Raw genomic sequence first — 143,557 nt, 5'->3', positions numbered from 1 at the left:
AGACATAGTACTCTTGTGGGCCTCGCGTAGAATCTTTCGTATGAGCTTTGAATTACGAGGTACACATACCTACCTCGAATAATAAACAATCATCGAAAATTCACATACCACTGAATCGCACTGTATCTTCGACTCGATACCTTGGTGTCGAGTACATAAGCCAAGTAAGCATCATACCCTTTTGACATACCTTTGTCTGCCATTCTGAAATCATATCGATAACCCTCTGTTCGATCAGATTTAACCGAACAACTCACCATTCGACATTTTAACACAATATATTTTTGTTTACAATTTACTACCGCATCATCTTTGGGTTAACCAATCCATACCCAATATCACGTCAAATTCATCAAATGGCGGTAACATCAAATCGGTAGGAAACAATAACCTCTTACCATCGGTGGACAATTTTACAAATTTTATCCACTAACACGGTAGCCCGGGGGTTCGAGACTTTAACCACAAATTCAAGAGGTTCAACAGATAAATTTTAACAATTGCAAGTTTAACACATATATATGAATCGTAGAACCGGGATCAATCAATGCAGTAATATCGATTATCAAGTAAAGAAAATGTACCGATAATAACATCGGTCTTTGAAGCATCTTCTCTGGCACGAATGGCATATGTCCTAGCAGGTGCTCGTACCTCAGGCCTACCTATAGTATCTTTTGTAGCTCCTCGACTACCACCGACATTCTGGGATGGTCGAGGTGGTCCGCCCTCGAAACTAGATTACTCGGCCGATATATGTTCAACTTCTTTTTCAACCCTTTCTGGACAATCTCTGAGGAAATGGTCAAAAGAACCACATCGGTAACAAGCCCCACTCTTAAATCGACATTCACCAAAATGAGCTTTATTACAGTACTGGCATCTCGGTTTAGGAGTGCCAACACTGCCAACACTGGTCACTGATGGAGTAAAAGGCCTTGGATTAGTGCGTTGAGAACCTCGTTCTTTGCCCGAATACCCAATGGCTGAAGTAGAACGATCCTGATATTTCTTCAATTTCTTTGAAGCAGAAAACTGGGATTTTCCCATCGGTCTTTTACTAAAATTGAGCTTCCCTCTCACTGTTTCTTTTCTTTGCTCAATTCTTCTGCTTTATAAGCTCTCTCTGCCAATGTAGCAAACTCTCGAATTTTAAGAATTCCGATCAGTAACTTAATGTCTTCATTCAACCCTTCTTCGAACCGTTTACACATTTCAACTTCTGACTGTACCCATTCTCGAGCATATTTACTCAATCGAACAAATTCTCTTTCATATTAGAATCTTGATCTATTGCCTGTTTTAGCTCAAGAAATTCTTTTCTTTTCGGTCAAGGAACCTCTGGTGATATATTTTTTTCGAACTCGATGCGAAAGAATTCCCATGTAATTTCTTCTTTGAACAACTGAAGCTTTAGTATTCCACCAATGGTAAGTGTATCTTTTAGCGATTGAGGCGGCACATTTCGGACATTCTTCGGTGTACAAGATAATTCTTCTAAAACCCGAGTAGTATTTTCTAACGAATTCAGCCGTTCGGAATCATCATCAAGCGCTTTTCGAAATTCTTACCCCATATTTTCAATTTTATCTCTGGAGCTTTCCTTTTACATGATTCAATACACATACCTTGTGGGATCTCGGGAACCGTGAAGGAGCGGGAGGGAGCTTGAACTTCTTGCACTCTGAGGTTAGTTCTTAAGTATTGATTAAACCATTCATTCATCATTTGAAAGAAAATTTTTTTGCCTCCTCCCTCGACCCTCTGTCTCGGGCCTTCTCTGCTAGTTTCTTCTCTTTGTATTGAAGCGGAGCATGACTCCCGACTTCCTCAGTTGAGCTCGGTCGGATGACATTACTATAAGAAAAAAACACATTTTAAATGGTCAGGAGATATCACACTATCAATAATAATTTAAATGGCATGTATAGCTAATCCCGTATTTGCTACATCGATCCTAGAACCGGCTAAACCGTAGCTCTGATACCAATAAATGTAATACCCCTACCCGTATTCATTGCCGGAATAGGGTACGAGGCATTACCGGAGTTTACGAATTAATTTTTTTTTTTCAATTCAACATATTTTCATGATAGATTCATGCATTTATATAAGATAACGTCATCACATATCTATAACCAGGTTTGTTAACCATACTAATGGCTAACTTTACATTCATTTCACGTTAACATTTACTTTGTTAGCTTATACATGCCATTGATTTCCAAAATAATGTTTCTTTATATACCGAAATCCTGAGGTTGACGATGTGATGTGTCTCCACCAAATCCGACCTTCGAGCTCTTAACACTACAAAACAAGGAAAAAGGAAACGGGGTAAGCACTTTGTGCTTAGTAAGCTCATGTAACAAGAATTATACTTACCTAATATTTTCAATACAATATAATAAACATTCATATATCCAATCAATGCATTATTACCCTAACATGCACAAACTCAACATTCAAGTTAGTACAATAGTTTCCATGTATCAATATTATATATATATATACCATGATTGATGTACTCATCAATACCATGATTTTCATTCCCTTATTATTTTTCATATTTATCCCGTTGAATTTATCGGAATTTCGATGGATTTTCAGAGGTACACTTTTAGTGTACAATTTCGGGTCCGTCAATTCATATTCATGTGCGCACATTTCCATTTCAGAGAGCACACTCCCGTGAACCTCAACCTTGCAGTGGGATTACCAGTCCAGGCTAAATCCCCTGCAATATAAACTCATAGAGTATTGTCGGGATTACCAGTCCAGGCTAAATCCCCTGCAACGACAATTACTCTAATGAGCTTGGATCCAATTACAGTCGAGCTAAATTCAGACCCTAATTCGGATTACCCGTCCGGGCTAAATCCATTTTACACATATTCTTCGGGAGGGCTATATCAGGATAGGATCACCCGTCCGGGCTAGATCCTTTTTACCGTCAATTCCTTTTCAGAGATCCATCGAATTTTCCTTTCATTCAACCGGGATTTCTTCCCATTTTATCAAATATATCAATGTTTCATAAATTTCCATATAATGAACATTCAAATCATATTCATATCAAAAACATGCATTTCAAGCATTTAAGAATATAATTCAAGTTACACGAACTTACCTTGATACTTGTTTGTAAACAGTAAAAATCTATTAATCCCGAACTTTTTCCTTTCCTCGATCTAGCTTCGTATTTGAATCTTCTGGATCTAAATAAATAAATTTAATTATCAATTTAATACATTTCATGTTCATATGCAACATTCTCTATAATTCAACTATTATTTATAGTTCATTCAAAGCTGTCTACTTGAGTCATAGTCACTAAATTATTTATAACTTGAGCTACGGAACTCCAAATTAAGATCCGTTAATTTTCCTGAAACTAGACTCATATATATTTTTACCATAAAATTTTCAGAATTTTTGGTTTAGCCAATCAGTACAGTTTATTCTTCAAAGTCACCCTGTTCTGTTGTCTAACAGTTCTGACCCTTCTTCACTAAAATAAATTATCTCTTTATACAGAATTCAAATGATGTTCTTGTTTGTTTCTATTAAAAATAGACTCATTCAGAATTATAGAAATATAAATTTAAGTCCCTAATTATTTTTATTCAATTTTTATAATTTTTCAAAGTCAGAACAGGGAACCCGAATTCATTCTGGCCTTGTCTCACAAAATTCATTATATCTCAAAATTTACAAATCCATTGCTTACAATATTTCTTCTATGAGAAACTAGACTCAATAAGCTTTAATTCCATATTTTTTCATCTTCTAATTCGATTCCTACAATTTTGGTGATTTTTCAAAATTAGTCTACTGCTGCTGTCCAAACTGTTTTAGTGCAAGCTGTTTATTACCATTTTTCCCTAAGCTTTTAATAAATGATAATTTCGTCCCTACTCAATTAGCCTCTCAATTGAGCTGATTTTTATCAATTAACATTTTATTCTATCACCTTAAACTAGTTTACAACCTTTAGGAATCAGAATTTCAGCAATAGACTTTAATTCCAAACATTTTCACAATTAGGTCCCAAAATCAATTTCCATTGAAATTGCCTAATAAAATCTTCTCATAAACAAATTAAAGCTTTAATTTCATTCTATTTCATCATAAACTTACATAACTCAACCATGGTGACTTTAAATTTCATCCATGAAATCAAAAACTAATGAATTTAATAGTAGGATCTAGTTGTAAAAGTCTTAGAAACACAAAATTACAAGAAAAGGCAAGGATTAACTCACTTGGTGCAAAAATTATGAAATACCAGCTTAGAGAACCCTCCTATGGCGTTTTTAGCTGCTGGAATTGAAGAGAAATGAAGAGAAATCTAGATATTTCCTATTTAGTCCTAGTTTTATTTAGTTAAATTTGCAATATTCCAATTTTACCCTTAATTTATCAATTTTTCTGCTGCTTTCATACCCTTGCCGTCCAGCCCAAATAACTTTTGGGTCTAATTGCCTTTTATATCCTTTCTCGTTAGACTAATAAGCTATTTAATCACTCTAGCAACTTTTACACCTATTACAATTCAGTCCTTTTCATTTAATTGACTACCCAAACATTAAAATTTCCTAACGAAATTTTAATACCACATTAATAACATTTCATAAATATTTATAAAATTATTTTGACTCGATTTTACGAGATAGAGGTCCCGATACCTTATTTTACCCAATTTCTTCAATAATTTCTTTTTCTAACTAATCACTAAATTGATAAAATTTTCCTATCAATATTTTCATACGATTTTCCTATCATATAAATTTTCAAGCAAAAATATTGAAATAAATTTCTCTTTAAATCGGATTTGTGGTTACGAAACCCTTGTTCAGATAACATTGAATTTACGCCATTACAACTTTAGTCGAGGTAAGTTCGTATAAGGATTAAATTATGACTTGTCGTTTTGAATGAAATGTTAATAAATATTTATGCTATGTATAGATTAGATTGATAGTTGTATGGTATTTTGGTAATATGGATCAAATTATGATGTTAATCAAATTGAATGATATGTTTGAAAATGTGCATTTCATGGAAGTATATTTGAAAAGGTATAATGGAATGCAATTAAAGGAATTGGATATGTAAAATGGTCCTATTTGAACCTCATGAATACTTAGGATACAAATGACATGTCATTAGGGTTATTTACTGTTTCAGGTGTTGGTCTTAGATGTCCTACTGATGGCTAAGATTCTACATTTGTTGCGGATTTTTCACAGCTCGTGTGAGCAGCATTGTGTAGCTTAACATTCTGACCCACAACTTATGTGAGCATATACGGTTACATGTTACAGTCACAGCTCGTATGAGCAGCATCGTGTAGCTTAACACCTCGGCCCATAACTCATGTGAGCATATACGGTTACATGTTACAGTCACAGCTTGTGTGATCATTTCTTGAGTATCCAATGATATTTCATTTGGTTCAATGGGTGATTAAAGCTTAAATCGAATATGTATGAATATGAAATGATCTATAATATTGAAAGACGAAATGGAAAATGTTGATATGTGTACTAGAAGTGAAAATGGTGTTATTTGAATATATAATGGATGAAATATATATATTGAAATGCTTATTATGCTATGTTCCATGATTTGATTGGATTTATATGTTCATAGATAAACCTACTAACCTTGTGAAGTGGTGTGTATAGGAAAGAAAAGTATGCTTATGATCTAATGAAATTATGCTTAATTGGTTTAGACATAAATGTCGGTAAGTTTAAGTTTTCATTATTTGCGCTTATTAAGCTTATTACTTATGTTAGTTGTTTCTTTTCTTTTTTTTTTTGTAGATCATCGAGAAGCTCGATCAGTTGGAATCTCGTCGGAGCACATTCACACTATTTTTCCTTCATTTTGGTAGTTTTTGGTTGATTTTTGTTGTTGGTTATAAATAACATGTAATAGGAGCTTTAATGTTATTTTAGCAATATGGCATGGTTTGAGTTTATGCCAAGCTTATTTGTGTTTATATATCATTAATTGTTGGTTGGTAAATATTGGTGTAAATATGTATTTTAGTCATTTATGAATGCCTTGTGAATATAGATGGCTTATGGTATAGTGGAAAGTGAGTGAAATGATTAAATGGTGTATGAGATTATGTTTAAGATACGAATTTGTGAATTTATTTGAATTGTTTTGGTATGTGGATTGTGGTGCCAATTGATGACATATTGGTTAGGCATATAGAATGAATGATTTGACATGTTTTATGTGTGTTTGAATGTGTTTTGACCATATGAATGTATGTAGAAATGGTTTGGTTTGGTGCCCAAGTAATTGAGGTTGAATTGGTTTGCATTAGGGGTCATTTGGGACCACACGGCACTGGGACACAAGTCATCCTGCAGTCGTGTGCCACACACACCACACCATACAGTAGTGTGTCATTTTAATTTTAAGTGCAGGTTGAACCACACAATCACATAGAGTTACACGGCCATGTGACCTTACTTTGAAGGCACATGATCTAGCACTGCAATAGTGTGACCTATTTTGAATACCCACACGAGTAGACACATGGATGGGATACATTGTGTGTCCCATATTCGAATTGTACACGGTGGCCACACGACCATGCCTTGAGCCACTGCCGTGTGACCCATGTTTCCAAAATTTTAAAATTTTCTAGAATTTTCGGTTTTATTTTAAATTAGTCTATGATTGATCCCAAACTATTTTTAAGGCCTCATAAGCTCGATTTATGATCCGTAAATATGTTTATGCTATGAATGAATATTGAGATTGAATGTTAATATTTAAATATGATTAATTGTTTCTATGTAATGTTAAATGTTATGATTTGTTCGGTAATACTCCGTAACCCTAATCTGACGATGAAGGCGGGTTAGGGTGTTACAAAACTAACATGAATAATCAAGTTTACCTAATTCATCAAAGCGAGAATCGACAAGGTAATCTATATTTATTTCAATCTAACCACATCTCATTCATAGATATACATATATTAGATCCTTCATTATCATATTTTTAGCATTTTGCACAACACATTTCGTTTTCACCTTTCATATTAAGCTGTATTACCCGATGAAACTCTATGAACAATTAGACAAGTATTAATTACATCATAGGCTCTTACATCTTTGAGCATATAATCGTGTTAGATTACTCGTCGTGCTAATCCTTTATATTGACACATCAAATTGCTTAGCCAAACCTATAAATACATGTAAGGTTACCAGTCTAGGCTAAACCTTTAAAAAGACAACAAATTGTTAGCCCATCATGTATCTTCTTCTGTAACAAATGTTGGAGCTCAGTATAATAAAAAATCAACTTATGGCGAGAGTAAGATACATTTACAAAGTTTCATCGAGGTAATTTTCATCGTACAAGTTCATAGTTATATGTTCATTAAAATTATAGGTATTCACATTATAACATACATAAGGTTCAAAACATAAATATACCATATGAACTTACCTAACAAAATCAGCAAATTAGATTCACAGTAGGGACTAATCCACAATTTCCATTTTCCTCAATTATCTTCGACTTGAGTCAAATCCTGATTTAAATGGTAATTAATTACAAACTATCAATTCCAAACATTCCACAACAACATACTATCATCATATATCAATTCAATTTCATTTATCAGATATTCCTTCATTTTTACATTTTATTCAATTTAGTCCTAAAACCAAATTTGCCATAACTTTCAAATTTGAGCTTTGATTTCAAAATCGATCTTAACTTAATCCTACTACAGACCACCAAAACCTATAATTACAAAAAATCATGCCAAAATCAAAGTTATTGCACTTTCGCCCCTATGTTCAAAACTAACAATTTTCACTTTACAAGGTAGTCGTTTTCATGACTAAGCTCAAAACCTATCAATTTGATACCAAAAGCTTCAAGATTCATCAGTGGTAAATTTTTTGAACTTTAACAGTTTCACAAATTAATCCCTAGGCTAGTTAAATCGAGCTCCAAGTATTCCAAACACATAAAAATTACAAGAAACGACTTCAATTTACTTGCCAATTGAAGGACTTAAGCTTGAAATGTTGGAAACCATATTTTTCTTTTATTCTACTCGTGTAGATGAAGAAGATGAGCATTATGCTCATTTTTTTTTCATTAGTATTTATACCAAGATTAACCTTTAGTTAAAACATGATTAGTTAATTTAAGCTTTAATTAAACTTAACGTAATCACCATAAGTTAACATAAGTGGAGGATGTCATCATCTTCCATTATTCACCAATAAAAATGGCCAAATTGCTTATTTGGTCCCTTAGCTAAATAAAAATCTATAGCGATTAATTTTTTTACAATTTTTACGATTAAGTCCTTATACTTTAATTAACTATCCGATTGAAATATTAATGAACCAAACTTTAATTAAACATTACACTAACCTCATAATTATTAAATAATAATAGTTACAAACTCTCTTGTCAAAAATGGGGTTTTAAAACCATTGTTTCTGACGCCACTGAAAAATCGGACTATTACAGTTTCACTCAAAGTATAGGTACTATTTCGGGAATAAGTTTATTGCTATAAATATTACAAACAGGCTTGATTTTAAAATTTTTATTTTTTTCTGTGCAAAAAAAAATAATTTTGAATTGAGTTTTCTTTTTTGAACATTCACTTGCTTCTGCCCATACACCTACACCTGCACTTACTCCACTTTGTAATGAGAGGTCAGATGAACAAATTTAACAACTTTGGTTAGTCAAAAGTTAAAGAGCGAAGCCTAACTTTGCTTAGTAACAAATGGTTTATGTGTCGATTGTTAGTTAAATCCAATTCTCAGGTCTACGATGCTGGAAATTGGTTTGGTTGAATCGATTTAATCTCCCATCAAATCCATCAATCTCTTCAAGTGACAAAATTGATCTAAACAAATTGATATCAATTGGTCAATTAATCAGGTGAAATGGCATTTCTATGGAAACTGATTTGCCTGGTTCAATTTTACTTTTCAGGTCATGCATTTAAGTGGTTCACTTTGACCAACAAGACCACCGCATTTTTCTACTTAATAGTTACAAAATTATAAATTAAATTTTTTTTTAAATATTTCCTTTGAAAATTGGGATTAAAAAATTATGAAAATTGGTTTTATGGATCTGCTTTTGACCCATGATAAAAATTGTTCTATTTTAGTAAATATTAAAATTATTTTACTACTTGATTTAGATGGTGTTGTTCCTTTATCTAAAATTTTGTAGTTAGACACTATAGAAACACTAGCTCACAAGGAGCAAGCGTACATTAGATAGACATATACCATACAAAACCTTGTTGAAAGTATGGCTGCCTATGCTGTTTGTATATATGAAATTATTCTTTTGGTTAAATTCTAATTTTAGTTGAAGATATGTCAAAATAGTTGGTGTTAAATTTGTACTTGCATTATGCCTTTTTCTACAAGATCATGCTTGATCAGAGAAAATTAGTAGCAAGTGATAGTAGGTACATGTTTTGTATATTTATCTCTAAAGTTTACTCTCTTTTTTTCTCTTGACTTTTTGGGTAAAAAATTTTAGTTAATTTTGCTATCAATATATATTATCATAATCACATGCTTAAGGGATACGATGCTATTACAAAAGGACTATTATATTTATGGATAAGATGATTCATAATGTGGGTGTTGTGCTATCATCGTCCTCAGCCCCACTTTGAGACCATATAAACGGGCCTTTCTAGTATTTTGGGGTCTGAATTTTAAAGCCCTTTCAGTCCTAGTTGAGCTCAGGCTTTCAGTACCTTGAAACTGCTGACACTCACCCCCAGAAATTTGCACTTAATCCCAATCCAAAGAGATAAACAAAACTTAGTATTTTGTATGCCAACAAGGTTTACTTATCAGCTAATCAATGCCATTTCCTATTATCCTTTTTTTATTATAAAAAAACATACTAATTTGCTAGATAACACCGATTTGAGAAGATATATTTGATGCATGGGCAACTCATTAAGTACATATTTACACATTTATTTTTCAATCTAATGTAGGGTTAACATACCTGTCAATGTTATTGCTAGATATAGTAAACACATCAAGTTTGACTGGTCATAGCAATACTGCAATTCAGAATAGGAGAATTGGTTTAGTGTTTTTTTTTTTAAATCTAACATTCAAGTATCTGCCCAACATATTCAGAATAGGAGAATTGGTTTAGTGATAAAGAAGACAAAGGAGAAAATGATTTTTTTTTTAAATCTAACATTCTTATTTAAGTATGGCCCCTTCGGTTCCCTAACATACTTACATATAGCACCAAAATAAAAATGTGCCTTAAAGGTAACAATATATGAGCTTATTACATGGCCACATAAATAGCTAAAAATGGGAAACAGAATCATTGATAAGATAAAGAAGACAAAGGAGAAAATGATAAGAAAATTTCCTGTAAAGCATAGAAAAAGACCCCCCAAAAAGAAAACATTGATGCACAGAAATACTTAATTTGTGAGATTGCGGGGCAAGAGAGCCAAAATTGCATGCGAGAATCTTGTAATGGTAATAGAAGGAACCCGTGAAAAAGCGCATGGGCCCCTTTGGCCCCTTGGACGGTTCCTAATCCTATTCTTTCCCCAATTCCCCTCTCACATATATATATATAGAAGTAAATCACAACAAAATAAAAATTTGCATTGCCAATTCAAGATTATATATATAGTAACTCTACATGAGTATTGAATACGGAAATTTATATTATATTTTGTGAGAAGGGATTGTATGAAGCTGGTGATCTTATGTCATCCTTTTTAAAATCAAGAAAAATTCGATTTATCATTCTTCTATTAAAAAGATAGAGATAACATTGAAATCATAATTTCATACAATCCTTTCTCATATTTAATTTCTTGACCCATGAATGGTGATTCAGTCTTTAAAATGTTATATAATTATATTAATACATCCAACACTTGAATAGCTATAATCAGCATCCATCATTATTCTTTTCCTCCTCATATAGTCATGAATGCCCAAAAAAATTTGCATTGATTTACTGTAATTGTTTGTTAACATTAATGTTTTTAGGTACTTGTTTGTAGTCAAGAATTTAAAATCGAATCTTACATTCAATTAAAGTTAGGTTTGGAAAAGACTAGCACTGGGAAGAGCTAATATTAATCAGTGACCACCCTATTTAGCTTTGTATTTTGCCACTTCAATATTTTATAACACCATTTGTATAAAATTAAATATTTTAACGATTCAACTATTATATTTCATATTTCATTCATAAATATTATACACGTTAAATTTCGAGTGAAAATTTTTTTTAACTGTTTGTTTTATATAAAAAAAATTCAACCGTTAAATATATATTAATATAAACAATATTTTATATTGATATGATAGAGAATTTAGATCAATTAGAAATTTTATATGCATGACAAGTATAATTATATTGATAAATTTAATGATTGGATTGCTAAAATATCAATAGTAAAAATTATGAAAGTTTATAAAACAATGTTAGTTTTACACCAATACAAATGGATTCCTCCCCGTTCTTTCGCTTTTATACTATTTTCTTAAGAGGAACTTCTCTACCCATTTTGGATAGAAAAAAAATAGTGTTAAATTCTACTATTGATCTGAATTTAGTTCATGTACTTTTGAATTTTTGAATTTAAATTTTGACTTAAATAGTAGTAGTTAAATTCATTAGGTTAAATTCTAGTATTAGTCTCGTACTATACACAAATTGTGGATTTATTTCCTATTCTCCATTTTGATAATTTTTAGTCCCTATAATTTTGGAACTTAGAAATTTCAATCATGTTTGAAATGGTATCGCTAAATCCATTGACTAAAATGATGTGACTTTTTTTACGAGTATTTCATGAAAATAGCAATCTAACATTGCATTATACATGTAATATGTTTCCAAGGTAAGATTTTCAAAATAGCAGAAATTAACATTTACTATGTGAATTAGGATTGAAATTTTGAAATTCAAAAAGTACAAGAACTAAAAATGATTAAATCAAAATATGTCAAAATATTACACATAATCTGGTGACTAATAGCATAATTTCACAAGGAAAGAAAATTAAATCCACACACATATACCTTACTAATTGAACTATTTAACATTAGGGTAAACACGAGAAAATCTTTTATATATTCTTGTTTTAGTTTGGAAATATAGTTTTGAGCTATGTAATCTATACCATATTAAAATATGGTTTAGAGTAGATTTAAACTTGTGGTTAGTGTCTATCCTTTTAATGGGTCTACCAGACATGAAATGTTAGTCAGTGGGCTTACTTCAATGGATGCCTTAGACAAAAAAAAAAAAAAAAAGAAAGAAAGAAAGAAAGAAAAAAAAAGAGTAAGGTTCAAGGGTTTTTCTCATGTTGACACATGTTATACACCTACCATGCTTCTTCTTCTTCTTCTTTTACATTTTATAAAAGTGGTTAATTTTTATTGTTGGTCCTTCTAATATGCTTAATCTTGAGATTTAATCTTTATACTTTAATTTCTAACATAACTTGGTCTCTATATTTTTATAATGTTATTAATTAGTTTAATATTTTTACAATGTAATTAATTAGTTCAAATAGCTAATATTGTTAACTTTTTAATTAAAATATTACGTGGTTATATATAACCCGAAAGTAGATTTATAAATTCAAAAGGTAGAAAGATTAAATTCTTGAAAATAAAAGTAAGTGAACTAAATTTTAAATGTACAAAGTATAGAGCCTTAGAGTCATGGTTGTTTGAACCAGTCGGGGTATTAATCCAAGAGAGGCATCATATCAATTGACTCGCAAACCAATACAGATCAGTTGAACCAAATTAAAAAATCAATTAAACTGGTTATCTTTTAAATATTTTTCTTTTTTAATGATTTATTCAATCGAATCATATGAATCGGTGACCTAACCAATTCGACCATTAGTTTAGTCCTAAAAATTTTGCTATATACTAATCAATTCAAGGGAAAGCTTAGGTAATGTAACTTAATTTTAAGTATAAAAAAAAAGAAAAAAAAAACAGATAATTGGATTGGAGTAGATAACATAATATTATAATGTTAAATGGTGATGATAATAGCATGCACGCCAAGCAAAACACAGAAGACTTTCCGGCCTTAAAAGGTGAATCAATGAAAGCATAAATAAATCTCATCTTATCCAAAAAGGAAATGAGCATATGAATCTCACTCTAAAGCTGAATGAAACCAACCCAGCCCAGCCCAGACCAGCCCCGCCCCGACCCATATCTCATTAGATTCCTTACTGCCTACCATGCAGCAAGTTCACAACACAAATAGGTCATATATATATATATATAAGTTCTTGCAATCTCTAATAAAAAAAATAAAATAAAAATAATAAAGATTGATGTGCATTGTTAACTCACGCCCTTTATAGATTTACATGCAGGTAGGAGCCTTGGCTTTCATTGATTAAATGAAATGATATCAGTTTTGGTCCCTCCTAGTAATAAATTATTCAATTTTAAATTTTTTTTAAGCCCTTCAAGTTCCTATAGTTTTAAAAGGTAAATCTAAATGAAGAGGGAGGGAGGGAAGGAGGGAGGGAGGGAGGGAGGGGGGGGGATAGAATCGTCAAATTGATGCTATATGATCCCTATGCTTTACATCTGGGTTTGGAATAAATAAAGTTATATAAAGAAGGAAGAGAAAAAGAAAAGAGAGGCCTTCCAAATTCCCCATGGTGGGGTTTGCTTGAGCATTTTTTTTTTCACTAACACACACTAGCTAGGGGATATGGTGAGAGAATAAAAATAACAAAAGAAAGAGAGAGAGAGAAACATGATAAAAAAAAAAAAAAAAACATGCATAGTGGGATGTAAAAGATATTCATTAAGATTCCCAAAATTCAGCCAAAGATTTTATGAGATTTTTAGTCTAAACCTAACACAACATATGCATGTAATAACATAATTAAGCCAAAATTAATATCAAATATTGTTAAACAAGTAAAAGCCATATATATAAGATTGTATGTGAAGATAGGAGTTTGCTTTTACATTATGATTCAGTAAAAGGTTTTCTAATAATGTGTGGTGATGAGAGTGAGTTAATGAATTGATCAATCATGTTAGTTGTGGGGTATTATTAGAAAAAAGGTTGAGAGACTTGAGAGCAGAAGGGCTATATCTCAATTCTCAAACTAGGTAGCTTAGCCCTTTGCCTTTTACTACTCCCCCAACCTTTTTTATTTATTTCTCCTAAGCTTCTCATTTTTCTAAGCTATCATCTTCTTGTGGTAAGCAAAGCTATATATCCTTACTTTTAATATTATCATTCCATTCAAATCAAACCCCCCCCCCCCTTTTAGGGTTTGGGTGTTTTATAACAGGGACAAAGGAAAAGACAGAAAGAAAGTACCAACGTCAGAGTTCAAAAGATATACACACACAGATTACCATTAAAATAAATACTAATTGACCGAAATTATTATTTTCTAAGTCAAGTGGGACTGGGGGTATTTCCTAGTCATTGCTTTGAATTGCATCCTTTCTAGAATTCTTAGCTTTTTTTCTTCGGCTCTCTTTTCTTATTTCAAGGGATTCTTTTTTTTTATTTATTTTTAAGATAATTTTTTAATATATTATTTTAGGATGTATTAATAGTGTATAAATTAAATGATAATATACTTATATATAAATAAAACCATACATTACATTAAATATAAATAAAAGCATACGCCACATTAAATATAACCCTTATCAATAACATTAGACATGTTTCTTTAAATTTTTTGGTCTATATTTACCAAACCTTCTCTCCTTGGTCAGTCAGTATAACCGTCACCATTGTGTAATCTATTTTATATATATATATATATATATACAGGAACCTGATACTTAAAACTTTCTCTCTTATTTTCTCTCTCCTTCTCTCACTCTCAAATCTATCTGTGAATCCTTATATACACATAAACAACATCTTATTGTCTGTATTTTCTATATGATAGCATGGAGAGAGCAATTTTCAGCTTGTTATATATCTAAGAGATACATATATATACATATGTATGTATGCATCTGAATTGCGTTGCAGCAGAGTTGTTCAGACAAGCAATCCATGGCTAGAAAGCGACTTGGAGAATAACCCATCATCATCATCATCATCATCATCATCATCTCTTCACGAGATATTTTGCTTTTGCCACTCACTGCCTCCTGTTTATTGACAAATCGTGTTTAGTTTATATCCAGAGCTGGGGATTCTCTATTTCTGGGCTATACCCTTTGCTGCTCTTTTTTTTTTTTTTTTTTTTATTTACCCCTCCCCAATCTTTCAGAGTTGCAAAGTGGTCACCCTCTGAAAGAGAGCTATAAGAATAAAGTGAAACAACATATATCAAACAAAACAACGATCAGGGATCAGTTTTCTCCTTGATTTTTTCTTGCTTGGAGTTTTCTTCTTTCTCAGCTGTCATGTTTCCCACAGCTATGTCCAATTCCACTTCTTTGTCTGAAGAAGCTAGTACCACTGTTTCTTCTTGTACCAGAGTTGTTCAAGACTTTTGTGCCTTAATCCCTATTGTTTCAACCATTTCTCCACAGCAGCAACCACAAAATATCAAGAAGAAAAGAAGCCTCCCAGGGAATCCAGGTAAGACTTAGTTAAATTCTCTCATCACATATCCCTTCAAGGATTTCATTCTAAGTGTTTGATAGTGTTAGTACAGACCCAGATGCTGAAGTGATTGCTTTATCTCCGAAGACACTATTGGCTACCAACAGATTTGTGTGTGAGATCTGTAACAAAGGTTTCCAACGAGATCAGAACCTTCAACTCCATAGAAGAGGCCATAACCTTCCGTGGAAACTGAAGCAAAGAAACAACAAAGAGATCAAAAAGAGAGCTTATGTTTGCCCTGAACCTACATGTGTCCACCACCATCCTTCAAGGGCTTTAGGTGATCTTACTGGCATTAAAAAGCATTATTGCAGAAAACATGGAGAGAAGAAATGGAAGTGTGAGAAATGCTCAAAGATTTACGCTGTTCAATCTGATTGGAAAGCTCATACTAAGACCTGTGGAACAAGAGAATACAGATGTGATTGTGGAACCCTTTTCTCTAGGTAACCCCTTTTTCTACTTGAAACAACAATAATATAACGTAATTGAGTTTAGGATTTTTGTGTTTTCTTTTTTTTTTAAACACAAGAGTGGTAAGCTATGCGTGGAATATATCTGGAACTTGAATTAAATGCAGTGGCAGCAAGTGGACACCATTAATACAAGTGTCTGTTACTGGTGACCTTTGTGAAAGCATTGCCTCTGAAAATCTGAACCAGCAGCCATGTTCATTTCTGAAAGTGAAAATGATGTTGTGAAAAAGATAAGGAAAACAGTCATCAAATCTGGAGTATGTTATCATATTCTTCATGCATCATTCAATTGCTTTTAGGCTTTGGTTCATTTCTCAATATATAGCCTGATTAAACATGGTTTTATTATCATACCCAATTCATGCAAGGGCTCTTTTGCATGTAATGATGGATATCCAAGAAAAAGCAAAAGAAGTTATAATTATTGCTTTTATTTTTTGGGATTTCATGGGTGATAGGCATATGGGATTGTTAACTTTCAGAGAACACTGCAAAAATATCCGCAGCTCATTATGATTTTCTTTTTGGCTGCATCGATTAGATTCATGGTTATGCATGCATGAACGGATTGTAGATAGCACTATTGACTATATCCCATCATAACTTGATAAATTCTTCAAAATTTGAGCCATCTTTGCATGTATTGTATACGCATCAATTAACTATCTGTCATGCATATCTTTTTCTATCTCTACTCACTCCTCGATCCTTTACATTTGACCAACAATGATGGCTTCTCCTTTGTTTTTAATTAAACCTTTCCTTTTCTCTCTCGTTCACCAATATCACAAATTCACTTTCTATTACAATCCAAAAATTCTCCATCATAGAATGCATTTCTTGCATGTGTTACATATTGCCAGAATCGAATAGAGTAGTAAAATATATTATAATTTTTTAAAATATACCCTAAAAATAATATTATTAGAAAAAATTAATTTTCATACACCAATTATTAACCCAAATAAAATTTATTATTCTTTTATAATTTCTATATTCGTTTTAGCATTTATATTTGAAATTTCATTTATGGTTATTATCTCAGTTTATTATTATTATTTATCAAAATTGCTTGGTAATGCAATTGATTATTACTTCATAAACGTTTCTTTTTGAAATGCTGTCTTTATACAGGAAGGACAGCTTCATAACTCATAGGGCATTTTGCGATGCATTAGCTGAAGAAAGTGCAAGGCTTTCCGCCAACCAACTCGCCGCGGCCGCCGCCACGAATCCAGCTCTCCATCATTTGACATCCCAAGCCAACCCCACCACGAATCCTTCTTCTCTTTTCCCCTTTGAAACCCATATATCTCTCAACCCATGGGTAGACCCTACTCAAACATCTAACCCTAACCCTAATAACCCACTTCATGTCAAGCCCGAGTCTCACCATTTGGCGCCATTCTTCCAAGAAGCGCTGCAGCCTCAAAAGACGCTCATCACCTCACCCTTACAAAGCCTCCACGTCAGCAACAACGCTCCATCCATTGCTGCTGCTGCCACGTCGACCTCTCCTCACTTGTCGGCCACTGCGTTGCTTCAAAAGGCTGCCACCGTCGGTGCAACCGCCACGCAGATAAACAACAATAACAACGGCATGGATTTCTTTGGTTTCGCGTCCGGGAACCTGGCCACGTGGCAGAAGAGCAGCGACCGTTTCACCAGGGATTTTCTAGGTTTGACCGGAGACCACCATCAGCATCATGGTGGTGGCGGCGGCAATGGGAATGTTAGTGTTAGCATGAACGTGAAGGATGTGTTAACATACGCGGGGGAAGTGGAGTTGCAGCAGCACTTTGAGAGAGAACACTCGCTGTTGAAACCCCAAGGTTTTGGATTCGCTGAGCCTGCCTCCGAAACATGGGCTGATTGTTGATGCCGAAAAAAAGGGTAAAATATAAAATAATTTAGAGGAAAAAAAGAAAGGCAATGATAGTAAACCATAGAGTCGCCTATGACCATCTCCTCTTCAGGGTCTTTTTCTTTTTTTCTTTTTTCTTTTTGGAGTTGAATTTCCAAAAAAAAAAAAAAATTATTTGCATTTTGGTTAAATTAATTTTGCCTTTTTTATTATTATTAAATATCTGGACTAGTGTTCAATGGTATTAAAGCTGTGTTTGTGCCTATCTTCTTTTATTTTCATCTTTCCCTCAAAAAATACCTTATGGTTAAATGGAAATGGCATTGAGAAATTTTTTATTAAGAGGATCAACATAAAATATAATTTTTTATGGCTTACCAAATATCTTCTTTGTTTCTTCACAATTATTTGTGTTGACTCCTTGAAAGAATATATACCAAGTAGAGAAAAGGACAAAGGGTATATGAATTCCCATCAACAAATTTGGTGTTTCTTCTTCTTACATCTTCATGCATATGATTTATAGCAGCAAAATTCTATTTTGTATTCAAGGCTTCAACATTATTAGTACATATTGGGGAAATTTTAGTCCAAAATTCCATTCATATCAACTAAGAAGACCTAGAGATAGTTAAAAGAGAAGAAAAGGAAATCTATTAAAAATGGAAAATATTGTAAAATAATCATGTTCATGGTGTAATTAAAATTTATATGCACATTCTACATGTCCCATGTTAAAATCTACATATAATAATTTTTTAAGAGTAAAAAATCTCTCAGTCAAAAAAATATTTTGAGACATTATGAAAAAATACACTCAATTGAACCCTTTGTGACTTAAAAATATTAATTGACCCTTTCTATTAATAAAAACTATAAGTCGACCGGTTTGATTGTTAACCTCGTTGACATGACAGAAGCTATCAAAAATTGTCACATAGCATGTCACGTCAACAAAATAAAATAATTTTTTTAAAAATAATTAAAGTATACATATATAATGAATTTAGATAAATGGTTGTCTAAATTCATTTTAAATGAATGTAAAACTAAAATTTATAATAAAAATTACTAAAAATTCTAAAATATATATTAAAATTTTCAAATGTGCAAAAACTTAGAAAACAATTATCATTTATTATAAAATTATAAAATATATAAGTTAGAAAGTAAATTTTAAAATTTTAAAATAATCACTGCTTGTTGCAGGGAATGAATTTTCGTTATTTTATTTCTTAATTGAAATGCTTTGCTGAAGGTTTTAGCTGCTAAGAATCGACAAACTGAACCAGTAAAATTTTTATATATTTTAATTGTTTACTGTCTTGAAATGAACATCCAACCACACATGCAGTAATGATTTCACTTTCTATTTATATATTTTAAAAGTTTCTAATAAATCATATTTTTTAAGTTTATAAATTTGAACTTTTTATCTACATTTTATAATTTTTAATATTTTTATAATTTTTGAAGTTTTTCATCTAAAACTAATTTAGATAACCAAAATTCATTTTATAGGCATATATTAATTATTTTAAATTTTTTTATTGGTGTGACATGTTAGGTCTACATATCCACATCAACATACTACCACGTCACAATTCTTGGTGGCTTTCATTGGTCATATCAACGAAATTAATGGTCAAATTGATTAACTAACGGTTTCCGTTAATAAAAGGGGTTAATTAATTTTTGGCGATCACTAAGGACTCAATTGGATGCATTTTTTTCATAAAGGCTCAATGAATTTACCGTACCATCTTTCTTAAAGAAATACATTCATTAGTAATGTATGGTTACATCCGTCAATTATCACTTGAAATGATTTGTACTTTAAAATAATTTAAAATTTAAAATTATTCAAACAAATTATTCGAAATAACCTGAATTTAGAGTGTAATACTCCTTACCCAGATTAATCTGATAACCCAAGCAATAGAATTTGGACTTCGACTCAATTCAATTCACATTCTATTTATACACATTATTATTATTACTCTTTTGAGCTATCTCGGGTCATTTCCAAGCATCCCCTACGATTTGGTTGTGATCAGAGGTCATTCAGGCCCCTTACAAGCTGTGTAAAACAGGGCACTTGTATCGATACGCACTATTCCAAGCATCAATATATCTTCCCTGAAACTATTCATTTTTGCTCTCTAGAGTACTTGTACTGATACAAGTTCAATAAGTACTAATACTTCAATTGCAGGGACCCTAACAGATTCCCAAAGCACTTTCATTTCATGCCAATTTCAATACCAAACATTCTCAAACATGTTTCGGTCATTTTAAGCCATCAAACACCTCAAAATATCATATACTTCATCATATGATCATTGCATAATTTAAACAATTTCACTAGGCCATCAAAACATTTAAGCTTCTCTAAGTACTTTCACTTGCATTAAGATATAGATACTCGAATTGGGCTTATGTACATGCCATAATCCATACCATGAGTTAAATTTCATACTCTTTCTCCTAAGCCTTGATGATGTGATGAGATATGTTGATGACGATCTTCTTTCAAAGGCTTAAGTTTAATATTTCACCTACGTATTAAACAACAACACGTTAAGCTATAATATAGCTTAGTAAGCACTCGTGAATTCAAATCTTACCATTAAATTAATTGATTTAATATTAATAATGTTACTATTATAATTTCATGAATGTATTAAATTATTCAAGAGGTCATTCAGTATTTACAAAATTCACTAATACTTTAATTTACTATTTTATCACTTCATAGTTAAACAAGAATTGTTATTAGAAAATCACTTATCATGACTTTTAACCTATGCTAAACTTGTTTGAACAAGATGGATACACAGAACATAACACGATATACAAAGCACATAAGTGCTGAAAACACGGACACTAAAGTGCAATATCATGATTAACACGGGAGTGCTCGAGTTCCTATGGTATACCAGCTATATCTACGATGTTCAACACTAGTCTATATTGGCACTTGAATATCACTAGATTTACATTATTTTCAAACGAATGTGATAGTTCAACAATTTCACTACACTTTTGCAGTTCTTCAATTAGTCCTCATTTTTACGATTTAAAGAATAATTGTAAATTACAATTACAATAATCACAAGATTTTATTCACTAAATTCTTGGTCCATAATACATCATATATTTCATACTATCTACATCATTTTCACTTATCAAATAATAACACATAAAACTTTCACATACTTTTCAATTTAGTCCTTTTACCACGAAGTTCAATGTTCACTACTTAGTCACTTTAAATAAATTTACTTCCATGTAACACTTCACTTGAATAATTCATTTCAACATTGTTAATATTTTTTTTGTCATTTTGAATATCTTAAAATTTAGTCCTTAACATCATGAAAATTCAATAATTATTATAATATCATTCTAACTTCACCTTTCATTCAAATTCACTACCACATAACACTTTAATTAAGTATTCATCATAATATCTTATTTCACATGTCTAATTTTATGCACTTCACCTCTCTTATTTCAATTATAAATTTCACAAAGTTCACAATTTAGTCCTTGTTTACAAGAGAATTCAAGGGTGCTTACCTATATCCAACGTTGAACCACTTGTTTTCCCCTTCTCCTTATCACGTGATTCACCTTTTCAATTTCTTTCTTCAATACCATGTTAAGAACATAAAACTTTTTATGAGAAATCTCTACTTTAACATGACTTCCATACTTATCTAACAAAATTAAACTTAAAAACATGTCAAAACCTTGATATTCATACCTTGTTCTCTTGATTTCAAATCCTAGCTTGATTTTTTCTCTCCTCCAACATGAACATAACTCGTCTCCATATGAAACTAGACTCTCTCTATATTATTCCTCTATTGGTTCACTAAAAATCTCTAAGAAATTTTGAAGGTTTGAAGCTTGATTTGGTTAGAAATGGTGGAAAAGGACTAGATTGTAAAGAAATGAAAATTCTCTCTCATGAATGGTGAGTGACATTGGTTAAAGAAGGATTTCTCCATCTTTCCATTAAAAATATATTTTAAATAAAATAATAAAGATAACATAAAAAATCTAAATATAATGGTTTTAATCTAATGGACACCTTTTTATCTCACTTTTCAATTTAATCCAATGGTGGAAAAGCTTCCAACAAATATGAGGTATTTATCCATAATTATCCATTTAAGAAAAAAAACCATTTTGCCCCTGGTAAATCTTATTCTATCCTTGATTCATACTTACTTTTGGTAAATTTGCACTTCAAGTCATTCCTCTTTTCCCCTCATTTCAATTTAATCCTCTTATACTTTTAATTTTCACACTTTTGTCCCAACATTTTTCACTTTCTTATGATTTAGTTTATATCCTAGATTTAATTTTCTCAACACACAAGTTTTTTCAATTCCCTCTAATATGCATCTACCTTCTCAACTAACATTGTTAATTCTTATGCTATTTACTTCAAAAATTCGACCACATGTATTCCCAAAATGACACTATTTCCTAACTCGAGGGGTTTTAGGGATGTTACATAAAATGACCAAAACCCAAAATGTTGCTAACCTACAAGAACCTAAATAAAAAATCAAAGTCTCTAACTTAGATAATCTAAACTTACCATATGACATATATGTGCACGGCTCTCAGAAAAGGCAGGAAATAAAAATCCCGACACGAAGAGAATAATATCTGATCATTGTTAGGGCTCAACCAACTGTCTAGTGGACGACACATCGAACACTTCTCCTTAAGGAGTCGACTCTACTCAACAAACCTTAAACTCAAAATTATCTTAACAAATAACTCGAAACAACCTAAGCTTAATCGCATCACTCAAAACTAAAGTGGAATGATTTAAATTTAAAATAATATAAACTTAGTTAAAATTAAAGCAACTAAAAATAGTAATTCAAAGGTTTGGTTGGTGATTAGAATTTCAATGGCTAAAGCATTAATCCGGCGCATCCGAAAAATAAGAAGAGCCGATTGATGCGTGGTATTAAGTGACCCATACAGATGTAGAATGTGTTTGGAATATTTTTAAAGAAAAAATAGGTTTGAAATGCAAATAATAAAGTGGAAAGCAAATATTAGTAGAATCCAATGCTTAAAATATCCTTTCGATGCTCATGGATTATGAATGAATATGCATTTTCCTTTTTCGAAAATGCAATGTATAGGATGAAATAAAGGAAAAAGAATATTCATCAGTCATTATTCAGTTTTTGCATGTGATGCGACTATTCTTCTCTCTCTCTCCATCATCATGATATGACCCTACACGTTTCATGGAATGGCATGCTTATCAATTGTCATGCATGCATTACAATTACCATTGTACCCTTCGTTTTCATGTACCGTTTTATCTATTATTAAGATGGCATAATAAAAGAAAGAATAAACATGCTATAGCTAGAGTATCGAGAGGGAGGAAATGAGATGTCGGTGGAGCGACACGCCTTCCAGTTCCTGCGGCTTACCTAATATCATTGGCCAAGAATGTGTAATTAACTTTGAGCATTTACCTTCTCAACTAATTTGTTCTCTTATCCCTGTTTTAGTCTTGATATCTACAAGTAAACCAACTCCCATTACCTCTCCTTAACCTCTTTTTTACTCCTCTTTATTCTCCTCTCTTGTTATACCTTGTATTAATTTACTCGAACATGGATCACAAGTAACAGGAAGAGTTGAAATGTCGGTGAATCCGAATATGATTGCATATTCTTTTAAAAAAAAAAATCATATCTAAGGCAGTCTATCCAAACTCAATTAGCTTTCTATTAATATACAGATATGCGTTCTTTTTTGCGAAGATATGCTTCATCAGCTAATGAAAGTAAAATCAAAGACTAAACAAGGCAATAACTCTATGTCGTCTTCTTTTCTTTTCCCTACTTTTTGTGTTTGCACATGACAAGTTATGGTTCAATTTGAAAGGATATCACAAAAAGTAGATCCAAGAGGAGAGCGGCCTCCGAAGAAGAAGAAGAAGAAAAGACAACCTTAAAAAAGGGAAAAACAGCTTGACTAACCCAAACCCCAAACAGGGTTTCCTTCGTTTCCATTTGAAGCTAAATGGGATAATTTTAGCTAACATTATTTAACCACACAACACATTAAAAAATTTAAAGATACATATATCTTTTTGGTACTTATATTTTGTTTCGGTTAGCATTTTAGTAATTATTGTTTTTTTTATTTATAAAAATTAGTATCCATGTTTAGCTTCTATTACACAAGATGATAATCTAGTATTTGACATGTGACAATGATATCACAATGGCATCATCTAAAATTTTAAGAAAATACATAAAATTTATAATAAAAAACTTAAAATTATAAAAAATCGTAAATATTATGCAGTATAAATTAAATAAATTATTAAAAATCAATTTTTATTATAGAAAACCACTTTTTTTAATAGTTTTATAAAGATTAAATTAAAATCATGAAAATATCCATTGGATCACCTAAAATTATAATTTTATAAAAATAAATATATATTTTTAATATATATTTTTAATTTTCAGATGATAAAGTCATTATTGTCATGTGTAAAATGTTCTTTGGATCACATACAAAATAAACACCCATTGTCTCATGTATAGTTTTGTGTCAATTTGAAAAATAAAATGAAAATTAACATTGAAACCAAAATTAATTGTCAAAAGGTATATTTAATTATTTACCCAAAAATAAGTACAAGACATACATAAATATATTAGATTGTAAATAAAAATGAATATTTTACACACTAAAATTTATATAAATAATTATAATACAAAAATCATAAACACGAATTTTCAAATCTACTTATAATCATACTCATGCCCTAACTTAAATATGCGTGGTTGTAGTTTGTTTACAAATACAATCACATCACTTTCCCTTTTCCTCTTCACACTTCAAATTCCTCTTAAAGATTGATAATGCAATCAATTTCCAAGAAATTCTTTTTCCTTTTACCACTTTTTTTTCGTGGGATGGTAAGAAAGAAATTGGATAATAATATATATATATATATACCATACAAATATGTAGCCTTTTGTAAAGAGGGAGGGTGTGGGGGAGGGGGGCTTAAAACCTGTTGTAAGCGTGAGTGAAAAAAGGTTTACTAAGTTGATGGTGTTATGTGAAAATGTGCTGGTGTGTTGGTGGTCCGGGACTTAGTGGTACTAAACCAAAAGGGCAAACAAATAGTAATAAAACAAGAAAAGGAGAAGGCAAAGACAATGTCAACGGTTGTGAAAAAGGTGATGGATATAACTTTGAAAGTTTGAAACAACACTTGAGTCATTTTTTTTTTCGGCCTGGTGAGTGGTGATACTTTATAAATTTCTGTGCACGTCCTATATCACAGCTTTAGGTTAGCAAATCGTTTTGGGTCTAAATCTAGAGTCTCAGCAAGTCATATCTCGATCAAACTCTTTACCATTGGATACAACAGACGTTAGTAGTTTAGGTTAGTGGTTGAAGTTGCATGATATTACGTTCAGATAATATTAGGCCCCTGCTTTGATTGTATGAGCCCATGCAGTCCAATTTATTCCATTTGCTTCTGAATGTTTGAGGCCTTACTTTTCTGAAGAAAAAAAAAAGACGGATACTATTTAGATTGAAGGGTAAGCATGAAATTAATTTGGGCAACAGAAGAGCTGTAAATAGTTAAATGCACCAACTCAGGCTAAAGAGAGTAGCCTAACTTTGCGTAGTAACAAATGGTTTAAGAGTCAATTGTTAGGAGATCAATCCAATTCATTACCACCTTACTCGTTAACAACTTTAACCAGCTAAAAAGATAAAGATTCTTGCAGACAAATCCTTGTTAGTATATTCAAGCTCAACTACATGGAGAGGAGCCTTGGGATTAATGAAAGTAGTTCAGTGCTTATGGGTATATATCCAAGCTTTTAGAAAGTATGTGGGAGTTGCAGGATTAAGGTACAATACGTGATATACATACCATTTGCCTACTAAAAAGAGACTGCTTTCTTTTCTTTTAAATCCCTCTGCAGCACAACAGACAAACCAAAAGCTTCTCTTCTATTCCCCTCCTCCCTCCTTTCCTCTCTCAACAGGAATTTGCATATGTCATCTTCCATCAGGGAATCTCATCTCAACAAACCTTACTTTTACCCTCTTTCCTTCAAATCCTAATAATTACCAAACCCTTCTTTTCCATGCTTTTCTTTTCTTTTACCTTCTGCTGCAAATCCCCTCTTTTCCACAACCACAGCTCAGTATTGACTTTCGCACTACATATGAATAGATATTTGCCTGGCCTTCTTCATCCAAAGTGTATCTATATATATATATATATATCAAAAGCATCTCTCTACCGTGTTGCTTAAGCTAATAACTGTAAAAGCCCATTTTCATTAATACTTACTATTTTCATCCATAAAATCTTTAAATTTATTAAATAGAAACTTAGCAAAAGATAGTTACAAGAAAGGGGCTACAACAAAAGAGATGGATGATCATGATCGATGGCGTCCGGTATGAGTAGAAGGGTTCCCATTTCCTGACCACTACTAGTCATTTCTAATGAACTCGTAAAGGGAAGTCCCTAGCATCATGCCAGTCTCCATATATTTTTCGAACATAAAATAATACATTTTGGTATTGTTGACACTGAATTTCGTCAGGCTCAACATAATGTTTCACAATCAATCCAATTTAGCTCAATTTTAATTGTTGATTTTAAAAGCCCACAAAATTACTCATTTGTTGACATTTTTACGTTTTGATTTAATCTGCTTCATATATTTACAAATAATGGACTTCTTAAATTTGGGTTTGATTGGACTTTTTTTTTTAAATTTTGGGTAATTTTGTGCAAATTAATTTGTACCTTTTGAATGGGAGTTGGGCTTCAACCTAAAGTGAATTTGGGCTTAAATGGTTTTTTCTATTTTAAATAAGTTTTTGGGCTTCAGCCAATTAGCTTTTAATTTTATAATTTTGAATATATATAACATTTTATTAAAATTACATCAAAAAATTAGAAATTTAAAAATAATAAAATGGAAAAATCCAAAAAAGCCCGTAAACTTTTTCAACCTTCGCAATTTGGTCCCAAAGACCCTGCACCAGCCATCCTACCCGTTTGCCACCATCCCATCAGCCACTCCCTACCTCTGCCAGCCACAGCTCCTGTCATCCCTCTCAAACACCACCTTCCATAAAACAGCAAAAACAGAAAGAAAAAGCGGGGGCCTTTCTCACCATTTTTCTCCATCGCCTCCTGCCCCTCTCTCGGGGATCACCAGTGGCCCTCCATCACCGATCAGCATTCTCTAACTCCCTCAACCGAAACTGAGCCTCTAATAATCAACCATCTCGGTACCACCGTAGCAGCACCCTTCATCACCTCACCATTCGGGCACCACCATCATTGCCCCACTCATCACCTCCACTCAACATCCCAAACCTAGCAAAACCAATTAACCGAAAGCAGTAACCACAACCAAATAACCCAAAATCAGTAACAAAAAAAAAAAAAGAAAAAGAGAAGCAAAAAATAGAAAGGAAAGTCAAAGGACTTCTCTGTTCGAGTTCGGATTCGGAACTCTGGATCTCTGTTCGACGATCCAACGGTGGTAAGGCGAACCACGGCACAATGTACCACACACCGGAGACCCGTGGTGATCTGACGGTATAAAAGGGAGATCGGAGAAAGAAAGAGATCGAAGCTTTGGCCTTTGTTTCATCAAATTTGGGTCGAATTCTTGGAAAACTAACCGACGATTTGAAGAGAGATGGTGGAGAGGAGTGTTCTGATGGTGCCCGATCGGAGCTCCGACAGCTGTGAACGGCGGCGAGAAAAATAAAAGAGAAAATATAAAAAAAGGGAAATTGGGAAGAAGAAAAGGAAAATCAGGAAAAAGATGGAAAAAAACATAAAAAATAAATTAAAAATAAATAAAGTGGTGCCCCTAATTTTGGCTAAATTTGAAGAAAATTTAGGGGTTTGATATTTAGAAAAATAAATCGATTTTAGAAAAAGAAGACGAAAACACATCAACAGTTGTTGTAGTTAATTAAATATTACTAATTTTGTCTTGAGACCTGAATTTAATTTCCTCCAATTAATATTTGTATTTTTATTTTCATATTATTTTAAGTTTTTCATTTTAAAATAAAAATTCTTTTACCTATAAAAATCAAATAATAAATATTTAATTATATAATAAAAATATATTTTTTATATTTATCATTATTTTAAATATATTTATTTTTAAGAAACATTAATTAATTTTTGATATATTTTTCTTTATATATATTATTTATATATCAAATATTTATTTTATTAACTTATATTGTGAGTATTGTGATTTCTAATAAAATAAAATAAAATAATTAATTCAAATATCATTATTATTTTTATATGTAAAATTGTTTTTCATCTGCATTATGGTATGATATTTCAAATATTTTTATATATGAAATATTTCAATTAATTATTTCAAATATCATATGTTTATATGTAAAATATTTCAAATACACATACAAAAACATATGATACTAAAATTTAATAACTCGTGATATGGATTGAAAAATAAATATTACACATATAAAAATTATATTTACTAAAATTAATGATATTTTTAATAATTATTTGATTTTATAAATAAAAGAATTATAAATTAAAAGATGAATTGAAAATTAAAAGATGAATTGAAAATTAAAAAAACTTGAAAACAATATATTTATTAATTAAAAATGAAAAAAAAACTTGAAACAACATCAAAGAAAAAAAAAACAAATGTGCTTAAAAGACTAATTGAACTTAAGACCCATAGACGAAATCATTAATATTTAACCATCTAATTAGACAAGTTAACATGATAAAAACATTAATTAAAAATAAGAAAATGGCTTGAAATAATATGAAATAAAAATACATATACAAGTAGAAGAGGAATTGAACTCAAGACTTAAAGATAAAACACTAACATTTAACCATGTAATTAAAGAAACTAATACATTAAAGGTGAGTTTGGATAGACGGTACGTTTACCTGCGGTTAGTGTAAAAACAGTGGTGGCGGTGAGATTAGATACTATAGCAAAATTATAACGTGAGACAAAAAGTAAGTTAAATGCATCGCACCGCACCCAATCGCCCATCTAAACCCACCCTAAAAATGTTAGAAAACGCTTCCTATAGAATGCATTTTTATTTGACATAGCAATAAAAATGCGTCCTATAGGATACACTTTCAGCTACTTCAGCAAAAAAATGTGTCCTATTAAACACGTTTTCGTCTAAGGGTGTGAGAAATTCGGGTAAAACCGAAAAAATTCGGTTAACCGACCGAATTCGGTTAATTGGTCAGTTAACCGAATTAATTCGGTCGGGGTCGGTTAATAATTTTTTGAATTTTCGATTAACGGTTAATTCGGTTCTAAACCAGTCGGTTAACTGAATTTTTTCGGTTTAATCGAAAAAATTAATAAATAAAATTATAATATATAAATAGCCCACTATTCACTTAAACTCAATCCAACATTAACCCAAATACCCAATCTAATATATATTAGCCCAAATACTCAACCCAACCCAATTACCCAACCCAATCATAAAATTACAAATAATTTAACAAATAAAAATAAAAATCTAAAACTAAAATAAAAATAAAAATAAAAACATATAATTTTGTACAAATAATTTGGTTAATTCGGTTAATTCGGGTAATTCGGTTAATTTTATACTTATTTTAACCAAAAATTAAAAAACATATAATTTTAGGTTAATTCGGTTAACTGACCGAATTAATCGAAAAAAATTCGGTTCGATTAACGGTTAAAAATTTTGAAGGGTCGGTTAATTCGGTTAATGTTATTTCGAGTCGGTTAACCAATGGAACACCCCTATTTTCGTCTTCTATATTTAAAATCGGCTTATTTCTCTAAATATCTCATAAACAAGCCCAAAGCCCTAATTTTTCTTTAAATTTGACATTTTCTTAAATTTAACCCCAAATCTTCGCGTAGAGAAGGAAAAAAGGAAGCAAAGGTGAAATTCCAAAATCAATCCCTCAACCTTTTTTTACGGTAATTGCACTTTAGTTCCTTTAATTTCAAATATCTTTTATCTAAGTTTTTATTTGTTTTAATGGCATGTGTGGACGGATCGACGTGGATAGCTTGATGCATTTTGGGTATATATTTCTAACTGTTTTAATTTTAATTTTTAATTTAGTATGGTTTATTATGAAACAAAACGTAAATGCTTTCGCTTGTTTTCAGATCATTTTGAGAAGCACGTGGCTTGGAACATGGGCTGTCACATGGCATTGTGCTACACGTGGCCACCCCACACGGCTGTGTGTCATTATATTTTTTAATGCAGATTTCACATGGTTTGAGACACAGCCTGCGACACGGTCGTGTGTCTAGCATACAGCCTAAGATACAGTCGTGTGACCCAGCATTGAATGTTCACATTGTAACGACCCGAATTTTACCGTTACCGAAAAAGTGTATTTTCGGGTCTCCGTTTCTGAAAAATGGATTCGTAAATATTTATTAAAAATATTTACGAAGTCAATTGAGTGGTTAATTAGAGTTTAATTAAGTAAATTTAGTTTAATTAAGAGTAATTAGGACAAAATGACTAAATTGAATAAATGATGAAAGTTGAATTGTAGATTAAAAGAAAATGAAGAGGACCAAAATGGCAATTATGCCATTTGTCCTAAGTGAGGCGGCATAAACATAAAAATCTGAGATTTTTATGTGTTAAAATATATATTAAATTATTATTATATTATAGTATATTATATTATATATTATATTATATAAATAAGTAAAGAAACATAAGAAACAGAATGAAAGCAAACGAAACAAAGAAGGAACACGGGAGAAAGAAAGAAAGAAAAATAAAAAGAAAAATTTGGGTTTCAAGGCTCAAAGTTTAATTTGGTAAGTCAATTAAGTCATTTCTTCTTAAATTTTGATGTTTTAGAAGCTTTGGAACAAGACTTTGATGAAATTAAGTTGATATTTTGAGAGTTTATAGATTTTCAAGTATAGTTGATGTTGAATAAAATAGTGAATTAAGGGTTTAATTGAGTAAATTTCAAGCTAGAATTGATAATAGGATCAAATTGTAAAGTAAGTTATAAGTTTTATGTTGTAGGGACTAAATTGATGAAATTTTGAAATTAGGAAAGTATACTGGAAATTTAATATTTAAATGAGAGTATGGATGAAATTTGAATAGAAATAAAGTATGAATTAAGATAGAAAAGTAAGTGAATTTAGTTAGAATTAAATTGAAATTAAAGTAAATCAACATTTTGTACTAAGACTATTTTGGACAGCAGCAGTAGTCTAAGTTTGAAAAATCACCAAAATTGTAGAAATTGAATTAGAGGATGAATAAAATATGAAATTAAATATTATTGAGTCTAGTTTCTTATAGAAGAAACGATATAAGCAATTGAATTGTAAATTATGAGATATAATGAATTTTGTGAGACAATGTCAGAATGAATTCGGGTTCCCCTGTTCTGACTTTGGAAAATCACCAAAAATTGAATAAAAATAATTGGAGGCTTAAAGTTATATGTTTAGAATCCCTAATGAGTCTATTTTCATTAGAAATCAACGAGAATATTATCCGAGTTCTGTACTGTGAGATAATTAATTTTTAGTGAAGAAGGGACGAAACTGTCAGACAGCAGAATAGGGGTGAATTTAAAGAATAAACTGTACTTAATGGCTAAACCAAAAATTCTGAAAATTTTATTGTAAGAAGATTTGTGAGTCTAGTTTTAGGAAAAATTAGCAGATCTTAATTTAGAATTCTATAACTCAAGATATGAATTAGTAATGTATTAATGATTATGAATTGTATTAATTTCGTAGTCAATGTGGTACCAGAAATCTCGGCTAAGAAAGGACAAGACAAAGTCAACAGGAGTTAGCTCGAAAATTACGGTTTGTATTTCTATAATCCGAACCTAATACTTAATTGTTGAATTTATTTCTTAATATGTATATTAAGTGTTTTGAAGTAAGAATTATTGTGTTTTGCAAATGAAATGGATTGATATAGTATGTGATGAATTTATTGAATTTATATTGATTGAATTGGCGTATATATATAGATATATATATTGAATATTGAATATATATTGATTATTTGAATTGAATTGAAATATAAATTGTTTGAAAATTTTAAATATGAGATTTGTGATATTTGGATATTTGTTATTGAAAAGTGAATTGAATTGTATTGAATTATGAATTTATGTGATTAATTAAAATGTGTATTGATTGAAAAAATTGAAAGTGAATTGAATACCCTATTAATGATGTCGGGCTGAGTCGGATATAGTTGGCATGCCATAGGATTGGAAGTGTTCAGGATTCTTCGACCTCGAGTCGATGAGACCTTTGGTGTCACTATATTTCTTGGATAGATTCGATGAGGTCTTGGGTACCAACTTTACTTGGCTAGGCCGATGAGACCTGGGTGTCAAATATTGCTTGAACTATCCGATGAGGCTTTGGGTGCCATATTGGTGTGTTTGGTTGGATCCGTGTATCCGCCAAGGTCCGAGTCTTGTTAATAGGGGTTGTTAGAATTAAGTGACCCAAATTCTTATTTAAATAAAATACGATGGAAAATAAAATAAAAGTAAAATCCATATAGAACTAGACTTCTTTTATTTTATTTTAGAATAAGGTTTTAAACCTTATTAAACTCCATCTATTTTATATTTATTAGGATAAGGTGTTTCAATCCTACTAGAATATGGCTTTGCAAGCCTATAAATAGACATAGTCTATTCCTCTTGTATTTGAGTAAAAATTTTTCGACATAGTGAATTTTCTTCTCCTCTGCCGTGGTTTTTTTCCGAAAGGGTTTCACGTAAAATTTATGTGTTCTTTATTTTTATTTATTTTATTCTATTTTATTTTTCACAATTTGGTATCGAGCTTCCGGGTTATTCATCTCGATCACGGTAATGGCGTCTTTGAAGTATGAAATTCCGCTGTTGGATCGCAACACCAGATTTGCGTTGTGGCAAATTAAGATGCAAGCAGTTCTTGCACAGATGGATCTAGAGGATGCCCTGCTAGGGATAGATAAGATGCCTTCGACATTAACAGATGAAGAGAAGAAGCGTAAGGATCGAAAGGCATTAACACAATTACATCTGCATTTGTCCAACGAAATTTTGCAGGATGTGATGAAAGATAGGGGTGAGCATTCGATCGAATCGAATCGAATCGAATCGAAAATTTTCGAGTTAATCGAGTTTTCGAATCTTATTTTATCATCCTAACTTTATTTGAAATTTTCTCGAATCGAGTCGAGTGAGATGGAATTTGAATCGAATCGAATCGAATATATTTGTTCGAGTTAAATTTTAAAAATAATTTTGGGTCCTTGTAACCATTGTCACCCATCGTAATAAAAGTTATCCACCTTAATTAAAATTTTATTAACTTTCATCACCTCATAATTTATTTATTAATCTATTATATACGGGTTAGCTTCTTTGTTTGCTTAATTGCTTCAATTATCTTGATTCTTGTCACTATGTATTTTGAATTAAAAATATATTAGATGTAAAAATGTGATTTTTTAATAAAAATATTTTAAAGATAAAATGTGAAATTGATACCAATATAAAATTTTAACATGAATATTTAATAGCATAATTAATAATTTAATTTTAATATAAATATTCAATATGACTAAACAATCCAATAATATAAATAATATAAAATGTGAAATTTAATTTAATAATATAAATAGTAGATATAAATAAAATTATTACTATTTATGTTTAGTGATTTTTTTTAGATAATTTTAATTTTTTATTTGAGAGTATAGGGTGAGAAGTAAAAATTTAGGGGGCAAATAAAAAGTTTTGGGAGATAAAAGTTTTGAGGGAAAGTAAATAGGGGAGAGTAAAATTTTGGAGGGAAAATATTAAAAAAAAATTGGGGGTGGATTTGGGGTAGATGGGAGGTGGGATTAAAAGGAAGTAAAAATTTTAAGAGAAAAATGGGAGGGAGTAAAAATTATGGGGGAAAATAAAAAGTTTGGAGTGTTTTTGGGAATAAAATTTTGAGAAAAAGTAAATGGGAGAGTAAAATTTTAATGGGAAATGGATTTTGGGTAGATTCGGGGGTTGGGATTGAAGGGGAGTAAAAGTTTTGGGGAGAAAGTGGGAAGGAGTAAAAGTTTTAAGGGAAAAGTAAAAAGGTTTGGGAGTTTGGGGTAAAAATGTAAAATATTATAGTTTGATATTCGAATTATTCGAATTATTCGAGTTATTCGAATTCGAAAACTCAACTCGATTCGAACTCGAAATTCGAAAAAAAAATTCGAGTTGACTCGAATAACTCGATTAACTCGAATAACTCGATTCGTTTAACTCGAAATTTGAATTTTTTTTCGATTTTTTCGAGTCGAATCGAGTTTTGCTCACCCCTAATGAAAGAGAAAACTGCCGCTGCATTATGGAAGAGGCTAGAACAAATATGTATGTCGAAAACTCTAACAAGCAAGTTGCATATGAAGCAGCGTCTTTATGCTCATCGTTTGGAGGAAGGTGCGTCTGTACACGAACACTTAACAGTGTTTAAAGAAATTCTCTCAAACTTGGAGGCCATGGAGGTTCAGTATGATAAGGAAGATCGGGGTTGATTCTACTTTGTTCGTTGCCCCGTCTTATTCAACCTTTAGAGACACGATTTTATATAGCATGAGTCTCTCACGGTTGATGAGGTTTATGATTCTTTAACCTCGTATGATAAGATGAAGCATCTTGTGGTTAAACCCAACTCTCGGGGAGAGGGTCTCATTGTTCGTGGGAGACAAAACCGGAATGTTGATGATGATCGTGGTAGAACACGAAGCGGAATCCTCGTGGTAAATCTAAGGGTAGATCGAAATCTTCAAACAGAGGTAAAACTTGCAACTTCGCAAGAAGAAAGGGCACATTAAATCTGAGTGCTATAAGCTACAAAATAAGATTAAAAGGGAGGCTGCGAATCAAAAGGAAAACAGACGAAAATTCGGTGAAGCGATGTTGTAGAAGACTACAATGATGGTGAACTTCTAGTTGCTTCATCAATGATTCTAAAGTAAGCGAGAGTGGATACTTGATTCAGTGCACCTTCCACATGAGTCCCAATCGGGATTGGTTTACAACTTATGAAACGATGATCTGAAGGTGTTGTTTTGATGGGAAATAATGCTTCATGTAAAATCGCGGTGTTGGAACAATTAAAGTTAAGATGTTTGATGGAGTTGTCGAACACTTAGTGACGTGCGGCATGTTCGAATTGAAAAGAAATTTAATTTCGTTGAGTACTCTTGATTCAAAAGTGCAGATACACAGTGAAAGTGGGGTTTTAAAGATTTCAAAGGGTCCTTGTTGTGATGAAAGGGCAAAGAAAGATTGCCAAGTTATATGTTTCTGAGGTTCTCTTATTCTTGGTGATGCAATTGTCGCTTCCTCTTCCTTGTCGGATGATGATATTACTAAACTTTGGCATATCGCCTAGGGCATATGAGTGAGAATGGCATGGCGAATTAAGCAAAGAGGACTTCTTAATGGGCAAGGAATTTGCAAACTGAATTTCTGTGAAACCTTGTGTTTTGGGAAGCAAAAGAGTTCGATTCACTAGAGGAATCCATAACACGAAGGAAGCGTTGGAGTATATCCATTCGATCGTGGGGCCGTCGAGTGCCTTCGAGAGGTGGAGCTAATTATATGCTAACCTTTATTGATGATTTTTCGAGAAAAGTTTGGGCGTTCTTCACGAAGCGAAAGCGATGTGTTTTCCACATTTAAGTCTTGGAAAATTATGATTGAAAAACAGACGGAAAAGCAGATAAAATACCTCCGCATGCAGACAATGGCTTAGAGTTACGTTACGATGAGTTTAATAGATTGTGCAAGTCGGAAGGATCATGAGACACTTGACGATTCGTCATACTCCTGACAAAGCGGCGTTGCGAGCGAATGAACGAAGCGATCATGGAGAAGGTTCGATGTATGTTGTCAAATGCCAACTTACGAAGTCATTTTGGGCGAAGCGACCTCTCTGCATGTTTTTCGATCAACCGATTTCCATCCGTTGCCATTGAGAAAAGACTCCACAAGAGGTATGGTGCGGTAATCCCGCTAATTATTACGATTTAAAGATTTTTGGGTGTCTGCGTATGCTCATGTTGATAATGGAAAATTGGAACCGAGATCCATTAAATGCGTTTTTCTTGGTTATAAAGTGGTGTAAAAGGCTATAAGTTATGGTGTCCCGAAAATAGAAAAGTTGTGATTAGCAGAGATGTTGTTTTTGATGAAAGCGCTATGCTACCTAACTTATCTCTTAAAGACTCTTCCAATAAAGAAAACCAAAAGCGGTGGAGCATCGAGTTAATGAGAATCAACTCCTCAAGCCATTACAAAAATTGAGAATAGAGTTGCTTCTTCACCGCAATACTCTATCGCCAAAAACAGGACAAGAAGAGAAATTAAACCTCCAAAGAAGTATGCCGAGGTTGATCTAGTTGCTTATGCTTTAAATGTGGTGAAGATATAGATGCGAATCAAGAGCCATTTAATTATTTCGAGGCGATTAGTGTGAAGACTCGAGAAAAGTGGATGTTTGCTATGCAAGAGGAGATGGAATCACTCCACAAAAAGCAGAACATGGGATCTTGTAAAACTTCCTAAAGGTAAAAAGGCATTCGTTGTAAATGGGTGTTTAAAAGAAAGAAGGGACTCGGGAGTTGAAGAACCCAAATATAAAGCAAGGCTTGTTGCAAAGGGTTACAGATCAAATTCGAGTGGACTTCATGAGATGTGTTCTCTCCGGTTGTTAAGCATAGTTCGATTCGAGCTTTGCTTGGTATTGTTGCCATGCATGATTTGGAGCTTGAGCGGTTAGATGTAAAAGCTGTATTTTGCATGGAGAACTTGAGGAAGATATTTACATGCAACAACGAGAGGGTTTTATAGTCTCGAAAAAGAGGACTATGTTTGCTTCTTTGAAAAAGTCCCTTTACGGTTTGAAACAGATACCAAGACAAGTGGTACAAGAGGTTTGATTCCTTTATGACTTCTCATGATTTCAAAAGAAGTAGTTTTGACAGTTGTGTCTACTTTAAGAAAAAGCAGTGATGGTTCTTTTGTGTATCTACTTCTTTATGTTGATGACATGTTGATAGCAACAAAAGATAAAAGAGAGATAAGAAAGGTTAAAGCCCAACTAAGTGAAGAATTTGAGATGAAAGATTTAGGACCAGCAAAGAAGATACTTGGTATGGAGATTCTCGAGATAGAAAAGCAAGTAAATTGTACCTAAGTCGGAAGGGTACATTGAGAAAGTTCTTTGCGAGTTCAATATGCAGTGCTAGCTTTGTTAGTACTCCTTTAGCACCCATTTCAGACTTTCATCGGCCTTATCTCCTCAATCGATAATGAGATTGAGTACATGTCACATGTTCCATACTCTAGTGCGAGAGGATCTCTCATGTATGCTATGGTTTGTTCACGTGCAGATTTATCATATGCGATCGGTGCGATTAGCGAGATACATGGCGAATCTCGGTAAAGAACACTTGAAAGCGATTCGATGGATTTTAAGATACTTACGAGGCACTACTAATGTTTGCTTACAGTTTGGAAGAACTAAAGATGGAGTTATAGGGTATGTTGATGCTGATTTTCTTTGGAGACCTTGATAGAAGAAGATCTCTCACAGTTACGTCTTTACAATCGGAGGTTGTGCAATTAGTTGGAAAGCCACTTTGCAAACTACGATCGCTTTGTCTACCACTGAAGTGAGTACATAGCGATTCTTGAGGCTTGTAAAGAAGCTATTTGGTTGAAGGGACTATTTAGTGAACTCAATGAAGACCTTCAAATCAGCCACGATATTTTGTGACGGTCAGTGCCATCTTTCTTACAAAAGATCAAATGTTTCATGAGAGAACAAAACACATTGATATTCGGTATCATTTTGTTCGTGATATTATTGCTCGTGGTGATATTGTTGTGAGCAAAATTAGCACTCATGAAAATCCTGCAGATATGATGACTAAGTCACTTCCTATAACCAAGTTTGAGCATTGCTTAGACTTGGTTGGTGTTCATTGTTGAAGTTAAACCCTTAAGGGGTTTTTGGAAGAGGTGAAGAACTTGTTTATTGAAAGTTCGCGATGAAGAACTTGTTCATTGAGAATTTGTGTCAAGGTGGAGATTGTTAGAATTAAGTGACCCAAATTCTTATTTAAATAAAATACGATGGAAAATAAAATAAAAGTAAAATCCATATAGAACTAGACTTCTTTTATTTTATTTTAGAATAAGGTTTTAAACCTTATCAAACTCCATCTATTTTATATTGATTAGGATAAGGTGTTTCAATCCTACTAGAATATGGCTTTGCAAGCCTATAAATAGACATAGTCTATTCCTCTTGTATTTGAGTAAAAATTTTTCGACATAGTGAATTTTCTTCTCCTCTGCCCGTGGTTTTTTTCCCGAAAGGGTTTCCACGTAAAATTTATGTGTTCTTTATTTTTATTTATTTTATTCTATTTTATTTTTCACAGGGGTAAATAAGTGAAAAGATAAGTCGAGTGAATTTGATTGATTGAGCTATTGGAATGAAATGAGAAATTGAATTGAGAATTGAAATTGAGATATGAGATTGAAAACATGAACCAAAAGGTTCATGAAATGAGTGAAGTTCAAATGGATGATGATTGATGTTAGAATGAATTAAAATGGTATATTGTTAAGAAGTAAAGTGTGAAAACAAGTGAATTGTGAATATATTGTATAGAATTTATACGGTAAGTAAATGAAAAGAATTGAACAAATATGTTATTGTGTTTGTTATATGACTTGTATAGAATTTATATGGTAAGTAATTGAAATTTTATCTATAAAACAAATAAATGAATACTTATAATTGTTATTGTGATTTTAAGTTTAATTGTTATATTATTAAGTGTTCGGATTATAGAAATACCACTGAGTATACCATACTCAGCGTACGGTTTGTTTCCGTGCGTAGGTTTAGTAAAGATAGAACGTTGAATCAGCATCCCAGTTCGATCCCGAATTCATTAAGGTAAAGTGTGTTAATTATTGGTAATAGCATGTACCTAGGATGTTTTATGAGAGTCATTTAGGTTGTAGATGTACTCATGAAATGAGTAAATTATGGTTGGCAACGGTATGTAGTATGAATTTTGAAATTTACTAAAAATTCGTAGTGATTCTAAATTAGTCCCGAATTGAATTTACTGTTCATATTGGACCGCGAGGGCCCATTAAAGGGACGACATCTTAAAACTAGGATGTGTGTAAATATTTATTTTAATTAATGACCGAAATTAGACTGTACTGACTGGTAATGTCTCGTAACCCTGTTCCGATGACGGTATAGGGTTAGGGGGCGTTACACACATAGTCTGGGCTATGTCACATGGCCTTGTGACCCATTTTTAAAAGTTTTCAAGTTTTTCCTGAATTTTCTAATTTGTTCCGATTTGATCCCAAACTGTTTTTAGGGTCCTCTAGACTCGAATTAAGGTTCATAAGTGTATTTTTGCCATGATTAGATTCAAGGGCGAAGCCAGGGGGCTGACATGGGCCCCAATCCCCCTTAAAATGTAAAATTACATTTTAAACCCTTAAATTTTTTTAAAAATTTTAAATTAGTAAAGGTAAAATTACACTTTGGCCCCCTAAAATTATAAAAATTTGATTTAATCCTTTACAAATTATAAAGATATAAACTATAAAAATTAAAATTTCATCCGACTCCCCTAAATTTTTTTTTGGCTTCGCCCCTAATTAGATTCAACTATTATATGTTAGTATTTAATTTGTATAATTGTTTATGTTGTGAACTTAAATGTTCTATTTTTCTCAATAATACTTTTTAACTCTAATCTATCAACAGATTCGAGTTAAGGGTGTTACATTATCGTGCCTATCAACTCCGGATGTATCTCTAGACGGGGGGGACCTGGAATAAGGTTGTTATACGCAGCCTCACCATAGTGAACATTTTCAACTTATGCCAATGTCCTTCGATAACCTGACTATTCAGCTCATCCGATATTAAAATCAAAGTCAAATGTGTATTATTGACTTATTTGAGTGATATTTTCAATGGGCTCCGCAAACAACTCAATTGGTTTGACGTTGACGTTCTCAGTGGAACAATAAATTGTGATTATAGTGCCCAACTCATCATCGTTTACAACTTTTAACTCCTCATATTTGCATGAATTTGAGGAAAATGGGAATTTGTAGAATAGTTTGGACATCATCCTCACACAACGAAGAGATATTTTGGCACTAATTTGCTTTTTTTTTCATTTATTCGACCTTTACATTCTTATTAAATCTTATCCCAATTTTGTGACGAGTTTCAAATACAACACCAACCGTTGTTTGTAAAATTACTTCTTCGAATTTAACGTATAGAATTGATTATCCATCTTTAATACAATCTATCTTCTCCTACTAAACACAAATTTTTCATTCTTCTTTTTTCTCTCCTTAATAGATTAAGAAAACTTCAAGAAAAACCAAAACTGATACAAATTTAGCCGAACTGATAGGGGTATGTATGTTGTGTCTGGAACCGATGCTGCCTAACAACGCGATGACACTAAAAACATTTCAAATTTCTCTGACTCTGGTGCCTGGCAACACAAAAAAAGATAAATTTTTTAACTTTCTGACACCGATGTCGCCAGACAACATGGCAAAAAAAAAAAACTTTTTCAACTTTCTGACGCCAATGCTGGCAGACAACACGGGCACCACAAAAAAATTACTTTTTTACTTGTTGACACTGGTGTCGCCAGATAGCCCGATGACATTAAAAAGATTCTTGACAATTTTTTTAATCTGACAAAATAATTTTTTTTAAAATTTCTCCAATGCCACCAGATAAATAGATCGCATCACCTATTAAAAAATATTTTTTTTCTTTTTTTTTCCCTCCTTGAATATTACATGTATTTTGAAAAATATATACTACACTAAAAAAAACTATTGTTTTAAAAATGTATTGATTGGGTTATCATTGGGGGATAGTGTAAATTTCATCATTTTACATTATTTTTCATTTGAGACATTTTTACAAATAATCATTTTTTTAGTCATTTTCGAAAAAAAAACAAAGATACTTGATTCTACCTATATTCGAGGGTAATACTGGCTGAAACTTTGACTCTGTTTTATTTTCTGTTGCAGTGATGAATATAGTGTGTTAATGATACCCAAAGTAGACGATGTTTTAGGTCCTATCTTCATCAAGCACTTGATGTACCAAAGGGTAATAGCGAAAGCCAGTGGGACCGCCCTATGGAATTCACACTTGTAGACCACAGTGCCCTTCTTCAGAGAGTCAGATACAGAGATGCCTATCTACTAGCTGCTGCATTTATACATACGAAGCGCTACAATGAAGGTAACAGAAAGTTAACACTAGCTGGCAACACAACCAAGCTATTTCTTAATTGTTTTCTAGCTCTTTCACTATCTAGATATTGATTTCCCCTTACTAGTTATATCTTTTTTGTCGTGTTCATCCATGCTTGGCTTTTATACAAGAAAATGGTAGTATTAAGATGAATAAAGAGTAAAATATTAGCATGGTTTAAAATTCCATCCAGCCTACTGTTTCAGCCATGGGCTTATGGTTTAATTGACCTATTTGATCATTTAAAGCAACTACCATTTCATCCTACAATTTGGTGATAATTGGTATTCGTTAATTGAGAATTAGGTGGAAACTCTCTCTTCGAGTTTGTTGATATCCTCCAGGCATGGTAGGAGTTGGGCCAAGCAAGGTCCAAGAACAGAATCTCCCACACCCATGTGCTCATAAAAGTTAATGGCCACGAAAGGGACTATACGAATGCCGTTGCCATTGTCCTAAAGAGGAAACAAAAATATAGTAGCAACCTTACTTAGCCAGGCATCAGGAGAGAGACAACCTCAAAGAACTTGGTAGTCCATATGGAACTACTAACCAGAAAATTTGATGGTACAATACTTAGGTGTCTGTAGGTCTTTGACTGAACTAATAGCATCCAGTCTCCAAAGATTGAGCATGCATTGAAAAGTCAGTGCTAAGAGAACCAAAAGCCAGGAGGCCATCTCTGATCTTTTAATTCATTTCACAGTACTGTCATCATCTTCCTCCCTTCCCCCTCCCCCTTTTCTCACATGATTTTCTTATCTTCCTTTAGCTCAAACTTCTTGATAATTACGTAGCAACTGCATCATTTCATTTGTTTTTCCCGTGCTAATAAAGCTAACATAAAAACTCTATGGGTAATCTACATAGATCATCCAACTAGGGTTTATTTTTTTACTCAATTATATATTTTTTTACCTAATTATGAAACCAATTTTTATGACCAATTATGATTTTTTTAATTTACCATTTAATTAATGGAGATTATTTTATTTGATCCATTCCTATTAATTGCACTCATAAAAAGATATGTGAAAGTTGAAAAATCGCTATCATAATAAATTTAATCTTCAATTATTTAATATTATATTAATTTAATTATAATTTTAAAAATTAACATTCAAAATTAACAAATAATTAACATTTTCAAAAATCATAATAATAATTTTAAACTTTATATTGATATTAAATATAAAAAAATTATTCCCGTCCCCTTCCTCACCCTCACCCTCACCCTCACCCTCACCGAAATTTTAACATTTTCAAGCAATAATTGAGGGGCATTGATTTATTTGCAAAGCGCAACAAAAAAGGGTCACAATATTAACGGGAGAATTGTAGAGAGGGGTTTGGTTTGGGTTGGTCTAATCTTCTAAAAGTTGAATTTTCTTTTTACTAGTAAATATGCTGCGCTATTCAGAGCTTGTCATTTTCAGACGTCTGGTGGGAGAATCCAGTGTTGAAGGAGATGATGGTGCTGTTGCTGATTCAATCGAGGATGATGTTAATGCTGTTGTTAATGATAAAGTGAACGGTGGTGATGAGGACAGATCATCATCTCCTTCCCTTAGTTTTCTTTTGTTGATTCCTCTTCTTCTTGTTCTTGTTCTTCTTTGTTTTCCCGCTCTTAATTCTGAGGTTGTGTAATCTATTATGCGTTTTCAAATCTGATAATTTCACTATAAAGATCTCTGCCCCTTCCTCTAAGCATCTGTTCATCAACAATTTCCAGATCCATTTTTTTCTTGAACCGAATTTTTTCAATGATTCAAGGCCATGAAAGTTGCTAAAATAATACCTAATAATTTAATATTAATATTAAAATACTATTATATTTTTAATTTTAAAATTAAAATTAAATTATAAAATTAACATGATTAATTTTACATATTATTTAAACATTAAAACTTTCACGTTAGTATAATTAAAAGAAAATGAGCTAAATAAAATAATTTAAATTAATTAGATGATGAATTAAAAAAATTCATATGAGATAAAAAGGAATAAATTCATAGTTAAATAACTCACTTTAAAAATATATGTATAATTTGAGTGAAAAAAAAAAAAAAGGTCATAATTGGATGTGTAATTTATTCAAACATTGTTGGGTTTTGGTTTTTTCCTCTTTCTCGATGGACGGGAAGTAGCATTAAAATCATCAGTAAACATGAATTGACAACTGAGCTTTGAACAAAGGTTGGAAATGAAAAAAAAATTTAAGAGAGGGAGAAAAAGACACAAACAAACTTATTATGTTCTCCAAGTAGTCCAAAATAACGCATTGAAATTCTCAAAGAAAAAAAGAAATGAGTTAACTAGTTACTACTAGCATAAATTATTTAATTTTTGAAATAGATCCCAATAATTGCATTTCAGTACCCCTTCTGCCCTCTCATGAGTGATGAGCAACAGTCAATATTAGGAAATGAGGTACGAACCCTATGTTCCTCTACTACACAGTCTAGGCTTACTACAGTATTGATATCCAGAGATGAGAGCTGAGAAGCCCCCACCTGCCATGCCGCCCTAACTTACCACCTGTTAGCCCCTTATGATACATCTATGTCCATAGCCTTTTGTTAAGCTTTTTCTCCATTCAGACTCCTCTCTCTCTTAGCTGTCCTCACGATCTTGTTACTGTTCTGCGAGGTGGGTTATGTCTTTATGAACCTCTTCATTCAACGGTTCAAGCCCCATCGACCTTTTTTTCTGCTCTCGTTTGATTAACACCGACCTCCTCATTCTTCAACCCTTTATAAATAACTGTATAATCTGCAGCTGCATCACCACCATCTTTTCTTTTGTTTTTTTATTTTTTTAACTTCCTTTTGAATAAAGAATCAGTTGTTTATATTTTCCTTCCTTAGGGTTTTTTCTTCGTACATTCTCTCACAGCTTCATTTTTTTTATAAATCTTGTAGTTACCTCCATTTACTTAAAATTTTTTGAAATGCTTGTTTGCAGCTCCGTTAGCAGTCTAGCATGTTCATAAAATCTTCAGTTCTTATGTTGTTTTAAGCTTTTGAGCTCTATTTCTAAACTCCAAATCATTGTCATCAAGAATATGGAAGAATATCCAGCAAGTTTTCCGTGTGTTATTAGTTCTTACGTTTATAAATACAAAGTTGGCTATTTCCTTGTAATGCAAATTCCAAAGGAGAAGTCTGCAAGGGAAAAAGTGAAGCTGCCAGCATGATCTATCTTCGGTTAGTAAGATGCGGATGCTATATTGCTAACCCTAGCTAGGTCATGCTGCGACAGCCTCACTCCTTCCTACTTGGGGCCCAATATTTTCCAACAGAACTCTTCAAAGACTTCAACCCTATCCTCCAAAGCCAGAAAAAGAGAAGACAATCATAAGGGTAACTCTAACGCGAAAACGTATGGAAGTATATTCCTTTTTCTTTGTCTTTTTAGTTTTGGCAAGGTTCAAACATGCGTTTCTAACTTATATCTTTAAGTTTTTAGCATAGACAGCTGACAGCCTTGTGTTTGGCTAGAAGCTTTGTGTTCAGTTCCTCTATTTGTATTGGACATATTTGGGTTACTATTTGGGAATGTAATTATACTCATGTTCTAAGTTTCTAAGCTTCAACCCAAATGAAGTTACTCGTTCGTCCCAGTTGAGCCTGCCACTCTCCTTCCTAAAAGGAAGAAATTCTAGGAATTGGGTAACGCTGTTTTTATTCTGATATTTTTTTAAGCCTCTGTTTGGTGAAGAAGTGATTTTATTATATACTGTTCTCGGATCTGAAATGTCATCATTCTGAGGTTGTTAATGAAGTACCTAAACGGCTTGAAGAATTTATGTTCCTACCTCTGTAATTTCTAATAGGCCATCCTACTAGTCTATTTATCTATCGTACATTAAATGCTAGTACGCAAAATGCGAACTGCTCCTTGGAACTTAAAGTTATGTTGATTCTCTGCTTTTTTTTCGTTAAAAGATTTGTTATTTTTTTTTTTATAAATATTGTATAAAGTTTGAACTGTTGATGTTTCTTTCATATTATTGTTCAAGCAATGTAAGATGGAGACCTGGGATGGAAGATAGGATTTTTGGAATGATTCAGAAAATGCAGTAATTTTCTTACAGAAAAGTGACTCGAATTGTTTTTCTGATCTTGAATGTCCTTTTTAATTGCGTATGTTAATAAAATAATGTTGAAATTGCCTATTTAGTTTTATGAAGAATATTATTTGAAAGGGTATAAATATGTAAAGTTGTAGAAACGGTTGGCTTGGTTTGGTTATTAATGGAATTATTATTATTTCATTTAATATTTCAAAATTTTTAAACGACGAAATTAAATATTAAAATATTACATTAATTTCGGAACCTTATAAAATAATAAGGTTGAAAGTAAAGGAATATTTAGAATTTAAAGTAAAACTGAACTAATTTAAATCTTGATAAACATTCATTTAATAAAATATTTATAACAAATGGTTAATTTCTAAATAATATGTTAGAATTTGGCCAAGATAAAATTATTTGGGAAGAATTTTCCTTCTAAGGAAAAAGTGTACATATCTGTGATATGTGTAATATATTATTTTATTAAAAACCTAACTGCGAAAATTTAATGGGATAATAATATAGCTTTGTCGACCATTTTCATCAAAACTTTTCGAATAAATGTCACGTATCGAGATGTTTCTTTTCCTTTTTGCTATTTTAATCTTCATTTGAAGGTACGGAATATCTGTTTTGTAATATAGTCCTATATAAGAAATATTTTTTGAGGTTTTTATATTTAGAGCTTGTAATGTGTTATTTTATTGAACTTTTAGTTTAAATTACTCTAAAGTTATTAAAGAAAATTATTGAAATATTAATAACCAATAATATCATAATTAAATTTTAGTATGTTTAAAATATATAATATTTTAAAGAAAATTCGTAATTAATATATATTTTATTTTTTCTTGAGTATTCACTCATTTTTGTTGTGGTGGAACAATTAATGCACAAGAAATATTTAGTTTTAAATAAAAATTAATTGTAATATAAAATATTTATAATATATTTATTTAATGCGTGTAATACGTAAATTAATATAATTTTTGTTAAAATAGAAAATTTAGTTATTATAAGTAATAGTTTGTATATTAAACAGAGACATTAAATTAATAATTTCTCTGAACTACTATATATATAAATAATTAACTTTTACAAAAATTTAAAACTCAATTAATAAAAATTGAGGTATAAACTCATCAACTGTCTTAATTAAATGATTTAAAATTAATTATTTAAACAAATACTTTATCAAGTTACTTGAATCTTACATTGATAAAAGCAGCCCATTTGGTAGCTTTAGGGGGTCCAAAACTAGGACGAGCAAGTTTTAATCCGAGGCCTTGTGGTGTATCAGAATAATAGCCCTCACTATTTCCATTGGGCCTCATTTGTAGAGGGTGTCATTTACTTAACAGGTTTCCTGGACACGGCAAAGACAAGCCAGTAGCATGTCCCCAACAAATGCAATGAAAGAAAGCAAATCAATGTCGCATTTTCTTAGTTGTTCTGGATGCTACTAGACATTTCTCATTTCTCAAACTCAGACCTTGCTTCGCTGTTGGAAAACCAGATAAAACCTTGCTTGGCGAAAGGCAAAAGACACAAGGCACAAGAATGTTCGGAGTGGTATTCCCCAACCGAAGCTTCCCAATGGATATCTCTAGCTTCACCCAAATTGATACCTTCCATTGGGTGCTCGACATGAACACTTTCGTTGGCGAATCCTACCATCAAATTGGTGATATGTGCATCTTCCTCTTGAACAACTTCACTTTGCCCCCAGATAAGGCTTTGGCTGTCTACGTCCAGTCCCCTGGTTCTCCATTTGTTTTCTGCGGCGCCGTCACTCTTCAACGCCCCTCCGCCGTGCTTTCCCTGATTTGGCCTGAGCCTGGAGGGCAGATGCAGTTGACTGCTCCTGATTCCGCCGCGCCTTCCGCCAAGATTGGTGTGTCGGTGGAGGATCTGGTTGCGTTGCCGTCCTTAGATGTGGCTGCTGAGAAGAAGATCGAACGCATGGCGTTGAAAGTTGGGGAAAACTTGTTCAACTTTATGCAGTCGTTCTGTGGGGTTGATGGGTCTAAGTTGGTAGTCCCTATGGACATTTTGGATAGATGGTTTAAGAAATTTCAGGAGAAAGCCAAGCGTGATTCTGATTTCTTGAAGGGTTTTGCCGTGTAATTGTTTTATCTTTCTTCCTCAAGGTAGCTTTTTTAATCAAGTAAACCATGCAATTAGTGTAGTTCAAATTTTTATGGCAATCTTTAAAATCGAAATATTCAAGTTACCTGGGTTTAGTCTCAATTCTGCCTTCGATATCGTACGCGAATCCAACACAATTGGATTGGTGGTAGAATTATCACTTATGACTTCCCACTATAGGTTGTCTCAGTTACTGTTGCTGAATGCTTCGATGTTACTAGTTGCTTTATCGACTAAATTCTATAAAAGTGAGTATACTGATTTCAATCCAAATTCTATCCATACTTTTCTGTTTGGAATCCCTTGTGGCAAATCAATTGAGGTCTTTAACTTTTGTGTCTGCTGTAGTTATATATTTTGGCTGTACTTCTTCATTTGTTGGTAATTAGCTTTTATGCTAGTTAGCATTCAAATTTGTGCTTTACTACTAAATCTATTCTCAATGAACATTTGAACTAATACTTATCCCTTTTATAATTCCTTTATCTAACCTGAAAGCGCTTCAACTTCTTTGTTAATGCTTATGATTTGTATATTCAGAGAGATAAGGTGATGTGAATTGGGCATTGTGGTGACCTTATTGGTTTCAACCCAAGGAAGATAGAGGACTGGAATCTGTTAAGCTATCACTTAAAATGGGGTAAAGGACCACACGAGAAGGTTTTCTAATTGGATGTTCTCTTAACAGCTTGTTTGAGGACCTGAAGACTGTAATCATGACATTAGGTGTGATTTTCTTTGCGAACAGCTTATTTGAGGACCTAAGCATTAAAGCAGTATCTTAGCAGAAGTAATTTTAGGGTCAAGTTTACATTGAACTGCCATATTTTTGCTTGCTAAGATAATCAATTCTCACTCTTACATGTGAATGGGGGCATCAACAGAGTGGAGAAAACAGGAATTAAGATAGGCTAGTCATAGATGAAGATTGTAATCATGATATTGAAGTTATAGGCTAGTCATAGATGAAGATTGTAATCATGATACTGAAGTTTTTTTTTGTTTGACTGTTGGATAAGAGGAGTCCATGGCTATGCGGCAAAGACCTTTAGCTTTGATGTTTCGCTGCATCATGATGTATCCTTTTTCACCCCGTCCTGTGCCCCATGAATTCTTGATAAGCCAATAATCAATACAATCTTCAGAGGTACCATACCCCACAGCTGTAATACCATGGTCTAGTTCAGTTCCGCACTCTCCGGTGAAAATTCCTCTCGAGTAGAATTGGAAGGCATAACCTCCGGCATCAATGGACACTGATACCGTTTGGTTTGCAACATCTTTCTGTAACGCCTGTTCATTATTCGCAGGAACAATCTCATAGCCACTAATTGTAGCTGCATGGGAAGCTTCGATTGATTTGTTGCAATTACCATCATCACCCTTGTAAGGGTAAGTGGCTTCTGATGCAATGCCATGATATCTGATTCTGAATTCAAATTCATCTTCCATTTCACCATCTTCACATCCCTGATCCACACCTTTATCACAATCAACCAGTTCTTGCTCAGACAAGGAAATTACTTGTCTTGTAGGTGGTGATTTCCTTCAGTTGCTGCGACAGCCGAAAATGCCCAGCAGCTACCTGTTTTTTAAATGAGTTTTTCATTATTTTGGTTTATCAAAGTAAGATTTAGGTGTATGCTCTAACTGTTACATATTGCTTACCACATTGTGCTTGGTCCTTGATGGGCGTAACGGCTCCTCTTTTCCTCCAGTCTATGCTGGCAGGCAAACTTGTTACATTCTCGTACCTAAATGATGTCTGTTTTCTTGATTTCAGTCTCTGTGGCCTTCCGTATCCATTCCTGTAAGCCTTAAACTCGTTGGTCTGATCTGCAAATTCATTTATGCTTAGCTTGTAACCACGGTTTCCTGCGGCATTGAACGACTCTATAAACTCCACACTGCTTTTGAATATTTTGAATTGCATTTCCTTCTAATGCGTCATTCTTATAAACTCGTCCATATTCAGCCATCCATTTTTCATGCCTCTCAGACAAGTATGCTTCTGGTAGGCCATGACACAACTTGTGGGATGCAAACGGCTATTACAAGGAAGAACAACATGCTACGTTCTCTTGGATAAACCAAAGCCAGTTTCAAATTGGGGATTGTTAGTTGATTTCAGGATATGGCTTGCTGGAGATGCATAGAATCATTCCGAACTTTTCCTTTATGTGGAGAACCCCAAGCACTACAGTGAATTAGAATGTTCTGAATATTCACATCAATGTCGTGCCCTTGAATTTGCCGGTACACTGAATAGGATTCGGATTTTTCTTATTAAATATAGTGTTCCGTGGAAGCTGTTCTCCTTTTGCTTTAGCTCTTTGATTTTGTTGGATTCTCACTTGATGACAGAATAGCGGTTAGTTTATAGTGAAACGAGAGTTCCTTTCCCTGAGCATTAGCGAGGGTTGTGATTTTGCTTTTAAATTATCAGAATCGTAAACGAACATAAGTAACAATAACTTAAGGGGGAATTTAGACAGAAAAAAAAGCCCAAGACAACTTTGTTAAATAATTCTCGATTTATGTGATGGACAGCATGGAGCAGTTAGTAGAGTTTGAAAGTTACACCAAGCATAGAACAAAACCAAAATGAGTTGGAATTTCGGGTGAACAGTGATGAATAAGTTCAGTAAAAATTCAATTAAAAATGAAGAGGTAAACAATATTAAGCTACTATGAATAGAATGGAATTGAACAGATTAATTATACAACTTAACAAAATCAAAGTATAATAGGAAACTTTTTAAAGCACCAAATTTAATTTCAAAATTATCAATTTTCTCCCTTTGGCAGCCAATGAGGCTGTTTCACCAACATACCACTAGATTAATTATCAAACCTGAACACTAGGTTTAGCATGAATTGCTGAAATTAATAGGCTTATCTTCAGCTTTCTGGAGTTATTATTAATACCGAGCAGAGGAAACACCCCTTCAGTCATGAATTTGCTAAAACAAAGAAAAGACGGACCAACAAATTTAGAAATGCACTTCCAGCTTTCAAAGACCGTAGATGCATAAACTGGATGGTTCCATGTGTTAAAACGTTCACGTAAGAATAGGTCTCTCACTTTTATCAGGCTTTTAATTTAGCCATGATTTATTCTAAAATTGTTTCAATTCAGTTCTAAGTTAAGTCTAATTGCATTAAATTTAACTTCTTATTTATTTAATTTATGATTAAAGTTAAAAGTTACACTTTTCTTTTATATGAATTTTGGATTATTATTGATATGATTAGTTTGATTTTTTGAATTTTTATAGATGTGGTTGAGAGAAGATTGGTCTTGGAAACTCAGCAGAAGCTATTGTCTTACTCGAACATTTTGTCTGTCATATGAAACACCTCAATTGATGTAAATACAAGCTACAAGTTCATGTAAAAGGTATCAGTATTGTTAGAAATATCACTTATACAAAATAAGTTTGTGAGGATCAAACCATCAACTAAGGCTTATATGTCTTATCTTAGTGTACTTGGTACCACTTAGCTAGCTACCATAATTATGATACCAAATATGTTAAGGTAAGACATATAATCAACCAGTATATAAGTATACAAATTAGTTTTGCATAATTTATCATAACTATTCTATCTAAACTCTAAATGTTACGTTAATATAAATAAAATACTCAAAATTTACACAAATTAATAAAAAATTGCCCTTGTATTTACCAAATATCTGATTTTATATTTCAATTTTATTTATTTTAATGAAAATAAATATAATGAAATTGTCAACTTTTTCTTTCCTTGGGCAGCCAATGAAGGCGCTTCTGCATTCTGCAACATACCATAAATTCTTTCCTTGGGCAGCCAATGAAGGCGCTTCTGCATTCTGCAACATACCATAAATTGATCTCCCACAGAATGAGTCGACTCTCAAGGCTGGATTAATTTATTGGAATCAGTATTGTGAAGTAAGAAGTGAAAAGCAATCTAAGTTTAGCATAAATTACTGGAAGTGAAAGGCTTATCTTCAGTTTTCTAAATTTATTATTGATTCTGAGCAGATGAAAGCCCCCTCTCACTGATGAATTTGCTAAAACAAAGAAAATATGAGCCATCATGTTAATATATTTAATGTAGTAGAAATGCTCTTGGATCCTTCTAACACCATAGATGCATAAAGCAGGTGGTTCCATGTATCAGGAACACCAGGCAAACACCAATGGCTGCAATCCACCACCATTGCAGGGGGCTTCTGCTTTCTCAAAACCAAAAACTTCCCTTGCTTCGTTGCGTAAATGGAAGAATGTGCATCGACTCGATACTGGCTGAGCCTTGTGATGTTCAAGTATTTTACCGGTGTCCTCATGGCTTGAAGCGTTTGCTCTACAATTTCTTTCAGTGATTTACCGAATGTCAACTTGTAGGACTCATCCATGATGGGCCTGGTTGATTTATAGCACCAGTTTTTCCCGAAATGCGGCGGAGACATACCCCTGAAGTACACTGTTGTTTTGCTAGTGTCCACGTTTTTCTCTACCCAACGAGCCCAAGTCTTCATTGCAACCTTAAATGCTGTTTCGATTTTCATATCAGCAAACACCTTCCTCTTGTATCCAAAAAAATCCCACCTGCAAAATTTTCACCACTTATTTTTTTACATATTTGTATATATCTGTACATGTGCACGTGATTCATGCATTTACCTTAGGCGGTTCGCCCACCAGTGACCAGTGTTGAACACCATAATATCTGCATCTTTCCATTTCCTAGCAGTAGGGACAAGTGAATCAAGTTTTAATATCTTTTTTCCATCCGTCTTGTTCACAAGTAATTCCACCAGAAATTCAGTCCAGTCAAACTGAATAACCAAGTTATAAGACTGTAAAATCAAATATGTTCTTGTCAACACGACAACAAACAAAACCAAAGCAAAGCAAGTTATTGAAAAATGTTAAGACTTAAGACCCAATATTGAAGAATCAATGTAAAGAGGAACATGTACGTACAAACAATTGCTTCTATCCATATGGTGAAAGTACTTTTCAATTTCTTTAATTATATGCTTTACCTCAGCCCTGAAGACCCGATTCCGAGCATCGAAAGAAGATAGGCCAGGTATAGCAGCATACAGAAGGCAAGCAAGAGATTCAAATTGGCTATGGTTGATGGAGTCCCCAACTATTACGACTCTCTTCCCTCTAAGCCTTTCCAACATGTCCTTGGCATTAAACCTTTAGAGGGAAACAAAACAATAAAATATGGAAACTATATCAATTATTTTAAAAACCAGAGTCAAATTTTGTTGCTTACCGTGGAATCTTACACTCGTTAATTTCCCACCTCCATTTCTCATATTCCTTGTCCGGTCGTCCATTCCTTCTGCAACTCGTTGTTTCGCTTAAAAATGGACACATCGCTGAATCATATAGAGGACTTTCCTTAGGATCGTAAACCCATTTTCCTTCGAAGATGTTGCATTTTTTTCCTTCCTCCATTGCCACCGGTACCTCGTCATCATTGTCCTTGGGTTGTTCTTGATTTTGCGCCTCCAACACAGAAACCAGAGAAGATTCTGCTGTTCTTGCTTCAATTTTATCACTCAATTCTGATGGTTTTGCATCTCCCAAACCTGAGCGCTGCTGGAACGAAGTGGTTGCTTGCTTCACACTATCAGATAAGTCTGGTAAGGCTGGTTTTGAGTTTTGCAAGCCTGATAAAGGAACCTGAGAAGAGGATGTTTCAGTTAGAATTATGCAAGATTGAGAGCTGGACGAAGGTTCATTTGAAGATTTATCTGGTTCTTCATTCTCAATGACGCAAGGGGGCATTGGAGATTGCTTGTGCATGGGGAAGCCATTGAAAGCTTCAATCGGCATTGTTAGATTTTGAAGAACTGATATATTGTTGTTACCAGGGCTGTGGTTGAGGAACAATAGAAGAACAACTATAAAACTTGCAAACGTTACAAACCACCATCTTTCAATGATGGTGGAATTGCCCATGGCTGATGGCACTTCTTGCTTGAACACAAGGCTATGGTTTTCTGAAGCTGTCTTGAATTCACCTTGGCTTAACTATAAATATATAGTTCATAGCTAAATTTTGTTTTTGTAGTAATTATTTGGAAAATTACTCAAATAAACGTTTGTCTTAAGTTAAGAGACCTTAACTCCAACTTGGCCAAGTTATAGTCCTGAAGGACAGACTTGGAAAGATTGCTAAAGAGGCAAAAGAGGAAGCTGTGGTTTAACTGATGGTAATAGTTTGGATGCATATGCCGATATTTTATGAAGTGAAAGGAGAAAAAAACACTACAATATGCCATCGACGCACATAAATCCAACGAAGTCCTCTTCATTTTGTTAAAGCACTTGGAATAACAAAAAAAAAAAAAAAAAATACCCCTAAACTATAGCTTTTTTCTTATTCTGCACTTAGCATTTATTTTTCTAAAATATAACTAAACTTTTTTTTACTACTTTTGGTTTAACCATTTGCTGATTTAAAAGTAATTTGGAGCCAATCAAATTCTGAAATGCCGCAAAAAAAAAAAGGATTTTTTAAAAAAAATCACTCCAAGTCTTTATACTTTTTGTATATTTAGAAGTTAGTCTTACTTTTATTTTAAGGAATTGATCGGTCGTAATTTGATGTAGCAGATTAAACTAGTTTTCGCATTTGAGGAGCTTGAATACAAGCACTTTAGTTAAATTTTGGTTTAGATTTCGTTACTTTATTTAAATTCAATAAATTGGTAATTTGAGTCTTTTATTGACCTTAAGGGCCAAATCAGGCCTAAGGGTGAGTTAATATGCTTTGCGAGTGTGCAAGTGATCTGTCGTAATTCGGTGTAGCAGATTAAACTAGTTTTCACACTTTAGGAGCTTGGACATAAGCATTTTAGTTGTGTTTTAATTACATTTCAGCAAGTTTAGTTAAGTGTAATAAAATGTGTAATTTGAGTCTTTTATTGACTTTAGGGGTCGAATGAAGCCTAAATATGAGCTAACATACTTTGTGAGTGTGCAGGAGACCATTAGAAGTTGTATTAACTCGATACTAATCGTTAAGTTGCAACACGGAGCATTGGATGTCGCAATATAGGGAGCAAAATTGAAGAAGTCCAAGATTGCCTTCGATGCTGAGGCACAGCATGAGGATGTCGCAACATAGCCCTGAAGACACACTGAAGTTGAGCATTCTGCCCTCGATGTTGCAACACACCACCTGGTGTGTTGCAACATCACCTTTGTACGAGAAATTAATACGAGCCAGGGGTGTTTTGGTCAGCACAATCCAACTTTAAGCTCTGGAATGTAAGCTGGCCTAAGGTTAAGGATGACGACCATTCTAAGTTTATAAATAAGCTTATCTAACACATGTTTTGGACACCTCTTTCTATTGTATAACTTTCTCTTTAATTTAGTCTTTAGTTTTTCCATTCTCTTAGGTTTTAGATTTTTATTATTGTTCTTGTTATTTACTTTTGGGGAGAAATCAAATTATGAAATTATTCTCAAACTCTGTGAGGATTCAGCATTTAAATTCAATACAATCAGACTTCTTCTAAACTCTATTCTTGAAATTGTTCTTTATTTTCATTCATTCATTCAAGTTTATATTATTTACTAGATCCATAAGGAACTAATCCTCCTGTGGGGAATTAGCGAGTGGAGGTATGAATAATTAACTGTTTTGTAGAGATTTCTAAATAGATCAATTGTTCAGGAAAGAAAGAACCTAAACCCTAAGCATGGCAAAGTCATTAAGACGAGAATTAACTCAAAATTGGTATGAGCTATCCGTGAATTCAGGAAAGAAAGAACCTAAACCCTAGGCCTGGCAAAGTCATTAAGACGAGAATTAACTCAAAATTGGTATGAGCTATCCGTGAACCCCTTAGCCCTGAACCAGTTTGGACTGTAAGGTCGGAAGATAAGTAGTTCTTGTCGAATCAGTATTTCAATGGATGTATCAGAAGATCCTGCTGGGGTACTTACTATTGATTGAACAAAAAAATTCGAGATGACAGTTGATTACGATTACCAAAGCGAGTTAATCCCCCATGCCTAGATTTGATATATATTTCCTTATTTGATTTCTTGCTTTTTGTTTATTTAATTTTCTTTTATTTCTTTTCTTCTTATTATTTATCCAAAAACCTTTCTTTTAGTTCTTCGTACTATAATTCGATTAAAGTATTCATTAGATCTATTTATGTTTAAGTTAGAGTTAATTTAGTACTTGCCTCATTAGATACGACCCTTGGAGTACTTACCTACTCCGTTGTAACTATATTACAACTTGATCCGTATACTTGCGAATACTAATTTTTTTATATCGTTGGTTCATTCGGAGGTGGTCAAGCTGTTGGCACCGTTGCCGCGGAGGCTGATCGCCTCATGACGTAATAACGTCCAGAGTGTGAATACTACAATAAAATATAGAGAGATAAGGCGGTATCCACAAGTATACGGGTCGAGTTATAATATAGTTTTACAGCGAAGTAGGTGAGTACTCCGATGATCGTACCCAAATGAGGCAAGTGTCAGATCAATTCTAACCTAAACACTAAAAGATCTAATTAATACTTTAATCGAATTATAGTACGAATAATTAAAAGAAGGAATAAATACATATGAACCATAATTTAAATTATATATATAACTACATATGAACCATAATAAGTACTAAATTAATACTTTAATCGATATTCGAGTTTTAATACCGACACCTCCATGTTTTTGAAAGTGCAGGAAGTCAGTAATGTAATTTGGTATTGATATATTATCACGAGTATCGATATTTGGGTTAAAATAATCGATACTGTTTGAAAAGTACTGATAATTTTTGAGACTTCGGATTTTAGACAAGAAATAGAATGCTGTTTTGGTACCAATTTTTCATTTGATATCAATACCGAATGAAGGAATTATTGATACCCATATTCTAGTATCGATACCTACGTAGTCAATTTTGAGATTTTGCTAAGTTGACCTTATGCATGTTAAACTATTGTTATATGACTATCTGATGTATGTTTAGCATGTAAAAATGACAACTTAAAAGTAAGTTTGACGTAAAACATATATGGATACCAAAATGGAAGACGTGAGCTTTTACTTATTGTGTATGACATGTGATGGTGGTGTGATATCCTGATATTCGGACTCGAAGATCGAGCCGGGCATAGGGTGTTACAAATTTAATATTTTAACGAAATATTTTTAAGGTTTGTGGTTGCCCTTTTTCAAGATTTGAACTTTTTTTTTTTAGAATGCAATATGTCTTATCACTACACCAAACGCTTATTGGTTAACACAATTTAATTTGCATATATTATCACATGATGTAAGAAATTGACATAATAATTTATTTGGGTTCTAATTTTTTTAAAAAAATTATTAAAAAATTATTTTAATATTTTATTTAATTTTTATGTTTTTTAGTCATTAAACTTAATTTGTCAAATCACTTTAAATTAAATGAAAAATTAACATAGCTTAACTTTGTTAACTTGACTTAAGTTAGCAATTAATTTTTTAAATTATAAATATTAAATGTACTTTTTTATAATTTTTAATTTTTAAATTAAATATATCTTGTATAATTTAAAATCATCTATTTTAATTGATTTCACAAATAACTAACAACTAAATAACTAAAATATTTTCGTTTATAAAGTTTAGGTTAAAAAGCGATTATGCATAAGAAAAATTAGTACGATAGAAGGATACGTATTTTTCTTTAGCTTCAGTGCTTCACCCTTGTGAAAAAGAAAGCTAACCAGGTCTAGGGTTTTATTTATTTTATTTTTTCTAAGAAATAGGGTTTTAATTTCATTTTGGTCAGGGTTTTAACTTTAATACCCTTTCTTCCCCCAGTACGTAATCTTCCTTTCTCTCTTCCGCGCCGGCGATAGTCCCTTCTTCTTCCCTTGCCGCTGTGGACTCCCTTTAGTCAGCTTCTTGTCAGGTTTTTTATTTCTTCTCTCATCTCTCACTTTGGCTGAATAGCAAAGCAGTTCAATATGCTTTAATTCTCTCCTTTTCTTTTATCAATTTTGTGACTTTGCTTTAAAGCTTTTGCCTTTTTTCCCCTTTATATTATCAAATTTATTAATTTACCGACTTCCCTGTCAAGCATTCCTTCAAATTTGTAGGTTCGCTTGGTTTGTCATTGTTTGATAATTTCAGTTTCAGTATGAATCTTTTTCTGCATCCTAGAGCTTCATCTTAAAAAGATAGATACAGTTCCCTGTCTTCATTGGAGAAAAGAGTTTTCTTAGAGCATTAATCGCTAAGGTAGTTGCCATTGTTGTTTTCTTTTGCTTTGGAAGTTACGTTTCCGATATTAGCTTTGTAGAAACTGGTGAAAGAATAGCTTAAATTTGTTTCTCAGCCTTGAGCGATGGCAGATACTTGTGCATTATGTTGAAGTTTTGCTTTGGTGAAATACAGTTACACTTCCATTCTTGCGTTCAACTAACCTATGCTATCAAACAATAATTTGCCCACTACTGCCCTCCCACAAAACAATTATGGCGTCTGAATTATACTATACATGTTTTTTTTTTTCCGAGACAATATTACCCGCTTGCTGAGACTTTAATATAATTGAGTTTCGAGTTTCCAAATTTTTTGAGCTGCTAGTTGTATGGTCTTTTTCTTAACATCAGTTTTGATGGAGTAAATGTAATCAGGTTCCATATCTTTTTGAGTCTGCATTTGGTTCCTTTGCTGAGATCTGCTATGCTTCTAACAAGTGATTGTATGTCCCAACTTTATTGTTCTTTTTCCTGTTGTCTTTTTATAATAAAATATTCTTTATTGGCTGAGTAAAAAAGAAAAAGAAAAAGAAAATTCTGGTTTCTCTTGCTGGCTTTTTGATTCAGAAGTGGGGAAGCTGGTTTTTAGAAGGCTTTCAGCCTTTATCTTCTATGAAGGGCATTCAACTATTTCTCTGACTTTGTGCATTGTCTGGATTTAAGGGGATACGCTATCTCACTAGCATTGTTTGTTGAAACAAGAGTGTGTTACTTTAATATAGGCTAATACCTTTTGAGTTTGTTTGAGGATTAATGTGGGGCTGTTTCTTGGGAATGTGGACTGTTTCCTCTTTTCTGTTAAGTGTCCAGTTAGATGTTTTGAAGAGTATCAACAATGATGCTTAGTAAATTACAAAGCTTATAAGAAACTAGGAAAAAAAGAACATATGAATGTATATGCACCTAGTGCATCATGTCCAAGCCTTGCAATAATTTTAGCCACTGTGGCCTTACGTCATTATGCTTTAAGTATACTTGCGTTAGCATCACTATTTTATTTCTTTTGAATTACTTCTTTATCAATTTTGTCAACTGTCAAGTCAAACCATGAATTTTTTAGAGTTAGAATGTCAGAAGGTGGATAAAGTAAATCTTTTGCCTCCTCTTCGGATGGGGTATTATGTCTATAGATGGTAGGCTGGATTTTTTTTATTTTTTAATTTGCTTGGATCTTTTAGCTGATTTATTCATTTTTATCGGTGGCTAATTTTCTTGATAAATCACCATTTATATCAAGCAACATTTTTTTAGAACTTCCTTTTGCAATTCCAGGAAATCTTCAAGGTTTTTGACTCCAAGTTTGAGGACTATGAGTCATCAGGAGAGTCAGAAGTTGGATAATGTGAACCCTTTGGAGACGAGAGTTGAGGTAACTGTTCCTGTCTTTTTTTTTTTTTTTAACAATACAAGCTTTTTAAAAAAGAAGAAGAATACAAGTGAAACCAGAAGACATCTCTCCTGTTTCAATAATATAGAAATTTATGCCTTCCTTGCTATGTTTCTCAGTGTGCTTGAAAACATTTTTATCTCTTTAACATGGATATTTATGTGTTAATGCAACTATTAATTAAGAGTAACAATATCAGGATGTCATTGAAAGAGGCGATAATGATTTCTTGGACGATAACCATGATCAAGACGAGCATAGTGAAAGCTCCCAATCCCATCAAGCAGTTGATGAGAGTGACTCATCTGAAGATGAGGTCAGGCATGGCTTTTAGTATTCTAGAAATCATATTTTTATTTAGATTCTTATATCTCTCTTTTGGCTTAAAAGGTGGCTCCTCGAAATACAATTGGTGATGTTCCATTGGAGTGGTACAAGGATGAAAAACATATTGGGTATGACATTGCTGGTAGAAAGATAACAAAGAAAGAAAGACGAGATAAACTTGATTCCTTTCTCGCAAGTGCTGATGATTCAAAGAATTGGTTAGTTTTCCTGCTACTGATTATTTAGTTTTTATGTTAGTAACAGTTGGTCTTTAGTTATTTCCTTTATCTCTTCTTTTGCTATATTTGGGAAGCTATAATATTTTCAATGCTATTTAGGCTTCTTTTTTCTCTATTTCACATGACGTTCTTGCTCTGTAATGGGTCTCTGCCTTTATACACATACATTTCAGTCTCAGTTTCTTTTTGTCCAATAAGTACATGGAAGCTAAGTTGCTACAGTTGGGAAATTATTGTCTCACACAATGAGTGTTACTGGGTGCTTCTTTTACTTAAATTTTTTTTTCTATTTATTAATTAAATAATGTTTGCTAAGTGTTACTGGGTGCTTCTTTTACTTAAATTTTTTTTCTATTTATTAATTAAATAATGTTTGCTAAGTACATTTTAACTCTGATGGCATATTGCATCATACATTCATTTACACCGCTGAATGTTGTTTCCTTCAGGCGCAAGATTTATGATGAATATAATGATGAGGAAGTTGAGCTGACTAAAGAAGAGATCAAACATATTCGTAGATTGCTCAAAGGGAAGGCACCACATGCTGAATTTGATCCATATGCGGTATGTTACTCATGTTCATACGCATTGATGATATTTGGCCTTAGATATTGTCTTGGCTTTATTCTCAAGGTTAATTCATAGCCATTTCTTGCAGCCTTATGTTGATTGGTTTAAGTGGGATGATGCGAAACATCCTTTATCTAATGCTCCGGAACCAAAGAGGCGGTTTATTCCTTCAAAATGGGAGAGCAAAAAGGTAATTCTTTACATGTATAGGTTTCAGATGATGGGTGAGAATCTTGTCCCTCCAACTCCCTCTGCAGCTGCTTTTTTCCAGCTTCATTTATATCTGTGAAGTAAAAACTTGTAATGATTATTTGCTAGGAAAAGGAAAGACAAAATTGTTCATAAGGGTGAATGTTGTTCTGTTTTCTTAATGGTTGAATTGTGAGTCTACAGGTTGTTGAGTATGTTAGGGCAATTCGTAAAGGATTAATAAAGTTTGACCAGCCCAAAGAAGAACCTCGTTTTTATCGCCTCTGGGGAGATGATTCAAGCTCAGCTGATAGGACTAAGCATTTGGCTTACATTCCCCCTCCTAAACCTAAATTGCCAGGTTTGACCTTGGGCCATGTTGTTTAAACTTACATTTTGCTATGCTATTTGAGCTATTACGAAAGCTTTGCTCTTATCAATTTTCAGGTCATGAGGAATCATATAATCCTTCTTTAGAATACATACCAACACAAGAAGAGATCAACTCTTATCAGCTGATGTACGAAGAAGATCGCCCTAAATTTATTCCTAAAAAGTAATATACTAAATCATTATTTGTTAATTACAATTTGACTTGAAAGTATTTACTCACTTGTATGTTAGATCTAGCATACTAATCATGTTGATATGCTTAGGTTCACATCCTTTAGAAGCATCCCGGCATATGAGAATGCTATCAAGGACTCATTTGAACGATGCTTGGATCTATACTTGTGCCCTAGAGTACGGAAGAAACGTGTAAGTCTGAGTTTCTGTTTGGAGGAAATCTTAATGGTTTTCTGACATAATTGTGAATTCTCCTCTACAGTTCTCTTTTCTCATATCAACCAAGTTAATCTGAATTGCCCTTATCTATGCTTCAGATTAATATCGACCCTGAATCGCTCAAGCCCAAGTTACCTAGTCGAAAAGATCTCAGGCCTTACCCATCTACATGTTATCTCGAGTATAGAGGTCATGAGGGTGCAGTTTTGTCAATATCTGTGGAACCTTCAGGGCAATGGATTGCTTCTGGTATGAACATTTATAAACTACAATTTGTTATCAAAGTATTAAATGATTCCTATCACAAATATAAAACCAGTACACAAGCGTTTGATAATTGCTTTTGTTTGCAAAGGTTCTAAGGATGGAACTGTGCGGATTTGGGAGGTAGAGACTGGTAGATGTCTTAGAGTTTGGGAGATTGGTGAAGCTGTTCAGCTTGTTGCATGGAATCCTTTGCCAGAGCTTCCTGTTCTTGCAGCTTCAGTGTAAGACTGATTAGATCGTAATTGCAGTATTGATATCACTCTATGCTTTTTGTATCTTCTTTTTCACTGCCTGTTTTTATCAAATGAAGCAGTGTTTATGCGTTCCATGCTAATACACTAATATTTGATAGGGGAGCTGATGTACTTATTTTGAACACTGGATTTGGGAATGAGGAGGAACAGAAAAGAGTTAAGGAACTTCTACATATTGGAACACCTACCTCTGATGATTCTGGTCTGTTTGAAACATATATTCTTCCCCATGCATATAATAAAATGGATATGGTCTGACTCTGGAAAATGTTACTTTAATGCACAGATGATATGTCATCTTTCTTAAGCTGGATTCAAGATGAAAAGTATGACTGCATCAGACTAAGGCATTATAGGGTACTTGGTTCCGTCCCTTCCTCTTTAGGTGTATTCAAAATTATCTAGTAATGCTGAAGTACCAGTTGGAAGGTTTTATACGTAAATGATAATAATTTGCTTGGATATGGTTTTGCAGACTGTATCTTCAATAGAATGGCATCGTAAAGGAGATTATCTTTCTACAGTGATGCCAGCAGATATCCTTTTTTTAATCTCATCTTATTAACTTTATAATTTTGGGTCTATTTTAAGCATTAATTGATGTCATATGTAGTAGTCTTTGTGAAAAGAACAATTTGGGGGTGTTTCCTGAAGTCTTCTCATTTCTTTTGCATATATTTCTTTGCTGTTGCTGATCTTTGATCAGGTCTTCTAATCTTAAGATATTGCTTCTGCACATAAGAGATTTTTGCTCCCATATGATTCTTTTGGTCATTTCATTGGTTTCTTAACTTGTTTATCACGAGAATCAAGAGCAATTCTCATTCATCAGCTCTCTAAAAGGCTTACTCAGCGATTCCCTTTTAAGCTCCATGGGCTCCCAGTATCATCAGTTTTTCATCCTACTCGTTCTATCTTTTTTGTTGCAACAAAGAAGAATGTTCGTGTGTATGACTTGTTGAGGCAAAAGCTAATAAAAAAGCTTGAGACTCAACTGCGTGAAGTTTCATCAATTGCTGTTCATCCTGCTGGTATTTTTTTCCTCTTTAATTTGTTGCTACTCTCTTTTCCTTCTTCCCCCCTACTATCAGCTTTCTTAAAATAATATATGATGCCTGTTTCTTCTGTAGGTGATAATTTAATTGTGGGGAGCAAAGAGGGAAAATTGTGTTGGTTTGACATGGATCTGTCATCAAAACCTTACAAAACTCTCAAGTATGTGACAATGATTCTCTTGAAACTAGAAACATTGCTTTTAATTCTATATAATTTCTTCTATCTTGTGAAACTGCTATAGATAGGCATTGATCAAGTTCTTTTGCCGATTGGTGAAGTCATTAAATTCCATTTGAGAATTTTTAGGCTAGTCTTTTTTCTTTGTTTTATACTTCACATTTATTTTTGGACATTTCAGGTGTCATCCTAAAGACATTACTAAAGTGGCATTCCATCGCTCATACCCGCTATTTGCATCATGCTCGGATGATTGCACGGCCTACATCTTTCATGGCATGGTTTATGCTGATCTTAACCAGAATCCGCTAATTGTACCATTGGAAATTCTGAGAGGGCATACTAGTTATGATGGAAGAGGTAAGTTATCCTTTTACTACTGGGTTTGGATATCAAGTTAAGACGACAATCTAGGTGCATATACTTGGTTTCTTGTTTGAAGTTATGTATGGGCAGTAGGTAAGTAAATGTGGTGTTGATTGCAGGAGTAATGGACTGTAAGTTCCATCCAAGGCAGCCCTGGTTATTCACTGCTGGTGCTGATTCATCAATCAAGCTCTATTGCCACTAGGATTACATTTAAATTGCAATGCAAATCAATGTGAAAAAAAAGTTGAGTACACATCAGTTAATTAGAGAAGACCCCATCTCATTACAATACCTATGGTAAGATCTTAATTTTGTTATAATTAGCTTTGTCTTCCTTTGATGCAATTTTGATTGATGAGTGCTGGGCCCGCGCAAGCGTCATGTAGATTTGAGTATGATAAATGTTGACGATCTCATTTATATTATGACGTGGGATTTGACTTTGTAGTATTTACTCTTTCCATTTCAAACTCATTTATTCACTTAAATGACCAAAAATATTAATTTAGTTATTTTTTCTATACTTGGTATATAGAGGCATTCCATTCATGACAGGTGTACAATTATACAGCTTTTTGCTTTATATTTTTTTTAGAATAAACAATGGTCAAATTTTACTTTTGGTCCCTAACTTTTGTACTTTAATTTTTAACATGATTTTGTTTCTCAATTTTTATTCATTATTTTTTTGTTGAGTATCATCAAGTTATTGTTACTTGTATCTTTCCTTTTGGAACGTGGATCAGAAAATAGAGTTGCCCACTATTTTGCTAACATGGGCTTAGAAAAGGCTAATCCATTAATGTTTGGTGTGGATTATCCGAATGGAATTCATGACCGTGAAATGTATGTTTAATGAATGATTAAGAAGTATATTAAAAACTTGTTTTTGCATCTAGATTGTGTTTAAAATTTTAAAATATTATATATTAAATTTTACTCATGCAGTTTTATTTATTTAATATATAAAATAAGTTAATTAAAATATTTTTAAATAAATATAAAATATTATCTTAATATAATAAAAAGACATTATGAATATTATTAAATTATAATTTAAGTATAATAAAATATTTAAAATATAATTTAATAATAAAAAAGAAAATTTAATAATAAATTATTATTTAATCAAAATAGAAGAAACAGGTACGATTGTGAAATAATTAAAATAAATTTAATTTAAAATTCAAATTCAAATTAAAATATTTTAAATTTTAAATTTTTCATTTAAACTTTTAAAATTATATTAATTTTAAACTTTCATATTATCTTAATGATCAAAATAATTTAAAGTTAAAAGAAAAATAAATTAAATACTGAACTCATGTCACAGAACAATTTTTTTTCTGTGTAAAAATATACAAGTGTAAAAGAAAAGTGTTAAAAAATTTATTAGATATGTGTATATATTTATATTAATAAAAAATTATATATCAACAAAATTATTTTTAATTCCATGTTTGTAATTTTAAAATTTTACACTATTTAATGATAATTAAAATTATATAAATGAGATTTTAAAAAAAGTATAAATAATTAAAAGTTAAAAGCCATTTAAAATAAAACCTTAATAAAAATAGGTTTAAATAAATGAAAATCAATATCTTTTATAATTTTAAAATTATAAAATGGAACATTTATTTCATTTAAAATTATTAATAGATAAAAGTAGAGAAAATAAATTAAAATATATTATCCTAAAATACTATCTTAATAGAATTTAAAATCATTTATTAACTTAATTAAATTAAATTAAAATATTAATAAAATTAAAAATTAAAAAATATTGAGCAATAACAATATGTTTTAATACTTCATATTTTGATTATCTTCAGTAGAACACTAAGAAAATAACTGTGAATTGAAAAAAAAAATCAAAACAATGAAAAAAAACATATTTTGCACATTTATAAAGTGATCTAGGTGAAAATGCGAAAAAATAAAATAAAACAATGTGTAATTAAAAAGAGTAAATAACAAATATAAAAATTGTGCCTTTTAATAAAATATACTATTGATTAAAAGAATAAATTTATTTAAAAATGTATAAATTTATTTAAAATATATCTTTTAAAATTTTATTTTATGTTATATTATATAAATAAATATAAATATTTATTTTATTATAACTGTGGTTGAATCTAAACACTTATGGCCTATCCAAACTCATCTCTAGAGTAACATAAGGCGCATCCAAACTAAGGCTAAGTCTAGTTTTGGTATTCGCAACAAAATTTATTTTTTGTGGCTCGAAGTGGATCTGTCATCCATGGAAACGAACAGGGCTGTCATGTTAGCTGCAGTCCTTTGTTTGTTTGTTTTCGGCCGGAAAAGCTCCTTGAGAAATAAAAGAAGAAGAAGAAAAGAAATTGAGTGAAGAAAATTAGTCTTGTGGAGTGACGACTGAGCTGATTGGATGAAATTCTAAACAGCTGAAGGGGATGGAGGTGGAAAAAGTGAAGAGATACTTGGAGAGCTCAGCCACCATCGATGGAGATAAGCTGCCTTTGAGATTTTTCGAACGCCTAATTATGCATGGTCTCCGCGTTGAACTCATCGAAACCAATCGCGTCGTTTGCTCTTTTAAGGTCACCCCTCGTCTGTTGGTAATTCACTGATCTTATTTATGAATCATCCATTTAGGTTAAGATTTCTAGAAAGCAAATTAATAGAACCATGGATATTCCTTCCTTTCATGTTCTAGATTACTGATTATAATATATTTGTGCAAAGAACGAGGGAAATTACTTGCATAGTGGAGCCGTAGCGACATTTGTAGACTTGGTTTCCTCCGCAGCAATATACACTGCTGGAGGTACCTTCGTTGGAACTTCAGTTGAGATCAATATTTCTTTCATGGATGCTGCTCATGCTGATGTGAGTATTGCTCCTGCTTTTATTTTATAGTAACAATGTGACAATAATGAAAAAGAAAAAAAAAGAAAAAGGAAGAGGTACTTTCATGTTTTACTGTGAAAATAAATTTTGCTTGAGCAGTTTCTTCTATGTGCATAGATAGGCATGAATCTTGACCAGTTTTGCAACATTTTTGAAGTCTCATACCGTTGCTAATTGCTGCTACACGTCTTTTTTGATAGGGTACTGGTTTTTGTTAACACTACGCTTGAAAGTTTTTAGTTTCTGCTCCAAATTTCCCCTTAATTTGTTCAGTATTTTGCAATGTTCACCACTTGTTGGGTTTCAGTCAGTTGCATAGTAGACATTCTTGGATAAACAAACTAGCTATTGGAAATAAAATATATGTGAATTTCTCTAGTATTATATCCTAATTAAAATCATTTTATGTTGTTATCATTGAGGAGTGAACTTGATATATTTAAACTTGATGTGAGAAGAGAGACTTCAGGACAAAGAAACACAAACGGGCCCTGGAGTTGTTTTAGTGTGCCCTCCAATGATCTAGTTTCGGGGAAAAAGTTTATTGAAGTGTTGACAGGGTTGGAGGAGAGCAACTAGATATTAGAAAAAAAAAAAAAGGAAAGCAGGGAGAATATTAGCATACGACTCACATGCTAAAATGCTAATAGTTGGGTAAATTCTTGTTAAGATAACTAATAGGTCGTTAGTAGCATAATAATGGTTGTTAGTAGCAGTTAGTTCAAGAATTTAGCTTAGTTGAGATTCATTACTCAAGCTATATAAATAGCAACTGATGTAAACAGAAAAGGAAGTCTTCTATTGAATAAAATTCAGATCATTGCTTAATTTCTTTTAAGTTTTCGGTATTTCTAACACTAGAGGACTCTTTCCTTTAATACTTAATAATGCTGTTATACCTTTTGCAAAGCCTTGACCATTAATTGTTGGCTGTCAAGATTGCTGCACGTTTCTTAATTGTAATGTGGCACAAAGTGCAATCTAGGATATCAAAAGACAGCCCTTTTAGTTCCCTGGAGTGGCTCTCCTTATGAGCAAAATGTTTTCACCAGGAAGGATTTCTTCTTAGAATCGTAATTTGTGTAGACATTTCTTTTCTTTTCTTACTATGATGGCCAAAGTGTTTATGAAATTCATCAGCATAAGAGTTGTATTCGTTCTTTCCAACTCTACTTAGCATTTAAACTATGCATTGTTTCTTTTTCAACTTTACTTAGCATCTAAACTATATTTCTCTCTTGAAAAATGAACTGAAATTTATTGTTGTGATCTGCTTTCTGTCCCTTGCACTTCACTGTCCAGAACATGGCAGAGAAATACCAATTTAGCCACCTTTTCTTTATGCATACACTTATTTCTAAGATGTAACCGATTTAGCTACCTTTTCTTTATGCACTCACTTTTTTCTAAGATATAGCCTTTCTTTTTGGCATATCACTTCTAAATTTATTGGTTTTGCTCTCAAGTTATTAAATTGAAGATGGTGAAGGTTTATGACAATTGGCCATCAACCCTAGAACATTGTATTACATTTGTATAATTATTATTGTTGTTGTGGTGGTGGTGTTTTTTTCCAGCAAGCTTGTGTGAAATAATACATAAGCCATTTATGAATTTGCGTAATGTTATTGCTATGTAGGAGGATATTGAGATAGAAGCGAAGGCTTTACATGTTGGGAAGGCTGTTGCTGTCCTCAGTGCTGAGTTTAGGAAGAAAAGTACTGGTAAAATTATAGCTCAAGGTCGTCATACTATGTATCTACCTCTACCAAGTAAAATGTAGATAACATATTAATGAATAATCGTCCTCATATATAAAATGTATTATTTCCTTGCTTTTATGGGAGACCTTTAGTTGAATTTCACATGAAATAACTTGTGTTTTCTACATATATTGCCACAACTTGCCTTGTTTTGCGTGGTTCTTCAAACTGCTTGCTACCATTAATAATTGACATCTTTGATCAAGTAGTTAATTGTTTTATGCATAAATATGCCAGGCTGATGAATACTAAATAACTTTTTTTTTTTTTTGAAAGCAGAAAGTAATAACTTTAACAATTATGAGGTGTTTGATTTACGGAATCTAAAATTACTTGGCACCTTACTGGATATGTTACATTATAATGTTTAGTTCATTTGGTTAGAATATAAACTTTTGCTGTTTAGATGACGGAACCTAAAATTATTAGAAAGTACATTTTACTAAATGATCCTTATAAAAGTTGTTGTTATTATTATTATTATTATTATTTAATACATAAAGGCTGAAATTTTAGTATTTTATTTATTTTTGTAAATGGATGTATTTCTGTAATAAATTAATTTTATATCCCTTTTCTTAAATAAATAAATTAAAATTGGAAAGTTATAAATAGTTAGGGCTTTTCTTTTAATCAGAGTGAGGAAAAGAGAAAATACATTTTTATTTTAACTAAAATGATATAAAAGAATGATAAATTTTATTTAAATAATATTTTGGGCAAAATTTATATAATAGACTAAATAATAAATTTCTTCATATTATAATAATAAATATAGGGTTAACTTAAATTTGTACCTTAACTATACCTTTTTTTTATCTTGGTACGTAAAACTTTTTTTTATTTTTATTTTTATTTTACAAGCAGTGTTAAACTATTTTTGGTACCTCCTTTGGTTACTATGAAGTTTCTTGTTTTCTTCAAAACAAGAATTAATTCAAAATTAATACTTAAATTACACCTTTTTTCCCCTCAAGTTGGCATATAGGTTTTTTTTTTTGTCGTTAGTTATTTAAACTATTCTTTCATTCTCATTTTACACTAAAATATTATATCCGTTAAGATATTGTAGCCAATATTAGATTGCCACATCATATAATTTCTAAAATTGTTTCACTTTTTTTTTTTATAATTTTTCTTCTTCCTTTATAATGTTTGGCAATGCCAACCATACTTGAAATTTGCCCTTGCGAAGTTGAGACGTTAATGATTAATTCTATTTTTGAACTTTACCTCTTGCTTGCTCATCCTGATGGGATAAAAAAATTCTTTCATCGACCAGAACTGGATCAAACTAGTCGGAGTATCAGTTCAGAGACAAGGGTTGAACTGATTGACCTACGAATTGATATAGATTTAGATTGGTTGAACTAAGCTAAAAATTTTGATGAACCGATTCTTTATTTTTTGAAATATATTTTTAGTTTGTTATGATTTTTATAATTTTTTAATAACTTATTTGATTGAACCAGTCAAATTAAAAATTGGAGCATGATCGGTCGATCATTGGCTTAAATTTGAAAACTTTGATCAAAGCCATGAAGCCTATAATGCTCACAATTGTAGAAAAAAACCTAATGTGAGAGTAGGAAGAACGAAAGAAAATATACAGAAAATATATATATTAATGAAAATCATACTTTTTGTTCTTTTTTCACATGGTCATTTTATTTTTATTTTTTTTAAATTTAATGGTTAAATTAATACGAGATACCAATTTGGTGAAAAAATAGTTTAAGTACTGATCAAAAAAATATGTAGGTACCAAAATGAAAAAAAAAAAAAAAAAAAAGAGCACAGTTTAGATGTCAATTTGTAGGTTAAGCTTTCTGAATTTTTTTTTTTAAATTTGGCTAATGGTTGGACTAATGGAGGTATCTAACTTGAGGAAAATAAATTTCAGATACCACTTGTAACTAAAAAAGGTTTAGGAGATAGGAAAAAAGAGTATAGTTTAGATACTAATTTGTGGGTTAAGTCATAAATATATATAAATATAATTGAAATATTATTAAAAATATATTAAGGAATTGGAAAATCTGATCCATAGTTTTTAAAATGAATTCAACATTAAAAGTTGGGGCAAATTTGTTAAAATGTCGCATTACCAAAAGAATGTAAGAAAAAATTTTAATGGGTCTGGTAATATATTCTGCTGGGCCGTGTGAGTAATGATGAAGTCTTGGGTTAAGAAAACTTCAAGAGTGTCCCTCTTAAGCCCAGTTTGGATAAATTAAAGTATACGACCTTTCGAGCGATAGAGATAGAGGCGCATGGTACATGGACTGGGAAGGAGAATAATCTGTTTAAATTTGGAGCTACCGGGAAAGAAACCTTGGGAGAAGGATCTAATATGATTCTTGCTGATAGTATTAATATAAGGAAACCACCTGATGGTAAATTCGGCCATATTGGGCAATCTTCGATGGATTTATCGGAAGCCATGAATGGTATTGTGGGTAATTTACATCAGGCTCTAGAGTAGTCGAATGTGGAGAATGCTTCCTTGACAGAGAGTACGAGTTCGGTAGCGGTGCCTGATCATGAAGTTGGGGTAAGCTGCTAGTGCTGTGTTTTATGACTGATGCTTGTTCTCATCATTTATTTTTTTATGGATTTGAATTTAATTTTTTGGAATTGTTAGGGAGCGGGTCATCCCTGTTTCCACAAATTTATTTATGAATATAGACATGAGTTTGAGCCTAATATCTTTTGTTTATTTGAGACAGATAAATGGTTGTCATGTTGATGGAGTTATTAGCAAATTGGGGTATCTGAACTCTTGTAGAATTGAGACGAATGGATTCTTGAGTGGTATTTGGATTCTCTGGAATGATAATGTTCATGTTAAAATTTTGGGATTAAATTCCCAGGTCATTCACATGTGGATTGGCTCTAGCCAGTATTCGTGGAGATTCTATTGTTTGACAATTTATGCTAGTCCCCAAAGGAGTAATAGGCGTATGTTGTGGGATCATTTGAACTCGGTAGTTGATTCGTGTGATGAACCTTGGCTCATTGCTGGTGACTTTAATTCGCTTTTGGATGTGTCAGAAAGGAGAGGTGGCTCGGCTACATCTAGAAATAGATGTGCTTTTTTTTCTCAGGATTTTCTGTTCAATTATGAACTTCGGGATCTGGGTTATTGTGGGTCTCGTTTTACTTGGAGTAGAGGAGGGTTATCTCAACATTTGGACCAGGCTATAGAGAATTCTAGTTTTGATATTTTTGCGCCTGAATGCTTGGTTCGGAATCTACACCGACTAAAATCTAATCATCGTCCAATTTTTGTGTCCCTTAAACCTCGCCAGGTGGAGGGGACAAGACCTTTCCGGTGTCTTGACAGTTGGATGCTTCACTCTGAGTTTAGAATGTTGGCTAGTTCTAACTGGAATTCTGAAGAGTCCGTGGTGAATATGATGGAGAATTTTCGAGTTAAGGTCCAAAACTGGAACAATCATGTCTACCTGAACATCTTTAGTCGGAAGAAGCAATTGATTCACGAGCTAAAGATTGTACAGAGACTAATGGAGTTAAGGCTGAATAGGAGATTTCGCAGTCGGGCAATAGAATTGAGACAAGCTTTAGAGGAGGTTTTGAAGCATGAGAAGCTCTTATGGTTTCAAAAATCCTGGTCAGTTTGGCTTTTAAATGGTGATAGAAATACCAAATACTTCCATGGAAGGACACTAGCTAGACGTCGAAGGAACAAAATTGAGGGTCTTAAGGTGGATGGGACTGATTGGTGTTTTGATCTTGTTTTACTGAAACAACATGTTGTGGGTTTTTATAAGAATCTGTTTGCCATGGATTATTCAGTTGATGGTTTTTTGCCTTGCAGAGGTAAATTCCAGGTTTTATCTCTAGTTGAAAAAGGTAGTCTTGATATGGAGATACAGATTTAGAAATCCGTACTGCTGTTTTTGGTATGGCCCCGCTTAAATCTCCTGGAGTTGATGGTTTTCATGCTAGGTTTTATCAACCTCAATCGGATATTGTTGGTTCTTCAGTTTTTTCGATGGTACGACAGGTGTTCAGAGGTTATCCAATGGACCATAGGATTAATAAAACTCTCCTTGTTCTTATCCCAAAGGTTGATAGTCCAGAAAGAATCACTCAATTTCGCCCAATCAGCCTTTGTACGGTTTTATATAAGATAATTACCAAGTCAATTGTCAACAGGATGAGACTGTTAATGTCGAGACTTACTCAACAAAATCAAGCTAGTTTCATGATGGGTGGAAGCATTTCAGATAATATTGTCATTGCTTAAGAGGTGGTTCGTTCTCTGAGGAATTTTAAAGGAAGAAAAACTGGGATGATCTTTAAAATTGATCTCGAGAAGGCGTACGATAGAATTCATGGGGACTTTTTGAAGGATACACTTTCAGAAGCAGGACTACCACCCATGTTGATTACGGTAATTATGAATTGTGTGTTTTCGGTTACGTTCCAAGTCCTCTGGAATGGTATGGTGACGGATGAATTTAGGCCTACTAGGGGGTTACGATAAGGAGATCCCCTATCTCCTTACTTATTTATTCTATGTATGGAGAGATTGGTGCACTTTATTGATGAAGCAATGAATAACGGGAGGTGGAGGCCTCTGGTTTTATCTAGGGGTGGTCCAGGTTTATGACCTTTATTTTTTACAGATGACCTAATGCTATTTGGTGAAGCGGATCCGAAGCAGTCTGACATGATAAATAATTTTTGAATACTTTCTGTCATTTCTCAGGAGAAAATGTGAATAAGAATAAATCTCAGGTTTTTTTCTCGCCTAATGTTCCTGAAATAGTTGCTTCAGATATATGCAAGACTGTGGGTTTTGGACGTGTGGAGGATTTGAGGATGTATCTTGGTCTTCCGATTATGCATAAGAGAGTTGGAGTTGGGGATCTTTGTTTGGAGATCTTTGTTTGATGTTAGGAAACCGACCCTTATAAAATGGGATGAATGCTGCCGCCCGATTGAGACTAGGGGTTTGGGTTTACGAAGTTTAATTGTTCAATACAAGTTATTCCTTTTGAAACTCGATTTCCTTTTATTGACCAAGACAGGTAACTTATGGGTTAAGATTTTGATCAGCAAGTACAAGATTTGTGGGGTGCTACCGATTTCAATTGATAGGAGTAACTGCCCCTACATATGGTCTTTAATGTGGGTTTGGCAGGATTTGGTGGATAATGTTTATTAGGCCATTGGTGATGGAGCCTTGACAAACTTTTGGAATGATAATTGGATTTATCAGGTGAGTCCTCTTAAGGAATTTCTACATGGGATCCGAGCAACCAGATGACACTATACGAGTATATGATTTAGTGGATGAATTTGGGAATTTTGATTGGAACGTCTTAAAAATTTCCTACCAGAACCAATTGTGATGCAAATTGCTTTGGTTTTACCTCCCTTTCTGGATGCGGGAAATGATCGTTTATCGTGGAGATAGGCTACCAGAAATGCTTTTCCATGTCAGTAACTTATAGAGGTATATACCAGTTTGATTCGAATAATAACTAATATCTGGAAACTGTTTTGGAAAGCCAAGGCTCCTCAGCGAGTTAGAGTATTCATTTGGCTATTGTGGAAAAACAAGTTGTTAACTAATTCCAAGAGAGTTAGGAGACTTATGGGTTAGGAGGGCTAATGTCCTCGATGCAATGGTACATTTGAAACAGAGTTACATGTTGTTAGAGATTGTTCGTTTCCCAAGGCAGTTTGGAATTCAGTTGTACAAATTCATAAACAGGTAATTTTCTTCTCACTACCTTTTCATGAATGTGTTGCTTGGAACTTGCAGAATATAGGGAATTGTGGTATTCCTGAAATTGATTGGCAAACATTGTTTCCTATAGTTTGTTGGTTATTATGGAAAAACAGGAATATGTTTGTGTTTTCCAGTAGTCATAGCTCTATCCAGGATGCGGTAGATACAGGTATCAGTTGGACGAGAAGTTATTCACCACCCTCAATGGCTATGTTCCATTCGAATTCTATGGCTTCTGATTCAAAATGGTTAGCTTCGGAGAGTCGTTGGGTTAAGCTTAATATGGATGGTGCAGTTTTAACTAGCGCTCACTCGGCTGCAGTTGGGGGAGTTATTTGAGATGCTGATGGTAGTTGGTTATGTGGTTACTCGATGCATTAGGGAAAGATGAAGTGTATAGGATTGAAGCGAGATCGATGTTAGAAGGGCTTCGATTAGCTTGGGACTATCCACAGGTTGAGCTTGAATTTGTTAACTCTATTGCTAGTCATATTGTAGAATTACGGGCTATTCATAAGCTGTTGCATAAGAATTGGAAGGTTTGTATCTCTCATGTTTCTAGAGCTCATAATGAAGTTGCAAATTTTATGACCTAACATACTGCTATAGGATTCACAAGTATCCAGGTGTTCTTCATATCTCCTCAAGCAGTGCGGGATTTAATTCAAAAATATATTTTAGGTTTTTAGTTTTATGTTTTTCATTGTAATCGCCTAGTGCTGTTCTTGTTTACCAAAAAACTTTTACAAAAATTGGAATTATTTTAAAATTTTAATATATGCTTTAAAATCTGAAATATTTATTATCCACCTTAAGTTGAAATATTTCTATCTGAATCAAATTTTATTAAATTATCCACCAATTATAAAAATCAATTAAATATATACATTTAGTAAGTAAAAAAATAAAAATAAAAGTAAAGATAATAATTGATTCGAATTTTGAATTTGAAATCGTAACCGCAAAAGTGAAACATATTTAGATGATGGATATCCAAATTTGTTATCCACAAAAGGGATTTTATAAAAATAATATTAAAATTAATTAATTACAAAGTGGGAAAAAGTAATTACAAAAATGGAGTGTTTATTACAGTAACTTTGATGACTTTTGACACATTGATGACACCAATAAATTTAAAAAAAATCTAACAAAAAAAACTAAAAAAGTAAGAAAAATATATTTTTCAATTGGTACTGTCAATGTGTCAAAAAACACTCCTTGAATAAATAAATAAAAACTGTTATTTTAGGAATTAAATGCATGAAAAAAATTAAATGTAGGGAAAATGCATGGAAAAGTCATTGATGCATTAAAGGTAGTGAGAAAGGCTGTTCTTTGGTGTTAGAACCATAAACCAAAGTTTTTTATTTTTATTTTCATTTTTTCAGCTGCTTTTTTACTATCAGATTTTTTTTTTAAATTTACTAGTGTTGTCAATGTGTCAAACTGTACCATAAATTTTTTTATTTTTCTGTCAAATTTTTTTTAAAAAGAGGTTCATCAATGGCATTCAAAACAACTGTAAAAAATACCCCATTTTTTAATTAATTTGTTTCCCACTTCATTTTTGTAATTCATTAATTTTTAATACTATTTTATAAAAGACAACAAAAAGATGATAGTTATATTTTTCTAATAAATATTTGCAAAAGTAAAGTAGATTTAAATAATGGACATCCTAGAATCAAAATTTACATCCGCTTTGAATATATTGTAAATAGTAGTTTGAAATATTTAAATCCGAATATTATTTGCATTTGTAATATTTGAATTAAAAAAATAAGTCGAACGACTACAGATATCCAAATCTACACTATCTACCAAAACCTCAATGTAATAATCAATAAAAATATTTTTTGTTATTAAAAACTAACTTTCACTAAAATCAATAGAAATTATTTTGTTGACTTAATTTTATTAAAAGATATTCTTCCTTTTAATTTAATGAAAATTTAGATTTTGCTTTTTTTTTTAAAAAAAAAGTAAAAAGAAAAAAGTGATGTTACACGTTCCTTATTCGAGTAAAAAGGAAAAAGGGCCATGAAAAGTGCGTAGAAAAAGGGCAGGCGATTTCTATGAGATTTCTATTCACATATTTGAAGAACCACAGGAGGATATTGGCAGTACGCTGTTAAAAGATGTGCAAGGAATTACTATAGCAAGGCTAGTCATTTGTAACAATGCTTTAGTTTAAACTCTCGTCTTTGTACCAAAAAACAAATGGTATCCCAACACCATCACTGCTGGTATCAGCCATTAAATCGGCATACCCCTCACTGGTGCTGCAATTTTGACAAGGATGATTTTGTGCTCTTCTAAACGAACACATCGAACCCAAAGAAACGAGACGTTGAGTGTCACCAGAATAAAGGGATGAGTCAACTCCGCCAAGCTAGATCAACAACAGTGGTCACCACGTAACAGTGTTGAGAAGGCAGAGAGTTTTATTTTTCCAGTGAGTGAAACAAAAACCGAAGAGAAATGAGAAAAAATGGTGACGGCAGTGGCATAGACAATTTTTTTATGGACTTAGTATGCACCTGGCTCAAGTTTCAAATGGTCAAACAAAAATGGCAAGTAAAAGCAAAGGAAATCAGGGGGAGTAAAAGCAAAAGATATCGGCTGCCTGCTATTAGAATAGCCAACGACCTGTAACCAAAATTTTTAGTGAACAATTTTCTAGTCTAAACTTCTAAAATTCTTACAAAATATCATGGTCACACTACCAGAATCTTTTACATTTCTTTTTTGTTTTTTGCATTTCTTTTTGGCACTAAAGAGTGGCTAGAGCAAAATGTAATAGGGCGTAAGCTCAGTTGGTTTTCTTGTCATCTTGATCGGCAATGGCAGACGTCTGACCATGCTCATCCTCACCACCAAAACCAAATTCATTTATACGTTTTTTATCCACAGGATATACCCATCTCTGGTACAGGTAGATTAAAAATATAAGATCTGCAAAACTTAAGCATCACAATCAGAATGAGAACGTGATTTACACCAGAAATATTCAAGTAAAAACAACACGTTTCATTTAATCCAGAATGATCTTCAATTCAGATTACAGCACTTTTTTTCTTTCCTCCTTTCCTTTCTCACAACCAAGCAAAGCATATTTTTTTTCCTTTTATATTAAAAAGAAAGGAGAATTATATCTTACCATCACGGAAGACAGAAAGCCGGTGAAGTGTTGGCATTTTTATGACGAATGCAAAGAGATCATCAATGATGGTGTTGAGGAACTTGTAAGTCATTTGCCTCCAGGGTAAATGAGCTACAGACTTAAGCTTATAGTTTATGAAAAGTTGAGGGCACATCATAATAAAACCTGCCAAAAACATAGGAGCGCAGATTTTTGCGGTTTAAGTTGGTCAATTGAAAATCCAGCAGCAAATAAATAAACCTCAAACTTTCTGTAACAGTTATTAGATGTAAAAGGAACCCAGCATCAATATTGGAAAGCAGAAGTTGAAGATCATTGCCCAAACCAATTTTTTTAGCCATAAGAACAAATAATCAATTTTGCCATCCCCTTTCGGTCATGATATATAACTAATAAGCCTGATAATAAAAAAATTTATGTAATGATCAGATATTATGAAACAGGCAACCCAAGTTGAATTTCAACAAAATGGACCAAATTTCCACTAGTAATGTTAATGTAGACGGCTCCTTGCTCACCCCATTATAAGGTATAACCTTTTGTCTTCTACCTAACAACAACATAGGTAGCTTTTATCTAAGCCTGGCGACACATGATTTGCCATAATTTTTTTGTTGACCAGAATTTTTATACCAGCAACAGACTTGAGAGAAACATAGAAAGAGACCAAGGATCAAAGGTTACATAATGCATAGAGTTTTTTTTTTCCATTAAAAAAAAGCAGTTTACTACACTAGAAGGCCCCTGAGGAAAGAAATTTTTTATAGGAATTGTCATGGTCTTGTCCAACTTTCAAAACATCAGACTTTCACTATGTTAAGTTGGAGTTGACAGTGGGTAACTAACAGAAGTATCAAAGCAAGAAACATGAAAGGACAGATGGCTTACCAAACATGTATACACAGCTAGTGAGTGAAGAGAGAATCCAGGAATACCAGCTCTTATGGCGCTCATACATAAGAGAGTAAACAGAAAAACATGCAACAAGGAAGAAGAGCACATAGGATAGATATTTCATTGCTATATCATCATATTCCTTAGTTTTATTACTTGCATACGAATCGCGATCTCGAAACCTCAACATAGGTATCCTTCCACTTCTATCAATCTGAAGATGAAAAGGAATTGTTACAGATTTAGATACTCTTCAATAAATTACAAGTTTGCAGATAACCAGATTTAGCCTATACATAACACCATCAAAGTCTAAAGATCAAGTTTCAAATAAAAGGTAATGACGACATAGGATCCACATAACATTTCATGCACACTTCCAGAAAAGGACAGAATAAGAAGACTTCCAGAGTAGACAAACAATTAGATTGGTACTGAAAAAAAGTAAGAAGAATGATTGTTCTATTTTTACTTTTCAAGCAACAACAAAAAATAGAAGAAGAACGAGGCATCTAAACAAGAAACATGCATGGAAAAGGCATTCATACATAATGAGCCTCCTAAAGATTTGACAGCAGATTGAAAATGACGGTTTCTGCATTCAGTTACAGGTAGAATGTGAAAGCATAATCAAAATACATTTACAATCCTCAAAATAATGGTCTTTCAACATAAAATACATTTTAGGAGTGAACTCAGTTAACCAAGAAGAAAGCATGGTCACCTATATCCTCACAGTATCAGGAAAGTTTAACAGACAGACCCACAGAATGATCTCATTCATCATCAAACTTACGGAATAAATGCATCTAAAAACAAGCCCTTTTTGCTTTTTTCCTTCTTGGAAGGATGCTCACAATACAAATAATACTTAGAAAAACAAATGCAAAAATGAGCTCATACCTCTATGTGCATTGCTTTCCCTATTTTCCAAAATTCGATGCAGACACCAATTCCTGAACTTGCCAGTATCATCCATGAGGTCTCATTATCAAGTAAATAGAGGAAAACAACGAGCTGACACAGAAAGCTCACTACAACAGACTTTGCAGACAGTCCTTCCATAGACTTATTTTTGTTCCAAAATTGGATATCTGCAGAGAAGAAAGCCAACATCCTAAACCTTTGTTTCCAGAGTGTATGAGAAAATTATCAAAACTCATCCATGTATGGATAAAAAATCTCCAAAACTACAGAATTATTTTACCATTTTTGAAAGCCAGGAAATCAAACACGGAATGAAGCAGAGAAACAACCATGGTGATCACTAGCAAGTACGGATTTCCTTCTAAGAAGACCCTCTACAAAAATTGATCAAGTATATAGTTAGCACTCAGAGAAATTAGACGCAAATAAAAGAATTCTTCACTTCAAGGTAGAAGTTCAAGGTTTAGGGTTAGTTGCTCTCATGAAAAATGAGATACTTTTTAGTTTCTAAATTCTTAAAATGTAACTTTGACATAAAAAAGTATTATCATATGAACATACTTTTAACCTTTTTCGATAGTCATAAATCATACACACTTCTGAGATATCTAAGTTTTCCACAATAATAAAAAATAAGAATTACCTTTAGTTCATCTGCCTCGCCTTCAAGCATGCTTCCATAACTACGATGAATTTGGAATGATTGGTCAATTTGCAGGAATAGTTGCCACTTCATCATGCTTATGGGGCCAACCTCCAAATTTAATGGCAACTCTGTGACCGACTCATTAATTGCAATCAATTTATCTCTAAGTAACCAAAATTCATTGAAGAAGATGGTCGGGTAGTAATTTCCTGTACTAGGCTCAATATTTAAGTCTGCAAATTTGAAGTCAAGAAACTCAAAGCTCTGCAGCTGCAGCTCATTTACAAAATAGGAAACACAGGAATTTCTCAAAAAAATTAGGGCATTGGTAAGCCAAGACACAACAATAAAATTATTTTCTATAAAAAAATATACAATAAAATTAGGGCATTGGTAAGTCAAGACACAACAATTTGATTGGATCAATAAAGAATCAATTGATCGTCATGGCACAAAATTTTTCTTTTTAAAAAAATGCATAGAGCCTTAATTAGTTAGAATGAAGAGTTTACCAGAAAAAGTCATAATGGAGAAAATTCATATAGCCAAACCCAACTGAATGAGGAACTGGCATAAAGGCTTAGTTGGGTTGGATAAGTTCCACTACGTCTTCAAGTACAGAAATGCTATTACAGCTGAGCAAAACTATAAAAGTCTATATTCTGATCAATCAACAATTGCTGAAAATACAGATGATACGGCAAAGTAGCTTCAAACTATGCTTTGTAATCCTGTAAACTCCCTTCCTAGATTAGCTCCAATACGGTACTTATTTATACTAATCAATGACAAGAATGGCTGAGCTAGTCTTCAATAGTCACTATCTAGTTACAATCTATACTAGTGTCGAGAAGAGTGGCTGAGCTGAATTGTCATCCTTCAATAATCTGACTTTCCTTCCTAGATTAACTCTTATACATAACTTCACTTTCATATAGGACTGAGTCTTGACCAAATTTATATTTCCAAAAGAAAAAGATGTCCCTGAATCCAAATCATACCAGATAAAACCTAAACATTCTTTGAAGAACAAACAAAGGACTCATAAGACTACAAAAATAAACTAAGAAAGTGCAGAATTATATAGGACTCAATAACCATAACTGAGATAAGGAATGTAAGGATACAAGGAGCAATATTTGGTGGTACAGCATTGTGCCCATATCTGGAAAAGAATTAAGGCAAAAGAAAATAGTTAATTTTCCAAAACCACTGGCATAAACTCATACCAAATAATAAAAAATAAACAACATTGAAGCATATGTTTACAGAACATTTACAGAAGCAAGACATTAAGTTGAAACTTACCGTGTGAAATCTTCAACCAAGTTAATGGTGATATTTGGTTTCCAATAAGCAATCCACTCGTCAGGGCCATCGTCTTTAGAGTCAGTTTCAGCATCATCAGCCACCTGAAGCAGCATGGTTCCGTGCTAAAACCATTATCATTATATTGTTGCATAATTCAAGGGTATTTGAAGCACATATGAGAACAAAAATGAAAGAGATGCTATCATGAAGAACATTAAACGAAATTCAAAGTTCAAACACATAAACACCAAGAAAGATTAGGACTATTCTACTTGAACCCAAACTTCTTAAAAGAAAGAACATCCATCAATGAAATAAGTTATACTAGGAAAGAACAAACCATAGCCACAGATTCAACTGCTTCCCCTTCTTTGGTGTTTCCAAGAAGACTTTTCCTCTTATCTGATCTTGACTTGGGTAAGTATGCCACAACAGCTGAAATGAATTAAAAGGAGGTTACTTGGTTACTTGATCACCATTATCTCCAGCAATTGGAAAAAGAATCTTTTGGGAGAAAGGGAGACTCACAGTGAGTCCTCCCAAAGGTAGCTTGAGGCTGGAATTCAGGGTCATTAGGATCTGGAGGGTAACCAGAGCGTGCAAAGAAAACGTGGGCATAAAGACTGCCATTGTTTTTCAAGGCCTGAAAGATTAACGCATATTGATCATGTTCGTTAACTGTAAGAGTGCAACAAACAACCAAATTGCAAGCAAGTAAAAGGAAACATTCTTAAACAAGTTACCTGGGAAGGATAGTATTTCAAAGAAAGAGTACGGGTACTTTCAGGACCCCAAGTGACATAAGGAATGTTAATCTCATGCCATACAAGAGAAGCTTCGTTTCCAAAATCATTGAACTTTTCATGCTCAGAAAGATAAAGCCACATATCCTAAAAACAGAACCCAAAAATAATTTAAAACTATGGGTTTGGGTTAGTTTGTTTAGTGAAATTTGATGAAACCAACATACCAGGGCTTCGCCCTTCTGGAAGAGATTGGAGATGAGGTTAGAGGGATCGGTTGGCTTTTTTGGAGAAAAGAATTTAGAAGCAAAGTACCAAAACACGGCGATCCTAATAATTCCAGTTATGGTCTGTCCAAATCCATTTTGTTGCTGCTGCTGTCGCGGCTGCTGTCCTTCTCCTCCTCCTCCTCCTCCTCCTCCGCCCGCTGCTGCTGGCGGCGCCATAGTTTTCCTTTTCTCTGTCTCTCGGGTTAGGGTTTATGGGAGCTCCAAGATCGAAAACAAAAGAAAAAGAAGACTTTTTTTTTTTTTTCTGAGTTGTTCAAATTAAAACAAACATACAAATACCAGAGAGACACTCGCTTATTTTATCAAAGCAGAAGTTCGGTACCAGCGTAGATCTGTTCTGGAATCTTTTAACTTATATTTTGCACTCCTCTTTGCTGGCGGAAATAAAGCTAGCGGGTAAACTGCACATATAGTAACCCAATTATCATAAAATTTTATTTTAGGCATCTAAATACAATTTGCAATTTAAGTACTAAAGTTTCATTTTAGTCACCATGGGCATATGGGTTGGCAGAATCCCAAACTCACTGCCAAATCACTTTTTCTATTTTCCACTTACGATTTATGTAATATCCACCTCATTATTTTTTCTCAAGGGGTAATTTCTTTTTATTTAGTCATCAACAAAATCTTAGTATAAATAGCTCTAAATTAGAGTTGTTCATGAGCCGAGCCTAACTGAAATTTTAGGCTCAGCTCAAAAAATGAACCTAAAATTTTATTCAAGTCCAGCTCGAATAAAAATATTAAAACTCGAGCTTGGCTTCGCTCAGCCATGTTAATTTTTCTATTATTCTTTTATATATTTTTAAAAAATATATAATACATCAAAAATATTAAAAATATTAAAATAAATATTTTTTAACAAATTAAAAATAAATTAAAAAACAATATGTACACTTAAATAGCACTAAGACAGGTGCAGCTTAACAAGTAAATGCATCTAAAATAGTAACAAAATTAATAATAAAATAAAAGTTATACAATATCTAAACAATAACAACAAAGTAGTAGCAATATAGTAGTGAAATGGTAGCAAAATAGTGAAAAATAACAAGAAAAAAAATAACAAAAAAAAGTAACCGAATTTATAGTACCAATTTAAACAATACGCATCAGTACGAGTTGATATTGAATTAAACGAATTGAAACACATTGAAATTTTGACCTAAATGAAAATTATACTTGATATCAATTTAAAATCAAAACGATATATACTACGTGTGATATCAATTCAATTCGATCAAGTTTTCTTTTAGATTTTTGAATCATCCATTATTCGATTTAGCTCGATTTTTCATATTAATTTTTATTTTAAATATTTTAATTTATTTTGACAAAATAAACTTTATTTTATGACTTTTGAATATTATTTAACAAAATTTCTAAATCTTATTCACAAATACTTCTTAAAAATAATTTTTCAAAAACTTTCAAATTATTTCAACTATTTTAAATATAAAATATTTATTTTTATACTATAAAAATAAAATTAATTATATATTAAAATTAATTCAATTTCAAGAAACACATTTTGTAAACCATCCAAATCTTTAATTTATCTTGCTCAGCACTAATAATACATACAGACTAATACAACCAATAACGAGACCATATTTACTACCATGATAAAAACTCGTAATTTTATGAATTTCAGAACATGGCATGCTACACTTAATTTACCTCATCTTCTAAATAATATAACATTGAAATAGAATGTCTGCCAAATAAAATCCAACAATAATTGCACGTATCTGTTGATCACTGGTAGTCAATTATATAAATTATAACTTAGCAAATAGTTTGAAATTTAGTGAAAGAATCATTACAACTCAAAATACTAACCTACACACGTTGTAATCATGGTTCTTCTATTACGTCTACATAACAATCCGGTAGAAGATACAGAAAGCTCCATCAAAGGAGCTGCCAGTCATCCTCATGACTGTTGCCATCCACATCACCTGTAGGCAGTACACCAATGGAATCATCCATTCGATCACCACCGGCATCAGCCATAGTATCACCGTGGTTAATAGGCTTAAAAACACTATGAGTTTGAGCAACAGTGAACAAGGGAGCACCATTCGATTCATCAGCTAGTTTGGATGCCCGGAAACAAAAATCATCGAAATCATCTGCCAAAATGATCAAGATAGAAAGAACAAGCTCATTTCATAGTCGATAAGTAGGCCTGGTCCAAACCTATGATGAAAAATTGTAAATACCAACAAGATTAACAGGAAAACCTTTGTCTCGGCAGAAAAATCCAATTGCCAAGGATGGATCAAGTGAATCCAGAGGAATGTATCGTATAATACTGGAGCATACAAGAGAGAACAAAATTAAGGGGGAAAAGAACCAATGTATGTAAAACATACAAGTTAATCAGAGAAAGGTACTTACTCGCAGTGATAAGATGATGTATCAGCCTCCAGATTATCCGAACTCAGATTAACTACCTGGTAAAGAAAATTTTCAGTGTCACTACAACTAACATAAACTCCTCAGTTCGGCTTTAACCCAACTAAGATACAGCAAGCATACACAAAAGCACACTTGGATATAGTCAAGCAATTGGAATTGGAAAAAGCTCAAGTTCGAACAGGCAAGTTTTAGAAGAGTTGTGAGAAAGTGATGTGAAAAGTGAAAGTGTCTAAGAAGAACCTGTCTTTGAAAATTAAATTCATTTTCTTGAATTTAAGTAAATTATTGTGAAGATATTATACCAAAACAGATAATATTGTGGATGTTACTCTTAAAATTTTACACTAAAATTTTTTACATTGTCTTTATAAAAATTGTTTCAAACTATAAATTAAAACTCAATTATTAAATATGTAAATAATTAAAGGGGTAATATTGTCATCCAAAAAATATAAAATGGGTCTTTTGGTAAGGGCCATAACATGTTTGGGACTGCAAATGAGCTGCCAAACTCGTTAGCCAGAAGGGCAGCAGGAGAACGTAAACCTTACTCCAAACATAACAGATATTCCTAGAGATGAGATAAAAGGACAGCAACGAGAAATGACCATTACCATTAAACTTCTCTTCAAATATCGAATAGGATTGAAATGACATTTGTTCCAAGTTCACTGGAAACTGATAATAAAATATTTCTAAGGTTCCCTTTAAACCCACTGCTAAATATAGATTCTGGATTCAAAAAAAAAATGAACATTCTTCTTTTACTATCCTCAACCTGTATTCATGCAAACCAAGAAAAACTCAAAAGTAAAATCAATGGAGAAAGCAACTACGTGTAAATGCCAGTATTGGAAAGAAATGACAAAGTGACTGCCTTCTTGTTTTGTTATTATCTCTTACATCTAACCAAGTTGGAAAATCTCAGACTAATTTGAGTTGTAAGCAAATTTTTAAGAATATGCATTGCTTCTAACGATGAAAGTGTACCAAGTAGATCCAGTAACCATCATTGAAAGTTAGATGATGACATTCTACAGTTTTTTTTTGGTAAGTGACATTCTACATTGTTTATGCAAGTATAACATTTATTTTTCAGAAACCTAAGTTGTTAAAAGGATGGAGAAATCAGAAATATGTATTTAAGGGTTAGGAGAAAACGATGTTGTAACTCCAGTATAAATAGTCTTCTAGACATAATAAGCAACCATTTACACTTGGATCTGTTAAGGTTTTACAATCTTAAAACCATTTTATTCTCCTTACTTCTATTCCAAATTCAATTTTTACCCTTGGCTGAGGTTTTTTCATTCTTTCTACTTCAGCACTGCATGAATAAAGGGCTTGAATAAGATTTAAGAAACAAGTTTCAGACCCTCTTCACTACCATGCCAGTGGATGAATAACAGGCTTTAGGCATCTGAAGTTACCAATCAATTCTGACTTGAAAGAATTCATATAGGTTTGGTTCATACAAGGATTTATATTACTCCTATAACTTTTCACACAAGTGGCCAAATAAACAATTTCCAGAACAGAGTCTCAGTGAAGAGAGAAGACATTCATCGGCAACAAACAAAACAAGCAAAAGAAGTTCCCCAGATGAGTCTATCAGCTTAAGTACTTATATCACATTTAAAAGAACAATAGAATGTAACATATGAGTGGTTATGTCAAGAAACTGAGTAATTTACCGGCTGAACATCATGTGGATCAAGGTAGAAAACATTTTCTTCTTGAACGCCAACAATGTAAGTTGAGGCACCAGGTTTCCCACCCAAAATGCCAAGGCACTGCGGAAAGGTGAATGTTGCTTGCAGCGATGGAATATACCTGATAAAAAATTTAGGAAATTCCAAGTGATTAGAAATATGGCAGTTCAAGTACAAATTAATAATTTATAACTGTAAAGCTACTTGTTTCTGTGAGGAAAAACAATGAGTACTAATTGAAGTATATACATGTTTTACTGACTCTAAATAAGCAGTAACCTTATTTTACCAGCTCAATGCTTAAGGAAACATGTAATGCACTCACATTGATAACAAATGTGCCCATTTAAAACAATTACAGATTTTCTTTCTTCAAGAAGATCGAATTGGCTGCTATGTCACTCAGACTCGGAGGTGAGTATTTAGTGATATGACCATCCTTTTCCAAATTCTTAAATATATTTGGAGTATCTCAGTCCCATATTTATGTCCAAAAATATGTCAAACAAGAACAGTTCAAGGAAAATGACGAGCATGAATAACATAATGGCTGTGGCAAAGTTGGAGGTTTGATAGAAAATATCCTCAAGTAATTAAAAAAAAGAGGAAAAACACTTTTAAATTTTGAAAATAGAAATGAGACCAGCAATTATGGAATAAAGGAAATATAAATTTGTTTCTTATCTGGTCAGGAAATCTTTTATGGACAAAAAATGAAACAGACAATATAGATGTAAAGTAGCATACTAAAGTCTCCACATCCTGAATACAGTGAATAGAATACTTTATTATCTCAACAAGCATTCCAAAAGCTGAATTCATCTTCTCAACATGTAGTAAACAGTACATGTATAAGGAAACGCAGAAATGCACACCCCTGTTTAACTGAGATCTCTCCCAAGATATGTCAAGTCAATCTAGGGGAGAGCAGGGCAGGATTTAATTAGGGAATGAGAGTAAACTGTTTAACTGAGATCTCTCCCAAGATATGTCAAGTCAATCTAGAGGAGAGCAGGGCAGGATTTAATTAGGGAATGAGAGTGAACTACCTCCCTCAGTATGGCTCAAACCTATGGACTTCCATTCATACAGAATAAAGACAGATGCATGCAAAGCAAGAGGGACATTACACTAGAAAGTGTACAGGGGACATTACTGGAAACAAAACAAACAAGCATAAAAATCTTTTTCAAATACTAAAAGCAATTATCAGGTTCATTTATAAAAAGAGATTTAAATTGCAATCACAACCAAGTTTTCAATGACACCAAATTTATTGTGGATGTGGTAAAAAATGATAAAATAGATGTAATCAAACTGCTTGTCTAAAATATTCTGTCAGTTCTGCATAACCTACCATTGAATGAAGCAAAAAATAATTGTGCCGCTCGAAACTTCTAATTATGATATCTTAAGTAATTAATTACGTAATTCTTTAATTTACATGATAAAATAAATTATTCACATTGTTTAGCTATACTTTAGAAGTTAATATGCGCATTTAAAAGGTCGTATAGACAAACTATGGACATAAGTGCTATAAATATATATGATTGAAAAGGTATCATATATAAAGTCAAGTTCACATTAATTTAATCGGGAAAAATAAGGGACGAACACTTTAAATAAATTTCTTTCTCGGAAGACATAATTATTGAGAAGGGGATTCAAGCGTTCTTTGTAAGCAAGGATAAATACACTTTACAATTATGCCACATGCCCATGTGCAACACTTTAAATACTTAATTGAAAAAGAAAACATAATCATTTGCGACCTAATCTCAATCAAACACATACAATCAAGAATAACTTTGATAAAACCCTCCACTTCAGTAAGCATTTTTTTCACAGAAGTCTACACCAGATAACAAATATAAACTTCCACTGAAATTTCAAAATGTATTATACAGTAATTCAAATTAATTGTTTTCTTAAAGGAACATAAATAAACTCATAAAAAAAATATTAGATTATGGCACACCAAGATGTGGGTAAAAAAAACATTATGTAACAAATATATTTATTAAAAATTTATTAAGAACCAAATAAAGCATTGGATGAAAAAGTAAAGTCAAAGATTTAAAATTCATGGTGCTATTGGTTCAAACCCTACCAAAGGTAATTTTTTATTGATTTATTAAAATATGAAAAGACAAAAACACCCTCGTAATAATATAATTTTGTAAAATGAATGACCCTTTTGTCACTTTCCAACTGAGTTGGTGCCTGATTGACTCGTGACACCAACTCTATCAAAGGCTTAAATAATAGTATAGATTCAGTCATCAACAATTGACAATTGTACCAAATTTTAATCAAAATCTCAAATTCAACTAACCATTTTCTTTTCCCTCCTAAATTTTCAAAAAAGTAATGAAAAATCAAATCTCTTTTAGGAGAAATTATTTTATGAACCCTTCTTACCACATCATCCATGGTCTCTACCAATTAAAAATAAACACCATCTCTTTTCCACATCATATGTATAGTTGGTAAGAAGGGAACATGGATGATGTGGTAAGGAGGGTTCATAAAATAATTTCTCCTCTTTTAGATGCCACAAGAAACACAAGCCTCCACAATCCTCAAACCATAATATTTCTCTTATGTATTCATTTTCCTAAGATCTTGTCCATTTTTCTTCCTCATTCCATAGTAGAACCACCTACGTTCAACCCAACCAATCACTCTCATACCTCACCAGCACTATCATGGCCTCTCTTTAGGATTTTCAACTCCCAAGTCTGATCTATCTCTCTCAAGAATCAAGACTACAGAAAATTATGCATAAGCTAAAACCCATGATCATGGAAGATACAAGATAGATCTCTCCATACCCTTCCACAATTTAAAACGGCCATACTCATACCATCCACAATCTAAAGCCAAGCACTGTCACACCTCACCCACATAGTCACAGTCACTCTGTTTCAACTCTCAAGTCTGATCTCTCTTTCAAGAATCGAGACTAGAGAAAATGACATATAATCTAAAACCCACGACCATAGCAGTTACAAAAGAGATCTCTCCATGCCATCCACAATTTAAATTCACAAAATTGTGAGAAAGGGTAGCCTATCTGAATATTGTTTCTTACCTGATTAATTCCCACTTTTATTTTGATTCTAGTTGAACTGCTTGGATTTGGATGAGTTCCCTCAGTTTTGGTATGGGTTTTCGTTTGATTTAATTAAAGAAAAAGAAGAAACTAATAATAGAGAAATATAAGAAATCAATCATGGCTTTAGAGTCCCATTATAGTTGTTAGCTTCTTTTATGCTGCTACGCATGTAGATCACATTTTACACCTCAATTGCAATGAATAGCAATGGTGAAGGGAGTCGCTACCACCATTATATAGTGCATGCTATGCCATAAGGCTGATAATCTTTAACATCATGTTCACTAGTTATATGGTTGCATCAACATTTTCTCACAACCAAAGATAAAAATATTCTCCATATAACTTGGTATTTACTCTTAATTTACCACAACTGGAAAGTTATATGGATCTTACAGACCAGATCATAAATGATTAAACCAATAGCTTAATCATGCAACTTCAATGGCAAAACAAGCATACTAATAAAACATAGAGAGGCTGTTTAATGCTAAAACATATACAATCGAACCAATTTGACATAGAAGAGAAAATATTCCAATCATCTCCTTGTTGAAGAAAAGATAAACTATGGTCAAATAGTAAATGACTATTTTGGGCGAAACTATAATAAAAAAGTAGACGACTGTTTTTTGCTCATTATTGCTTATTGATATTCTACAAAAGGACACTATTTACATATTCACTTCACTCTGAATGCATAAACATACTAATCCTTCTATATTGAATTTATCTAAGGGGAAAAAAATCCATCAATCCAATTATGTGGTGCCCATACAGCCAAGGAGGGGCAAATACTCATGATCCACTTTCTGAGCTCATACAACTTAATAAGGCCATCTTAGGATTATAATTTTAGGGATACACATGGCCTAATTTTCTAACTAAGGGAACCAACGGTGGGATTTTACCAATAATTCCACCAAAATAACAAGTACTAATTAAAGAAGTAGCCATTTGCAAGATGCCTTTCTGAAATGAAACAGATCAATTACTTTGTTAGGATCAATTCCGGCAAACATGTCTAGCATAAAAAATTGAAAACCCACTCAGACTTTCAAATCTATCTTTTGCGATAAGCAACAAAGGGTGTTGAAAAAAATGTTCAAAAGTTTACTTAGTCTTAAACTTCTTTGCTTTGAAGAACCTAGTCTTGATTCCTTCATTAAATTTCACTAAATCAATGCACTCATCTTCAATATAATCACAGCTCAGGAATAGGAGACAACAACCATGCTATGATAAACTGACCTAGAATTTATCCAATGTTGTTACCTAAGAATTTTAGGAACGTGCCAGTTGATTATTTAGCACCAAATAGGAGTAAGAAAATCCTATCTTCTCACTATTAAGTGGACAGTCTTGCAATATTACTTAAAGTGGAAGTCTTAATTTTAGCAATCATAGGTGTCTGGAGATTGAACCAGACTGAAGAAAAATTCAGAATCAGAAAGCTAATTGATACAAACATGATAAATCAATTTACGAAAAGGATAATTCCCGATGAATCTATCAAACATGAAAGAATGAAATGAAGAAACGTAATAAGCTCACAAACCTGGGATTTACTTTGTCAAGTCCAAGAACCAAGGGTACAAGCAAAAGAATAGGTGTCCAGTCAGCTTGGTGTCGTGAAAATTCAAAACAATGTCTAGAAGCATCTTCAATGCAGACGACCGGAGCTCCTCCTCTCTCACCATCTTCATCACCAGAAACAACATAAACAGCCATAGGAAGTAACTGGCATTCAAGGTCATTTTCCTCCCTCTTACTGCGAGCAAGAGATTCCCACGAGCGACACATGGCATATGGGCCTACCCATGACCCAGCAGCAAGTCCATAATTCTTTCCAGCTTCAACAAGATTATGAATGGAGAAAGCTGAGGCCTCAGAATCACCAAACTGATGCAAAATCTCAATATATGCTAGGTCAAATGGCTGCATAGGCAAAAAGGTTAGAATCTTAATCCCAGATGAGTAAGAGAAGATAAGCAAGACCAGGCCTCAAAAATAAATCAATCAAACAACCTTTTGTGAAGGTTTTCGCCAAGATCTCCCCAATCTATGAAAAAGCAATGCCTGCAAGGGAAGAAAACCACTACATGAACTAGCTAAAATAAACCCAAGATAACAGGCAATGATAGCTAAAATAATCCCAAGATAACAGGCAGTGCCAATTTTCATGATCAAAAGTCATACCCTAGTGACTATTGAACATTCTCGAGAGAAAAATAAAATAAAACGAAAATACACCTGTGCAACAAGCATCTGGCTACTTCTAAGCATGCAACCCCAACTGGCATCACTTGTGATTTTTGTCTCGCCAATAGCATCAAAACCTGTAATCGAACAACTTAGAAAATGTATTATCATCACGCATCCTGTAAAGCACAAACTTGATGACGAATACCTTTACGATATGTCATCAATATTCGTGATGAAAAATCTTGTTTGAATGCAGCTAATGCACTGGTGGCATCCACGTCTCCAGAGGACTCCTGTGAAATTTTATAGCAGAGACCTAGAAGCCATATGTCGCTAGTTGAGCTAGATATTCCAATCTTGCTCGGCCCTAAAACACGCTCGTGAATTCTCCTCATTGAGCCACCGGAGACAACCCTCTTCACAGCTGCTGTCCACCCATTGGTTTTAGAAAATGAGGACTTCTTTTCACAAGCCGAAGATGAAGACGACTCACTGTATGTGTCAAATACTGAGAAAGCAGAAGCAAAGAAATTTGACCAGAGAGAAGTCTTTGAGAACTTAGAGTCGTTGGGACCTGGTTCTGATCCAGTTCCAGGGGTAGGTGAGCTATCAATAGAAGCTTTAGAAGAGCAATTCAGAGAATCATTCCTCTCATGAAAACCCTTCATTACCTACTCATGCAGCAGACTATAATATCAAGCCGCAATAGGCTCATATCATAGAATCCGATTTCGATACGGCACGGCAGATCCCTGGCTAAACGATACCTGAGACATGAATGAAACAAAAATTTAAACAATCACAGGAAAAGCAGAGATGCCAGAATTATATTACTGAATTGAATCGCACGATCCCTGACGCGGATTGTTGGCGATCTAATTCGCAAAATCAAGGTATTCGCAGATTTATTTGTACAAGCAAAGAAAGAACCGAAATCAAAATTGAAACAGAAAGCAGAAAAAAAAATGGAAAGCATCCGTCGCAAGTCCCCAAGGTGTGAGACACGTCTGACAGAAAAGACATGGCAATGGAAGAATTGCGGACAAGAGAAGAAGCCTGATTCAAAAGGAAGTAGGGACATGGGATTGATAAGGGTAACCGAAGCTTAAGAGCGAGAAGGAGAAGCTATGGGTAGAAGAGGTAATAAGAGAAAATTGGGAAGCAAAGAAACACTTACACAACCAACCTGGAGAAGCAAAAGATTCAACCAACATTATGCAATGGTCTGACTTAGGAGCTAGCCAAAACAATAACAGAAACGCGATTACCGTGCGGTTGATAGAGGTGCCCACACGTGCGAATGCTGTTGATATGGTCTTATAGCTCTTTTGGATGCCATGAACTGATGGACACCGTGGTGTAGTCCTTTTTTTTTCTAAAAAATAAATAAAATGGATAGAATTTTATTCCTAAAGAGAACCTATTATCTAAAAGTAATTATAATTTAATTTATAATTATTAGTAAAAAATTATTCTAATTTTAAAGTAGAGTTAATACTTGAATAAATTTTTAAGTATAAAATATAAAAAATTTATAATAATTATAATCATATATATTAAAAGATGTAAAATCCAATGTCAAGTTAGACATCCTATTAAATTAAAATCCAATATTATTATATACTTGAAATATATAAAATGTGAATTTTAATATCACAAATATATATATATATATATATTTAAAATTTACTGGTAGATAAACATCCATTGTTCTAAAAAAATTAAAAACATGAATATCAAATAAATCATTATGAGCGAAAAGATTTATTTTAACCATTTATTTTACTATTTTAGTCTAAAAGTTTTGATAAATATCTCATTATCTTTCTTCTTAAATAAAAATTATTAGGTCATTTATCCTAAATAGTTTATAAATAAATTAATAAAATAAGAAGATAGATACTTTTAGATATGTTTTAAGAAACTGAAATTTTAATTTTAATCCCGGATGAATTAGAAAACGATCAAATTAAAATATTTTTAGATAGATCATTTTGACCACTCAACTTCTAGGTTTTTTATTTTGATTATCCAAAAAAATCTTTTTAAGTATTGATCAAGATAAAAAAATTAAAGGTTAAAGTGAAAATGGTAGAAACTACAATAATGCATTAAAAATTGTCAAATTTTACTTATTTACCCCATTTTGGAAGTTCTAATTTTTTAATATTGAAATTTTAAATTTCAAAACATTAAAATCAATTAAATAAATTGTGTCAATCGATTTGTTATTATAATATTGAAATTAGTTAATTTAATCTCCATCTAAAATTTTAAATTTTATTTGATATTTCAAATTAAAATAAACTCAAATAACTCATATTTAATAATTGTCTCTGAAACACAAATTTCTTTTGATTATATGATATTGAATCTTACATGCTAAGCAAAATCCTTACAATTAATTTAATTAATTCTATCTTCTATGTCAAACAAAACTCATAATTTTTATTCATTTCTTTACCCAAATGAAGAACAAGTAATTAATCTAATTAATTTAATTAATTGTAAATTTTTTTCTTTTACTTTTAGCTTAGAATGGAATATTTTAGATTATATGATCAAAAGAAATTTAAGTTTTATAGGCCATCTTTAAATATGATTTATTTGAGTTGATTTCATTAATGATAATTGGGAAGATAAAATAAAATTTTAAAATTTAGAATGAAATTAAATTAATTAATTTCAATATTATAATAATAGCAAATTGATTGACATTATCGATGCATGAAAAAAAATTTAGCAATAGGATAAATAAGTACAATTTGACAATTTTATGTATTATTGTAGTCTCTATCTCTTTTTCACTTTAATCCTTAATTTTTTTTTTACCCTAATCAATACTTTAAAAAAGACATTTTTTGGGCGACTAAAATGAAAACGACCTAAAAGTTAAGTGACCAAAATGAAAATATAAACATAATGCAATTCATTGTTGTCGGAGATTTATTATTTGAATTACTTCAACAAAAATACCTTAAAAATTAGAAGACAAAATTACAATCACCAACTAAATACATAATATTAATGGAAGCAAATAAAAAATCAAAGTTTAACTTTGACTGTGTTTTTTCGGATTTTCATGTTTTTCTTGCATTGACTGGGTTTATGTTTTTGAGACTATTGGGAATGGTTGGCACACATGGCTCAGGATTCTCGAGTTTATTTCTTCCCTTCCCCTTATTAAAAAAAATTAAGTTTAAAATGATATAAAACCCAGAGAATATAATATTAAACGCTAGATAAAAAGTTATATGTTATCTTAATTTTTATTTAAAGCACATGTGATGTAATCATGAACTAGAACTAGACAATGAAATGTAGCTCTCATGTAGAATCTACCACCGCTATCTCAGGATTTAAATCTCAAATTCTTGCAACACAAAGAAATAATTAATATGAAGATTTTTTACTTTTTATGAAAAAGAAAAAGGCAACAATGAAAACAAAATCATCATCACCATGTTCATTGTAAAATGTAAAGCCTCCTATTGCGCCAACAACAAATTCCATGGCAATTATGTTCAATTGCTACCAACAACAACTTTGCATGCACTCTAACATGAGGAAAAGAAATCTAACTGTTTATATTTGAGGGAAAGCTGAATGCTTATGATGTTTTGCTTCAAACATGTTTGCCTTGAGATGATATAAAGCCCTCTTCCTGAAATACTATGCTTCCAACAATGTTTGGATTTCATTTCCAGCAAGGACGCCAAACATCCATCTTCAACTTACCATAAAACATTAATCCACCAATATAAGCTCATTCGAATCATCACTGTTGGAACCTGACGTGAGGGTACAGTCCCAGAATATGCTCTGGCTGGAAGTCATGCCTTGTCAAGATTCCGACAATTGGAGGTCTCTGCATTTAGCACATATAAAATCGATTAGTTCATACAAAATTGCCTGCATTTAGTACACACCAAAATATTGAGCGCGAGAGACTTACCCCCTGACTCTTTGGCACAACACACATGTGGCGAAGACCAAGTTCACGGAAGAGAACTGCAGCTTTGGCGAGTGACATGGTCTCAACAACGGTGTATGGTGATGTATTGGCAATAGGATGGAGATCAACATACATGTCCCACTCCTCCTCTTGAATGTCTAGGTCCTCTAGTTTGAGTCCCTTTCCTGACCCAGCCTTGGCAAAGTCTAGTTCAGAAATTTTACGTAAAACCTTGTTGCCCGCAAGTACCCTGTCCTTTGAAAATGCCTTTCCCTTAAGCAAAACAAGCAACTGAGATCTTAGAACAAGGCCGCACAATTCAGGTGCATCTGAAAATGGTGGTTCATCAATCACAGGGAACCCATTATGTCCTGTATTTTTCAATGCAAGTAGAATGTTTCCCACCTTTTCAACACCAGAAAAGGTGATCAAAGGACCTGTAACAACATCCCGAGCTATTAAATGTTTCATGTAAGGTTCTGGATGAGCCTCCATGTATGGCAATCCTTTTAATTTTACTATTTGGTCGTACACACCCTTGTTGAACATATCACCCATGGTTTTTGAGATAAGGAGAACCAACATTACAAGGGGAAGCATCAATAAATCATTAGTGAGCTCAAGCAGTATGACACATAGGGAAACTGTCATTCTCATAGTGCCACCAAGAAATGAAGCTGCACCAAGGAGGGAAAAGAGTCCAACATCAAGTTTAGAGATTGGTTCAAATAGTCTACCAACAAGGCGGCCATAGCAAGATCCAGCCAATATGACAGGGATGAAGAGCCCAGAGGGGATAGCTATGCCATAAGTGATAATGCCAAGGCAGTAAACAGCAACAAAGAAGATGAAAAGAGAGGAGATATGAAATTCTTTCACGGTATTGGTACTCAATAGGTTGCGAATAGCATCATCATTAGTGTTTAGAAACAGTGAAGCCAGGTCATTGTAATGACCAGGTGGACACTGGAAGCTCTTGTAGTTGCCAGATACATCAGTGTTGGGGCAACTTGTAGATGCATCGGCGGGGCAGGGGATGCATGTAGCCAACCACGGCAAGCCGTAAGAACAGATTGATGTTAACAGGGAGATCATAATAACAAGTAAGATCTTAACAGCAGCTCCTCTTCTGCAGAAACAGAACCATTAGGCTGTAGGACTTTTCATCAAATGAAAACAAGTGATAATTCACAAGCAAAGATTATTGACGGGGTCATGTTAATAACGTTAACAAAATTAATGAACTACTTGAATACTCCAAGATCTATGGTTGAATGTGTTACATACTCATTGATGATGCTGTAGGTGCGAAGGACCTTATCCACAAGATAGTTATATAGGCTTCCAAGGATTCCTCCAATGACCCCTAGAAGTATCACAGCCAGTATATCTGGAGTGCTATATACAACTTTGGCTGCACTGATATCATACATAATCAGTCCTCCTTCCCCAAACAACCCACAAGTTCCAGTAGAGCACAATTGTATGAAACCTCTCAAAACTATAGCAACTACAGCTGTTGTGAAAAAGGTTCTCCAAAGAAGAGCACTCCTCCACCTGTAGACAAGCAACGGAAGAAATACATATCACTAAAGAATATACGTGTACTATCCATTCCAAAATGCACTCTTTTGAAACATCAACAAATCCTGATGAAATCATATATTCAAGCACCATTTAGATCATGATTATTGTTCACACATTCTCCAGTTTGCACCTGCATATCAGACTTCCAAACAGTTATCCAATGATCACAATATCATGCTTTTATACCTTGTTTAGTAGAAGAAGGTGTTTTGAGACTTGCCATTGAACAAGTAAAAAAAAAAGGTTATGGCCTCAATAGCATGAGGCAGTAACACATAAACCCATTTTGTTGATGAGATAGGGGGTTACCATGAAGCTGCCTCTTCAAGAGCAAAGAGGACACCACCAACAGGAGCACGAAAGGCAGCAGCCACACCAGCAGCAGCTCCACAGGTTATTAAGTCTCTCCTGTCACGATCATTTTTGAAATATCTAAGCCATCTCCAAGTCAAATGGTATTTACGGGAACCTCCTTGCCCAATCAAAGAAGCTATGCAAGAACCTGTGTGAACCATAGGCCCTTCTTTGCCAACAACAAATCCAGCAGCCACCCCAAAAATTGAACCAAAAATCTGCCAGATATAAACATAAGAAAATTAGAAGTATATTCGCAACCGGGGAAAACAGGTTTAATCATCAGTCAAAACATCGAAGATTGCCCTGCTGTCCCAGTATTGTTTTGTATGTAATGAGATATGCATAAAGGGTAAACCAGTATATCAGGAGCACAAATAGGTAATAAATGAGAGGTGAAAGAAATCTTCTTAAATACTGGCTTACAATACCAATGACATTCACCTTTACAAAAAGAGTACTTGGAGCCAATATGGAATAAGCATCCACACCATTCAGGTACGCTTTCACTTCGGGAATACCAGAACCCGCCGCTGCTGGAGCAATAAAAGCACAAAGAGCTGCAGCTGATGTTGCCAGACCTAAATTGCAGCCAGCATATGCTGCAAAAGCCTTGTAATATCTGCACTGAATCAGTAACATGTCCAAATTATCATACGGAGCTGTCAAGTAAATCCAATTAAACATCTAACCCACATTAGAATTGATAGTAAAATGATAATAGTATGTTTTCAATTCAGTAAAATAAGCAGAACATAGCATGAATAAATTTAAGGCATTGAGAAATTGAAATGTTGCAGGCAATAGAATAGCTGGCTTACTTGTGCTTCAGCATGAGTTCTGTGGTGAGCAGCAGCTTGAACCCAGCAATATTCTCAACTGCTATATTGTTAAAGATGCCAACTAAGCCAGTGCTTAGCCCTATAATAAGTGCAAAGGCCCACTTAAGCAGAATATACTGAAATATTTGAACCGTCCTCCTTGACCTCCAATCCTCATTCACTAATTCATTTTCTGGAACCCTGTCATACACAAAAAAAGGGGGGAATTTGGGTATACTAAATTAAATGAAGAAACGCAGGGGAAAGGCTTGCTTACTCATAATCAAGGCTCTCAACGGGGCAAACATTAGCACCCACAATAGCGATCTGGGATGTGGTGTTCACTCTCTTAATCAAAAGAGGTTTACTGTAAATCCTCTCCATAACTTCGCTTTCAAAATCATCAATGTCTACTCTCTCTTCAAAGTCCATCATGCTACTATCAAACTTCTGCATGATAACTTTTGCTTTCTTTTATCAACCTGCATTCCAATCCAATCATGATATTGGTAAAATTAAATTCAAAAAATGTTCAACCAAATACAAATGAGAAAACCAGAATCAGCAAAGCAAGCCAAATCTTGTCCACAAATTTGGCATAACTTACAATTTAAATAAAAAGCAGCAAATTTCTTCAGCGAATCCTTGATTCAATTAGTGGTTTGCATGCAAAGAAGAGAGAATGTTCTGCCCAAAATCAAAGCAAAATATAAGAATCAGAGTTCCCTTACCAAAGAAAAAGATGGAAAGACTTATGTCAGCAAAATTTTCTGTATGGTCAAAAAGAAATACAATATATATAGGATTCAGTTATTGTTAGCGTGTAATTGAAATTTAAGATATCTTATCTTTTCTTTTCTAAGAAGTTAGATAATTCACTTCAATGTATTTAAATTTATGTAAAATAATACTTATATTAATTTAATTAAAACTTAATTTTTATTTTATATATTTTTCTAATAAATATATTTGTTATATAATCATAGTAGTTTACCAGTATTAGATAAAAATATATTTAAATATTTGAAAGTAACATTTTTTTAAATTTTTAATAATATGTTGTTCTAAATATACAATTTCTAAAGATATTAGTATATAAAATTGACAAGACATAAATAATTGTCTTTTATTAGTGACGTGAACGCATGCGAAAGGAGTGAGCTCTTCTAGGGAAAAAGAATAATCATCTAATGATTGAAGGGATATCGACTCAAAAAGACAAAAGAAAAGACATTAACTCTTGGACTGTGTGAAGAAGTGGAAGAGGCAGAATTACAAAAATGGAATTTAAAAGTCAAAACATATAATTATTTTGATTTTGTGTACCTTAATACTATTACTTTCCATTACTTTTGATTACTAACACCATACCATACCACATCATTTTGTCTTTTCTTTTCATGTTTCATTTACTTCTCAGTTTTTGAGTCTAATGGGGTAAAGCCATAAATTCTTCCAAATAATTATGCCGTTAACAGGCAGAGGCGAAACAGCCCTGCATCCTAAAAAAAAAAAAAAATCTATATCAACTCTTTAAAATTTTAAAATTTTAAATTAATAATGGTAAAAATATAAAAATTTAATTTAATCTTTTAAAAATAAAAAATATAATTTATTAAAATAATAAAATTATATTTTTTATAGTAAAATTATAATTTAATTTTGATCCTAAAAATTTTCTGATTTCACTCTTGTTAACAAGTAAGAGTACTCAACAACAAATATTAGACATGATACACAAATTTCATGTATTATAAGCAACACAAAAACTTGGCTTAGTGATAAGATTTTGGTGTTGTGTAGTATGAAAATTTAGATTCGATTACCAATATTCAATAAAAATAAATGATTAATGCATTTTTGAGGTTAAACTTGGTAATAGTTCCTACATTAATGTTTAAATTCTTTTTTATCTCAAGTTTATTTTTTATTTTGGTAATTGTTTCTTTCTTACATTGAGGCCTGAATTTTTTTTTGTCAAAATTAATCTCTGAACTTGGTAATTGTTCCCACATTGAGGCTTAAATTTTTTTTAATGAAATATAAGGACTAACTTGGATAAAATAAAGTCTAAGTCCCAATATAAGAATAATTATCAAGTTCAGGGACTAACTTAAACAAAAAAATTCAAACCTAATGTTGGAACAATTATTAAATTAAAAAACTAACTTAAACAAAAAAATTTTCAAATCCCAATTTAAGAATGCTTGTCAAATTCAAACCCCAAATAGTGAAATAACCCAAAAATAAAAATCCATTCTTGTAAAGATTGAATTTAACACTATAATGTTGTGTATTTTTCATTTTTGGTATGGTGTTAGTTAAATAAAATAATGAAAAGGTTTTCGAAAATAAACTGGAAATGAAAATACAAAAAAGATCTTACCAAATCTGGTTTGGAAAATAAATTGACAAAAGCCTTGACCCTAAGAAATTTCAAATTTTCTTTTCCTTTGTCGACGAGCATAAAAGGTTGCCTTGATCGTTGGCAACAGCCTCCCTCAAGCTCTGCTTCTTTTGGGGAGGGGGTGGCGGAGGCTGGGGGCGTTTTTAATTAATTATTAATGGCGGTAGACCAAGACTCTGATAATTTGTTATCCACCGCCTGTATCTGTAATTTTCTCAAATGAAAAATGGGTCCTCGACGGCCAGCCGACTCGCCGAGTCTCGTTTATGCTCAATGTCAAATTTAACTTTTAAAAACTTAAGTAGCTGATTTCTATTTTATAGTTGAAGAAATTAGAACACCCCAAAACTAATCTAAAATTAGTTAAAAGAGTTAAATAAGGAAATCAAATTAATTTGATTCTCAATTTTTAATTATTTACTTTATTAATCAAGTGCTTAACCAAAAATTACGTTCGTACACATATAATTTAAGTTAAATTTGACTCTTTACTCTTTATCCGTTATTTTTCGTTATTCATTTATAAAATTAATCATCGATATCTGTTTTTACTATATTTAAGTGTTTGTATTTCTCTTTAATTAAGTCAATTTAATTGAGCAATTATCAAAAATTATTCCTTTTATAAAATAATAAATATTATTGTAGTGATACTTTAATATTTTCAAATCATGTGAAATTTAAAAAATAGATTTGAATCCAAAATGTTTAACATTTCAAGTAAATGTCATTTAATTTTCAAATCAATTTTATTATAAAAAATTTATAAATATACTTGTTCCACTCATTAATTTAATAGAAATTATAAATATTAAATTATATTTTCATATTTCTAAAAATTTTCCATTTACTTTACTGTTTTATTAATTAAAGAAAAAGTAATCGAGAGAAGTATTGACTGTTGCTGATGTTGATATATATGATTGGTAGAAATATAAAATAATAATTTTATTTTTGAGAAAAAAAGGCCAGTTGAAAATGAAACGTCAAAAGAAAACAACAGTATCTTGAAACTGACAATTTGTATTATTTATTTTCAGGTATTTGTACGACTTAGGTGCGTTAATTAGTTTGCATTTACATGCAACTGACAAGTGCTGAGTCAGACATTGTCTTTTTTTCTTCTTCTATATAATGGCCGAGTTAGACGGCTAATTTATAGATATATGCTGCAAATAATTTTTTTTTGAGAAATTATTTTTTTAATTTATCTATTTTTATTATTTTTAGAGAGAGAAAAGAAAACGCGTCTTACAGAACGTACTTTCACTGATACAACGTGTTTTTCTTTCAACGATAACTTTTTCAACTATTATAAAGGGTCTAACAACTATTTATTTATTAAATATAATTAAATTAAATTATTTTAAATATTTTAATTATTATGTTGTCAACATTATTAATTTTTTATATTTATATACTCAGGTCGAAGGTCGAATTTTGGAGACGTACATAAACAATTTAAGCGAAGGTGCATCGGATGTCATTTATGGACACTTGCGAGATGCAATATTTCTATACATGGCTTGCATGCTTTGGGGGGGACTAAATTGGATCTCCCACTTATTACTGCTTTGGTCGAAAGATGGAAACTGGAGACACACACATTCCATCTTCCCTATGGTGAGTGTACAATTGCACTCGAGGACGGTAGTTTACAACTCGATCTACCGGTCGATGGGGAAGTCGTTATAGGGTCAGTGGTAAGTGTCGATTGGAGTGCAACATGCGAGAAACTACTAGGGAAGGTGTTAAACAAGTTTAGAGGTAATCAGATCGAGATGAGATGGTTGGAGGACAACTTCAAAACTATGAGGCTTCCGCGAGTGACGTTGAAAAAACATAATTCGAGCACGCATTCATATTAAGATTGATCAAGGGTTTATTCATATCAGATAAATCTCGAAGTCTGATACATTTAAGGTGGCTACTACTACTAGCCGACTTGAAAGAAATGAGACAACTTGGTTAGGAATTAGCGGTGCTGACGACATTATACTAAGAAATGTGTCGAGCAACAAAACTAGAAAAAATTAAAATCGGAGGTTGCATGATAGAATCTTAGATGACTTCAATACAGAACCTAAGAAATTTCAAGTTTGGTAGACATTTGTACAACCAAATTTCCAAATGTCCCAAGTTCCCTTTTATGGCAGACCACTAAGGCGGATTCATTAGTTGGTTACTTTGTTGAGAATTCTATCAGGAAAATGCCTCACAGGCATACCCAGATCTCACGCAAGGCAGACTAACATCTCACCACTTAATCAATGCAAAATTCCCATTATAGATTTTCCAGATAACATGCCACAAAGGCTTTCCACAATATTAGTCACATAGGTTTTTCCAGAGAATTCACCACAAAGGTTTTTCCACAAGATTAGCCACAAAGGCTTCCCAGATATCACGCCACAAAGGCTTTTCTAGAGAATTCTCAAGTTTATAGTCTCGAGGGACCAACACAATGGATGTCATGGTCTTACACAGTCTTGGAATTTTGGCGTATTACCAAATAAAGCCATTAGGCCTCACCTATATGGTCTTACACAAGTCATATTTGCCTACAAGGTCGAGCCGTGATCTACCAATCTGGTTTACAATAAAATTACTCTACTGGAGGCATCACAAATAAAGCTTCGTTTTCATAATGATATGTCTGTACGACCAGCAGCATACCTACCATCCCGGAGGCTATACAGTGGATCTCTTTCTCACCTTTTTACATAACCCAGATTTGTCAAGTACTGGGACCATATAAATAGGAAAATATTAGATAGTGACTACACACATGCCAACAACAACATCTTATACCATACAACACCATATCATGCTGCACATTGTTTACCTCATTTACGTATTTGTAGATACCTCTCAGAAAACACACATGCATATAATTACATGACATAGATGAGTCAGGTTTAGAGACTCACCAGATACTTACCTTAACCTTAGTTGGAGCTTCCTTTTCTAATGTTCATCCCAAACCAGCAAAAGCAACAACTTAAAAAAATTATAAGATTTCTACTAGAATCCCCATTACATACATTTTACTAACATTTCAATTATATGCGACCCTGAAGTAGGGCCTTCTTGCAATACCTTTCCCTTCTATAATCATAATGTGCAAAGTTGTAAAACTTACCAAAAAGTTGAATCATCTACTCAGTAAACGAGATCTTAGTTCAATCTTAACAAAGAAGAAGAAGAGAATGTTGATGTTAGAAAGGAGAAAATGAACATTACGTAGATAGAAAAACCATGTGAAATACATAGACTAAATTGAGCTATCATTTAACACCAAAAACATTTAAAAATCAACAATAGTAAGTTTTAAAACCTTTAACAGTTTTACAGAATAATCCCTGAGTTAACTAAATTGAGCTACAACAATATCAAAAACACACAAATTAAAACGAATTAAAAATTCTCTTATATACAAGAGTTTTTGTTTGAACGATTGCTCCTATTCAATGTTATTTCTGTTTAAAGCCAAGAGAATAAATATGATGATGGTTTACTAATTATTTTTATGTTTTCTTAACTTCTAACTTAAATTTATTATAATTTTATCATATAATTTAAGTAAAATAAAGCATTAACCGTCCATGTCAATTTATTAGGGTCTAAATACCATATAAGTCCTCCCATATTTATTAAATAAGCCATTTAATTAATAAAATCAATAGTGACTAACTTTTATTGTTTTTACGATTTAGTTCTTTTTTCTTAATTAATCAATCAATCATTAATATTATTGAACCAAGACTTAATATAACTCTATAATAGACTCATAAATATTAACTGATTCAATTATCGAAATATAGGGTTTCAAAACCACCATTTCCAATGCTATTGAAAAGCGGGTTATTACATATTTAATATAACAAGATATATACACTAAATTTACGACAAGTGATGCTCTCTCATAATTTATATTTAGTTTTAGTTTTTAATTATCCATTAAATTTGTTTTTCTGTAATAAAATTAAATTATAGATATATCATTAATATTTTAAATAAAAATCCAAATAATTTGTCCTTTAAAAATAAAACATGAAAATGTTTAAAAGTTTTATTAAAAAGTTTTAAAGTTTATACAAAATTTAAAAAAATAAAAATACTACTAAAATAAATTTTAAGAACAAAATGAAATATTATTTAATTAGTCATTTAATTTTTTAAAATTTTATATACTTTTAAATTTTTATAAATACTATTAAAAATTTTAAAAGTAAAATTGAATACTATTGAAAAACATTATTGAAAAATAAAAAATAAAATATATTTGAAATTTTATATGGAATTTAAATGTTTTTACCAGTAATATATTTTAAAAATTATAATAATGTTACAAAAAATTATAATTACTAATGACATACTTTTTTATATTTTTCCTAACATATCATTATTTGCAACTTGCTACATTAAAGAATTGAAGATTTATTAGAGCAGTTAAATTTTTACAAATATATATATATATATATATATATATATATATATATTTAGAGCAATGCAAAATTATTGTTATCACCTATTCAAACATTTATTTATAGAATGAACTAATTGTGTTGTTTCATATTATATTCAAATATTTATTTTGTATCTTTAATAATAATATGACTTACTAATTTTAATATTTTTATAGAATAATATGCTTAAATTTTTGTTACATCATTCATAAAAATTATAATAAACTTACAAAATAATTTAATGATATTTAATTATTAACGAGTAAAAAATTATATCATATGTATTCTCTATATATATTAAGATTCTGAATCATTAATTATATATCTACATATTATAATAAGTTCATCTTTCAAATGTTCTTCCTCAAAATTAAAGTATATAATATATTTCAAAATTTTATACATACGATCAATTCATGCATCACAAAATTAAAGTATATAATATATTTCAAAATTTTATACATACGATCAATTCATGCATCACACGAGATAAAAACCTAAGTGGAGTAAATATACTATAATTTAATGACATTAGGAAAAGAATTCTAAATAGAAAATTTACGATAGCTAATGATTCCATTGTTATTTTCTGTTAGAATTTTTATTCTTTAATATATTATTGCATTTAAATTTGAATTAAATTTTATTTTGTTTTTATTTTGAATTCAACATTAAATTTTTCTTAAATTCTTTTTATTATTAACATTTTATATAAATTAGTTTATTATATTAAAATCTATTCACGTGCATATCACGTGACAATGAAACTATATATATCGTAAGTAGTAGTATTATGCACGTGACAATGAAACTATATGTATCATTAGTATCAAAAAGTTTTTAGTCATTATCTGTAGCCATCTTGTTCAAATTAATTGTTCCGACTATAAGAAAAGGAAGATTTCGTCCAACTCTTGGACTGAACGTCACGTAAAGGAGATATCTCGCCCAAAAACATAGGATTGCTACACCTATATAGTCCAAGTTGCTTCCTTGATCAACGCCAATCTCTTGAATGCATAAGAGGTGAACATGTAGCCCTCCACCTGTCGACCCCTCAGAGCAAGACAATGAGAAAGTTGAACACCCAGCGTGACTCGGTTAACTGCTTTTCCCCAGCAAGACATTTGTCTCAAAGGGATTACTCCAAAGCATATAAACCCTCTTTTTGTTGACCATATTTGGACAAAACACCCTTTTCATGCCAAAACTCTGCTAAATTACTTAAAAGAACATTTGATCTTCCTCTACAACATCTGAAACTACCCTCTTTATCTCTCAACACCATCATATGAATCCCCATCAACCACTGTCTTCCCAATTGCGTATTAACAATCTATAAGCAACTCAATGGATTGGATTGCTTTAAAAAGTGAATCTATTTTAACAGATTAAAAGTCTCGTATTCATGGATGGAGAAGAGTACGGAAATATAGAAATCTAGCCGTTTCAAGCTCAGACACAAATCTCTCTTATAATATGCATACCTAATCCACATACAACTACCCAGGATTATTCAGAGCCCTTAGCCACTCAAATTTATTAGAAGGAAAACTCTTGAAATAAAATAATACTAAAAATAATGTATTTATATGGTACATAAAACCCAATGACCCAACCAGTGTTGCTTTCTTACAGAGTAACAGTTATTTATGTGCCTGAAAGGACCTTTGTTAGAGTGCTCTGCAGTAAAGCAACTGAATCTACGGCCGACTTAGCAAACCAACTAAGTCCCACCTTAAACCGGTGCTCCTCTGTAGGCAATCTGATCAAGTATGCTAATTTCCTTGCTGAAATTATGAGAAATTAGGTTAAACATTGACATAGAAGCGAAAATAGACAAAGTTGGGATATTTTTAATGCATAGAAAACAATATAGAAGCGAAAATAGAAAAAGTTGGGATATTTTTAATGCATAGAAAACAACTAACCAGCATGACCAATAGGACCCTCTAAGGTGAGACCATCAGCGAAACTTGGTGAAATAGCTGCATCGTTTCTACCCAGGGTCATCATCTCTCCAAGATTCTGGAATCTGGTAGTCAGACATGATAGTTTTTAGACAACTTATTATAGTTCAAGAACTTACGCAATGTACCAATCTTGAGCACATATATTTATATTTAAAATTTGTTGACAAAACACATGCACACTCTACCAACTTCAAATAGCTATATCCCGAAGACCTTAAGTTTTCCATTTTACAAGATGGGACATGCAACATAAAGAAGGCATATAAGTGGTCATTTCAAGTGAAAAATTAGCAACATAACAGAGCAGTATCATCGGAATGATGAACCCAACAAAAATTGAGGGAGCTAAGAGAACAAAAGAATAAAAGCTAAACCTTAATGGCTATTAAAACTACCGTCAAAGTATGATCTACTTTTAATCAAAATTGCAAACGAAGCAACTACAGCATTATTTTCTGGGACTATATTGTCTGAGGAACCTCAGATCACATTCATCCCTTCATTAGATATTCAACTTACAGATGTGAGTAGTTTTCATATTGCAAAACATTTCAAGGAACCAATTACATCAGCTAATATGTAAAATCTTAATGGAGGAACAGATGTATGCTGACTTTATTGAGAACACGCAGCAGCAAAAAGGAACAGGACCAAAGAAAAATAATATTAAGGTACATGGCTTAGAGAAAACTAAAACTTCATTGGTGCCATACCAAGCCATGCAATTTACATTAATACTAATAAATGCCAGTAATTCTAACCTAAATGGCAACAATGGACGGTGATTAATGGCTGCCCATAGATTCCAGCCAGCAAAGTCCGCTTGCTGAAAAGCAACCTGGGAAAAACAAGCAAGAAAAATCAATCAAACAAAAATCAGCAAAGTAGAAAACATTATAGGTTTAGGAAGTTTGGTTCTGGATCCATTAAAAACCTTCAGTTCCCCTCAGAAAAAGTAAGAGCTTAAAGTTTTGACAGTGCTTCATCAAGCAGTGAAACAGGCTATACCTGAGCTGTGGCTGGCAGAAGCTTTCCAGTTGAGTCCCTTAGAGAAGCCGAGTCACCAAGTGCAAAAATGCGGGGATGGCCCTTAACACGAAGAGTTTCATCTGTTTCTGCTTGTCCTCTTGCATTCAGTGGAAGTTCATGGGGTTTGTCACAGGGTTCAAGTGCAGGAAGAAGTGGTTTGGACCCAACCGTCCATAACACCAAGTCTGCTTCTAGATTTTGACTTTCTAATCCTTTTTCAGCAGGTTGCAGCTCCAAAACATATTTCTCAGAGTTGTGCTTCGCAATGTCCTTGCCTTCTCTTATCACAGTTGCATCACCTGAAGCTTCCACGTCGCTGACCCTCTGTATGCAACGAACGAAATAACCCAGGAGAAGTTGAACTTTCCTAGATGAAAGAACCTACTAGTCCAATAGCAGAAACATTGTAAAACAAAAGTTAAGGCTGCTTCAACAGTTAAAATCTACATACTACAAACATGTGAATTAAAAGCATAAGACTAGATAATAAGAACTTCATATGCTTACGGACACATCTAACAGCATTAATATCAAAGCTCCCATGCCTGACTCTTTGAAATAATATTGTTAATGAGAGCATTACAAAACATGAAGACATGTACACTTCAACTTCAGCTTAAAAATGAAATGACAATGCACCTGCTGTGCAATAAGAAATTATCATGTTTTTACAGAATTTCAGCACCTTATCTACAAATAAATTTAAGGAAAAGTGAAAAAGTAGTGCTTCAAATTAAATTACCCTAGTGCTAGAAGAATTGAAGTTTAACATTTAACTTATTGTTATTCAAGAACCAAAAAAGAAAAAGCCTTTTCCACCTAAAGAGAATCAGCTTACATGAATCATATTCAACCATTCTGCTTTATGATAACTCCCATTAAGTTCCATTAAAACAAAAAGTTTTCTAGTACTTCCCACAGTTTTTTCCAGTCTTCTCCTTTTGACATGTTTTTTTCTCAAGTAAATTGCATTATCTACATTACCTGGACTCTTCATTTTCCCTGAAGTATCTGATAGATATTCAGAGATGGGTAAGGGGATACATTGGAAAAAGAACTTCAGAAAAAAATGAGCATACCCATGTCAAACACATACCTGCATCCAACACCTCGCCCTCGAGCCCAAGTAACATTTTCCTTCACCTTAAATGTCTATCCCACTTTAAACACAATCATTTTCTACTCAACTGGCACCAGAGCCATACTATTTAATACATAACTCCTGGTATAAGCCTTCTTTACATCATATACATCCCTTGCAGCAATCATGATGAAAATTTTCTCCAGAGTTCAAGCTTAAGATCAGTCTCTCCTTTGGTAGTATAAATCCAAAAATAGGTCACCAGCGGAGGGCATGCACTGAATAATAGGTTCCTGAATACAACTTGAAAATCCATCCACTACCAGGATCACAATTGATGCCCAATGTAAGCCCATTACCATTTTAGAAAACCAATCACGCCTTCTTGGGCATGCAACCATCATGCAAACTGTTAGACGTCAATTAATTATTAGATTAGTTTATTATTTTATTAGGAGAAGTATTAGAAGATTTTCTCTATGAGTTTTATATCTTTAAGAGATCTTTTTTAATTAAAAGTAATTTAGAGAGACACTAGGAGTCTTTCTTTATTTGAAGTCTTTATTTTAGTTTTCTTAGCTTATACGTCTTTTATTCAAACAAGTAAACCTATGTAACCTCTATTTAAGAGGCCGATTGGTAGCAACAAAAATAAGTCTGATTAAGGCTGTGCTTGGTAGAGTGGAAAGAAAATTGGAAGGATGGGAAACATAATTTTTCTTTCCATAGGTGTGCTTGGTAGAAGAGATGGAAAAATGGAAAGAAAATTACTTTTTCTTTCCCTCCATTGCTTGGTAGAGTTGAAAAATGGAAGGAAAGAAAATAAAATATTTGAAAAATTCACATCTTTCTCATTTTTTTCTCCTCTCATCATTCCAATTTTCTTTACTCTCACTTTTCTTCCCAACCAAGCATACTCAAAATTTATTTACTTTCCACTTTTCCAATCGTTCCTCCCATCCCTTCACTTTTCCACCCAACAAGCACACCCTAAGTAAATTTTACAAGATTTAAGATTCTCTTTAACGAATCTTAAGGTCCAGAATTCCCTTCGACGAGTTCCACTTGTTAATCATAGGTCATTCACGAGGAAGAGGTAAAAATCAGGGAAAGAGCCCTGATAAAACAGACGGTTTGCCTGTGAATCCTCCGGTGATAAGACCCATCAGTCGGGACGGTAACAACTTGATTTCAGAGCTAGGAACAATGGGTAATTCCATTACGAGAGAGGAGTTGGAGTCATTTAAAACAGGTATAGAGTTGAAGATCAATCAGTTCATGCTGCAGATGAGGGAATTGATAATTTCCAATCAAAAATTTGACAAGGGAATAAGGGTTGGCAGCAGTGACAGCATTTTGCCAAAAAATAGAGTTAGCTAGGGAAACAGGAAAACTGATTAGAGACAACGATAGGATCCGGTGTGGTTCCATGATACAGGAAAGTTGGATTTCCCGACTTCTGATGGGACAGAAAACCCTCAAATCTGGTTGCACTAATGTGAGAAGCTCTTTGCGAATAAGAAACGGCCAAAAATAGACAAAGTGGGTCTAGCTGCTTTTCACTTGACAGGAAGGGCACAATTGTGGTATCGTCAAATGGAGCAGGAAGAGCCTAATCTTTCATGGAAAGCATTCAAAGAATACTGTACTCTACGATTTGGACCACCACTGTGCAAGAACCCTTTGGGGGAACTAGTGAAGTTGAATCAAACAAGATTGGTGGAAGACTACCTTTGCCAATTTTAAGAACTGTTAACCCGTGTAAATTCCATGAGACTGGATCAACAAATTAATTTGTTTACCACAATATTATCAGATTCAAACCGAATAAATGGAGATGTAGAAACCTGAAAACTTGGTTCAAGCTATGAATCTGGCGTGAACTTTTGAGACAAAATATTAACTAATACAGGCAATAGACTTGTGTAGTTGGAAATCGACAACAGATACTAGTGCTAGCAAGAAAGATCCTCCTTTTATTAAAAGGGAGACTTGTGTAGAGATGGCAGGGTGAGGAGACAAGGGTCTTTGTTACAATTGTGACGAACCATACTCGTTTTGACACCAATGGAAAAATTTATTTTGGTTGGAGATAAAAGATCCAATGATGTTGCACAAGATCGAGAGTCTAAGGAAACTGAAATATCTTTACATGCAATAATGGGCCAAAAACAATGCAACAAGCTCTTTTTCCAAGAGGGGAGTAATGTTAGACGTCAAGTAATTATTAGATTAGTTTATTATTTTATTAGAAGTATTAGAAGATTTTATTTATGAATTTTATAGGAGATCTTTTTTAATTGGTACTTTAGAGAGATATTAGGAGGCTTTCTTTACTTAAAAGTCTTTATTTTAGTTTTCTTAGCTTTTAAGTCTTTTATTCAAATAAGTAAACCTATTTAACCTCTATTTAAGAGGCCAATTGATAGCAATATAATTAAGTCAGATTAAGCAAATTTTACAAGATTTAAGATTCTCTCTAACGAGTCTTAAGGTCTGGAATTCCCTTTGACGAATTCCACTTATTAATCATAGGTCATTCATGAGGAAAAGGTAAAATTCAGGGAAAGAGCCCTGATAAGACAAATGGTTTTCTGTGAATCCTCCGGTGACAAGACCCATCAGTCAGGACTGTAACACAAGCCCTCTATAACATAAATGTAACAATAGAAACTCCTTTTCTTCTTTAAAACTAGAAAAAAAACCACTCTCTAGAGAATTTATCATTAATTATCATTAACAGTGAAAAACCATGGTAATATAAGAAGAAAAAAGGCCAAATTTCTCATGTTTTCTAAAAGTTGATATCTTACTTTTAAGGCTGCTTCCCTATTCCCAGTAGGGGCAGTTGGACAGATTGTGCTTTCGACATTAATAGCTTGTACTATTCCTCTATCTTGTAGTCTCTCTGAGATAGTGGCAGCTAATTCCACTCCAGAATAACCACAACCAACTACAGCCACACGGATAAAAGAATCTTTACCGAACTTAGTTCGCTCCAATGTTTTTAACTTCTCATCAACCCTCTGCATAAAAAGCGTAACAAGTAAGGATATAAAAGATAGAATCCATCAGCAAACAACAAACTAAATTAAGACTCCATTGAGATATCAAGAGGGGTAGCTATAGGACTTACACATGCATCCTCTAGGGTAGAGAATGGTAATGCAAACTCTAAAGCACCAGGTACAACATCAAGTTTAGCTTCAGCTCCCAAAGCAAGAACCAACCTGGCTGCCCAAGATAAGATACAATGGCATCAGATAGGCATTCAGAAAGTACAAGCAACCCCCATAATAACATATTTGTATACGTATGCTACTCAAGAAGCCCACTTATGCAAACTTCATAAATGTTGCCGGAGAGTTGAATAATAGCGTTAGAACCATAAAAGACAAACAATACATATTTTTTCTCACATCGAATATTTAAAATGTGTTCAGTGGATTAAAGTCTAGAAATATAGCAGAAGAATAGATGAGGAAGCAAAAAAGTCAATGAGAAGTGGTCATTAAGAAAACCTTCAAAGATATCATCATAAGCAACTAGGTCTGGTAGTCAGGGTAACAAAATTGTACCAGTCATACTCAATGAGAAGGCCACTTTCAAGCAGCACAGTGCCACCGCAACTTGACTGTTTATGGCCATTCATTCCCCAATGATCAAATGGATGTAATAGTTTTACCCTGTCCTGGAGAAACTCAACACCAGTGTTTGCAAGTAACTCTGAAAAGCGAGGCGCAATTTCCCACTCATCCACTTCTGCAGTAAAAAATAGTTACTACAACAATCAAGCTCTTGATTTTATCTGAAAAGAATGTTCAACTATATTTTCAATAGAAACAAGAAACCATGTCCCCATAATTTGATCTAGAAAAAAATACCTCCAGTTAGAAGCTCATACAACATGGGTTTGAAAACAAATCGTTCAGACTGATCAACTAGAAGCACCTGATCCCACATTCGATAAAGTAACCAAATCAGTTGAGAAGGGGTGAAAAATGATATGCCACAATATCAGGGTTTAGATACTATCTTCTTTTTACCAGGAGAAAGGGGAATGACATCAATGAACTAAAGTGTGCATATTCCATACACATATCATGGTGAAGCAATCAAAAGATGCTAGTTTGCAAGCTTCTAAACTTCTAGGATTTCTTACTTAACTTATCAAATTAAGAGGTAACATACTAAAACAAAACAGATAACAGACAAAAGTTAAAGAAACAGTAGTTTCCAAATATCTAGTCACATTGAACAGCATAATATTCATGCCCCGCAGTCTATGATGTTTTGGAAACTACGGAAGTAAAGTAGATAATAATCAATATTCGATCTCAACATACCTGAGGTTTCTTGTCCTCAGGCCATAAAAGAGATTCTAGCCTTAAAGCAGTATATAAACCACCAAATCCACCGCCTAAAATGCACACCCTTGGCTTCTGTAAGCAGAGATCATACAAGAATCGAGATAGTCAAATTCCTAACACTGTTTTTTTCGTTTGTGTGAAATTGAGTTGGTGCAGACTGTCCCTTTTCCATTGTTTCATGTCCAAAGGTGCCAGCGTTAAAGCTTCTACAAACCTTTATGTAATGATGTCATATTCATGGAAGCCGTTACGTATATAATTTTACAAATATGACAGGATTTTAGCAAGTTCATAGGTCATCACAATAAATCTTCATATTAGTTAGAATGATTTTTGTCAAACTGAGTTATTAGGAATTCCCAATGGTCCGTCCTCGATCCATAGTTTATAAAAGCATATGTTTGTCGGAAGGACTATGGAAGCAAACCTTTTTATGAGGCCATGTGTAAATAGGAACCGTTTTTTCAGCTTCAGATAATTGTGGTAGCGGCGGAGCTCCGCCAGCCTTTCCTGCCGCGGCCGAAGAAAAACTGGATGTTCTGGATAAAGCAGAGGGTCCAGCCCTCAACCTCGCGGAATAACCAGGAGATAGTCGATTCCATTTCTTACCCATTCCCCCGCTAAAAATTCCTAATAAAAAGAAATTTTCGATTTTTGACAAACAGATTATGAAAAGCAAATGAGAATATGAGAGAGAGAGAGAGAAAGAGAGCATACTGTTGAAAGGCAGGAGTGCAGTAGTTGAAGCAGAATAAGCAACGAACGCCATTGAACATTGAAGAAAGGGCGAGGGAAGTGATTGCTTAGTACCGGAAAAATTGCTTTCGCTTCCTATGGTTGTTTTTGGTGACACGCTGCTCCCAACATTTTTATTCGTTAGTTTTCATGGTCAAGCTGCTCCCAAAATTAGGTACCGCTGTGAGTAAAAAATTTTATATAGTTGCTATATATATATATCTGTAAATAGTTACTTAAGTTTATTTTAGGATGCTCATTTTTTTAAATTTTTTAAAATATTTCTATTACTATTTATTCAATATTTAATAAATTTATATATTTTTCATCTATTAAAATTTATTATGTCTAATATATTATAAATTTTTCTCTATTTAAGGAAATTCTGTTTTGTTTTTAAATTGAGTCTAAGTATTAATTTATTGATTGTAATTTATGAAATTCACAATATATAATAAATTGTATTTGATTGATTCATTAAAATTTTCTCTAGTAAGTCATGTTTTTTTATTTGAGGTTCAATGCCCAATTTTAGGTCCATATACATGTTGGGTTTACTTAACCACAAAGTTTAATTATGAAATTGAGAGTGAAGCAAATCAAGTTAAGATTGTACGAGATTATCCAAGACTTCATAATGAAGGCCTTAGACATGCATATGAAGCAAAAGGAAAATAAAGATTCACTTTATTGTTTTCAAGAAAATCAAGAAACCAAATCTTGATTCAATTTTGATATTTTGAGAGATTTCAGGAACTAAGAAAATCAAGATTTAAAATCTTAAAATTCTTGGTCCAAGAAATCGATGCTTGAAGTCGATGCATGATGGATTACACAAACGAGCTTGAATTAGTCAATTTCGGGAGCAAATGGATCAAAAGTCCAAGTTCTTGAAAATCAGGTCATTAAGATATGTACAAGTCCAATATGAAGTCTGGAGAAGGACTAAGTTGAATATCAAGCCAAATTGTTAAAGTAGCCAAAATTGTAAAACTTCTAATATTTTGTCCAAGTTTTATTAAATAAATGGATCAACATATAAAAATTCGGCCCAAGGAGCCCATTATGAGCCTTGGACGAATTCATCATCAAATCCAACCATAGATTCATTTTTATATATTAATTAGTTAGTTATTTGACGAGTTGGCATGCTTAGTTGGCATACACATAAAATTCTATTAGTGTTAGGAGATTAGTTAGGGACTAAGGTTTGGGTGGCTATATATAGTGCGCCCACCTTTAATTTATAATTTCATTCTTTAATTCATCATATTTTGAGTTAATAAAATTCTTTTGAGTTTTTCTTCAATAATTCCTCTTGAGCTTTCTTTTAGAAGAAGTTTTATCAATTTTTTAGATTGTGGGAATCATCCTCAAGTTTTTTATTGCCAATAATTTTTTTTCTTAGAGGATAAACTAGACGTTGAATGGGGCTATGGATTCATCTTGTTTCTAAGGATCCTTTAAGACTTCTACATACCATCTCTATCTGCTTCCATCTTTATTCTTTCTTTTCTTTGTTTTTCTATCATGTTCATGTTATTTTGAATCTAATCTTTATTTTATTAAATTTTAGGTATGATTTCTTTCAAGAAGGATGTTCTCTTATCTTTTCTCATCAAGAAGCATCAAAAAATAGAATTTCTTTCTTTCTTTCCTTATGTCAAATTCATCTTGCACAAAAGAGTTTGTTTTTGGCTTAATTACTTATCCTAACATTTTGTTTTGTGATTTTGAATTTCAAATCTGGTTGAAGCATTTCTTAAAGTTCAAGAACGGGTTCTTTTGACTCAAGAGACCCTAATTTTATCATTCTTGGACTCTCTCCCAGCCGCCCCTATTTTCTTTTCAATTTAGGTTTCTTTCTTATTAATTTTAGTCTATTACTAATCCATTTTGTTTCTTTTGTTTAAATTTCAATTTGATAGCTTTTATTCCTTCAAGAACGTGTCAAACATCATCAATTTATTGGTTCTTTATTGTTCTTGGTTGACTGAACTTGATTCTTTTTTTTCCTTCGTTTCTTTTTTATTTTAGTACTTGATTTCTCAAATTTGTTTTAATCTATTTGTTAGCTTTATTTTGGCTCAATTTCATTGAGAATAAGTTTGCTTCTCTAGGTCGACTTGGATTCTCAGGAACCTTAATTTTCCAATTAGGTTTACTTGTTCTTTCTTACTTAGTCATTAAGTTTTTATTGACTACTCTTTTATTTACTTATATCTAACTTGGATTGTTTGTGTTTCAGGTCTAATCAAACTCAAAGTTTCCACCATTCGTCTAGAGCCCTAGATCAAATTTACGACTTGGAAAAACTTGCGATCTTGTTCCACACAAGTCTCTATCATTTGGTATCAGTTTCTTGATTTTGGGTGTTCTTTGTGCTTTTATAAACTAATTTATAGCAAAACAGACTCAAAACAGTTTTTACCCAAGAATTTTTTTCAAATTTTTTTCAAATTTTTTTCAGTAGGTAAATGTTTTCCAAATAATCTGAAATTTTACATGCTAATTCTTTTCACTCTCTTAGAACATTAAAAAATATTTTCCACAAAAAAGTGAACAAAATAGTGAAAAAAAAGAAAAATATAAAAAAGAAAGAATTTTGCACTTTTCAGGCAGAATGAAGTATCTACATGCTAGTCCAAGCTAGCTAAGTTTTCTATTTCTTTCATGCATCTTGCATTTCATTTCTTTTGCTATGGTATTTTTTGTAAAAAAAATCTATTTTGGTTGTTCTCTTATATATTTGGTCATGCATTGAGGACAATACATCCCTTAGGTTTGGGGGTGTGCTGTGCATTTAGGTTGCATTTTATATTTAGTATGTATGATCATTTTAGTATAATCATTTTAGTTTAGTTGAATCTACTTTGCCACGACAATGTAACTATTACGTATTGTTTGCCTATGAGGAGTACAATCTGTACTTATGATGTTCGATGATAAGCTTATATTCTTCAATACATTTAGAATATGTGACAGTGATTAGGTGAATTTAGCTTAGTATTGGTTGCTTGAAAATTAATTTCTAAAAATGAGATGTTCTATACTCAATTTTTTCGGGTTATAATGAGTATTTTCCAAAGAACTTAGGGACTTTTGAAACCAAATTCAGTAATTTTGCCTTGGCATTATTAAATAAATGATAGTAGGCACTCCAATGCTTCGAATTGCCGAGTAAATTAGCACCACTTTGTTTGCTCCATCGTGTTATTGACTAGAAAGATGATTTTAAGTAAGAGTGTGTAATAAAAAGTAAATAAATTAGAGGCAATCCGCTGTAGTAATGAGCTGAGTAGTTAAGGAGGTAGTTATTTGCTCTATCCATCTTTTTAGTTAAAAGCCTTAGCTTCAAGTGTGATTTCTGTTTAAATTGTGACATGATTGAGTACTAGGTAATTTGGAGTATGCTCCGTTGTGATTATCAAGTCAAAGAATTTTGTGACATGATAAATCCCCTAATATACTAATATATTCTATTTTTAAAAAAAAAGAAAAAAACAAACGAATATAAATGGTTTATACAAGTATGCTTAGAGCAAGAGTGACTTGAGTAGGTAACAAATGAACTAAGTAAGCCAGAAGATATTTGCTATGGCTAGAACATACATGAAACTTAGAAAATCTGGTTTTTAGGGAGCAATTTTCTACACTACCTTTGTTAAATCAAAACTTTGAAACTTGAACATGTTTTTAACGAGAGAAAATGGTTGAGAACTGATGTATATATTGGTCTCCGAATAGATTGACAGTACAAGATAGGTACATGTATTGTCAACACTGCCACATATATGCATTCATGCATATTTTTCTTAAGACAAGTAATAACTCATGTTTGGGGTGTGATAACTCTCGAAAAGAGTTATATTTCATGCCTTTAGACCTAGCTAGTGCTTGTACTTGGGTACATTTAGTGGCATTTTAGGACATTTTATTTGCATTAGGAGCTTGAAAGGTGTTTACATGTTAGATACCTTTTTTTTTAACAAAAAAGGACCCCAATGGTCAACTCATTTATTAAGCAACATCACAAATTACAGCATTATGGGTATCTAACGGATAGTCCATATAAAAAAACCAAGTTTTAGCCTCATTATACATTTTCGTACAAATGAAGTGTAACACCCCTTACCCGTATTCATCGCCGGAATAGGGTAGGAGGTATTACCGGAGTTTATCGAATTAATTTTCCGTTAATACGAGTTAAATACTATTTATTTACTAAAACATGTCATGGTGTCCTTTAGATGGGCCTCAAAGCCCAAAACATACTTGAGACAGACTAGAATTAAATCGAAACCATAGGAATTTTTCGCAAAATCCCAAAGTGTTTTTTTTTTGCTCAATATAACCCTTTATAAATATCTAACATTCCCTGCAATTTTTAAAACCGAGACCAATCCAACCAACCAATTCATTTCAATCAATTTAGTACAAAATTATACTTCTATTATAATTATACTATTTAACTTACTCATCATTCTTTACTTTAATGTATATTCATTAAACAAGTCTTAATATTTATATAATCACCAAGCCTTAAACATGCCATATAAATCATTCTTTACTATTTACAAAAGCTACCGGAGATAATCTGGATAGTGTGATCCTCTGTGTTGATCCGATCCTCCGTATACTTCCACGTCAATCTACAAGAGACATTGAATACACTCAAATAAGCTTATAAAAGCTTAGTAAGTTCATAGGCATAAAACATAAATCTTACCAAATATTTATACACTTATACTATATACACAATTATTCACCTGTCAATCACAGTCATTGGTGAGTTCCCTATATAAACTCACTACCACTTATCCATTTCCATTAATTCTTTTGGGCCCATTTGTCATATATCATTCTTTAACCAAATTAGGGAATGGTAAAGGAAAATTGAGTACTTCACTTTCACTTTGCCATAGTATAACTATGGTCTTGCATATGATCACTTATCACTTTTTAAAATCATAGTCACCTTACGGTCTTACATCGATCACATTTATCACTTGTCCTTGATCGGATAAGTGTAGCTAAAGCTACCACTTATCACTTATCACTTGTCCTTGATCAGATAAGAGTAGCTAAGCTACCACTTATCATTTGTCACTTATCATCGATCGAGATAAGTGTAGTGAGGCTACCACTTATCACTTGTCCTTGATCGAAGTACTCAAATCCGACATTCCACTCAATTTGATCATTTATTCGATTTTCAGGTTGTTATTTTATTTTCTATTCATCAATAAATATATTTCATCATACATTATATAATTCATAAAATTAACATATAATCATTAAACTTCAACCATATGAACTTACTTGGGTCGATTTGTAAAATTTGTAAAAATTTAGGGACTAATCAGCTACTTTTTCTTTTCCTCGACTTGCTTCGGGTTCTTGATCTATCATTGTAAAATCATTCATTTATCAGTATTGACTTCATCTTCAACCCGCTTATAAGTAATATTATCTATAATTTAATTGTTTACTTATGTATATTCCAATGTTGTCCATCGGTGTCATAGTCACTAGATTATTTTTATCTTTAGCTACAGAACTCCAAATTAGGATCCGCTAATTTTATCTGAAACTAGACTCATATATCTTCTCATCATAAAATTTTTAGAATTTTTGGTTTAGCCAATAAGTACAGTTTATTCTTTAAAGTCACCCCTGTTCTGCTGTCTAACAATTCCGACCCTTCTTCACTAAAAATTAATTATCTCTTCGTACAGAATTCAGATGATGTCCATGTTTATTTCTATTGAAAATAGACTCATTAAAGATTTTAAAAATATAAATTTAAGCCCCTAATTATTTTTATCAAATTTTTGATGATTTTTCAAAGTCAGAATAGGGGATCCCGAAATCATTCTGACATTATCTCACAAAATCTATTATATCTCATGATCTACAATTCCGTTGCTTACACCGTTTCTTCTATGAGAAACTAGACTCAATAAGCTTTAATTTCATATTTTTTTCATCTTCTAATTCGATTTATACAATTTATGGTGATTTTTCAAAGTTAGACTACTGCTAGTGTCCAAAACTGTTTTAGTGCAAATATTGATTTCGATTTTTGCCCCAAATTTCACAGTTCGTACAATTCAGTCCTTGCTCAATTAATCCCTCAATGAAGCTAATTCTTCCCAATTAATGCTTTACCTTAACATTATAAGTTATTTCACAATTATTTAAATTCAGAATTTCCACATAAAACCCTAACTTCAAACTTTTTCACCTTTAGATCCCAAACATTCACTTTCTATTCAATTCTTTCAATAAAATCAGCATATAAACAATTTAAAACTCTAATTCCATGCTAAATCATCATATAATTCCAGCACATATTCATATCAACTTTCAATTTCTTTCATAGAATCAAAAACTAATGAATTCAACAAGTGGACCTAGTTGTAAAAGTCATAAAAACACAAAATTTCAAGAAATAATCAAGAATTGAACTTACTTGCAGTAAAATATGAAAAACCAGCTTAAAAACCCTTCTATGGTGTTTTTTGCTGATGAGAATGCAGAAAAATAATGAGAATTCTAGATAATTCCACTTTAGTCCTAGTTTATTAAGTAAATTTTGCAATATTCCAATTTTGCCCTTAATTCATCAATTTTCCTTGCTGATTTCATGCACCTTGCCGTCCAGCCCAAATAGACCTGGGGTCTATTTGCCTTTTAAACCCTCTTTCTTTTATCATTTAAGCTATTTAATCATTTCCCATAATTTTACATTTGTTATAATTTAATCCTTTTATTCAATTAACTATCGAAACTTTAAAATTTCTTGTGAAACTTTAATACTAACTTATTAACACTCCATAAATATTTATAAAAATATTTATGGCTCGTTTCAAAATTTTCAAACTCTCGATATCTAGTTTCCGATTCTAATTTAATTTTTTATTTCTAGTACACTATTAGCTATTTCAAAAATTTTCCTAACTTCACACTTAACTTATATTCACTAAATTATTAATATTTTCTACTCATTTGTCGGATTTAGTGATCTCGAATCACTATTCCGACACCACTGAAAATTCAGGCTATTACATGAAGTCATCAACAACATGACCACCTGGTCCAAATTAAATAAGCTGAATTGAAATTGTTGAATGCTTCTTTACATGCCGTAATTCATGCACCAATGATTGTGACATCTGTACTATGGTTCCTCATCTTGTTAACCAGGCTAGCGTGATCCATTTCAAATAGGACATCTCCTTTAATATTTAGCTAACACGCCAGCTTAATGTTAGTCTCAAAAGCATAGCACTCCACTTCATGCACCAAAATCTTCGTTTCTATAAAACCCCCTACCCCCTAATACAAAGCCTTCATCATCCCTAACGATCGTCCCATACCCAATTCTGTTAACACCCACTGTAGCATCGAAGTTTATTTTTACAAAACCCTTTAGAGGTTTTTCCCATTTCTTAATAGCTATGTTCTGGGAAAGCAATAGTTCATTCAATATATTACAAATACGAAATTATTTGCTAAAGGTGTTGGCCCTCTCCTAGATGATCTGCGCCTCCTCTTATTTACTCCTAAAAATTTAATTGTTTATATTATTCCAGCAATTCCATAATGTTGTCATAAGGTTAGCGATTATTCTCTTATCAATGACTCTTATCATGTTTTCTAGCCAATCAATACAGCGACCATTCTTCTTTCCAACCACCTATAGAGATAACCGATGTTGGGCAGTCTTTAAAAGCATGTATAATAGTCTCGGCTTCAACCCCGCACCTGGGACACCCCTGATCAAAGCCACACCTAATGGAGGTAAATTTGACATTCGTAGGGAGGATCTCATGCCCCACACGCCATGTAAACACCCGAACCTTAGGTAAAGTGTCGAGCTTCCAAAAGGCTTTCCAAAAGAACCTATGAAGACCAAACCCCATCTCTTTCAAAAGTAACCATGAATAAGTAGATTTCAAAGTGTACTAACCATGAGGGCTGTGAAACCACACGGTTCTATCGCAATGGCCCTCATCCCCTATAGGTAAGTTATAAATTTTGTAACCCCAATCTTGCTTGTAAAGCTTATAAACTTTATCAATGTTCCAACGTCTACCATCCCCAAACCAAAGATCTCTCACACTTTTCTCATTAGGGTTGAGCATATTAACATTGAGAGCATCACCATTTAAACCTTCCACCCGGCAGTTGTCAACCCGAATGTTAATTTGGTCACCACTCCCAGCTTGCCAATCGAAACTATCTTTAAGAGCTTCTACTGCAACTGCAATGTTAGACCAAGTAAAGAAAGCTTTGTCAACTCTTTTGGCATGAAATATATTACCATCAGGAAAGTACTTTGAAGATAACACTTTAAAACAGAGGGTATCCTTACTGTTAATAAGCCTCCACACTTGACGCCCAAGAAGAGCCAAATTAAAAAGCCGAATATCCCTTATGCTAAGACCAACCATACCCTTAGGGTGACACAAAGTCTTCCAAAGAAGCATTGACTAGAATCTGCCATTTTCCTTGACCGACCACTACGTTTCACTTAGCTTTGCTTGTATATCTTCTATCACACCTTTAGGAGCCAAGAAATTTGATAGTGCATAAGTTGGAATAGATTGGAGGACCGCATTGATAAACACTTCTTTTCTACCAAAGGATAGTATCCTCTTGGTCCAACTGTTGATCCTGCAAGACAACCTATTAGTAATCTCTTAGAAAGCCGTAGTTTTCTTTTTACCAATCAGAATAGGAAGGCCGAGGTAGTTGTTTAATTTCTCCATCACCTTCATGCTAATGAGATCGCCAAAAGTATTTCTTTGAACTCTAGAAGTGTTGGGACTAAAAAGAACCATTGACTTTTCAAAATTAATTTATTAACTTGATACGTTAGCAAAAATCTTTAACAAGACTCTCAACATCACTTTTTTTATTTCTCAAGAAAATAAGGGCTTCGTCAGCGAAGAAAAGGTATTAATCCTAGGGACGTTTATACTAGCCTGGATTCTTTTTAAAATTTTATTTCCTTGAGCATGAATAAGCATCCTAAAAAATGCTTTCATGCAAAATAAGAAAAAATAATTGAGAGGGGATCCCCTTGACGGAGACCCTTCTCGGGAATAATAATATCCGATAAAATATTATTGCATTTAACCAAATATCCGAACGCAATCCATTATTTTGTTCATCCACTTCTCAGCAAACCCTATTTTCTTCATAACCATCTCGATAAAATTCCACTCCACATGATTATTTGCTTTGTTAATGTCGAGCTTGATAACAAACCCTTTATTGGGGCCGTTTTTAGAGCTTTGAAGGTAACATGTTAGATACTTTTAATTGTATGTAGAAGGGTACGTTTGGTAGTTTGGCAGGTGCAGGATATGGAGAAAGAAATAATGAGTGAAGGTTTATTGGGGCAACAGGTTGAATAATTTGCCACCTTGTATGCCATGATAATTCAAGAAAATGACCGAGTCAACATTCATCGCAGACCAGTTTCAGCCCAACTCTACTTGTACAAGAAAAATCTGCCTAAAAAGGAGTAGAAGATATTATGGGCAGTTAAAGCTATTATAGGAAAAAAAAGCCTATAAAAAGTTGAAGGAGGAAGCCCTAAGTATAGAGATCCGGAGGCAACAATTGAGAGCAGCGGCTAAGTAAAGACGAAAATGGGAGATCGAAGGCAGTCCCTCTCAGCCATCACAGGACGCTATTGAGGATTGACTTGGCGATAGCCATCTTCCTAAGTTCTTCCATTATTTCTTATTTTGTTCTTCGTAAATTAATTGATTAAAACGATGTTGGATGTTATTTCAGACTTGAATTTTAATCACCAATCCATGAGTTAAATCTTATAGGGTTAGGATTAAATGATGAAAACTTTTATTTTCTTTAATGGTTGAATCATATATTTTATTTAATCTACTGTTTCATTCAATCGTTTTTTTATTTCCCAAGTGTATGCATATATTTCTTAAACATAGATGAATATGTAATATGCTCATAAAACTGAATCTAATTCTGAAAAGGTTGGATTAGTTGGACCGTAATTGAATGATATGAGCAAGTACTTGATAGATATTTCTAGTAGACTCTAGACATAGAGCAACGTTCATATGGAATGAAGACAAAACAATGCAAGGTACTGTGATAAGGCCTATAGACATAGGCCAGGTAACTTAAGACCGTAATTCTTAGTTATTTATTTATTCACTCACATTTTATTCACGTAATTGCCATTGCATTTTTGCTCTTGCTTTGCCTTATTATTGTTCAGTGTTAGTCAGTATTCACATTGTACACATCCTTTTTATTTTAATTTACTACTGCATACTTAACCTGACTTTACCATAACATTACTCACAATTTATTATAATAACTTGACCACTCTTATACCTAATCTGATCCTTGTCGAGACGATTCCACTTATCACTTTATTACTTGATTCGACGTGTATACTTGCACAATTTGCATATCATATTCACACACGACAGACGAAGCGAGAATTGTACCACCAGATCAAGTGCCCTGCATTTGAAGATTTTGGTATATTCCCTAAAGCAAATATTGCATATAATTATTTGGAAATTATATATATTGACTTAGTGGCATTATAGACTTCAAATTGATATAGACATTTTGAATAGTAAATGTCATAATAATACTTATATGTTGAAACAAAGTAAAAAGAATGATAGTGAAATTATCAATTTGTTATAATTTAGTACAATTGAAACACATGTTAAAGTAAACCAAAAGTTTACTAATACAAATACATTTACTACTTGCGTGACCAGTTAGATCATCCTGGATTATATATGATGCAAAAATTAATTGAGAATTCATATGGACATTCGTTAAAGAACCAAAAGATTGTTTAATTTAAAGAATTCTCATTTGTTATTTGTTCTCAATCAAAATTGATTGTTAGAAACTCACTGGCTAATGTTGAGATTTAATGTCTTACATTTCTGAAATGAATATGGGCCCATTCATCCACCATGTGAATGATTTTGATAGTATATGATTTTAGTAGATACATCTATAAAATAATTACATATGTATTATCAACTTGTAACCTGTTGTTTGCAAGATTACTTTGTTTAAATAATTAATTTCAGATCATGCAATTAAGACAATTCATCTTGCTAATACTGATGAGTTTATTTCTCAGTCTTTTATTAATTGAGTTTAAAAAACTTTTGTAAAAATTTGTTATTTATGCGAATAATAGTATAGAGAAATTATTGATTAAACCCTCTAATTACTTATGAGAACTAAACTTCCTCTTTTAACATGAAATTATATTAATTTACATGTTATATGCACCAAATTAGTAAGTTATAAATATTCACCATTATAATTAATTTTTTATAAGAGTTAAATATTTCTCTTTAATTTTTTTTATGTGCATATATCTTCCAATGTTTTGAATATATTAGGAGAGAAAAATAGTGACTTGGCATCGTGTAATTTAACATAAGAGCTAGACTTTAAAGCAAAGCAAAACAAACTCCTTTTCTCATCTCCCACAACCCCTCGCCACTGCCACCACGCAAGAGATGGAACGTGCGGCCAACTCGCGTCTTGGTTTTTTAATGAGCAGAAACCACACCAATTCAGAGCCGTAGCAGCTAAAAACCAAAATGGGTTTTTCTTGTTTGGTACTTGTCTTTGTTGTCCAACAATTGTTTGGTCAAAGTTCTGCATATTTGTTGATTCATGGTGAGCCTACCAACTACGTTTCTGCCGTTGGGGACCCTGGAATGACGAACCCAAACGTCAGAGTTGCTTTGGAAGCTTGGAATTTCTGCAACGAAGTTGGCTTTGAAGTTCCTAACGTGGGCAGCCCCCGCTGGGCTGATTGTACTGATCTTTACTGCTCTTCTGACTCCGGTACCTCCTCCCTTTCTTTATTCTCTTACAGTACGCTGTTGATCAGTCAGGTGGTCTGTTGATCTTTTTCTTACTTCATTTCTTTATCAAGTAAAATTACTACCCTGCACACTAATACCGAAATCTGAAATACCATGTGTTCAATCAAAATCTTGAAGTTATTTCTATAATATCCTAGAATAGATAGGTACTACCAATAATCCAGCGACATTGTGTAAACGTATATGCAATGGTCGTTATTCCTATCAACTGGGAGCTGGTAATGGTAAATGTATAATTGGGTAAACTTTCTCTTCCAATGCTGTTGCTGACCTGTTGAGAGGCCTGCAGAATCGTTGTTTTCAACTTTAAAAAGAATGCGATAGCTGTGAATCTGTTGGCCAGGCAACACAGTTTCTCAGCATTTCTAATTGCTTTTGATGAAGATTATAGTGGCGAATCAACTTCCCCAATATCATATTGTTATTAAAGCCATTTTGACTTGGACTGATTGAATTATGTAATTAGGTGCATACTTGAATTCCTAGTAATGGATATTGCTTAATCTCTAAGATCAAACGTATCTAAAAACTTCCCTACTAACTATTTTCAAATGGGGATTTCAAGATAAAAAATGAAATTGATCATTGACCTTAGTTACCATTTTACCACTTTCTTCAACTTTCTTTTGACCTGCAAAGTTGTGAGTCTCATTTCCTTCTACAACTTTGTTGGTTTTGGAATCCATACTTTCTTCGTCATCACATCTTGAGGTAGCCAACATTGCTAAGCCCAAACTTATCATTTCTTTGTATTCTTTACACATTCACTTGTATTCTACTTTCTGAGAATTGGTTGAAATCTGAATTCAGTTCGTTCACTACTTCCTTTCTCCACCATTTTTTTTATAATCTTAACCCAGGACTTTATTAAAAGTTAGTTTAAGGACAATTGATAACATTGTTAAAATTATGTAACTGAATTCAGCCCTGTGGTTTTCTTGTGGATGACATGACATCCCAACTTGAATTTTCTAGGGAGTAGGCACACATTAAAAAAACTAACATTATTTCTTAAAATTTTTAAATGATATTAATTAATATTTTATCAAAATAAAATAATATATATATATATATATATATTAGATTAGTAGGTGGCACTTTGTTACGGTCCCAAGTTATGGATCAGGTCACTAGACGATTTTTAGGGAAATCGTTTGACCTAGCGGGGCTTTTCTCGTTGTTTCTTCCGTGTGAATGACGTATAGTGAACAAGTGTAGCTTGTTGAGGGGAATTCCAGACCTTAGATTTGTTGAGAGAAAGTCTTAAATCTCTTAATTTTTTAAAAAGCTGGCTTCTTGAATAGAGGTTACATAGTTAAAATAAAATATTAAGATAAATATTCCAACTAAAGGACTAAAGCTTGTCCTCAAGCTCAAGATTGAATAGCTTGTGCATTTTCTTGGCCCATTATTGCATGCAAGGATATTTCAGTTTGACTACACTCCTCTTGATTATGTGAAACATTGTCGGGATCTTTTATCTCCAACCAAAACAATTTTTTACATTGATGCTTGAACGAGTGTGGTTTGTCACAATTCTAGGAAAGATCCTTGTCCCTTTGTTGTGCCATCTCTGTACGAGTCAACTTTTTAACAAAAGGAGGGTCTGTTTACAACCTAACTCCCATTTTATTTGACTTTTGAAAGTTTGTTAGTTGAACCATTTGATGTCATGTATTGGATTTTCCTTTTGATTTTTTTTTTTGAAGTCTAGATAAGTTTCTAACTTTCTTTTGAGATATATATTTCATACTTTTTAAGAGTTTCTGGAAAATTTGTCATAGGTACGGTACATCTAGTTTCCTTATTCTTTTTTCCAAATTACTCTGCTTTCTTCTTTTTCTCTTAATTCTTTCATTCATTAGAACCTTGCAGCAAATTGATTTCTTCGATACAAAATAGTTTCCTAAAATGTGTTTTGGTTTCTTTGGTAAGACCATAATGCTGTTCAATCCGGCTGCATTGTTCCAATTATGTCCATAATATTTCTGTAATTGATCTTAATTTTTTTCCCACATCATAGGAAACATTTAATCCTCAAGTTAGTGATAGGATTTGAAGAAACTGTAGGGATCCTGATTTAAGTAATTATCTTCAACTAGGCTACTGCATTCGGTTTCCTTGTCATCTTATTAACCATAATAAGCAAGCGAAGAATGTGTTAAAGTCCAATATCCACATGTCTCACAAAAACTCAAAATTTATTTGTTAAGTATAAAACTAAAAAAGAATAATATCACATATCCTTTTCAAATATTGAACACTCTACTGTCCTGTTCTGTTCATCAGTTTATCTGGGTGGCGGCCTTGTTAATAATGGCAGTCAGTGCAGAGTACTTCACAAAGTGAATGAAACTGACAACAGGTTAGGAGCTGGTGATAAATTTCCTATAATGGGCTTTGAGTCTTATGCTGACCCTGACCTGTTTGCAAAGGAGAAAGAGCTGTATCTCGGTTCTTTATGTGAGGTACAGGAATCCCCAAATCCCTGGCAATTTTGGATGATCATGGTTAAAAATGGGAATTTTGACAAAAACACTACTCTCTGTCCAGAAAATGGAAAAAAAATAAGTAAAATAGTGACAGACAGAAATTTTCCGTGTTTTGGTGAGGGATGTATGAATCAACCAGTTGTTTACCACAAGTACTCAATGCTGGGTGGCAACCAGAAGGTTTATTTAACTGGAGAATTTAATGGAACATATGACCTTGATGCCAACTTGGGTGAAAATGTGGGCAACAACTCCTTCTTTTCAGTCTCATGGAGGAAGAATACTAGCACAGGAAGTTGGATTTTTTCTCACAGGTTGACAACATCAACTAAATATCCCTGGCTTATGTTATATCTACGTGCGGATGCAACAGAAGGATTTAATGGTGGTTATCACTATAATGGACGTGGCATGTTGAAAAAGGTTTGTTATTTGCATGTACTTTGACAAACTGGAACTTGTATACGACTATTTTCTTTGATTATGTGTGCTACTTAGTTTATACTGTTCATACTTAGAAATGAAATATAGGTCTGAATTTGATTTTCTTGTAAATTTGTGCATATACCCTGGAGATCTTAAGCTGCCTCTCTTCTTTAACGTTCCAAGAGATAAAAAAATTTGGTATCTCTATTTATCCTAATAGCTTCACTATGTACCCAAGGAGTTGTGTCTCCTTTTTTCTGTCGAACCTATCTGTTGATATGGCTTTAGGTTTTAGTTTCAGAAATATGATCTATTTGTCTTACTTTGATCTGTCAGTTGCCTGAATCTCCAAATTTCATGGTAAGGCTGACACTTGATATAAAACTTGGAGGAGGACCCAACAGTCAATTTTATCTACTGGACATAGGAAGTTGCTGGAAAAACAATGGAGAACCATGTGATGGTGATGTTCTGACAGATGTGACTCGATACAGTGAGATGATTATTAATCCAGAAACTACAAGCTGGTGCCGCCCTGATAACTTGGTTTCCTGCCCACCTTACCATATTAGTCCCACTGGTGAGATAATATACAGAAATGAGACAGATCAGTTTCCATATTCTGCATATCATCTATATTGCAGCCCAGGAAATGCCAAATATCTGGAGAAGCCATATGATATATGTGATCCATATAGCAACCCACAATCACAGGAGTTAGTACAAATTCTTCCACATCCTGAATGGGCTGTGCATGGCTATCCTGAAAAGAAAGGTGATGGATGGATTGGGGACAGAAGAACTTGGGAGCTTGATGTGGGTGCTCTCTCAAGCCGTTTATACTTCTATCAGGTATTTGTTATTTTTGTGGAGCAATATAATGAAATCAGTTAAGAAACTGGTTGAATGCCTCTTTTCTGTTTAGTTATCTCTCTTTGGTTGTGGGCTCCCATCTTGGTGCATAGAATTTCTGCCTTCAAGTTCTTTTAGTCTTTACGTAATTACTAAGTGATGGTTTTAATTAGTTGTTATATACTACATTGATATTTAAATTGTCACAATTACAAGGATTTTATTAAGTAGTTTTCTGGAAAGAGCTTTAGAAGTATGCCTGGAGGTGAGGCATCCCATAATTGCACCAGTGTTGCGAGAAATTCCAACAACCAGGCTCTGGATATAAGGTGCTTCAACTTATAAGCCTGCATTCTTGCTGGGGCACAGATAGCTGGTAGAGTGTAGCTTGCATAGTTTTCCACTACCAGTATTTATACTATTAAAGCATCATTTCCACACATAACACTTCTTATCTCACACACTGCCTCTTACCACTTTCATTTTTCAATAAAATTACATATAGTAGGAGAACGAAAAGGAGATTTGGTTTTTAGGAGATCAACTAGACATAGAGAAAGGCTCAATGACGCAAAATTTCCTGCAGAAATCTGAAAAAAAAATAGTGGAGTGTAAAAAGAGATGGGAAAGGAAAAGAAAATAAAAGTAGTCAGTCATTTAGTTCTAGAAATAAGTACAAATTAGAAATGCGTTTGAAACAGAAAATCATAGACAAGGCTCTCGAGAAGAGATTAAGAGAAGGGGAAGGCCATTTGGATGTTACTGTTTTAGCAGGATAGACATTCTCCTTAGATTATTGTTTCTTCTTTTTATTAATCTTGTTCAAGGTTAGTTCTTTAGTGTAGAATCAATAAAAGATGGAAAACTTATGAGGATCCTATTTTGTTCATAAGAGTAGCAATTTATTCATAAGAAATCTAAAGCAATTTATTTTCCTCTTTTTATGACTTAATGTTAGTTGTATATTGATTAAATATAAAATCATTAGGCTTAAACTCTAATGCTTTCAAGCTTTTTTCCTTCAGCTAAGCTAGAACATGCTGCTTCTGAACACACTAATTTGTACTTTATACTTGCCTTTTATCCAATTTTTAAAGTTGATTTTGCGACAATTGCTTCATTAGAGTAAATTGACCACTTGTTTGCTATTTTATAAAAAAGAAGAAGAAGAAGAAGAAGAAGAAGAAGAAGAAAGATACAACAGAAATTAGTAGATTTAATGCAAATAAATAGCTATTTGTTTATTGCCTAAAAACATTATGCCTGTGCATCTCTCTCTTTCTCTCTCTTGTACATATCGATTTCGAAGTGGGAAAATGAAACTCTGATCTTTTGAAGGATGTATGAGTGACTCTGGCTTTAATTGCAATTCACATTGCACATTAAGTTGCTTTGTAGGTTTTATGATTAACTCTTTCCCTTTCGCTCATGAAGGAGATGTCATCGCACCATTTGTTTACATTAAAATCATTTTAACCTGTTAAAAATATTCCCTATTGAGCAAACTAGTTAGATTTTTGAAAAGGATTTTTAAATTTTTAATAGGCCCCAGGCTTTTGTTGAATTTTCCGCTACTTCATGGATTACTGATAGCAAGCACAAGCTCAATCACAACAAAAAGTTAATTTGATTTTCATTCCTTAAGGTTGGGCTACGTGGATCACGTTTCGTCAGTGCAATTGGTTTATATTAAATCTTTGGTAAAATTAGTTTCCATATGATTGTTACCTTTTGCATCAAATGATATCTTTTTTGGAGTAAAGAAGAAACAAGCAGTAAAAGCACTCACCAAACAGTACCTTACTGATTCCAGCAAAGTCAGTTAAATATATGAATAATATCTTGTTTTTCTGAATCTAGATAATATATGAATAATATCTTGACTGCATTCAGGTCTCAAACATTTTTGAATTGCTATAGATATACTTCTTTAAGTGGTTTTATTTTTCAAGATAAAAAGATAATACCTAGTTGGAAAACACTTTGTTTTTCCTCACATTTCAACATTTTCCCTAAGTTTAATTGATTCTACAGTGGAAGTTAATGAGCTTGGGACTTAAATGAAAGAGATCAGAATGAGGCCTCATTAAAACATTAGAGACCAAAAGTGCATTTAACTCTTAACACTTTCTTGCGTCCTTATCTCTTCTGCATTAAAGTTTTCTATTTTGTTTGGTTTGATTGCATTATTGTTGGCAAATATTTGTTTGTATATTAAGTAGAACCATACTTGATCATCCTTTTCACTGTGTTTTCCTGATATTGATAAAATCCTTTGACATTGATGCATAAAACTTTTCAAGACTATACATCGCATTCTATATTTGCCTCATCTTAGATGGTGTTGTACTATTTTGGATCTTCCTTAAGCCAATGTTTTACACTTTGCCCTACTAAGGTTATATATGTAACTTTCTCAACAGAGTATCTAGGATTTTAGGTGGTTTGCCATTTTGTGTCTTGTAGTCATTATCATACTTCTAACATAGGATTTATAGTTAAAGTTGCAGTTATCAACGGACATTTTTTATTGCTAGAATTTTGAGTTTTTCTCTTGGGTGAGAATTAAGATATAAAGATGGACTTGCATTCACTGGGTCCGTATCTATCTAAATTGTGGATATTCCTTGTTTGCAGTCATAAGGCGAAAGCTCCCAGAACATGGGTAGGCATTCTTTAGAATGTAAAACTCCACAAATTAGCTAAGCAATATATTATTGACATGTTGCTAAAAATAGGTGTCCGTGTAACATTAAAAGACATACTAGCATCTGAATATGCAGTTTTTTGTTCAACATTTCATTGCTAACATGCTTCCAGCTTCGATGCTTTAATCAATGAAAAAAAAACCGCTATTTTGCTGCTATGTTGCACAGGATCCAGGAACAAAACCCGCAAGGCGGATCTGGTCTTCAATCAACATTGGCACGGAAATATATGTGAGCCACACAAGAGAGACTGCAGAGTGGAGTGTAAGTGATTTTGATGTGCTTCTTCCTGAATTTACACACAAAGCTGATAGCTCCAGTTCCTACTAGCTTTTGACCATGTCTATAAGACATTGTGTTTGATAAGATTGAGAGTCAATTGAAAATACCAGTACTGAGCTGTGGGGCTTGATGGTGGACGATAATAATTACTTACATTTCAAAATGTAGATTCTTCTAGAGTTTCTTTGTTCTCATTCACATTATTATAATTTAGTCCCTGGGTATACATATGAATGATGCAAATATATTTAAAAAGTAAATTACATGGATAGTCATCCAACTATGAGAGTGTTTCATTTTGGTTACTCATTATAAATAACTTTCAATTTAGCCATTAACATTTTTGAAATTTGATTTTTTGGTCACCTTGTTAAATAGTTAACGGAAGGTTAACATAATCTTTTTTATTGGTATAATAACAAATTTAGTCCTTTATATTTACATATTTTATTGTTAATTTAAGGAGACAGGAAAAAGAAAAGAAAAAGAGAGGGAAAAATGCTATTGTAGGCTTTTGCCAATAAGAGGCTACTTTTGTTGAAGAGAAAACTAAGGAGAAAGGAAAGAGAGGAGAGAACAAGATAGGAGAATGTCAGCTAACTTGTAGATCATATGCACCGAACTTGTTACATATATGCTTAATCTGAGGTTTCCTAACAAATTTAGTGAAAATGTCAACTAAATGATCATCAAAATTGAACTAGTAGCGATACACTTCAACTTAAATCTTTTGTTTGACAAAGTGCTAGTCTATCTCTATGTATTTTGTCCTTTCATGAAACACTAAATTTGTAGCAAAATGTAGAGATGATTGATTATCATATATTAACTTCATTCGGATGTCAACCTTACATCTTAACTCTTGAAGAAGTTTCAACTAGATAAGTTCGCAAGTGACTAGGGACACAGCTCAATATTCTACTTTTGTGTTTGATCTTGCAATCATGTCTTATTTTTTTTTCTTTTCCATGATATTAGATTCTCTTTAATGAAGATACTATATCTTGAAGTGGACCTCCTATTTGAAGGAGATCTCACCCAATTAGCATCTGATACCCTAATTACCTATGGGTTTCCCTTATTTTCGTACAACAAGCCTTTTCTAAGAGACGTATTGAAGGATGCGTACTATCGTATCCTAATGACTACCACATGAAGCTTGAAGAAATTGATTGATCACACTCATTAGAAAAGAAATATCTAGACATGTGATAGTAAGATAATTCAATTTCCCAAGCAAACCTTCGACATTGGCTAGGATCTTTTAGGAGCTCCCTCTTTCTTAGAATAAGTTTGACATTATGATCCATTGGTGTACCAACTAGTTTACAACCCAACATCTCCATTTCTTTTAATATATCCAACACATACTTCTTGTGAAAGATAACAATGCTTGTGTTTGATTGTGCCACTTCAATACTTGATTGCGCCTTGACGTGCGTGCATCGGGGTTGAGAATCAACACAAAAACAATCAATAATAGGACATTGTACTGCAAGTGTAATAGGTCGAGTTATAAATTTTTTAGTATTACAATGGAATACTTGAGTATTCCAAGGATTGAACCCAAGAGAATTCGGGGATAAAGTAATTCTTAATTGACAATGTAACACACCTAACCCCTCTTTGTCGTCGGATTAGGGCCACAGGCATTACTAACGGATCAAACAATTAATCAATCATAATAAACATGTAAGCTAATCAATAACATTACAATATACAGGGGCAAGTCATGACAATCTAATACTTCCATGCTAGAATATTATACATTCGAATAATAAATTATGTTATGCATTTTTAAACTTGGTCTTCCACTGTCTACACTCTCATCACTATTTATCATTGTTAAATTTGGTTTTCCACTGTCTATACTATTATCACTATTTATCCCCTCTTGAAAACTAGAAGTTGGTTACACACAAGACTATTCTAATTATTAGCATCAGAGTATAGGTCAATACTCCAACTAATTATTTTCTTTATCTTCGATGATGTTAGTAGAATGCACTAAGTATAGGTTTACTAATCCATTCCAATTCAGAGTAAAAGTTACTCTCACAGCCCCTATTTCAAGTTTACGAAACCCTAAAAATAATTTAAAAATAGGCAAGGACTAATTCGGAACAATTTTAAAAGTTTAGGGTCATTTTCAAAAATTTCTAATAATAGGAGACAAACAGCTGTGTGGCCAGGTTGTGTAGAATGCCCCAGGCCGTATGACTCTCGAAGTTGGGACACACGACCGTGTCTCAACCCGTGTCCTTACCCGTGTAACTCACTGACTTGAAACACACGTTCGTGTCTCTGCCCGTGTAACTCACTTACTTGAGTCACACGCCCGTGTGCACCTAAAAGTACCTCGAAAATCAAGTTTGCCATTTCCTATTTGCTTGGACACTAAGCAACTCATTTACCAATCATTTAACCTATTCAAAACACGATTAAACATGCTTATAATATACAAAATTCATCACTTAATGTGCCTAACTAATGTACTCTCATTGGTACCACATTTTATAACTTTAAAGCACATCAACAAGACATGAATCATTGAAGACTTCCATCTATATCAAATTTACCATAATTGGACTATCACTTAGCTATTTAAGCTACAAAATTTTAATCTATCACATACCAAAATATAAACTAGGCTAACATACTAAGATAGCCTCAACCACAACCATATACACATTTAAACATCATTTCACTAGCAACTAAGATAACAACACCTTATAAACAATATCAACAAAAGACTTCTTAGGTACATGCCATTACAAAATAAGATATCACCACACTTGAGCTCGGGATTTGTTATTTGATGTTGAGTCGGCGATAAGTCGAAAAGTACCTAGCCTGCGCACGGAAAATAAAATCGCACGCTGAGTAAAACCCAATGATTTTTTTATAATCCGAATAATATAAACTAGATACTAGAAATAAAAATGTGAGAATGCAACAAGAAATATTATACACTTATGTTTCAAATCCATGAGACAAATTTTTCATTCTTTATTACATCTTCTAAATTCCACGTGTTCAAGTACATATATAACAAATGCATTTCATAGAATATTTGAGTGTTTCAACTCATGCAATGGCATGATTTATTTCTTTGATCAATACTTGAATTCATTTCAAGTTTCACATCTCATTTCATCATTTCATATCACATTTCTCATCTCATATTCTGTAACATCTCGAAATAGGGCCTAAATGGAATAGTGGTTGCGAAACTACAAATCTGAGATAGAAAAGTTTATTTCGATTAATTTTTATGATTTATCGAGTGATTAGATGCATGTGTTAGAGTATTGATAAGAAATTTTATAGATTGCATGTTTAATTTGCCTATTAGGGCTTATTTGCAGAAGTTGTAACAACTCGATTTAGGGCCTAAACGGAATGATGGTTTTAGAACCACGAATTCGAAGTCGAAAAATTTATTTCGATTAAATTTGAAGTTTTATTTATTGATTAAAATATTGTGTAAAAATATCGTTAAGTAATTTTACTGATAAAGTGCTTAATTGGACTTTTAGGATTAAATTGCAAAGGTTGCAAAATATGTGTTCTAATTTATAAGTACTTGATTGAAATGGGGGTTTAAAGAGGAGGTCCTTAAATAGTAATTAGACCATTATATTTTGTTTAGACAAAAATGGGCATGAATAGGACAAAATTTTAAAGAAAGGCCTTAAGGGTATTTTAGTTATTTAGTAATTAAAAGAAATAAAAAGGGAAAATAAAGCCAACATAGACTCATCTTTTTCATGGAGGCCGAAATTAGCATGGGGGAAGAAATGGCTAGGGTTTTCAAGCTTTCCAAGCTCAATAGTAAGTCCGTTCTAGCCCCGTTTTTCAAGTTCTTTACGATTTTGAAATCCCGGTAACTTGATTAAAGCTTATTCTAGCAATAATTTAAGCTAGGGTTCATATTTGGAAAAATACCCATAGGTTAAATGTGTTTATTTTGATGTTTTATGGTGGAATATGAAGGCTGAAATTATGTTAAACAACTTTTGTTAAGCGGTTTTAAGCAAAAATGAGTAAAACGGCTTAATCGGTAAAAGTTGTTATTGTTCATAACTATGTGTTAGAGTGAGAATTTGATGTTGTCATAGGAGGGAAAATTGATCAGCATGTCATAAAACTTAAGAATAAGGAATGAAGTTTAATTCCCGAGCCTAGGGGTAAAAGTGTAAATATGCAAAAATTTAGGGGTAAAATTGTAATTTTTCTAAAGTTTGAGTTAAGGACTGTTTTGAATAGTACATTAATTAAATAAGTAAACTATGATGTTTTAGATCCCGAAAAATGAGATTTGAATCTAGAATGAGAGAAAAATCGAAAATCGAGAAAGTTGGTAAAATGGCCGTTTTAGTATCGAGGTAAGTTTATATGTATAATAAGTATTAATTCATGCATGTTTCAATGCAAAATTGATATATTTACTATGATTGCTGAGGTGTTGAAAGTAAGTATAATTATGATGATTTAAATGTTAAATATTAATTCGACATGGAAATGTGAAAGCATGTGTGTTTGTGATGGTAATATTTCGGGAACATATTGTGACTTTGTTTACAGTATGATAATGTATTGTTTATTAATATTTACATACTTAGTATAATGCTTACTCCCTTCCTTTTCTTTTTCCTATAGTGTAGCAGATATTAGCTCGAGTTGGAGGTCGTAGGAGGTTAAATCACACTATCAAACTATTGATCGATATATAAAGGTTTTAAAGTATTTAAGACTTTTGCATGTATGGAGACTCGTTTAATTGTTATTAAGTTGCTAGGAATTGGCTTAAAATACTGACCTATGTTATTTGAAGGCATCTATTGTATAAAGTCATTTAATATAGATAGTCTTGATTATGTTATTAATTAAATGATGTAATTTATGAATGTGCATGCTTGCCTATGTGTGTGGTTGAATTAAAGCATGATATGGGCCTTGTAAGCTCTTTTTAAGGGACAGCTTGAATGTGTTTGAAAAAGTGTTAAATTAGAGTGAAATTATGAATCAGTTTTTATACGATGATTAGTGATTAAGTCCGGTAATACCTCGTACCCTATTCCGGCGTCGAACACGGGTAAGGGGTGTTAAATTTAGTGGTATCAGAGCTATGTTTTAGTCGGTTCTCGGACTTACCTAGTATGTGTAAGAGTTAAGCTATACATGCCATATTACTACTTGTAATAGTGTGATGCCTCCCGATCTCGATGAAATAGTTCTGTTGAGACAGAAGTGTTTTCCAACCGAGCTACCATCGACAGTGTCAAAAGGTGTTAAGTAAGTTCGTATAATTTGGTGGATATATTGGTGTACTTAAATTGATCTTGGTGACTTGTGATGATATGTGTGAGATCAAATGTAAAATGAAATAGACATAAGTGGAGAAATATAGAAAAGTGAAAAGAAACGAAAGTTTACCTTGTTATAAACTTATCCATGTTCGTTTGACATTGACATGATATTATGTGTCTAACTTATTTGACTAAGTGAATGCGATAAATAGATTTACTCAAATTTGTGGAATGTATGTTTGAGTGCATTTGTTTTAAAATATGAATATGTGTGTAAGTCTGTCTAAAGTGAATTGTATAAATGTGATAATATTAAGATCAATGAGACTCGTAAAAGGTAAGAGTACTAGTTCATGATGTTTATGTGATAATGAATGAGTCGTGAATAATAATTTCTCTTGGAATATGAAAGATGAGATGAAGGGAAAGTTTATATTATGATAAGTGTACATGTTGATTGGCAATTGTGTGATGCTATGAGTGTAACTTGTGAAATTAAATGAATGTTATGAATAATTCTATTTGAGAATTATGAATGCATGTATAAGTGTATTTGTTTGTATAAGATGATAGGAGGGTTGTGTAAAATGAATATGCATGTTGAGTTATTTGAAGCAAATTATATATATATTGATGAGTGTTAAGTTATATGCATGAATGTATAAGAGACAAGTTAGAAGTGTTACAGCCTCATCCCCTTCCAATAAGATTAATTGACAATGTGATAGCATTTGAGAATGGTTTAATAAATGAACTCAGTTGCAGAAAAGATGTCAAGTTAATATGAAGATTTTCGAATTACGAAATGTTACGATTAAAGAAAGATTAGACTTAGTTAATTAACTCATCCGGTATGATGCTTAAAGTATATGATTCTTTGGATTTTTTAAAAATAAATTTTGATTGTGAATTAGATAATGTGGATTTAGTAATGATAAAATTAGACGGAAGAATAATGATTGAGCTGTATTAATAGCTAAATCGAGTTTTGGTTTAAAAAAAGTGAAAGCAAATGTGAGAATTGGAAATAGTTTTCGATTAATATAGAGGTCATACCGAGTTGAAACTTAGTTATATTGGATTTCAATTTGATAGTGGGGTGATTTTGAAAGTACTGCTTTGAAGAAAATTTGTTTGGAGATGTTTAAGAAATTTTGAGAAAAGATATTGAATCTTTTTACCGGTAAGATTTTCGGGGACGAAAATCCTTAAAGGGGGGAGAAATGTAACATCTTGAAATAGGGCCTAAATGGAATAGTAGTTGCAAAACCACAAATCTGAGATAGAAAAGTTTATTTCGATTAATTTTTATGATTTACTGAGTGATTAGATGCATGTGTTAGAGTATTGATAAGAAATTTTATAGATTGCATGTTTAATTTGCCTATTAGGGCTTATTTGTAGAAGTTGCTGTAACAACTCGATTTAGGGCCTAAATGGAACGATGGTTTTAGAACCACGAATTCGAAGTCTAAAAATTTATTCCGATTAAGTTTTAAGGTTTATTTATTGATTAAAATATTGTGTAAAAATATCGTTAAGTAATTTTACTGATAAAGTGCTTAATTGGACTTTTAGGACTAAATTGAAAAAGTTACAAAATATGTGTTCTAATTCATAAGAACTTGATTGAAATTGGGGTTTAAAGAGGAGGTCCTTAAATATTAATTAGACCATTATATTTCGTTTGGACAAAAATGGGCATGAATAGGACAAAATTTTAAAGAAAGGCTTTAAGGGTATTTTAGTTATTTGGTAATTAAAAGAAATAAAAAGGGAAAATAAAGTCAAAATTGACTCATCTTTTTCATGGAGGCCGAAATTAGCATGGGGGAAGCCATGGATAGGGTTTTTAAGCTTTTCAAGCTCAATAGTAAGTCCTTTTTAGCCCCGTTTTTCAAGTTCTTTACGATTTTGGAATCCCGGTAACTTGATTAAGCTTATTCTAGCAATAATTTAAGTTAGGGTTCATATTTGGAAAAATACCCATAGGTGAAATGTGTTTATTTTGACATTTTATGGTAGAATATGAAGGCTGAAATTATGTTAAACAACTTTTGCTAAGCGGTTTTAAGCAAAAATGAGTAAAATGGTTTAATCGGTAAAAGTTGTTATTGTTCATAACTATGTGTTAGAGTGAGAATTTGTTGTTGTTATAGAAGGGAAAAATGATCAGCATGTCATAAAATTTAAGAATAAGGGATGAAGTTTAATTCCCGAGCCTAGGGGCAAAAGTGTAAATATGCAAAAGTTTAGGGGCAAAATTGTAATTTTTCCAAAGTTTGAGTTAAGGACTGTTTTGAATAGTACATTAATTAAATAAGTAAAATATGATGTTTTATATCCTGAAAAATGAGATTTGAATCTAGAATGGGAGAAAAATCGAAAATTGGGAAAGTTGATAAAATGGCCGTTTTAGTATCGAGGTAAGTTCATATGTATAATAAGCATTAATTCATGCATGTTTCAATGTAAAATTGATATATTTACTATGATTGCCGAGGTGTTGAAAGTAAGTATAATTATGATGATTTAAATGTTAAATATTAATTCGACATGAAAATGTGAAAATATGTGTGTTTGTGATGGTAATATTCTGGGAACATATTGTGACTTTATTTAAAGTATGATAATGCATTGTTTATTAATATTTACATACTTACTTACTAAGCTATAATGCTTACTCCCTTCCTTTCCTTTTTCCTATAGTGTAGCAGATGTTAGCTCGAGTTGGAGGTCGTCGGAGGTTAAATCACACTATCAAACTATTGATCGATATATAAAAGTTTTAAAGTATTTAAGTCTTTGGCATGTATGGAGACTTGTTTAATTGTTATTAAGTTGCTAGGAATTGGCTTAAAATACTGACCTATGTTATTTGAAGGTCTCTATTGTATAAAGTCATTTAATATAGATAGTCTTGATTATGTTATTAATTAAATGATGCCATTTATGAATGTGCATGCTTGCCTATGTGTGTGGTTGAATTAAAGCATGATATGGGCCTCGTAAGCTCTTTTTAAGGGACAACTTGAATGTGTTTGAAAATGTAACGGCCTAATTTTCAGTGGTGTCGGAAATAGTGATTTGAGATCACTAAATTCGACAAATAAGATTGAACAAGATAGTAATTTAATATTTATGAGTCAAGTAAGAATTTAGAAGAATTTGTGAAATGGTGAAATTAGTGAATTAAAAGAATTTATTAGGTCAAACGGGTCAAAAATGAGGTATCGAGACCTCAAAGTTGAAAATCGAGCTATAAATATTTTTATAAATATTTATGGAGTGTCATTGAGTTAGTATTAAAGTTTAGTTAGAAAATTTTAACGTTTGGATGGCTAATTAATTGAAAAGGATTAAATTGAAAATAGCACAAAATTTGTTAAATTGTGAGTAAATAGCTTAAGTATTTAAAAGATGGATTTAAAGAGCAATTAGACCCAAAGGTTAATGGCTGGACGGTTTGGGTATGAAATAAGCAAGAAAACAATGTGAACAAGGGCAAAATTGGAAATAGATAAAAGTTAATAGTTAAATAATGATGTAATTGAAAAATCTAGACATTTTCTTCATAATTTCTCAGCCAAAACGCCATAGAAGGTCTGGAGAAAGCTGGTTTTTCATATTTTTACATCATGTGAGTCTAATTCTTGCTTTTTCTTGATTATTTTTATGTTTTTATGACTTTTACAATTAAGTCCATTTGTAGAATTCATTAGTTTTTGATTTTATGGGTGAAATTGGAAGTTACCCTGGATGGATAAGGGAATTTTATGATGAATTATTATGAAATTTAAGTTCTAATTTCATATTAAGGTGGTTTTATTAAGTGATTTTGATAGGAAATGATATTTAGGACCTAATTGTGAAAAAGTTGTGAATTGAAGGTTGCTGTTGAAATTCAGAATATAAAAGGTTTTGAAATAGTTTATAATGATAAAATAAAGTGTTAATTGAGAAAAATTAGTTCAATTGATGGGTGAATTGAGTAGGGACTAAATTGTGAAAACTGTAAATTTTGGGGTAAAAGTGCAATTTCGAAATTTGAACAGCATAAATTGTGAAGTGAAATAGAAATCAAATAAATGCTAATGAGTAGAAATATTTTATATTATAGATCAAGAATCCAAAGAAGAACGAGGAAAAGAAAAAGTTGCGGAATAGTCCCAAAATTTCAATATCTTCTACAAATTAGCGGGTAAGTTCATATGGTTGAAATTAGATGTTTATTTGTGAATGATTGAAGTATATAATGTGTTATTATATCTGAATTTGTTGTGGGATTGTGTAGATTTTGTTAATGAAAGAATAAATGTGGAAATGCAAATTAGGAAAAGCGCAGGATTGAGTACGTTAGTATCGTGGACGTGTGATGAATTGATGGATAAGACCATGGTTGTTCCATGGCAAAGTGTGAAATGTAGGTATGGTATCATCCATCTTGAGTTGTGAAATGTAGGTATGGTATTATCCATCTTGAAATTTGTGAAATGTAGGTATGGTATTATCAAATCCATCTTGAGTTAAGAAATGTAGGTATGGCATTTCCCATACCGAGTTAAAAAATGTAGGTATGGTATTTCAATGAGGAAAACCATACTGAGTTGTGAATCGTGGCATTGAGCAACACGTACTCAATTTCGTAAGCCGTTTCCTAATTTGATTATAAGAAATAAAAGAGAAGTGATCCAAATGAAAGAGATTGAGTAGTTATTCTTGTTGAGTTCAACTATGTGAATTATTATAACAATGGTTGTGAATCGCAGGAAACTTTAGTAAATGTTTTGGTATTGTTTGGAAATACTATGTTTGGTAAGCATTACTTTTAACCTATGAACTTACTAAGCTTCAATAAGCTTACTTGTATGTGTTTAATATTTTATGTAGATTGACTTGAAGTGAAGTGGGTAGATCGGATCAACACAACAAAGCACACTATCCAGATCAATTCCGGTAGCTTTTGTTTTATGTTTGAAGATTTATATGGCATGTATAGAGTTTGAATGAATTGAAGTAAAGATGTTATAAACTAGTTAACAATATTTGTACTAAAATAGTTTTCGGTAAGTAGCAGTAGTTTGATTTTGAAAATCACTAAAAATATTAGAAATGGAATTAAATAATGAATAAATTATGGAATCGAATCTCGATGAGTCTATTTTCATATGGAAGAAGCAAAACAGGTATATGAGCTATATTTTATGAGATGTTTAAATTTTTGTGAAACAGGGCCAGAGCAATTTCTGG

The 143,557-nt window shown here is 32.6% G+C and overlaps 11 protein-coding genes, 3 long non-coding RNA genes and 1 pseudogene across 22 annotated transcripts; 7 read left to right on the top strand and 8 right to left on the bottom strand.

The window, feature by feature from the left end:
• The first annotated feature begins 14,886 nt into the window (after nt 1-14,886).
• LOC108478413 (protein indeterminate-domain 12-like) lies at nt 14,887-18,277 on the top strand. The gene is made up of 3 exons (XM_017780868.2): nt 14,887-15,645; nt 15,722-16,118; nt 17,283-18,277. The coding sequence occupies exons 1-3, from the start codon at nt 15,468-15,470 to the stop codon at nt 18,025-18,027; spliced, it is 1,320 nt and encodes a 439-aa protein (XP_017636357.1). The 5' UTR covers nt 14,887-15,467; the 3' UTR covers nt 18,028-18,277.
• Nucleotides 18,278-20,380: 2,103 nt separating this feature from the next.
• LOC128285336 (uncharacterized) lies at nt 20,381-21,934 on the bottom strand. The gene is made up of 3 exons (XR_008275841.1): nt 21,782-21,934; nt 21,595-21,663; nt 20,381-20,570 (listed from the first exon to the last, which is right to left on the bottom strand). It is a non-coding gene; the product is annotated as an uncharacterized LOC128285336 (long non-coding RNA).
• Nucleotides 21,935-27,366: 5,432 nt separating this feature from the next.
• Nucleotides 27,367-28,072, bottom strand: LOC128285595 (uncharacterized). The gene is made up of 2 exons (XR_008276086.1): nt 27,558-28,072; nt 27,367-27,445 (listed from the first exon to the last, which is right to left on the bottom strand). It is a non-coding gene; the product is annotated as an uncharacterized LOC128285595 (long non-coding RNA).
• A 2,773-nt stretch (nt 28,073-30,845) lies between these two features.
• Nucleotides 30,846-39,399, top strand: LOC128285122 (uncharacterized). Its single transcript, XR_008275537.1, has 3 exons — nt 30,846-30,941; nt 31,890-31,961; nt 39,078-39,399. It is a non-coding gene; the product is annotated as an uncharacterized LOC128285122 (long non-coding RNA).
• Nucleotides 39,400-46,940: 7,541 nt separating this feature from the next.
• Nucleotides 46,941-47,757, top strand: LOC108476576 (protein OPI10 homolog). Its single transcript, XM_017778816.2, has one exon. The coding sequence runs from the start codon at nt 47,146-47,148 to the stop codon at nt 47,710-47,712; it is 567 nt and encodes a 188-aa protein (XP_017634305.1). The 5' UTR covers nt 46,941-47,145; the 3' UTR covers nt 47,713-47,757.
• A 954-nt stretch (nt 47,758-48,711) lies between these two features.
• LOC108477598 (senescence-specific cysteine protease SAG39-like) lies at nt 48,712-49,666 on the bottom strand (annotated as a pseudogene).
• Nucleotides 49,667-51,721: 2,055 nt separating this feature from the next.
• On the bottom strand, nt 51,722-54,020 carry LOC108478633 (protein trichome birefringence-like 42). Its single transcript, XM_017781103.2, has 4 exons — nt 53,011-54,020; nt 52,769-52,931; nt 52,404-52,579; nt 51,722-52,328 (listed from the first exon to the last, which is right to left on the bottom strand). The coding sequence occupies exons 1-4, from the start codon at nt 53,700-53,702 to the stop codon at nt 51,815-51,817; spliced, it is 1,545 nt and encodes a 514-aa protein (XP_017636592.1). The 5' UTR covers nt 53,703-54,020; the 3' UTR covers nt 51,722-51,814.
• Nucleotides 54,021-57,357: 3,337 nt separating this feature from the next.
• Nucleotides 57,358-64,172, top strand: LOC108479930 (ribosome biogenesis protein BOP1 homolog). 2 transcript variants are annotated; one of them, XM_017782788.2, is made up of 19 exons: nt 57,358-57,490; nt 57,585-57,675; nt 59,300-59,396; nt 59,614-59,730; nt 59,805-59,959; nt 60,430-60,547; nt 60,642-60,743; nt 60,947-61,103; nt 61,190-61,298; nt 61,399-61,501; nt 61,627-61,777; nt 61,884-62,016; nt 62,148-62,251; nt 62,336-62,406; nt 62,525-62,585; nt 62,853-63,080; nt 63,180-63,264; nt 63,464-63,642; nt 63,768-64,172. In XM_017782788.2, exons 3-19 carry the CDS (start codon nt 59,337-59,339, stop codon nt 63,851-63,853), a joined length of 2,019 nt encoding a protein of 672 aa, XP_017638277.1. In that variant the 5' UTR covers nt 57,358-57,490; nt 57,585-57,675; nt 59,300-59,336; the 3' UTR covers nt 63,854-64,172. The 2 variants fall into 2 exon arrangements, with proteins under 2 accessions (XP_017638277.1, XP_052879437.1); XM_053023477.1 differs by having other exon boundaries at nt 57,411-57,675.
• Nucleotides 64,173-65,821: 1,649 nt separating this feature from the next.
• Nucleotides 65,822-68,424, top strand: LOC108476982 (uncharacterized). Of its 2 annotated transcripts, none has more exons than XM_017779379.2 (3): nt 65,822-66,239; nt 66,385-66,528; nt 68,189-68,424. In XM_017779379.2, exons 1-3 carry the CDS (start codon nt 66,093-66,095, stop codon nt 68,330-68,332), a joined length of 435 nt encoding a protein of 144 aa, XP_017634868.1. In that variant the 5' UTR covers nt 65,822-66,092; the 3' UTR covers nt 68,333-68,424. The 2 variants fall into 2 exon arrangements, with proteins under 2 accessions (XP_017634868.1, XP_017634867.1); XM_017779378.2 differs by having other exon boundaries at nt 65,846-66,257.
• A 2,093-nt stretch (nt 68,425-70,517) lies between these two features.
• On the top strand, nt 70,518-74,856 carry LOC128285181 (uncharacterized). Its single transcript, XM_053022570.1, has 2 exons — nt 70,518-70,866; nt 71,042-74,856. The coding sequence occupies exon 2, from the start codon at nt 71,195-71,197 to the stop codon at nt 72,215-72,217; it is 1,023 nt and encodes a 340-aa protein (XP_052878530.1). The 5' UTR covers nt 70,518-70,866; nt 71,042-71,194; the 3' UTR covers nt 72,218-74,856.
• A 1,887-nt stretch (nt 74,857-76,743) lies between these two features.
• LOC108479692 (uncharacterized) lies at nt 76,744-82,520 on the bottom strand. Of its 3 annotated transcripts, none has more exons than XM_017782427.2 (12): nt 81,994-82,520; nt 81,767-81,913; nt 81,552-81,666; nt 81,364-81,458; nt 81,021-81,145; nt 80,840-80,877; nt 79,710-79,945; nt 79,347-79,440; nt 79,043-79,233; nt 78,134-78,353; nt 77,243-77,410; nt 76,744-77,045 (listed from the first exon to the last, which is right to left on the bottom strand). In XM_017782427.2, the coding sequence occupies exons 1-12, from the start codon at nt 82,210-82,212 to the stop codon at nt 77,023-77,025; spliced, it is 1,671 nt and encodes a 556-aa protein (XP_017637916.1). In that variant the 5' UTR covers nt 82,213-82,520; the 3' UTR covers nt 76,744-77,022. The 3 variants fall into 3 exon arrangements, with proteins under 3 accessions (XP_017637916.1, XP_017637914.1, XP_017637915.1); XM_017782425.2 differs by having other exon boundaries at nt 76,744-77,037; nt 81,994-82,517; XM_017782426.2 differs by having other exon boundaries at nt 76,744-77,037; nt 81,021-81,124; nt 81,994-82,517.
• Nucleotides 82,521-83,734: 1,214 nt separating this feature from the next.
• LOC108479516 (cysteine protease ATG4) lies at nt 83,735-92,901 on the bottom strand. 3 transcript variants are annotated; one of them, XM_017782174.2, is made up of 9 exons: nt 92,699-92,901; nt 91,727-92,288; nt 91,570-91,655; nt 91,345-91,395; nt 90,875-91,254; nt 86,178-86,316; nt 84,463-84,518; nt 84,289-84,376; nt 83,735-84,194 (listed from the first exon to the last, which is right to left on the bottom strand). In XM_017782174.2, the coding sequence occupies exons 2-9, from the start codon at nt 92,187-92,189 to the stop codon at nt 84,156-84,158; spliced, it is 1,302 nt and encodes a 433-aa protein (XP_017637663.1). In that variant the 5' UTR covers nt 92,190-92,288; nt 92,699-92,901; the 3' UTR covers nt 83,735-84,155. The 3 variants fall into 3 exon arrangements, with proteins under 3 accessions (XP_017637663.1, XP_017637660.1, XP_017637662.1); XM_017782171.2 differs by having other exon boundaries at nt 84,306-84,376; nt 92,699-92,884; XM_017782173.2 differs by having other exon boundaries at nt 84,306-84,376; nt 92,708-92,884.
• A 2,013-nt stretch (nt 92,902-94,914) lies between these two features.
• Nucleotides 94,915-100,992, bottom strand: LOC108477186 (chloride channel protein CLC-c-like). The gene is made up of 9 exons (XM_017779655.2): nt 100,625-100,992; nt 98,846-98,925; nt 98,516-98,720; nt 98,239-98,439; nt 97,862-98,039; nt 97,373-97,635; nt 96,764-97,033; nt 95,477-96,605; nt 94,915-95,389 (listed from the first exon to the last, which is right to left on the bottom strand). The coding sequence occupies exons 3-9, from the start codon at nt 98,692-98,694 to the stop codon at nt 95,300-95,302; spliced, it is 2,310 nt and encodes a 769-aa protein (XP_017635144.1). The 5' UTR covers nt 98,695-98,720; nt 98,846-98,925; nt 100,625-100,992; the 3' UTR covers nt 94,915-95,299.
• A 5,501-nt stretch (nt 100,993-106,493) lies between these two features.
• On the bottom strand, nt 106,494-114,503 carry LOC108476577 (alternative NAD(P)H-ubiquinone oxidoreductase C1, chloroplastic/mitochondrial). The gene is made up of 11 exons (XM_017778818.2): nt 114,285-114,503; nt 113,995-114,197; nt 113,544-113,639; nt 113,082-113,148; nt 112,776-112,959; nt 112,334-112,427; nt 112,011-112,223; nt 108,096-108,497; nt 107,849-107,925; nt 107,046-107,149; nt 106,494-106,904 (listed from the first exon to the last, which is right to left on the bottom strand). The coding sequence occupies exons 1-11, from the start codon at nt 114,334-114,336 to the stop codon at nt 106,765-106,767; spliced, it is 1,632 nt and encodes a 543-aa protein (XP_017634307.1). The 5' UTR covers nt 114,337-114,503; the 3' UTR covers nt 106,494-106,764.
• Nucleotides 114,504-125,745: 11,242 nt separating this feature from the next.
• On the top strand, nt 125,746-141,330 carry LOC108479705 (uncharacterized). Of its 3 annotated transcripts, none has more exons than XM_017782446.2 (5): nt 125,746-126,194; nt 128,525-129,150; nt 129,490-130,005; nt 132,882-132,977; nt 141,017-141,330. In XM_017782446.2, the coding sequence occupies exons 1-5, from the start codon at nt 125,945-125,947 to the stop codon at nt 141,029-141,031; spliced, it is 1,503 nt and encodes a 500-aa protein (XP_017637935.1). In that variant the 5' UTR covers nt 125,746-125,944; the 3' UTR covers nt 141,032-141,330. The 3 variants fall into 3 exon arrangements, with proteins under 3 accessions (XP_017637935.1, XP_017637934.1, XP_017637933.1); XM_017782445.2 differs by lacking the exon at nt 141,017-141,330 and adding an exon at nt 137,658-137,905; XM_017782444.2 differs by lacking the exon at nt 141,017-141,330 and having other exon boundaries at nt 132,882-133,255.
• The last annotated feature ends 2,227 nt before the right edge of the window (nt 141,331-143,557 follow it).

This window comes from Gossypium arboreum, chromosome 12, assembly GCF_025698485.1.
Source record: "Gossypium arboreum isolate Shixiya-1 chromosome 12, ASM2569848v2, whole genome shotgun sequence".
NCBI classification, from domain to species: domain Eukaryota; kingdom Viridiplantae; phylum Streptophyta; class Magnoliopsida; order Malvales; family Malvaceae; genus Gossypium; species Gossypium arboreum.
This window is presented reverse-complemented; position numbering and strand designations above follow the sequence as displayed.

Coding starts and splice junctions, on each gene's coding strand:
- LOC108478413 (XM_017780868.2), top strand. CDS start 15,468: ATGTTTCCCACAGCTATGTCCAATTCCACTTCTTTGTCTGAAGAAGCT. Junction 15,646..15,721: donor AAGCCTCCCAGGGAATCCAG/GTAAGACTTAGT, acceptor GTGTTAGTACAG/ACCCAGATGCTGAAGTGATT. Junction 16,119..17,282: donor TGTGGAACCCTTTTCTCTAG/GTAACCCCTTTT, acceptor GTCTTTATACAG/GAAGGACAGCTTCATAACTC.
- LOC108476576 (XM_017778816.2), top strand. CDS start 47,146: ATGTTCGGAGTGGTATTCCCCAACCGAAGCTTCCCAATGGATATCTCT.
- LOC108478633 (XM_017781103.2), bottom strand. CDS start 53,702: ATGGGCAATTCCACCATCATTGAAAGATGGTGGTTTGTAACGTTTGCA. Junction 52,932..53,010: donor AACGAGTGTAAGATTCCACG/GTAAGCAACAAA, acceptor TTCCCTCTAAAG/GTTTAATGCCAAGGACATGT. Junction 52,329..52,403: donor TGGTGGGCGAACCGCCTAAG/GTAAATGCATGA, acceptor AAAATTTTGCAG/GTGGGATTTTTTTGGATACA.
- LOC108479930 (XM_017782788.2), top strand. CDS start 59,337: ATGAGTCATCAGGAGAGTCAGAAGTTGGATAATGTGAACCCTTTGGAG. Junction 59,397..59,613: donor CTTTGGAGACGAGAGTTGAG/GTAACTGTTCCT, acceptor TAACAATATCAG/GATGTCATTGAAAGAGGCGA. Junction 60,744..60,946: donor CAAAATGGGAGAGCAAAAAG/GTAATTCTTTAC, acceptor GTGAGTCTACAG/GTTGTTGAGTATGTTAGGGC.
- LOC108476982 (XM_017779378.2), top strand. CDS start 66,093: ATGGAGGTGGAAAAAGTGAAGAGATACTTGGAGAGCTCAGCCACCATC. Junction 66,258..66,384: donor AGGTCACCCCTCGTCTGTTG/GTAATTCACTGA, acceptor ATTTGTGCAAAG/AACGAGGGAAATTACTTGCA. Junction 66,529..68,188: donor TGGATGCTGCTCATGCTGAT/GTGAGTATTGCT, acceptor ATTGCTATGTAG/GAGGATATTGAGATAGAAGC.
- LOC128285181 (XM_053022570.1), top strand. CDS start 71,195: ATGTGGATTGGCTCTAGCCAGTATTCGTGGAGATTCTATTGTTTGACA.
- LOC108479692 (XM_017782425.2), bottom strand. CDS start 82,212: ATGGCGCCGCCAGCAGCAGCGGGCGGAGGAGGAGGAGGAGGAGGAGGA. Junction 81,914..81,993: donor TCCAGAAGGGCGAAGCCCTG/GTATGTTGGTTT, acceptor TTCTGTTTTTAG/GATATGTGGCTTTATCTTTC. Junction 77,038..77,242: donor GCTTTCTGTCTTCCGTGATG/GTAAGATATAAT, acceptor TAAGTTTTGCAG/ATCTTATATTTTTAATCTAC.
- LOC108479516 (XM_017782171.2), bottom strand. CDS start 92,189: ATGAAGGGTTTTCATGAGAGGAATGATTCTCTGAATTGCTCTTCTAAA. Junction 86,317..90,874: donor CTTGACAAAGTAAATCCCAG/GTTTGTGAGCTT, acceptor ATTTTTTATCAG/GTATATTCCATCGCTGCAAG. Junction 84,195..84,305: donor ATTTTTCTGCCGAGACAAAG/GTTTTCCTGTTA, acceptor TCATTTTGGCAG/ATGATTTCGATGATTTTTGT.
- LOC108477186 (XM_017779655.2), bottom strand. CDS start 98,694: ATGCAGAAGTTTGATAGTAGCATGATGGACTTTGAAGAGAGAGTAGAC. Junction 97,636..97,861: donor CAAGTACTCTTTTTGTAAAG/GTGAATGTCATT, acceptor TATATCTGGCAG/ATTTTTGGTTCAATTTTTGG. Junction 96,606..96,763: donor ACCTACAGCATCATCAATGA/GTATGTAACACA, acceptor CTGTTTCTGCAG/AAGAGGAGCTGCTGTTAAGA.
- LOC108476577 (XM_017778818.2), bottom strand. CDS start 114,336: ATGGCGTTCGTTGCTTATTCTGCTTCAACTACTGCACTCCTGCCTTTC. Junction 113,640..113,994: donor ACACATGGCCTCATAAAAAG/GTTTGCTTCCAT, acceptor CTCTGCTTACAG/AAGCCAAGGGTGTGCATTTT. Junction 112,428..112,775: donor CTTCTCATTGAGTATGACTG/GTACAATTTTGT, acceptor TTGGGCAGCCAG/GTTGGTTCTTGCTTTGGGAG.
- LOC108479705 (XM_017782444.2), top strand. CDS start 125,945: ATGGGTTTTTCTTGTTTGGTACTTGTCTTTGTTGTCCAACAATTGTTT. Junction 126,195..128,524: donor TTACTGCTCTTCTGACTCCG/GTACCTCCTCCC, acceptor TCTGTTCATCAG/TTTATCTGGGTGGCGGCCTT. Junction 129,151..129,489: donor GACGTGGCATGTTGAAAAAG/GTTTGTTATTTG, acceptor TTGATCTGTCAG/TTGCCTGAATCTCCAAATTT.